General features: G+C 39.9%; 2 protein-coding genes across 2 annotated transcripts; one reads left to right on the top strand and one right to left on the bottom strand.

Moving 5' to 3' along the window:
* The first annotated feature begins 28,075 nt into the window (after nt 1–28,075).
* ENO4 (enolase 4) lies at nt 28,076–61,445 on the top strand. The gene is made up of 13 exons (XM_077821892.1): nt 28,076–28,231; nt 33,081–33,209; nt 36,042–36,232; nt 38,412–38,557; nt 40,710–40,879; nt 41,162–41,293; nt 44,607–44,672; nt 51,760–51,927; nt 54,098–54,223; nt 56,723–56,918; nt 57,998–58,065; nt 58,630–58,747; nt 60,883–61,445. Exons 1-13 carry the CDS (start codon nt 28,076–28,078, stop codon nt 61,092–61,094), a joined length of 1,878 nt encoding a protein of 625 aa, XP_077678018.1. The 3' UTR covers nt 61,095–61,445.
* Nucleotides 61,446–64,541: 3,096 nt separating this feature from the next.
* Nucleotides 64,542–128,470, bottom strand: SHTN1 (shootin 1). The gene is made up of 14 exons (XM_077822227.1): nt 128,376–128,470; nt 126,160–126,328; nt 123,500–123,597; nt 122,445–122,526; nt 115,344–115,438; nt 98,783–98,929; nt 96,770–96,923; nt 91,253–91,355; nt 87,513–87,595; nt 84,858–84,967; nt 79,495–79,548; nt 75,086–75,212; nt 74,044–74,227; nt 64,542–64,764 (listed from the first exon to the last, which is right to left on the bottom strand). Exons 1-14 carry the CDS (start codon nt 128,460–128,462, stop codon nt 64,542–64,544), a joined length of 1,716 nt encoding a protein of 571 aa, XP_077678353.1. The 5' UTR covers nt 128,463–128,470.
* Between the last annotated feature and the right edge of the window lie 15,709 nt (nt 128,471–144,179).

Raw genomic sequence — 144,179 nt, 5'->3', positions numbered from 1 at the left:
TGTAAAGGGGCTGAAGCAGGGTGAAGAACTAACCCTAGTCTATTTTCCTGAGCAATTAATCACTAATCACTTTTGAAAATCGTGGCCTACCTTATTACAAACCTAACCTATGCTTACTATAGGGCCTACTCCTGCTTCCATGGGAACAGGACTCTGCACTTCATGCAAGAAAAGTGTTATAGGGTCAGGCCTTAGGCCCTTATACTGCCATGAAGATCAGGAGTTCCTTCACAAACAGATGCTGTGAAAAGATTAATCACAAATTGTTAAGAAACTCCAGTGCCCCCAGACAGCATTAACATTCCACCAGGGAACTCATTTACAACAAGAATTATAAACTCCCAAGAGTTCAGTACTTTTTGAAGGAATTATGAGAGACTTCTCTAATGCTGCCTTTGGGTAACACCTAACAAATCATTTAAAAATGAAAAGGAACCTTGTCTTTAAATCAGTTTTTTAATTAATGTTTTTAATTACAAAAATTTGTTTGATTAAATTAACAGATTTTTTAATATTAAAGCATTGCTTTGCAAGGGAACAAATATTGTCTTACTAGTCAAAAAACTGCTTTTTTGACTTCTGGGAGAAGTATTTGTTCATCTAAAAACAGCACAAACATTTTAAGTCACTCAGTGTTTCGGTCAAAAATGACTAAATAGAGGTGAATTTCAAGCAACTGATATCTGTAAAATGTATGTTTAAGTTTATTAGAGACAAGCACAAGGACTCGACTACAAATCTAGTTTCATTTGATTTTAGTGGCATTTGCAGTTCATAAATTAAATATGGTTTCAATCGCTTCTTCATTTGTTAACTGTATACTCTCATAGTTAATAGGCTTAATGCTCATGAAGAACTTTTCTTCATAGAGCGGCTTTCAAAACCTCTACCAGTTTTCCCCACTGGAGATGGTGATATGTACCTTCAATATTTCCTACCTGTCAGATTTCTCTAGAGAAGCTCTGCACTCGTCATGCTCGCTATTTTCTTACGACAGCCCTCTCATTTTCAAGGGCATGCAAAATCCTAATCTAGTTTGGAGGAGATAGCAGAAGCACAAATTCCACTCCAGGTTACCCATTGAGATATCATGAGATTTTCAATTAAACTTGCTTCAGTCGGGGTCTTTTCAGGCCCGATCCTGCACCACAGACATACAGCTGATTTTTACCATTGACTACAGTAAGTGCAGGACTGAGCCTTGTGACTCTGGTCAAAGGTAAGGAACTTAGCCTCTCTTTCATCAGGATGACCTCTTTTTTTGGATGAAATGCCAAACAGAAGTCTTGAAAACTTTTGGTCATTTAAAGACCTCTCTGCAATTTTCACACGAGAAGGGGATATTCTATTCCGCTGCCTTGAAAGTATCCCTCCATAGTTTCAGTTTGCTAAAGTATTCACTTTCTGTCATCAACTGTGTAATGCTGCTATGCACTGTTAAACAGTTGCTGTATTTCACTCCAGAAGTGGCTGCATTTCAGCAGATGGTGTAGCAATTCTTGTAGTACACACAACACAATTTGCAAAGTGCTTTGGGTTCCTTCCACATGAAAGGTGTTATAGATTTAAGATTATCATGTTGCTTGATACACAGGTCTTAGTAGAGCCAGTTTTGTTACACTGAATTTGACCAATCCAATCTTTCTGCAATATTCACCAGGTTCTGTAATTCTCTCTTGGCAGGAGACAAAGTGTTAGGTTGCAGAACTCTTACAAATTCCCTCCTGGATCTCTCAAACGCTGAAAATCCCGCCCTGCAGGGAATGCTACTTTTCAACAGTCTCTACACAGTCTCTGAAAGAGTTCAAATTCTTTACACCAATTAAAAGTATTTCTCATCTCGTTTGAATGGCCGACTGAATGGAGATATTTGAGAGGTCTTGGTCTCCAGACATTTTAATTGATCTCTTGGCTGCAGTATACTGTAATTTGTATGGAAATACGCATTTCTCAATTTACGTTGTCCTGCAGTGGTCTAAGCATAGTCATGTCACTTAAGAGGAACACTTTATGAACCATAATTTTCTCCCTTCAAATTATATCTTTTGATTTAGGAGACACATGAAGAACCTTTCCAAATACACACAGAGGTGAGGACCTGTCAATACACATAGCTTTGATAGCATTCTATATTGACTCAAAATATAAACACTTAAGAAAGGCCCCCAAAAGAATAAATAGGTAATGGCCTGAAAATTTTTTTCCTACACTAATGTACTTCCCATACTATCCATGGGCCAAATTTAGCTTTGGAGTAAGCAATGCAACTCGCATTAGGCTGCTAAGTTACACTGGCAGAAATGGTCTTCTAGGGTCTGTTCTGTTGGCAGGGGGACTGGCAGAGCACAGTGCGCTTCCCTTCTTATCCCTATGCTGGGGGATCTCGGGAATTCCCACTGTCCCATTATGTCAGCGTTCCCACCCGATTTTTGTAGCACAAAGCAGCTAGAAAGGAGTTGGAGATCTGGCCCATTTTTTCCTGGTAAGCAATTAATTTAATCAAGAGATGGACTCATCCAAGAGTTCTTTCCCCCTTACCTGCCCATGACTGATGGATACTTTTAATGTTCTTACTCTTTGATTTGCATTGAATGCCGCACAGAATGGGATTTGGTTTCTTCTTTTGTTTTTGTTGGCAATATTTGTGACCCAGTCCTTGCCTGCTGATTGGTTTCTCTTTATGGGTATTAAATAATATTTTAAAATACATATTTGAAGATAGTTACCTAAGATGAAAAGATGAGGCGTTTAATGATAGTTTATTGATAGATAGTTACCTAAGATGAAAAGATGAGGCGTTTACATTGTTGAGGCGTTTAATGCCATCCACCTGAGCAGCACTATAAAATGCTCCAGCTATTCAACGTGGAAAATATCAGAAGTTAAGTTGTCAAAGCCTTAGGGCTGCAGTTACTCCTGCACCCCAGTGTTCTGGATTCTTTCCTATGTTTTCTCCCCTGGTCCCCAGGCGCTCTGTGCTTAGGTGCATTATCCACGCTCCTGGCCATTCCTAACACTCCTTTCGTGTCTGATTTTTCACCTCATTTAGAGTTATGCCAAGCAGAAGCAGTGGAAGCAACATACTATGGGTGAAATTCACCCTTGTGCAGAGAGCCACCATTTACATCCCACTTCAGGACTTAAGTGGGAGTCTAGCGGTACACAGGGTCTCGTGGGGGTTTCCTGCAAAAGAGATAGTGTCACCCTGGATGAATAGAAGCATAATGAATGAGTACATTTTAGGGGTTTCTTTGCAAGCTAAAACAAAAACATAGTAAGAAAAGTACTAAGAAACATTTTTATAGACAGGGCTTTAAGAAAACAATTCAGGTCTTGGGGCTTAACATAGCATTAGAATTTCCTCACTTGAATCCCCATCTGCAGCAACAGATTAGATAATTTTCTCTGTCTAATTAACCCTTCACATATCACAGATAGCAGCATACAGATGGAGGTTTCTTTAAGGCACAACCGTTACATCAAATGGAACTGTGCGCCTTCCAACACAAACCTAGCCCTGCAGTCCTTACATCCAAGAGCACAGTTTTGCCTGAGTAAGGAATGAAGGATCGAGCCTCAAGCACTCCTAGCCCTATGTCAGTAATGCGTGACTGCATTCATGCTGTGTGCTGTCCCTCTGAGCATTCACAAGGCTGAAAAATGTGTGACCCTGCTGCATACTATTTTAATTTCATTCAGTCAAGGATTGCATATGCTGAAGTATAAGGATTTGGGTCTATACATGGTCTAGCCTCTTACCTCCAATCAAGGAAACATTGAATTACATTTTCCTATTCATAATTATAAAAGTGCCCAGTAGACATTCTAAATAGCCAGTAAGCCTGAAAATCTAAAGTAATAATTCAGACTAACCCTTCTTTTAAACAAAATCTAAATATAAGTGTTGGCAACTTTGAAAATCCCAGTGCTGCCCAAAGGCAGCTACTGTTATAGCATAGATATAATATTGAAAACAACAAAACAAAATCTAGAATATTTAGCTCTCCTAGCATGATTTTCATCCATAGATCTCAAAGTGCTTTTCAAAGAAAGATAAGTATAATTATTCACGATTTGCAGATGGGAAAAGCAAAAGACAAAGAAGTGACAGGACTTGCCCAAGGCTTCACAGCACGTCAATGGCAGATTTTGGAACTGAACCCATGTCCACTGGACTACACCAGCTCCCCATTTATATGTCAAAATAAATTCAGTTTCATGTAGATTTCACCATTTGGTCTCCTCCATATCAGAGCAGTGGAATGTGTATCCCTACATAATGGTCCTGTGGCCACATTTCTCTTTTGTCCATGGCCAAATGAATTTAGGCCATCCTAGCCAAAAGTAGGTGTGTCAAGGACATGCTATCCATTGTATGGGCACCAGGCATTGCTACCTGCTGTCCACAAAGTGCCACAATTCCTCACTTTTGTTTACTTCTCCTTGCCCACCATCATCAATTACCTTTCCTACTGGTGTTGCACTGACCTTTAAGAACCTGAATTCAGTCCTGAAACTTATCAGAATTCAAGAACCTGGGATAATGATTCATAAACTTCTAGTAGGAATATTTACACATGAATACAACCTGCTCCTTCTTCTTACTAGCACTAAGCTGACTTATCCTCTATTAAACCTGATTCTAAAACATTTCAGGAGAAAAAACACCAAACACTTTCTCTTGCTACCAGCATTCACATACAACCAAGAACAAGATACCCAGTGGAATCTCTGCCAATACATATACCCCAAAATGAACGGCCTTATTAGAACAACCAAAGTGGGAGCTACCCAGGCACCTTGGCCAGACTTAAAACAGATATACTGGTCAGGTGGTGAGTCCAACCAGAATTGTCCATTACCACCAGCTACCTGAATGTACAGAGTTGATATCTAACAATTACTGTGCACAAGTGAAAAGAGCCGAGGGAACGAAGATTAAAGTCTCAGAGACAAACCCACCTTGGTTGTCCTGAACTCTCCCGTTAGAAACCTCCCTACTCATTTGATTCTCCTTCCTTAGCCTATCTCAACATTTTCTTCACACAGCACTAAGGGCCAGATCCTGCACCATGCCAAAGTACTTCTAAGCGAGCAGGAGCAGGCCCTAAATTTCCAATCTATGTCATGAGCAAGGCGCGCACACACAATTCTACATTGAAACTCTTCGGAGGAAAATTTTCTTAAAATATTTGCCAGCCATATGCCATGAGCTGATTTCTAGCCTAAACTGCACAAGGCCAACTTCATGAGCTCCTTTCCACACACACAGGAACTAAAATAACCCCCAAACCTCATAAGGTAATTCTAATCACAGAAAGACAGTCTGTTCCCGCCCCCACCCCCGCCTCTTACTTTTAGGTAAACTGAAGGCTTCTGGCAAACACCTAACAGAGAGGACTCCAGTAACAGGTAAATTTCATTGTCATATTTGCAGCACAGTACAACAATAATAGGAGGAGTACTCCATTTTCCTTGGTGATAATACAGTCTTCTCAACTATCCATTCAGGAACCGGATTAATACTTTATAGAACTGATCACTGTTTCTATTACTTTTCCTGCCAAATTCTGTTGAAATCAACGAGGGACTTAAATATGGTTATTACAGTTTATATTTCGTCCTTTTTTACATTTGATAATTGACACCATTTTAGATTTAGATAGGTTTATTTACTTCTCCCAAAAAGAGAATTAAATCCTTTTTATTATTGAAAACGTCTTGATTTTTTCCCAGAAGTGGGTCTGTTTATCAACAGTAAAGAGGTAAACTTTTTGACTATTTGTGCATACTTTGCATAAATGCAAAAGCAGCTCTCATGTAATACACCTGGGATATAACTATGCAAGAGAAAATGCACAGAAAAATACAGGTTTTTCCTGTGACCAGATCTTATTATTCAAAAGTTGGGAGGCTGTAAATGCCTCCTAGTGGCAGCTCTGCAGCTGTGTATTTTCCTCCAATTGATGCCTAGCAAACTAGAAATAGGCAAAAAAAATACGAACTCTGTCCCTGCTGAAAAGTAATAAATACAACAGCCACCTCCAAATTCTCAGGTTTGGGACATAGCTTCTCCTCTTTCCCAGATTAAATTAAACCCCAGATGTCTAAAACTTACTTTTTATTCCCACTTTAATAGTATGTTCAGCAAATGCCAGGAATAGCTCTATTTTTTTTTAATATTGTAAAAGGCTGAACATTCAGCTAGTCCAATGTGTTCAGATCTCCTGAGTGTTTCATGGAGATTTGTTAAGGATTTAAAGTAACATAGTGAACAATGAAAAAGCCCGCTTCCCATCCATATTTGTTGAAAGCTATTTTGTGCTGTTCCTATGCAACAAAAAATAAATGTATATGAGGGTGTTCCATGCTTTACAAAGTCTACTCCTTGGTTGTTATAAGATTAAAACAATTTTCTCCCTTGGTAAATGCTTCCCTTGAAAAACACTGGAAGCACATAATTCATCTGTCCATTTATAGCTTCAATTTTCTTCTGGGCACTGAAGAACTCTTGATTGTGATTGTTGTTTTCCCTTTTAAGAAGCCAATGTTGAACAAGTGACAGACAACACAATTTAATATTTCAGTGACCAAACAGATCAATTTTTCATTTATTCTGAAGTTTTTTTTAAAAAAAAAAGATAGTTAAGCAACCGATGTATTACAGTGAGGATTTTGTTTGGCAAATTAGTCTTCTCTATCCAGAAAATTTAACAGGCACTCATTAAACCTGCAGGGAGTTTAAAGGTAGCTTTAGTACTAATATATTTCAAAAAATACATTAAAAGATTTTTTCCCCCTCTGAATCATTTTCTTCTCTGTGCAATCTATCAAAACAGTTTGGAGATACAGTATGTCTTTAGCTAGGAGTAATAGAAAAAGAAAAATGCATTCCCACAAAACACGGTAGATTTCAATGCAAAAGAAAGAAAAGTGGAAAAGGTGAATAATGTACAGTACAGTTTGGGAGAGAGGGAAGATGCATCTGCCTTTGGAAGAAATAAGGTGTTCAAATTGACTAGTTATGGGTTGATGCCCCCCACTAGAATTTCAGAACCAGAAGAGCAGCTCTAGAGTGACAAGAGATCCTGTTTGGATGCCTGGTTTTCTCTCTCCATCCACTTCTGTTCCATTTTTTCTCCCTGTAGCCTCCTGGCTTCTCTCTGTAGGGCCCAAACATGCTGTCTGAAGTGCGACCATATAAAATAGGTTATGGAAAGCAAAATGGGATTATAGCATTGCATTCAAGCTGGCAGCGTATTTGGATCCAGCAGATTCATAGCTCGGCCTCAGTTCTAAGATGGCAGTGCACTGCATGCAGGGCTCAGATTAGGGGGGAAAAAAAAAGTTCAGCCACAAGCCGCACTCCGCCCTCTCCTCATGCAAAATTAGATGTCACTCACAGCAAATTGTCCAAATCTTTTATTTCTGCATGATTTTACTCACAGAAAAATAGCGAATGGTGACACATTAAAATGTTATCAATAGGCTTCAGCATCAACAGCCCATTGAAATGAAAGGGAGATGTTTACAGATCTCAGAACTATTCCTACGAGCACTCTGCAGACTTTGGTAGACATCACCGCATTGATTTATACTCACACAGTTCACATTATCTTTGCAACCATGAGCACCTGGGAGTAATTTAAAAAATTTAAAACTTTGATTTGGGAGTGCAAGCAAGCAGACACTCGGAAGAAGTGCTTGCTCACCCTTTATTTATTCATTCTAGTGTATAACATGAAAGTAACAGAAAAAATAGCCGCAAATTCTGCAGTCTTTATTCCTTATCTAGGCAAATTTTCTGTTGACTCTGGGCTAGAACCTGCTATCTTACTCCTCATGTGGAGTAGTCCTGTTAACCTCAGAGAGGATGTTTGTGTAAATTCACCAAAATATGTTCCTTAAACATTCATTTTGTCTGAGTAAGGTCTACAAGATTTGATCCTATACGTATCATCATTGGACTTACTGTTTATTCTCCTGTTTAAAAGCATTAAAATCTTAAACTATATTCATTACTGTGTTTGTGTGTAATTTCTCCCTAATATAGCAACATTAGTATAGTTACAACAAATGACTTTCAGGTTTGGTTAAGACTAAAAGCAGCAATTTATTGCCTCATATACTACTCGCAACCACGTCATCACTTAATTAACCGTCATGGAATCTAATTAATTAGACAACATAGACTCTAATCATTCTGGAATTTGATCTATTATGTTCAGCTGGAATACCCTCTGTTCACAATGCACCCCCTAAAGCTTAGATAAAGACAATAAGAATTCCTGCTTCTACTCTTATCTTGCCAGATGATCTAAAATAGAGTGAGAATGTTGTAGAATAATTTCATTACAGATTTTCTGTATCAGTGACTTCTGCAATACAGTGGATGTTTTTCAGGCTTTGAAAAAGGTTGTAGCTTGTTTCACTGTTTTTTAAACACCATTTTAACCTATTGGCCAAATACGTCGCTGTCAAAAATCTTATTGCCACCATATGAAACAAGATATTTCAATGTTATAAATTATTACAACTGGAGTATATAAGGAAACACATATCCAATCCAGAGAAACCATTTTTTGTTTGAACTTCTGTATCAGCCGAGATCCTTGGATTACAATTCTTCCCAACCAGCAGATGGAGACATACCTAAATCTTTTGAAGGTGTGCCTTGCAAATAATTTTCTGTCCAGCTCTCAAGGCTTGTCTACACTTACAGTGCTCCAGAGACACAGCTGTACTGTTCAGTGAAGACACTACCTACACTGATTAATTTCTTCTGTCAGCATAGTCAGTACTCCACCTCCCCGAGAGGCGGTAGCTATGTTGAGAGGAGAAGCCCTTCTGTCAACATAGCGTTGTCTACACTGGGAGTTAGGTAAGTATAACTACATCACTCGCAGTGTGCATTTTCCACACCCCTGAGCGACATAGTTATATTGACATAAGCGTGTAGTGTAGACCAGGTCCCAGGATGCAACTGTCTGTGCCTTCAGCAGGTGGATAAGCAACAGACTTTGCAGGCAGACTGAATAGAAGGGGAGGATGAAAGCATGCCTCTAAGGCCTAGAAGAGATTTCTCCTCATTACTGCATGCAGCTGCATCAACTGCTTATAGGCCCTTGGGGTCATGCACACCGTAGAGTCCAGCAAGGGACTCAGGGCCTGGTCCAAGACAATCAGCGGTGTGGGTGAGGGGTGGAATCAGACACTCTTCAGAACAGGAACGGTCTCATTTTGCCTTGTACACTGCTGAGCACACTGTCTGTCCTTAAAAAGACAACAATAATTATAATCCAGCAAGTCAAACTCATTATTAATAATGTTATACTGCTGAAGTGATACCACTTGTGCATCACATGCAGTAGTTCCTACTCTAAAATATTTATTTCATGTGGCAAACTATCAGTTGAGCTCTAAAGCCTTTTTAAAATGATTTTTAATGGTTTGATCTACAAAAGAATTACCCAGCCTATAAAGTCAGACTGTGTATGGTAATAGAATGAAAGTACCAATGGGAGACACGCTGATGAATTGGTTTGCTTGATCATTAAAACCTATCTAGCATAATTGTTTTAGCTGATCTTGTTTAAATCATTCCATGAAGCTGCCAAGAGAGTTCAGGGCCAGGTTGATCTTCTATTCACATCATGAAAAGATCAGGCAGATAAAATCCAATCAGTTACCTGAGGATTCTTGCATTTCCATGTAATTATTCCCTGTTTAAAGCTTCTATCTGGAGGAAAGAAATCTGTTCCCCTTATGACCTCTTCAGAGCCTCATGTCAACATATTTCAGCAACAACAGATTCTGCTGACTCCATAGCAAAATGAAAATAAAATCTAAAACATGGAAAAAAATGGAAATTCAGTAAGGGCATGAACCATTGCTGACTCAAGACAGTGGGAGTATTCCCACTAACTTCAGCGGGAATTGGATCAGGCCCTCAGTGTTCAGTCCTGGCCTATACTGCACAGGAGGTTATCTCCCCACAAAGCAGTTTGGCACCACCTTTCCATAGCATTCCAGACAGTGAGTGGACTGGCTAATGCACACTACATCCCCAAGGGCCATATTGAGCCCCACCAGAGAGCTAGTGCATACGCTGCAGTCTATGGCAAGTGTCAGACTTAGGCTGCCCCAAACTCCATATTGGAGAAACAGCAAAATACTACCCTACCCTCCAGCAAAAACGATCTGTCCTGGCTAGAAAGATTCCTGTGGCAGAGGATGCTCCCAGCTGTGCACAGCTTCCCTTTTCTTCCCTCCATGTAACATGATTTAACCCTACACGTCTGCTTTGTTACGTTCATTTACAAAATACCTTACTTTGAAAATACTAACAGAAAGGGGCTTTTTTTATTTATTTACACAGCAGAAATGGAGGAGAAATTGTTATACTGAAAAGCAAAAGTAAATAATCAAATGACTTTCCAGACCAATGCACACATGAAATAGCTATCAACAGAGGAAAGCAAGCTGCCCACTATGTTGGAACGGTATATATGTAGGGATTTTCAAATTCACCTGGGACATGCAGTTAAATTTAAAGAGAAAACAGTTGAAGTAATGTCAAGGTTCTGTTTTGAACCCACAAATGGAAAGAAAATTCAATTAAAGGCTAGCACTCTGTCCTTAACTCAGTCCATTGTGTTTAGTTTGTCCAAGGTTTTCAGCTTAAAACACGGTGACTAGATTTTTATATGCAGCAACTTTACAAAAAGCTAACTATATTAAACTAGGCTGTAGCTGTATGACCTATTGTAAAGATTCTCTGTGGGACCTGGGGCCAAGACAATATGCTTCCTTGAACTCTCCACACATGAATCATACATGCTCTTTATGCTCTAATATATGCTACAAGATGTAATTGCAAGAAGATAAATAGTCTTTCATTCTGTCCCTGTCTTAAGAAAAAAAAGCATGATGTTGATCTGTATTTTGCTAAGTAAAAATACATAAATTAAAACCAACCTGACTCATCGCCTAGAAAACTGTTTGCATGGCCACCGCTTCTCCTTCACGTTGGTGATGGATCTTGGACAAACCTGTTCAGCAACAAACTGTACTGTGTACTGTAAACACCCAGAAAGCACACAGCATGTTTTTCAGTGCTCATCAGATAAACCACCACATGCACCTTCCATTTCAGTTAAAGGAGTTAGGTATATGTCTGGAAGAGGAACTAACTCCAGCTGATGTTAACTAAGGTCACATGCACAAGCCTAGGTATTGGTACTGCAAGTGAAGAAATCAGACAACATGCGGCTGGTTATGATGATTCAAACAAGTGGCCACCACTGTATTTAATTGAACATTTAATGGAGAAGAATCCATTGCTATTACTTTGCAGCTAACCAGTTCAATGCCATGTTTATCAACTGGCCAGAAAGACCCAAATCTATTGTGGGAAGGCTAAACCTCTATTCAGGATGCTGGAACAATGAATATTACAGTAACATTGAGCAGTCGGCTTCCGTGTCTTTGATTTCAATGTCCTCCAGGACACTGAGCTCTACTTAAGTATTCCCACGTCCACAACAGAAGCAAAAATACTTTTCCAACATAGTCCAGTTGAAAGGAAAAAATCTCCTCTGCAAATTGCACCGTGGCTCTCTCTTGCCTAACCTGCATCTGTTCTGCATGCTGGACTATTATTAATTTCAATGAAATTAACGTTGGATATTCACTAGAGACCCACTGTGTAAATCAGAGATTTCTTTTTAATGTATCTGGATAAAACAACTCCTGAAATATTGAGATATTGCAGTTACCTCTTCACGTTAACAACAATAGCAACATCTCTTTTGCCAACACTGTAGTACAGTCCTGATAAAACGAATATATGAACCCTTGGCTATCCTCATTTATTATTATCTTGCTGCTTAAGGATAGTACTCCTTATTGGAAGGGAGCATTTCATAGGGTACTAGAACTGAATTACTTTCAGGAGCAGAATGTTGGTGCTTCACTCCATAGACTTTGCTGCCATAAGAGACACTGGCCCTGCAAATCCATTTGGGTTATGGGTTTCAATTTTCCACTGTTTTACAGGTACAACTTTGTTACATACAACAGAGTGGTACTTGTTTTTCTGAGAGTTGAATTTGGCAGACTTGCCTTTTGGATGGGAGAGGGAATTCAAGGGACTTTTTTTTTTTAAAAAGAGTAAAGATATGAAACTCAACATTCTATCTAATTCCAATTACATTCTTCCTACCTAACATTAAAAATACCATTGCTGTTGTACATTAGGGCATGCAATTATCAACACAGGATATAGCTTTTTTAATCATTTCCGGTCCAAAATTGTGTGGTATTGCTTCGTGCTGTTAAATAGTTTATCCCAGAGCTGGATGCATTTCAGTAGTGTACACAGCGATTCCTACATGCAGTGAAGTTTGGATTATTCAAACAGTGCGGGGGACATGAAATACATTTTCTTCAGTGGAAGAGTTTCTAATGGAAATCTTTAAGAAAATTGTGAAACTGGATCATATTTTGAATAAGGAAGTTTAGGATCATCTGGGTTTTATTCTAATATTTTATGCATTCAGTATCTTTTGGGATTATTATTTATTAAATAGCACTATTGTGCCTTGTGCTTTCAAGACACAGGGCCAGATTCTCAGCTAATGCAGATAAGTGTAGCTCCACTGAACTCAAAACACCAATGATTTATACTAACTCAGGATGGACCACAAAGTAAGAAATGCCCCAATGAGTTTTCAATCTAATTTATATGGATAACACATGTCAGGACATCAAAGAAAGAAAGAAAGAAAGAAAGTATTCTAGCAGGAGGCAGAGGGATAAGAGTGTTGACAAAAGAATGGGAAGGTTTTATTTTGATTTCTGAAAGTAATATTAGGTTGCAGTTATTTGTGTGGTCTCAAAATGAGAGGTTGTATAAATGCAAGATAATTATTCATGACTGTGATAGCCTTTAAACTGTACAGCATCCAGGGTGCCTTGGCAGAGGTATTTAATAAGTGCAGGTATTATTAATTATATCTAACTGTGGTTTCTAAGGCATATCTATTAAAGATAGATCAGTAAAAGATTTTTTTTCTGGACACATCTGCATTCATTCCTCTCTCCTGTTTTTAGATTTAGACTGTGCAGTGCCTGGTTTCTGGAGCCCATTTTGTTTCTGCACCAATACCCAAGGTTTATTTGGAGGGCTGCTAATGACCTCCCAGAGATAAATGAAATTGCCGATTTAGTCAAGCCCATTCTTGACCTTGACACGAGACGGGCCAGGCAAAGGGAAGAGCTCAAAATAGAGCGAGTAAAAGAAAGGGAGATCAAACAAGAGCTCAGGTCTGGCCAAGACCCCCCCACATTCAGCTAACACCTGGCTGAGTTGGAAAACATGACCGGCACAACCTTCCCGTTGGAGCCGATTGAAGCTGTCAACTCCCAGCTTGTCACCCGCTGTATCAAGAGGCCCCCAGGCTCACACAAGAGCCCTAATTAGGCAGAAATGGCACTTCTGCAACTGACCCGCCAAGACCTTTGGCAAAGCATTTAACATCGTTAGTTAACATTTTTATTTTAAAAAGTGTGAATGTAAATGAACAGCCAGTGCATTTCAATAGGGTTTGTCGGTGGCATCCTCTCCCCTCCACCACACCCACCCACGCTTTTTTGCATGAATAGTTCTCTTGTTTTCTCCAAAGGGGGCTGGGGATGTAGGGAAGAGTTTCTCCAAGGGAACTAGATACATTCAAAGCATAAACAAGCCCTGAAATGATGAGACAATCTCTTACCTTTCCGGGTGAGGATGGGGTGGGGGGGTTTACAAACAGAACTAAACACAACCAGCCTAGCTGTGACACACCAAAAGCAGTGTCCCAAGCTGGCATAAACGTAAAAAAGAGAGAAAAAACAAATAGGTACATGTGTGTTCATATGTCTGCATCTTTATGTATTTGTTCTTTTCAGTTGTGTGTGTGCGCACACTGACTGGGGCCCCAATACTTAATTGGAATGTCTAGGTGCCCTAGCAATACAAATGACGCATATATACAAGTCATATGTATAATGAGTAGGTACATGGGATTCAATTTAAAATTTTATAGCTAGCCTGTAACATTGCATCTTCTTGCCATTTACCCAGAATCATCCTTTCCCCTCGCCTCCTTATTGTTACAATTATTACCTGTGTATGTAAAACAAGTTTGGGAATCTTATTTTTATATTACAAAAGGGCCTAGAGTCCCCAGTCAGAACCCATTGTACTAAGCACAACTTTATTGAGCAAAGTTACCAAAGTGCAGAAGTGTTTGCAGCATCAGGCCTAATCTTCTTAGATTCTTAAGACTATAGGTTCTACTGTAATATACAAAAATAATAAGAGATTCCCAGACTTATTTATAGAAACAGAGAGTATGGAAACATATACTTACTACATGTATACACACACACACCCCTTAGCTCTTTTTATCCATAGATCACTTTATAAAGAAGGTATTTCACACATACATTCAATATTTTTAGGCCCCCCCAAGCCACTCTGGAATTATATACTAAATAATTTACATGTCTATTTCTTTAAAAAAATAAAATAATGCAACTCTGGAAATTCTTCTCTGTAGGTAGACCCAGCCAGCCTTGTTTGGTCTGTGCTTTGTAATCACGGTAAATCAAACAGGTAGCTTATTCTGACTAGTGTTCGAAATGCTCATAATTGATAAGAAGCTGAAGGAGGAAAAATTCCTACCTGCCTTCCCAGATTAGGAGTGTAAAGGGAGACGAAGTGCTGCAAGACCTACTTACTGATAATAATCAGTGGGTAGGACAACTTGCCCATCATAATGGAACAGTTAGTGCTTTTAAGCTAAATACCTCAGCATATTAAGCAAACAGAAGAAAAGCACGTTAAGAGATGTCAGAAACCTGAACTGTACAGTGCTTAGAAAGTCATTAGTGCTAAGGTGCCCATGTTTGACCTCCTTTTCCCTCACATGCCCATTCCCAGTCTAGCTGTTCAGTGTGGCTTCTTCTCTCCAGCTGGGAGCTCACTGAAAAGCTCTTGCTCCCCACCTACCTTTGTCACATTTTCTGCAGGTGCCTCCCACTGTGGCCACAATGAGCTCTGGAAGGGAGGATTCAGAGCTGTCAACAACTACAGGAGGCAACTTCACACAGTATTGTCTTAAAGGACTAGCCTCATTGTGTGCATCCCTGGACATGGCAGCACGGACACCAGCTAATGAGATGAGACCCTTTTTCTCTGTGTGTATCCCTCTGTTTCTCTTGCCTTTGTGTAATGATTTAACTTGATCGCTTTGGTCCCTTTTCGGGGGAGATTGCACCAGTGATCAGATAAAGTAATTGCCTGTAAAACACGGCTCTGAAACAACTATTACGTCTTTGGCTGAAAATGTCATCGCAATTGAAAAGCTCTTAGCACAGTTCAGGAATAAGGTTGCAAAAGAGAAGCAACTGATGCATATAGATGCATCTATGTCTATATGTAATAAGTTTACTGTGCACCCAGCTCCCTTGGTGTGTCATTTTGCTTTCTGAGGGCCACTTTCGACAAATTAGCAGTTTGCATGGGATTAAAAGGAGTTAATCATCACACACACAAATCCAGATATGGAAATATTTTTCTCAGTTACTTTAGTCCTACATGTGATTCGCTCCCACAGACATGAATCCTGGGAGGAGAATATTATACAGCTATAAATACCTAGTGCATTTATATTTTCTCCATGTTTCCTGGTCCACTGCTTAAACAACACCACACTCACAAAAGGGCTAATCTGAATGCATAGCCTTAGAAGGTTGTCTCTGTGTAGGTGGTGAGAGGGGAGGGTCTGGAGTGGGGTAGGAGGACAGGGGATTATTTGGATACTGCAGTTACAAACTGCGATGAGTTTTATGCCCTCCAAACCTGTCACTTGGCGGCAGCAGTGACACATAAAATGTTCAAATCAGAGCAAATCCACATTTTGTGAAGCTTTGCGCAATAGTTTTAATAATGACCACTTCCAAAAGAATGCTATGGCAGAGAGCAGGTTATTTAAATAAAATAGAACTCTTGTTTCTTAACTAATTAGAGTAAAATCATGAAATAGCTCGCTTCCAATATTTTATTCATCTCCCTGTCTCCCAACAGGTGACAGCATGAATTTCTGCTAAGAGTTTTTGCTAAGAGTCATATTTTGCATTGATGTAATACCACACAATTTTAAGGGCACTCCCACTGGAGAAACATAATTTTGTAACACTAGTTTATTAACAAACCTATAATCTATAATAAAAGATGAGCATATTATATATATAGCCCATAGAGATCTTGCAGGAAGAGGAGACTTGAGCAGTAAGTGGGCTTTTTGATATTATCTTTACCATCATTACTTGCAGCTAAATTTAAACAGGAGAAAGCAAGCACTTGTGTTTTAGTTTATTCAAAATATGATTGAACAAAGTTGAATGTCCCCTTCAAAAAGCAACTTTTTCCAACTTTGTATATTCCAATAATTAATTTTCTATTACATACACATAATGATTTATCATATTCATGAGTATTACAGCTGTCCCAAACTCATGCTTGTAAAACTTTAAAAACTTTTATACCACACCAAACTACCATATATTCCCCATTTAATGAATGACTGTTTGAAGCTACTCAGACAATTAGAATGTTAGAATAAATTCTTTGGAAATTTATCAGAAGGCAGAGTGCAGGTGAGGCTGCCAGAAGTACAATGCAATTTACTATATGGTCCCACAATTTGTCATATGGCTAGTGTCATATGTAAGTACTAATTGTAGTGTTTAGTAAGGCACTCAAGAAGTCAGGTGAGTTGATGATGCTCAGACTTCTAGAAACATCCTGGAACTGATCCTGCAGATCATTACATCAGTTTTATTCTAGAGTAACTCTATTGACTTTAGTGGAAAGCCCCATAATCCACAGTGTATACTCAAAGACTTATTGTAGCCATTAGTAGTCACTAAATCATATCTATCCTCACACTGCTCCTATTGTTTTATAAGGATAGTAACACAATTGGTGCCCTGGCGCCTTAATTGGTTAATTTTCTAAGTACATCACAAAACTCATCTTTTTGCATGGCTTTAGCAAAGATGTGGATTTCTTAGTGGTGGGATTGTAGACAATAAAAAGATATAGCAGGAGCCTTGGTTTTTTTCCTCCAATGGGAAGTCTGCTGACAAAACAAATTGTGGGCCTGTGTATTGGAAAAACTGAACTATTGTTTATGATGTTTTGTTAAGTAATTGGAGCTGCCTGGAGATGAGGATAAATTGTAGTAAATCCCCAGATAAATCCTAGGAAATAAATATAGTGCATATACCCTCTATTACATATATAATACATAACAGACTTTAGATATCACAGCTACATCTGGTCCTTCAGTAAGATGAATGATGTTAAGACATTGTACTGGTAGCCTTGCCATTCACTGGATGATTTAATACACCATTGTTTCTTTGCAGTGGCGAGATAAAGAGGATTCGGTAGAAGAGGGGTGGAGAATACAGTTCCCTCATACATAATTCTGTCTGCTGATTCCCAGAACAAACAACTGATTTCAGTCTTGTGTCTGGAAAGAGGACAGACAGAAGAACCGGGAAGACTGGCTCTGGACCCCTTGATATAAGTATAACACATCCTGAGTGGAGGTGGCAACTGCTACTTTTTCCTGTCCTTAAGCAATATGGCCTTTGAGTGAATTCTCATGACTGGCTGAGCGGGTGCAAGAGCAGTTTAAACACCATTTTATGGCAACCCCTGAAATTATTATTTACAGGGAGGAAACTCCAAAGAAAAAGCCCAGCCACCTTCTATGGAACAAAAGCACAACAAATCTGAAAGCAGCTAGGGAATATAACTTGCTCGTCTGGCCTTTACTTTCATCTCATTATAGGCAATACTCTGAGGGGACCCAAATAAGAATTACAAAACAGAGAAACCAATATAATGCGAAGAATTTAATTCAGAGCTATGCTACTTTTTTTAAAAAAAAGTATTTTACTTCAAGAAGGTACAAATTAATTTTGAGTTAAATCTTTAAGAAACTAATTTATAGATCATCTGAAGAAGTGCCAGGTTTGCCTTTATATTTAAAATTAAATAGCAATACTTGGCACTTCTATACAAATGTAAATAGCATAAGAAATTTGTTTACAGTTGCTTTCCAATTGTTGCAATATACCAGTTTTATCTTTTGTAAATTTTTTAAAGGAATGGGTGATAGTACATTAACTGGTGGCATCATCACTTTAACATAATGGTTTGACTCTATCTTGGTAAATACGATTGTGTATATTTATTACTTATCTCAGTCCGGTCATGAAAAGTCAACAGTATACACGTCCTCTCTCCTTGCTGTTTAAAGTAGTGTGGGTAATTCTTATGACAGATGTTTGGATACTTTAAGTACAGGGTAATTGTTTTCTGGCTGAAGCTGTGTGCGCGATTAGTTTGCTCCACATACACACAACAGAACACTGACCAAATGTACTGTATCACTACAGGAAGAGAGTTTTCTGTCAGAACATATTTTGCATCATTCTGAAGTTTTTTCACTCTGGTTTTCTGTTGATATTCATAATAAATGAGAACTAGAAAGTTGAAGTACCGTCTCTAGTTTAAATAGTTACTTTGCTGTGGCAGTGCAGATCACTGTAAGTACTATTATTATATTTCCCATTTCGACAGCTTTTCAAAGCGCTGCATATGGTTGTTCTTAAAACGATACATAAGCACTGACAGCTGAAAATGTAAAGCTTGCATTCTTTTCTCAGACAAAATCCTGACTATACTCTTTGGATCAGATTCTGATCTCTGTTACACTGAAATCAATGGTCACTCTAGATTTATACCACTGTAACTTCCATCATTATCTAGCCCAAGGACAGAAAGATCAGGTCGTTATGAAAATGTGTTCTGAGATTACACATATCAATGTCTTTACCATTCTAGGAATCTAAAGCATTAGATTAATAATCAGTAGAATTTTTTTCTGCAAGTTGCCATATTACATATTTTGTGGTCACTCACCTGGTGCGGTTTTCAGTCACTGTGTAGCACTGAAGAATATGCTGTAAAAATCACATTACTCTGCAGTTACAGGGTTTTACTTTTCCTAAAATCCACAGAAGCAAGTAAAAATTACAACATCTATCCATATATCTGATTCTTGAGTTCTGGTTGTTGTCAGTGTTTTAATCAGGAAATGAGAGACGGCACCTGCCAACTGAGTCATCTTGTTACTCCCTCCCCACCTCAATGAAATTATATATGAAAGAGGCAGAGGGATGACTGTCAGCCACTGCTAGGGACTCAGAAATTAGGAAACTTTAAAGTTAAAGTTGCAAATGCAACCTTAATTCTGTCCCCTTGTGCAATAAAAGTAATCACACAATTCCACATATTCCTCTAATAATATCAAACTATTTTTTCTAAAATCTTATATACACATCTTGTAATACTCACACTGCTAATTTCACTGTTGTGGCATTCCAGTATATCTTTGATTTCAAGCCATCTTCTAAGAGATGATGTGGATATGGAAATCCCACTGACTTCAACAGAAATTGAACATGCTCAGCACCACTCAAGATTTGGCCATCAGATAATTTACACATTAATACGGTCTTTAAATAAATGTTATCAGTACCTAAGAACGATGCATTGAAAATACATTTTTTTTGCAGACAGATCTGCCTTTGAACAGTCATTTGTGTTAGTAGCTCAGTCAATTAAGAAATATAGATATAATTGCATTTATAGAGTACATTATTTAAATTTATGTAGGAATGTAACTATTTTTGTGTCATGTGATTTGCCCTCAAAGTTTCTTATTAAGAAGGCAGAGTTAAAAATCAGGCACACAGCATTAACGTTGGCATTTCCTGACTTTTGACTGCTTACCAATGCAACCTGACCATTCACTTAAAGCCTTTTGTGTGGAATTTCCTAGATTTTTAAAAAGGGGTTAAATGACATTTACATTTACCATTTTTAAAAAGCGGTTAAATGACATTTACTGTGAGGTTTCACTTAATAAGGGTTATCAAGTACAGGACATGATTAAAGGCAACTGTGGAAGCAATGGGTACATAATTCAGGACTTCTTCGCTCCAAGACTTGTACAGCATTTCCCAAGGCTAAGGGAAGCTATTTACATCTGGCTTATAACAGGTCATGAGTAGGATCACATTATAGTACTGTAATATTAATTTAATATCTTGTCTGAAAATTATATTCATGTTATGTGACAATTATTAGTAGTGAAAAGAGGTTAAGTGAACATTGAGATAAATGGGTATTGCAGAAATCTGACAGGTTTCAGAGTAACAGCCGTGTTAGTCTGTATTCGCAAAAAGAAAAGGAGTACTTGTGGCACCTTAGAGACTAACCAATTTATTTGAGCATGAGCTTTCGTGAGCTACAGCTCACTTCATCGGATGCATACCGTGGAAACTGCAGCAGACTGAATTAGTGGAATGGAGAAAATAGTACATTTTAACTTTATGATCTTATGGGCTTATCCCAAAGTGATAGTCAAATCTTTGCTCCAGATAGTGCCATAGTGTTTGTGACATCCACTTTGAACTACAATCTAGTTGTGTGTCAAGTAGGATAGACCATCATTCACAGCATCAGAGCTTAGGAAAGAAGGTTAAAAGTTCAAGACATGCCCCAAGCGATTAAGGTTGTAAAAGTCAGGGATGTACCCTGGGAAACAATGTGATTTCGGAAGAAAACATGATTACTCATTTTGTCTCAAAAAAACCTATATTTATGTAAGAGAAAAATAATAGGAAATAATTCTGTGTAAAAACAACAATATTAAATTATCTTCATTTTGAATTCCATAATCCAGAAGTTTCAGTTCTCTGGAGGAAAAAAAGGGGATAAAAACTGTTTTCCCATCAGTGATTTCCAAAAGCTGAACACTCAGCTAATAATTTTTCTTTATCATTATATTAACTTTAAAACAGACTTGTGGTTAAGTGTAATTTAAAATTAGTTATTTTCAATACATAAAGGATAGTTACTTATAACTATTATATGAGTCACTGGCTCACCTGTAGTGACTGTCTCTCAATGGTCAGTCGCATTGGTCAGCAGTTCAAAAGCTTACAATGGACATAACTGGCATATAAGTCTCCTTCACTAAAGTTATGCTTAGTTCAATGACAAGCCACTGGGGTCAACAGAGTTCACTTAAGTGTAGGGAAGAATATTTCCTCTCCACTGCTTGAATTGCTATATGAAATTGTGTGTCACACCAGAGATCGGTCAGGATAATCATTGTGGTACATTCTGGTCCTAAAATCTACACATGTTGGACCTATCTCCATGTAATTAATTAGAACCATATGCTTGTAGAAGTGAAAAATTTGCTGAATATATCAGAGTCTGGACTCCATTTCAAAAGTGCTCTAAAAAAGGATGGGTTTCAGAGTAACAGCCGTGTTAGTCTGTATTCGCAAAAAGAAAAGGAGTACTTGTGGCACCTTAGAGACTAACCAATTTATTTGAGCATGAGCTTTCGTGAGCTACAGCTCACTTCATCAGATACATACCGTGGAAACTGCAGCAGACTTTATATATACACAGAGAATATGAAACAATACCTCCTCCCACCCCACTGTCCTGCTGGTAATAGCTTATCTAAAGTAATCGTCAGGTTAGGCCATTTCCAGCACAAATCCAGGTTTTCTCACCCTCCACCCCCCCACACAAATTCACTCTCCTGCTGGTGATAGCCCATCCAAAGTGACAACTCTTTACACAATGTGCATGATAATGAAGTTAGGCCATTTCCTGCACAAATCCAGGTTCTCTCACTCCCTCACCCCCCTCCAAAAACCCACCCCCATACACACACAGACTCACTCTCCTGCTGGTAATAGCTCGTCCAAACTGACCACTCTCCAAGTTTAAATCCAAGTTAAACCAGAACATCTGGGGGGGGGGGGAGGAAAAAACAAGAGGAAATAGGCTACCGGTAGCCTATTTCCTCTTGTTTTTTCCTCCCCCCCCCCCCAGATGTTCTGGTTTAACTTGGATTTAAACTTGGAGAGTGGTCAGTTTGGACGAGCTATTACCAGCAGGAGAGTGAGTCTGTGTGTGTATGGGGGTGGGTTTTTGGAGGGGGGTGAGGGAGTGAGAGAACCTGGATTTGTGCAGGAAATGGCCTAACTTCATTATCATGCACATTGTGAAAAGAGTTGTCACTTTGGATGGGCTATCACCAGCAGGAGAGTGAATTTGTGTGGGGGGGTGGAGGGTGAGAAAACCTGGATTTGTGCTGGAAATGGCCTAACCTGACGATTACTTTAGATAAGCTATTACCAGCAGGACAGTGGGGTGGGAGGAGGTATTGTTTCATATTCTCTGTGTATATATAAAGTCTGCTGCAGTTTCCACGGTATGTATCTGATGAAGTGAGCTGTAGCTCACGAAAGCTCATGCTCAAATAAATTGGTTAGTCTCTAAGGTGCCACAAGTACTCCTTTTCTTTTTAAAAAAGGATGAGCTGTCTCTAAGCCATTCTTTTCCCTCCAGTAAAAATCTGATTAGTTCAGGGGAGGCCAGCTCACCCAACGCTTCCATTTACAAACTCAAATATATGTTCCTATGTTTCTACTCAATGGCTCTCTCACATTAGTTGTGGGTTTTTGTGGGGATTTTTGTTCTGTTTTTTAATTTTTGTTAATCTATGCTCTTTGAATAGGTTGCAAGCTTATAAAGCTATCTTGCTCTTATTTTTGAAATAGTAACATCTTATTGCTACTTTGGTATCAAGCATAACTGATTAATAAAGATATACATTTCTGTTTATTTTCTTATCTTATTATGCTTGAAATAAGAAATTTCACAAGGATCTTTAATATATAGGCTTTGTGTACACTCACAAGTGCACTATCTCAACAGACAATAACATTGCCAAGAGTGGCATGGTTTATTGTGTCAATGATCCTTGAACTAAGAAGCAGTTAAGTAGGCCTTGACATGATCCTTCATAAATAGCCCCTTCATAACTTGTGTACAAACGAATCTTGTAATAGGCCTTGAAAGCATAAACTGAAACTACTCCTTACTATATCAATAATCTGTATATTAAGGAAAATTATATACATCTAAATCTACACATTAGAATCTGCAAACAGATTAGAGAAATTTGAGGCCAGTTTTCTGAAAGCTTAGAAGCTACTCATGGTATGGGGACTTAAACAATTTGGTGGAATATTTCATTTTGGATTCCAGGGCTTTGGAGCAGTTCAAAATTAGGGTTTAAAATACTCATTTGATTTCCAGCTACTTTTATTAAAACATCCTTTGGAGAATGAGAATGTTAAATGAAAGGCTACTAACTCTCATATTTTAGTCCTAAAACCATCTTCTGAAAGATCTGAGCTAATGCTGCCTTGGCCAGAGCCTAACATACCCACAGGGAAGTGTCCTTGAGCTTGTGAAAGTAAATAGGACTAAAGCCACAACTTGAAATAGTCATCAAAGTTGTGGATAATTATAGGGGACAATGACCACTCATATGAGTAATATTGAAACTAAAGGAGAAACATGGAACGGATGCGTCTGAACCACTATCCTAAACCCAAATATCCCCCAGACGTGGGAAAGTTTGGATGCAGATTTGAAGCCCAACCTAAATTTCATAGCTGGCCATGTACTGTAAATAAATGACTGAACTAAAACTCCAAGTCAGACTAACTTTAACTTTATGACTCAAGCCCATGCTTCCTAATAGACTACATGAAGCTGAGAGTGATGAGGAACACTGTACAAAAGTACTGAGGGATGCGATAAAGGTTGCCTTTGCTTATCAAACTAAAATATTGCAAGAGCAATACTGTACTTTAATTTGAGAGCACTTGGATTGCAAAACATAAAAAGCAGCCTCAATTTTGCATTTCTAAAAACATGGATTTATCACATACTCAGACTTGACTCCAAAAGACCACCCTATTAGTGGAAAGTGAGCACAGTGTATCCCACTATGAACTCTGACAAGAACATGGATGGCAGGGAGACTATGATCTTAGTGGATTTAAGGAGCATAGCTCATGTCTTAAATCATAGTGTGGCAAAAGCAAATCTGTTATTCAGTGCTTACAGATCTATGTGAAATCTAGGTAGATAGTGCCTCTATACTATGTTGATTGGAACCATATAACTACTTAAATTAGAAAGTGTGTTAATACCCCAAACAAGCAAACAAAGACCAATGATTCTCTGTCCATGATATGTGTATTTCCTGATATATGTCCTATAATAAAGGCAAAAAGGGATACACATTTTATTTGTTTCAGAGTAACAGCCGTGTAAGTCTGCATTCGCAAAAAGAAAAGGAGTCCTTGTGGCACCTTAGAGACTAACCAATGTATTTGAGCATAAGCTTGTAAGGAGAGTGATTACTTTAGATAAGCTATTGCCAGCAGGAGAGTGGGGTGGGGGAAGGTATTTTTTCATGCTTTGTGTGTATAAAAGATCTTCTATACTTTCCACAGTATGCATCCGATGAAGTGAGCTGTAGCTCACGAAAGCTTATGCTCAAATAAATTGGTTAGTCTCTAAGGTGCCACAAGTACTCCTTTTCTTTTTGCGAATACAGACTAACATGGCTGTTACTCTGAAACCTATGATTTCACTATGATACAAATATATAAATACATCCTCTTTATCTGTATTAGGCATTTGGTAAAGATGTAAATGATGCAATCAATTTCTGAAATATAAAGAGAAAAATATTTTTAGTATTCTTCTGAAATTATGATATATATGAGGAAACCTGATGATCCTATTAGACTATTATTTAGACACTGAAGATGGTCTAAGAGAAATAAATTGCACCGCATCCCTTCACTGCTATACATACTCAAAAAGAAGTTATCCAGTCTGTGAACTTTTTAACACAAATCAGATGTCAAGAATTATAACATTCATAAACCAGTCGGAGAACACTTCAATCTCTCTGGTCACGCAATCACAGACATGAAGGTCGCTATCTTAAAACAAAAAAACTTCAAATCCAGACTCCAGCGAGAAACTGCTGAATTGGAATTCATTTGCAAATTGGATACTATTAATTTAGGCTTAAATAGAGACTGGGAGTGGCTAAGTCATTATGCAAGGTAGCCTATTTCCTCTTGTTTTTTCCTCCCCCCACCCCCCCAGATGTTCTGGTTTAACTTGGATTTAAACTTGGAGAGTGGTCAGTTTGGACGAGCTATTACCAGCAGGAGAGTGAGTCTGTGTGTGTATGGGGGTGGGTTTTTGGAGGGGGGTGAGGGAGTGAGAGAACCTGGATTTGTGCAGGAAATGGCCTAACTTCATTATCATACACAAAGTGAGCTATAGCTCACGAAAGCTCATGCTCAAATAAATTGGTTAGTCTCTAAGGTGCCACAAGTACTCCATTTCTTTTTGCGAATACAGACTAACACGGCTGTTACTCTGAAACCTGTCATTGTGTAAAGAGTTGTCACTTTGGATGGGCTATCACCAGCAGGAGAGTGAATTTGTGTGGGGGGGTGGAGGGTGAGAAAACCTGGATTTGTGCTGGAAATGGCCTAACCTGACGATTACTTTAGATAAGCTATTACCAGCAGGACAGTGGGGTGGGAGGAGGTATTGTTTCATATTCTCTGTGTATATATAAAGTCTGCTGCAGTTTCCACGGTATGTATCTGATGAAGTGAGCTGTAGCTCACGAAAGCTCATGCTCAAATAAATTGGTTAGTCTCTAAGGTGCCACAAGGACTCCTTTTCTTTTTGCGAATACAGACTAACACGGCTGTTACTCTGAAACCTGTTTACTAAGGCATATACTTTGTTGTAATGTAAATAGATTTTTACACACTGCAGTACTGATGGCAAATTTACAATGTGTGTTTCTGTAATTTTAATCCTTAAAATATTTTTTAAATTACAGAAATTTGAACTTCTAATTATGGAAGACCAAGAAAGAACTGTGATGTATGGAAATACAATAATGACAATTTTAACAGTTGCCCAAATTCCTCCTCAGTTATAGGTGTGCAATCCAGTTAGCTTCAATAGGCTAAATTCATCCATGATATACCACCACTCAAATCCTACTGAGAAAGGAGGTGCCATTTGTACATAGTCATATATCAGAGCACAAATTTGTACAAGTGACATCTCTATCCTCAACTGATCTTTTCCTCGCAGATATTTAGTCCTGTCTGTTTACTTTAGTAAGAAATACAAGTTTTTTTACTTACTTACAAGTGTTTTACTTCTCTTAGCATGGTAGATTCAACAAAGCTAAGAGAAAGAGTTGAATTCTTTTCAATTAACACAGCTGTTTACTGAGTCCCCATTAATTACACCAGTGCAAGCCTACTGACAATAATAGGGTTGCACAGGCATCACTGATAGCATGAAATGGCTTTATTAATCAGTTAACTACACAATAATAGGCAGGATCATAGAATAAATCCTCCTTTTACAACATACCTGCAACTACTATCAGTGTTAATTGAAAATACAAGGGAAGAAAGAAAATACATGTCATGTTAATTTTTAATCAGTAAACTAAAATGATAAATATTTCTAAGAGAATTTTTACTATTATTTCAAATGGGTTATTCAGTAAGAACCAATAATTGTTAAAACTGCTTTCTATTCCCTAAAGTTAACCAGCTGTGTTTGAATGAAATCTTTGAGATCTTTTTTCCTATCATAGGTAGCCTCAGAAGATGATTGGGGGCTTTAATCACACCAATGCTTTATTTACACCCTTATAAAAAGGCACAAGGCAAGAAATTAACATTTTAGTAATCTGAAACTAAGTTTGAGGAACTGTATTTTCAATTTGTTAGACTGTGAAAGTGGGAAAATCCACATAGATCTCCCCTGGGCACCTTCTTTAAGGAATGCCTGGGGTCGGTTCAGAAGATTCTTCTGAAAAAGTAGACATAGGAAGAGGGATTATGTCTTCAGAGAAGCACTGTGATATTTTAAAGGCAAAGGGAAATAACTGTAGGGATTTTTCTTCATTACCACCCACCCCAGAGAAGTGAACATACAATGAGCAAGGTCTAGTGGTTTTAGAACAGAGGAAGTGTGCAGCTAATAGCATTTTAAGTATCTCCATTTTCAGTTACTTCAACAAAATTACCTGCGAACCAGGCAACAAAGTGAAAGTTTGTTGGTGAGAAATTGTAGACTACAAATGATCATTCAGGCTGTGAAATGTTTCTTTTTTCATGGAATGTAAAGGATTTTTAAAAGCAGAAGTAAAGTTACTGGGGCGCTTGGCAGCTTTGTCCTCACTAGATTATTTCACACACTATAATGTCTCTCTCTTTCAGGATGTTAATCTTGTGCAATTTTGTTGTTCAAAGACTCTTTTACTACACAAGGGAACTCACTTGAAAGTGTCTAGCATTAAAGATCATAACCAACCCCTGGAAGCGTCTAAGAGAAAGTGTGGACCCTCCACCTTGAAAAAGAGGAGTCCTAAACATCTGACTCGCTAACCAAAGCACCGTGGGAGTTCATAGCCAGGGCAATTCCAATCATCTTCATTAAGTCCCAGCTGTTCACACAGCCATGGCACCTGCCATCTCTATGTGCTAGTCAGCTGTAGCCCAAAGGCCACTGATAAGGAAGAGCTAGGGTGACCAGATGTCCCCATTTTATAGGGTCAGTCCCGATTTTTAGGTCTTTTTCTTATAATAAGCTCCTATTATTCCCCCAGCCCCCGTCCCGATCTTTCACACTTGCTCTCTGGTCACCCTCAGAAGAGCAAATACCCTCTTCCCCGTCTGGCTCCTGGGAAAAGCTGAAGGGACGGTAGGCGACTTGCCCAGGGTCACACAGCAGCTCACTGGCGGAGGCGGGGAGAGAACCCAGGAGTCCCGGCTGCCAGGCTGAGGGCGGGGAGAGCGTGGGGGAGGGGTCTGATCCCCCGACTCCTCGCAGAGGGCGCGCGCAAGGCAACCGCCTCCGCGGCAGCGGTCGCGCGAGAAGTCGGCGCTGAGGGAACGCGCTCCGTCTCCTAGCAGCCGCCGCCCCCTTCTCAGCCCCATGGAGCCCGGCGGGGAACGGGAGCTGCGGCGGAACCTCCTCGAACTCAGGCACCAGGCGGCCGAGTATTATCGGAGCAACGAGGTCCCGCAACGGCTGGAGGAGGCGCTCAACGCCACGTTCTACCTGCGTCCCGCCGACCTCTACGGCCATCTGGTACCTACCGGCGGGGGGGCCAGTGTGCAAGCGCCGGACTGGGGGGGGTGGCTAATGCGCAGGCGCTGCACTACCGCTCTCTGCCCCCCTCCCCCCGACAGATCCCATAATCCCCCGCGCAAATGGAAAGTGAGCGGAGTAAGGTTGAGGGTAGGAGCTTTGCTCAGGTGCAGGAGGGAGTGAGAACGAGGCTCGCCCCTCCCCTCCCGCCCCAGCAGGGGCAGTGGGGTGAGGCAGGTGGGCCTGGGGGTGCCCAGCCTCCTGTGGCATCACCCAGTGGGCGCTCCACCTGACTGACCTTCCCCTGAGATGCTGCTCGAGCCTAAGGGTACCAGCTTGCATGACGTTATCACCAGGCTCAGCTCTTTGCTATTTTTCATAAAGACCCAGCTCCTGGATTCTCGGGATTAGGTGACAATTTCAGATTCCATCAAAAGAGTTATTAGCTCTTCTGGTTGTGGAGCAAAGCTTAATCATGAGACCTAACCTGCACCCTCGCAGCCCAGAAATCAGAGGACAAAATGGCCCTTCCTTTTATTTAACTTAAAACAGATTTGAAAACAATGTCACAGTGTGAGGCCTGGGCCATGATTTTTGAATGCTTGGGTTTGTCACTGCTGGAACGACAGTATTAGATGGCCCCTTAACAAAGCTATTCAATCATTTTAAGCTAGCTCGATTGAACTAACAAGAGATTGCAAAGTATTTTCTTCTGAGACTGTAGGCTGATGCTCCTACAGCCACAACTATTGTGCAGACCTCTGCCAAGCATCAGAAGAATGAAGATAAAGGGAGTCTGGTTAGTTTTCACGCTGCTATTGGTATTCAGATCCCTGTGGGCTTAGGTGAAATGGATAAGAATAAGGCGAGCTTTCCCCTTTGCTGTTCAGCCAGCAGCAGAGTCAGACACTGGAACTAGTGTGGCCAATAAAATATCCACTCCTTATAATAGTGGAATGGCCAACACCATACTTTAGAAAGCTGTTTTAAAAAGATTGCCTTCCAATGCTTCCTCCTACACGAATGTCTCTATGATAATGAAGTCTTACATCTCAAGCATTATTCATTGCATTGTTCCATGTTGACCTCAAGTTTCATTACTCTCCATGATAAGGTGTGATCACTAGTTCCAGATTATGTTTTACTGGAAAGAAGGTAAATCAAACAAAATTCTATCATGCTTGTGATAGTTGATTTTTTTTTAATGATACTTGTTAGTTAGATATGCCTCTGCCTCCTCACTGCAGCTTTCCATACTATGTACCACTCTATTCACCAGGATTGCATCCACAGTTACACTGGTGTTTCTAGTTTCCACCTGTTATGGTTCACTTCCTACCTCACAAATCACTCTCTGGATCTGGTGATGGTTCCTCTTCTTTGCTAAGACCAGCTCTCTTTAGAAACCCACAAGATTTAGGGTGGTAGCCGTGTTAGTCTGTATCAGCAAAAACAACGAGGAGTACCTCCCAAAAGAATAAATGGACACAAATAGGACGTCAAGAATTATAAAATTCAAAAAACAGTCAGAGAACACTTCAATCTCTCTGGACACTCAATAACAGACTTAAAAGTAGCAATTCTTCAACAAAAAAACTTCAAAAACAGACTCCAACGAGAAACTGCAGAACTGGAATTAATTTGTAAACTGGACATCATCAAATTAGGCCTGAATGAAGACTGGGAGTGGATGGGTCACTTCAAAAACTAAAAACTAATTTCCCTATGCTAATTTCCCCCTACTGTTACTCACACCTTCCTATCAACTGTTTGAAATGAGCCACCCTGATTACCACTACAAATGTGATTTTTTTCCTCCTGTTGATAATAGCCCACTTCCACTTTAATTGAATTGTCTCGTTAGAGCTGACTGCCCCACTTGGTAAGGCAACTCCCATCTTTTCATGTATTGTGTAGATATATCTGCCTACTCTATTTTCCACTCCATGCATCTGATGAAGTGTGTTTTAGCCCACAAAAGCTTATGCCCAAATAAATTTGTTAGTCTCTAAGGTGCCACAAGTACTCCTCGTTGTTTCCACAAGGTTTAGTTCTTCGTCTTGTCTTTTCCTTCTTGGGCATTTACCACATTAACACAGATGAAACTCAACTGTAAATAACTAATGATTCCTCTGTGGCATCTTGACCAAGTCAGCTTTTGACATCATGCCAAGAGAAGCATTCAGAAACAATCCTTTTTTCAATATCCTCTTTCTTGAAGTCAGATCTCTCAGTTGCCTTCTCTGTAAACTTAGAAATATTATTTCTCTAATTATATTATGGAGGCAAAAGTGATAAGGTGGGTGAGGTAATATTGGACCAACTTCTGTTGATGAGAGAGACAAGAGTTAAGTATCACAGGATATTTAATGCTCCTTTAAGACCAGATCCTGTGAGTCATCCTCGAAATGGCTTTAGCAGTTGTTCCTGATTAGGCTCTCTCCTCTGCCTTCTAGAGACAGACAGGTACAGTCTTTTTTAGATGGCTTATTCAAGGACAGAGTGCCCTACACCTGCAACATCAGCAACTGCCGTGAGGCAGTGAGGGGCTTATTTTGTGTGTCAGTTTTAAGAGTAACTGCACCTGTATTCCTCCTCAATGGTCCACTCTAGGAATGCCCAGTCTTACATCCATCACCTGTCTCTGGGCAGGGACCCATGTTCCACACCCTTCTGACCAGGAGCTTTAAGGATGCACACCCCCCCTGCCAAACATTGTGATATCCTCAGCAAGCCATTGGGTCTAACAGCTAGCACCTATGCATTGTTCTTTCTTTCTTTCTGAGGGCTATGAACAGTGGATTGCCAGCAGTTACAAGTAGGCTTTGCAGAATTAAATGTTTATTTTTTTCTAATTGTGGATTATCGTTTTTTATTTATGATTTTTTGATGATCAGTTTGCATTTTTAGGAATTCTTTTTATTTAACTATTTTTATTTTTTACAGCTGTGTGGGGTAGTGTTCAGATTAGGGCAATGCTGACAGTGGGGATGTAGGAGGTCCTTGTGAAGCTGAGGGGCCAAAGACCCCAGGGTGGAACATTCGGGGTAAGCTTCAGTTGTTCTGGCCCCCTGCATTTGGAGCAGAGACTCCCAGCCAGGACTGGTAAGGAGGAGCATGAGCCCCAGCCACGGGGAGGCTACCCCGCTGCTGAACAGTTCCTGCTTGGGAATGGCTCCCACCCTCTTGGTTAGTGTGTGAGTGAATGGAGCCATGAGAGCAGAGCTGCAGAGGGCTCCCTGCATAGTTGAGGGGCCAGTGGCACTGGATCCCTGCAGGCACAAGGTGGAGGGAAGGTTGGGGTCCTGGTGAGGGAAAGCAGAGCTCAGGCCAGACTAGGGCCATGAGGTGGAGTTGTCACCCAGGGACAGAGCCACCACCATGTCCGGGGACAACTCCTCCACGCCAGGACCATATCCTTCTCTGTACCTTATGTCTGCAGGTATTGGATGTCACCAACCCCACTCACTCACCCACCCACCCACCAGCCAGAAGTGTGGGAGCTGTTCCTGAGCAGGAACTGTTTGGCAGCAGAATGGCCTCCCCTATAGCTGGGGGCTCATCCTCATCTTTGCAGTTCTGGCTGGTGGTCTCTGCTTCTCTAGACCAGGATAACCACAGCCTCCCCTGCACAGCCTGCAGGGATCAGGTGTCACCAGTCATGCAGCCATGCGGGAAGCCATCTGCAGCTCTGTTGTCATGGCCCTGCTCCCTCACTACAGTGACAACAGAGCTGAAGGGCTGGTGACACCCAATCCCTGCAGGCACAAAGTGTCGGGGAGGCTGCGTTCCTGGCAGGGCAGAACAGAGTCTCTTAACACTCCGGTGCCACAAGCGCTATTGAGGGCTCCCTGTACTGCCACGGAGGCATTCAGCAGTGGAGTGGCCTCCCCGCTGGCTAGCACCAGCTTACTCACTCCCATGGCAGCAGGTTTGCAGAGGGCTCCCTGCACTGCTGCAGGGCCAGTGACACCAAATCCCTACAGATACTCTGTCTGGTACCAACTGATATTTTTTCAGTCGATTGCAGTGTGTCAGCTGAAATGGATGTTTACTGACCGTTACTGATTGAAATTGAATCCTGCCAAGCCTAATTACAAGTTATCATGCAGCTTTTTCTCAGAGCACATTTATTCTTAGGGTAAAAGCATCAGAGAGAAAACATAAAAAAACAATGAAAGTTCTGACATGCTTATTAATAAACATACCAGAAATCATCCGTCAGTCTTAGGAGGTCCAGATAGGTCAACATTCTTCCAACTCCTCCCTTAAGGGTTGGTCCCCCCCTAGGATCTATGGTCCTGTCCATTTGTTGAATCAAAAGAGAGGTCACAGGTGAATTCAAGCTCATTCTTTTCTACCAAAAACCCTTTCTTTGTTTCCTAGTCTCTAGAAAACCAAGCCTAAAGCAGTATATGCAAACTATCCTAGGGGGCAGTATGTCTTGGAGTTGCATATAATCCTAGGAGTAGTCAGCTCCTACTGTTTTTAAATTTCTGGAGAAGCTGTGGTATCCCTCCCCCATGGAGTAGGACACAATCATACATAAACTATTCATAAATGTAATACAATAGTCCTCAGATATATGGCATGGGGCTGTAATATCTGTCACAATATGAACCTGAATAGAAATGAATAGTACTATATAGGTTGTAAGCAGTAAGTATAAACCCAGGTCCTAGAGTGGCTCTTAAGCACGCAGCATAGGAATAGGAATACTGAAGTATCCTGATGAATACCAAGGCACAAAAATAGATTTACCCAAGGATGGATTTAATGGTAACATAAAATGAAAGACTTATTTACACAGAAATTGATTTTTTTAATCAAACTCTCTCTCTTCTTCAAGGCTAACTACTTCTCTAAATTTTCAAAACCTCCAGTAATATGCAAATTAATTGGAAGGAAGGTCCTTGATGGAGTTGGTCGACCAACATTAGAAGTGGAAATATTTTGCACAGTTAAAAACCATGAGAAGGTATGAGCTACATCTTATTTTGTTATATATCCTAACAGGACATTACAGAGATGCTCATCTCCACCATTGTTAATGATGGGTTATTTTAATTAATGAGACAAAATGGAGGAGTTAAATGTGGATCAAGTTCCTGAATGAATTACTTTTGTAAGTCAGAAGTAGCAAAACTCTGGTGAAAATTGACTACATTGCCCTACCCCTGACTATTATACAGTATTAGCTGTTTTTAGAATAATAATGCTTTGTTTATATTTTAATTTGTGACCCACATCTGATATTACATTCATGTATGTTGTTGTTTGTCATATAATTGTACCCGGGTCCTTGTCTCACAAAAACTGTCCTCTTATAGTCATAGCAGCCATAAGCAAAAACTCCTCTTGACTCCAAGGGTGGCAGGAGATAGCTTTTAGCATTTGTCAGACTTGGACCCTAATTTAACTCATTCTCCCTACATAACATGAGTTTTGTGTCTTGCTTTTCTTTCTTTAAAATGTCTCAATGGCACCTTTCTCAGTCTTCTTACACTGGTAATTTGCTAGATGAGGCTCCAGTCCTGCAAACACACACTTATGTGCTCAGTAGTCCTACTGAAGTCAATAGAATTACTCGTGCTTAAACATATACATATATGTGTTTGCAGGATCAGGGCTTTAGAACTATCCCTGTTCTTGGAGATAGCTCTGCTTGTATAAGCATTTTTTTTTTTTTACTATACATTTATTTTCATTCGTATGTTCTGAGCTACATATCTTTTTATTCCTATTACACTACTATATTTCAGAAAAAAAGCATGCAGTCTAGTCTTAACACAGTTCATGTCAATAAACAGGTTTTCATGCTGCGAGTTTAGGGCAGTGTACGTTTCACTTCATTCAAAAATATTGTTGTGTGTTCCAGAAATTCAAGACTAGTTCTGTGTTCCCCTCACATTAGCATTATTCCTCATTAGCATCCAAGGTTGTTCCCTAGATGGCTGAATAGAGACACTGGATTTATGGCTTATTATAACAATCTATAACCCACTAACAACCCCCTACCCCCAAGCTACTTTTTCTTCTCCCTTCCCCCCATGAATGGAGGGATGTTAATAGACCCTTCACCTTGAATAGTCCATTGAAACATGTGTTAACTACTTATGCTAAACAACCGATTCCATCTTATATTTGCTGTGACACTCCCAGAACTGAAGAAAAGCTCTGTGAAAGTTTAAAAGCGTCTCTCTTTCACCAAGAGAAGTTGGTCCAATAAAATATATTACCTCACCCACCTTGTCTCTCTGCTTCACTGCAGATGGTAGCTACTTACACTCTCCTTGAAGTAGAGCTATGATTTACTTCATTGAAAATGCTCAGAAAAGTAGACAATTTATGTATTTTTTTTTTTAAATCCAGTATGAAAAGTATTTAAGGTTCATTTTGTCTAACATCCTTAATGCAATCATCCTTAGGAAATCTGTAAAGGATGCACAGTAGTTAGTGACTGATCAAAATAGAGTTCATTTGAAAGGTCACATTGTCATTATATGACACTTTTCACTGCAACAGTAGACAGCTTTTGTACCATGAATAAGGTTAAGATTCTGTCACTGGTATTTTTCGAAAAAGTCAGGGACAGGTTGGCGGCAATAAACAAAAATTCATGGAAGCCCACGACCTGTCCCAGACTTTTACTAAAAGTACCTGGGTGGATAAAGGGGGACAAACAGTGCTGCTGGGGCTTTCCGCTGCTCCAACCCTGCTGCTGCTCCTGCTCCTGCAGCCGGGGCTGACCACTGCTGATCCAGCCCCACAGGGGCTGACCCAGTCCCAGCTGCTGCTCCAGTGGGCCGGGGACTGCTGCTCCAGCATGCCTGGGGCTGGCCGACCGCCAGCTATTCTGGGGGCTGCTGTTCCGGTGGCTCCGGGGCTGACAGCTGCTCTAGCTCTGCCCCAAAAGGAGTCATGGAGATCCCGGAAAGTCACAGACTCCATTACGTCTGTGACAGAATTATATCCTTAACCATGATTCACCAGCATTTATACTTTTTTGATACTGTCATTCACCCTCAGTTTTTAATGTAATTTATAGGCACATCTTCCTAAAATATTGCCAGGTAAATAACACTTATGAAACTTATTTTGACAGATGCTTATTTCAGAAGAGGAAATGGATGCAGAGTTTTGATTTTTTTTTTTTTAAAGTTACCTATGGTCATCTTTTTTTAATTTTGTGTTGTACATTTGGCAATCTATTGTCAGTAATATTTGTAAAGAATTTCTATTGCCAAAAGATCTGGAAAAACACTAACTTACACAGAGATGTTCATACTTCAGCAGACCTGAAGAAGAGCTCTGAGTAAGCTTGAATTCTAGTGGTTAAAACACAAATTAGGACTCCTGGGTTCTATTCCTGGTGCTGTCACTGTTTTAGGTCCAGATTCTGAAATCTGATCCCTATCTCCATGCAGAGCCTCACTGAATTGGGATTGGATTGAGACACCATGTAGGTGTAAATTCTGTTGCCATTGATCAGAACTGCAGGCTCAGAGCCTTATTTTGGGCCAGTCACTAAATCACTCTGAACCTTACTTTACCATCCTTTAAAATGAGTATAAAAATTATGTGACAGGAGAATTAACACATAAGTAATATTCATAAATGGTTTGAGAATCTTAGCTGGAAAGCTGTAAGTGCAGAAGTACGAGAAACCAAGAAAAAGCTTCAATTATGGGATCAATTAAGTTCCTGGGGAGGGGGGCTATGTTTAAGCCTATATCTTTTTAATCTTTTAAAGTGTCGTTTCAAAGTTAGAAATTGAACAGTTTGTAAGCTTTTCACATTAATTTTGCAGAGCATTTGTTCCATTGTGGTCTCTTCTCATTCTGAAATCCTTGAAAATGCTTCACCTGAAGCAATTGATGCTGATGAGAAAGAAAGAAATGACTCTATTAATAGAGCCCTGGAATGGGTAAATGGATCACTGAATGAAATGCTCAGAGACCTGCAACCTGCTGACCAGTGTAAAGTTGATGAGCTGCTTGGGTAGGTCTTGCATATTTTTTTCACTGATTTTTACTGTAGTAAAACAAATTCTTGCAAATAATTGTGTTGCAAATAAAATAATTTGTGCAAAATCTCAATATTTTTTCTAATGTTGTTCCTAATTCTTTCGACACAATATTTCTGGGATATTATTGCCACTAGAAGCCTTGCACTATATTATTTCCATTGCTGTATATTTTTATATAATATGAAGTTCATCCCAGCCTGTACAAAATCCAAATAAACCAGCATTGTGCAGAAATACAAAGATGGGAGTTAGGAATACACCTCTAACACACACCACACACACCCTACTTTTGGACTTATGACCTAGAATATCAGCCACAGTCCCCACATTGGATCTATGTAAGGAACTGATCCAATGCCCATTGAAGTCAATGGGAGTGTTTCCATTGATTTCAGTATGAGTTAGTACTGATCCAGTGGTCTTTCCCTCAGCAGCTCATGGATCTTGGGTTGGAATCTTCCTCAGCCAGCAGCTCAGCCACTGCCTCTAGTGGCCTGCAGGACATAAGTGATGTGAAAGGCCTTCAATGGGACCTCAGCACCGAGATTAATTTCCCACGTAGTGTATTTACAAATCTCTGGTTTTGATGGAGTACTCTTTCAAAATAGGCCACTCTGAGAGGATAGCTAAGGCTCTTACCTTGGGATCATTATCAACCTCCTTTTGTTTCTGTTTTAAGTTTCTGATTTTTGTTTTAAGCTTCCTTGAAAAATACCTATTCTGTAATCAAGTTCATTTGCATTTTTCCATACAAACTTCTTCTGATCTTAGAGAAATTATGAAGCCGTGGAGAATGGTAATACTTTTCCATTTATAATACATTTATCTGGTCTTTGGTAAGAAAAATTATAGGCTAACGTATTTGAAAAAGCACCTGAAGTGCCCCAAAAGGTGTTTTGATTTTCCTAGTATCAAAAACCCCACAGATTTAGTTGAACAGTTTTAAAAAAAAATAAAATTGATGTTTGGCTTGGGAATTGTCTAATAATATTTTACATGTACAATATATAACATTTTTCATCCCAGATCATACTATAAACTGATTTTTTTTCTTCACCAAAAACCTTCTTTATGAATGGAGTCTCACTTTAATAGGAAAGGGCCTAGTTGGTTAAAGATTGACTGCTCTTCACTCTGGGAATGGTGGTATGACCTCTCTTCATCCTCTGCAGTTGTAAGAGTTACTGGCAGCTACCTCTTGGAAGGGATCAGCTTTCTAACAGGAGCAGCTGCTGGAAGACTAGTAGCCAGGACTTCCTTTTTACTTGTTGGAATGGAGTATATCATATACCTGACCGGTATAAACTGTTGCATTCCAAGAAAATTAGCTCTGTGGAACTTGCTTAGTGGAGTAAAGCTTCACTATGGATGAAATTCATCTAATTGATGGGAGTCTGAACAAAACCATTGATTTACCACTTATATGGCCTTATTCCTACAGCACTGGGGTAAATTTCACTCTATATGTTGCTTCCATTGTATACAAACAACTAAAATACAGCCAATTCTAAAGAAGCAGCCATATAACCAGAGCTCAACTCTAGAGAAAGATGACCTTTTGGATAAGCAAATTAGGCCAAATTCTGACAATTTGGGGAAGTGCCATGGGATTTTTAATATCCGTGCAAAGCAAATAAGTCTTCCTTTTGAGGGTCTTCTCTGTATAGAGCTCACGTTATTTACCGTGGAAGGATAAAGAGCTGAGTCAACCTTGCTGAGTTTGAAGGAGTTTTTGCACTTCAAGCTGGTTGTTTAGACCACTAAGCCATCTCCTCTGAGTTTCAATTCAATAGGATTTGAAATAGCTGAAAAATGAGGTTTAATTACTAAACAGCATTGCCGTCCTCATTTGAATATGTATACTTTGCCGTTCTGTTACTTCTGTCCCGAGTTTTCAAAGTACATATCTATTAAGCCTTATAACATCCCTTTGTGACGTCTATTATTAAACCTATTTTAGAGATGGCTAGACCGAGGCACAAAGAAGTTTATTGACTTTCTCAGGTTCACATGAGGCGTCAGCAGCAGAACCATGAATAGATCTTAATTCATTTCCCAGCATGTGCTTTTCCCACTAGCCCATACCTGCTCCTCATCTACCTAATAATATTCTTAAGCAACTAATCATTATGCCTTTTCTTTTCCCATCAGTGAATACTTTGCAAAGAAGGTAGAAGAAGAAAAAGAAAGAAAGGAAATTGAAAGGGAAGAACAAGAAGCAGCAATTTCTGCACCTGCATGCGTTCCAGCTTTATCAGCTGTAACACCATCTGCCAAAAAAAAAGGAGTCAAATTAGGTTTCAGTTGATTTTCTTCTAATATTTCGTGCAAAATAGGTATCAATAAAGATGCTAGCATTCCTTCTGTAGCTCCCCATGGGCACTGAAAGGTAGCAGTGCTTCTCTATCGTGATTTTGTAGCAGGATCCCAGACCTCCTTCCTGGCCACTAGCTGCAGTTCCTCTCTACCAGAGCATCAGTCAGCAATGAGAATAAGTCATCTCCACTGCAAAGCTTGGGGAACGGGGAGAAGAGAACAAAGCATGCTCAGTCAGCCACATGGGATAGTGTAATGGAGCCTCTTTCCAGGTTGTGATTGGCCTAGTTGGGGGGAGAGGGGGTCCACTCTTCATCCTGGGAATGAGAATGGAGGAGGATGTGGATGAAAATTATGGGGGAGGAAGTGGGAACCATAGGAATAAGCAGGAAAATGTGAGTGGAATGAAGATGGGGAGAAGAAACAATGGGGGAAGAGAAGAGAAATTGGGGAACACAGAAAGGGGGAAGAATGGAGGTGAGAAGGCAAACAGAATACAGAGGAAAGGGGAGGGATCTGTGAAAAGAGGGAATCAGACAGTGAGGCAGTGTAGAGAGGAGAAGCAGAAAGAATAAAAATGACTAAGGAAGGGGAAGAGAAAGTGGTATGAGCAAAGGAAAATGGGTGGTGGAGACCAAAGGTAATAAATATATGGGCAAAAGTAAGGAGAAAGAGTATGTACATGCTGGCTTCCTCATTTCCTCAGAGAAATCGTCTCCTTTCTGTTATCTTCTTTCTGTGGAATTGGAGAGTGAGCCATCACCTCTGCTGCTGCTGATGCCTCATCATGTTTATCTTGTTATTGACTTCTTTCTTATTTTGTAAGATCAGTGTAATTTCTTGAGATTGTTTTATAGATGTGCACGTTAATGCAAATATACATCTATTGTCCAACTTAGATTATTAGTTATGCTATCCACAGTTATCATGTCCATTCTCAGATGTCATCTTTTGCTTCACACAGTAGTTTGAGTGGGTTTTGATACCCAACTGTCATTGACTACTTAGTTTCAGTAGTTATCATTGATTTCTTGCTGAATGTAAAAATCGATAAATTCACACTTATTTAAGAAAGTTTTGGCTATTAGAAGTCAATAGGTGTGGCTACTGACTCACAGTGAAGGGGTAGTAGATACTCAACTGCTGTTAGCTGGTTTTAGAATGTACTCTGTCTGCTTGCATGTGGCACAAAAGACCATTTCCTACAAAGAATCTTTGGAGAACAAAACAACTGTTTGCTTTAGCTTTTGATCATTCACTTACTTCATCCCTATTGGTGCTGCACTTTACCCTGTGGGTATAAGTGGTGTAGAATCTATCACATGCTGTAAATGTAGTTCAGGTCCTATTTTGGTGAATCTTCACATACAATACTACAAATGTACTCTGTTGTATTTGTATTTTGTTATTGAAAATTGCTCTGCAATGCTGGTATGAAGGGTCAGATTTTCAAAAGAGCATGTATTTAGGAACCAAAATAAATGATAAGATTTTCAAAGGAGGTACATTGGATGCTGAGCACTTTTGAAAAATCTAGCCCAAATTGTGGGTGTTGAACACTTGAAAATCTGGTCCCTTCAGTTCATGGCTTAAGGGTGCTATATTCTTCTTAGTGTACATGTTACTTAGCAGAAAACAGAAGGTGCACTTTCTCTCAAAGAGCTTATAATGTAAACTAGATAAATGCAGAAAATGATGAGAACTAGAAAGGAAGGGAGGAGTGAGGTTTACAACAAATAAAGAACATGCAAAACATGCTTTGCGTATGGAGTTTGAAAGATCAGATTATTACATCTAAATACAGAGAAGGGCAAAAGATAAGATCTAGAAATCAGTGGTTAAAAGCTAGCTGAAGGAAGTGAATTTTGAGGGATTTAAAATCAGAAAGGAGGTAGAATGCATTGTGCAGTTGGAGATCAAGATAACCCCAAGTGATGAGAGCTGCAAGATACAACAAAAATGGATTGATTATTTGAAATAAACATCAAATTAATCCTTAAAATCATAGTGCATCAATTAATATGCATAACATTTAATGCAATATTTTACTTATTTGTAGGATGCTGATATTTTAGGTACACAACTGAATTTTAAACTGGTAAAACATTTAGTAAATATTCTTAATCACGTCAGGGAAGAAGTGTTCTGTTGCAGAGAAACCAATCCCACCTGCAGAACCCATTGAACCAGTGCTCTGTGGCAGCATAGCCATTGGAGGATTATCACTTGCTGTTGCTAAAACTGGTGCCACCATTAACAACACACCTTTGTATTTACATCTTGCACTGATGAAACATGATCAGGTAATTGACAATATATTTTTTTTCATTTTGTCTCAGCTGTAGTCACTGTTCCAGAGTTGTGTACTTCAGGAATGTTCAGTGAAAAGCTGTATAGTTTGATACCCATTGTCAGATGACTCCTTATATGACATAATGCAAAACTCATTGAGGTCAATGGAGGGAATCTTTCCACTCACTTCATTGGGCTTTGGATCTGGTCTGTAACGAAAATAAACAAGAAAACACTTGGTTAAACAATAAGAGTTAAACAGTCTTATTTTCACATGGCTTTCTCAATTTCAGGATTTGCCTAAGGAATTGACTGTGCCACTACCAATGGTCACTCTGTTGAGCTGTGGAAAATCGTCATCTGGAAAACTGAAGTTAATGAAAGAAGTGATGCTTATACCACCCACAGAGTTAACAGTTAAACAAGTACTGTATGCTACTATTTTCACTTTAATTTTATGACCTCATACCTTTTAAATACAGTCCTGAGAAAGTGTTTTTTTTATTTCTGTTTATGGGTGAGGTCAAAGTTTCCTTAACAAAATGTTATTGCAGAACTGAATAGTTAGGATATGGAATCTTTTGTATTGCAGATCTCCAAATATAAAATATGTGTGTCTAGTGGATCACAGGAATCAATTCAATTAAAAGCGGCAGCAGAGTTTTGTAAGCATATAATAGGCTTGTATAAAATGCATAATATGATTGGTATAATAGGCTTGCCATTCATAGATAATAAATCATATCATTCAGTGTATAGCACACAGTAAAAGGATGACCACAAGAAAAGTACACAATAAGATGTAAAAATCTTTGTGAACAAATCATTTTTAAAATGAAACGATGTAGAAGGGAAAGCAAAGAGGAACAAAAACCCATTAAAGTGGCAGGAAGGGTGGATAAGGGCAGGCTGGGTCAACACCTTATTTGCTTAACTGTATGTGGCATTAAAGAATGTATCTGCACAAGATGCCTACATTAAAGCTGTACTCTGTTTTGTATGCCAGTGACCTGAACAAAGTAGCTGAGCTTTACTCTTGTTGTTTATAATTGTCACCAAAACCTATTGTGCCTTTCAAAGGCATAATGCCTCCTGGGTGCTTGAGTGGGGAGCAACGAGAGATTCTTTGCTACAACATGCAGTAGCAAGAATAGCATGCCCCCTGTGTGGTTATGTTATTTGACTGTGACCTCTGCCTCCACTAGTGCACCTATGTAGGCATGATTAACATAATATGAAGGCATATGATTTATGAAGGGAGGGTTAATCTTTTCCTTATTCAGTTGAAGAGGAAAGATAGTCTTGTGGTTAAGCAGTAGACTATGACTGAAGATTGGAGTTCATTTTCTGACTGCCACAGCCTTCCTTTGTGAGCTTAACCTCTTTGTTCCTCCGTTCCTTGCTTGTAAAATGGAGATCGCAATACTTTCCTACTTCACGGAGTTGGGGAAGATAAATACATAAGTGTTTCTGAGGTGCTTAGATGCTAATATCGTAGGGCTTGTGTGCAAAAAGACACTCAGAAAAATTAATTCCAATTAACTAAAAGTGTGAATTTAAAAAAGAAAAGGAGTACTTGTGGCACCTTAGAGACTAACCAATTTATTTGAGCATAAGCTTTCGTGAGCTACAGCTCACTTCATCGGATGCATACTGTGGAAAGTGTAGAAGATCTTTTTATACACACAAAGCATGAAAAAATACCTCCCCCTTCCCCACTCTCCTGCTGGTAATAGCTTATCTAAAGTGATCACTCTCCTTACAATGTGTATGATAATCAAGTTGGGCCATTTCCAGCACAAATCCAGGTTTTCTCACCTCCCCCCCCCCACACAAACCCACTCTCCTGTTGGTAATAGCTTATCTAAAGTGACCACTCTCCTTACAATGTGTATGATGATCAAGGTGAGCCATTTCCAGCACAAATCCAGGGTTTAACAAGAACGTCTGGGCGGGGGCGGGTAGGAAAAAACAAGGGGAAATAGATTACCTTGCATAATGACTTAGCCACTCCCAGTCTCTATTCAAGCCTAAGTTAATTGTATCCAATTTGCAAATGAATTCCAATTCAGCAGTCTCTCGCTGGAGTCTGGATTTGAAGTTTTTTTGTTGTAATATCGCAACTTTCATGTCTGTAATCGCGTGACCAGAGAGATTGAAGTGTTGTCCAACTGGTTTATGAATGTTATAATTCTTGACATCTGATTTGTGTCCATTTATTGTTTTACGTAGAGACAGTCCAGTTTGACCAATGTAAATGGCAGAGGGGCATTGCTGGCACATGATGGCATATATCACATTGGTAGATGTGCAGGTGAACGAGCCTCTGATAGTGTGGCTGATGTGATTAGGCCCTATGATGGTGTCCCCTGAATAGATATGTGGGCACAGTTGGCAACGGGCTTTGTTGCAAGGATAGGTTCCTGGGTTAGTGGTTCTGTTGTGTGGTATGTGGTTGCCGGTGAGTATTTGCTTCAGGTTGAGGGGCTGTCTGTAGGCAAGGACTGGCCTGTCTCCCAAGATTTGTGAGAGTGTTGGGTCATCCTTCAGGATAGGTTGTAGATCCTTAATAATGCGTTGGAGGGGTTTTAGTTGGGGGCTGAAGGTGACGGCTAGTGGCGTTCTGTTATTTTCTTTGTTAGGTCTGTCCTGTAGTAGGTGACTTCTGGGAACTCTTCTGGCTCTATCAATCTGTTTCTTCACTTCTGCAGGTGGGTATTGTAGTTGTAAGAATGCTTGATAGAGATCTTGTAGGTGTTTGTCTCTGTCTGAGGGGTTGGAGCAAATGCGGTTGTATCACAGAGCTTGGCTGTAGACAATGGATTGCGTGGTGTGGTCAGGGTGAAAGCTGGAGGCATGTAGGTAGGAATAGCGGTCAGTAGGTTTCCGGGATAGGGTGGTGTTTATGTGACCATCGTTTAGGTTAGTTAAACTGCATTAAAACCCTGGATGGACACTTTGATTCAGAAAGAAAGTGGCCTTAATTCACTTTAGCACAATTGACTTTGAAAGTGAATTACTCTAAAACAAATTAAGACCATTTTAATTCTGAATAAGAGTGTCCACCCAGGGGTTCCATGCACACTAATCCACTTTAAGAATTAATTCAGATTAATTTACCAGAGTATCCTTGTATAGACAAGCCCTTACATAGATAGATCTAGGGAGGTGCTGATTAGTAGGCATGGGCAGTTATACAGATGATATTTGGTCCCTGAATATCATCTTCCCAACAGGCTTGTGATCCTATCCACTGGGGACTCCTTCTCCCAGCACATCCCCTTAGTTGAAGTTATATATTATGAGGTGGAGCATAGACAGGTAGCCTTCTTTCCTGGTGCCTACATCACTTTTTGAGTTTTGAGGCAGTCATCTAGCTTTTCCCCTCCTCTTAGATCTTAAGGGGGCAGACCAATGTGTCCGTTGGTTGTTAATTCAGGTAGGGTTCTTCTTAGGGTTCTGCTTACTTCCATTCAGCAAGACAAGGAATCATTGGTCCTAGCTCCACTGCTACTGGCCCTCTAGCACTGGAGAAGCTTGACCATATCAAAAGGCCATGGATAATTTGGGATTTGTGTTTGTGCTAATCAGACCTACAGAATAAAAATGTGCACTGGAATGTGTGCATTAGGAGCTACATTTTTTTTAAATAAAAGAAAATTTTCTCATGTTTTAATTTACATTCTTAATGCAAAATAATAATTCTGTTTTGGATGACTATTGTTATTTAATTTAAAGGGTACTGAAAGGCTTCTGGAGATTCAGAAACAAATGATGAGGTTGCTGGATCCTGTAGCCAAAGGGGTAAGATAAAAACTAATCCTAATTTAATAACTTGTGGAGTTAATACTGTAGATATGCTTCATATGGCCTCTCTAATACTGAACATAAGATTTATTATTTGACATTCATATCTGTCACCTGTGTATATTGAAAAACGGGCCTTGTATCACATTTCTATCAGTTTTGTGGCATTAAGATAACCAGATTTCCTGATAGTATGAGCCCCGATATTAGGGGCTTTGTCTTATATACCCAACTATCCCTTCCCTGCCTCCCCCTGAAAAAAAAGTGTCCTGATTTTTCACACTTGCTATCTGGTCACCCTAGGCACAATATAGTAAATGCATTTATTTCACACACCCACATATTATACACACATTATAGCAGAGCAATAGCTCTACTATAGTTAAGATTAAGGCCAGCTTTCCGTTTAAAGCTTGATTGTTCTAAGTGCCCTAAAATCTGTAGGGTAATTAGATCTCCTTGAAATTTGGTTTTTTGAATGGGGCGGTGAGGTAAGATCAGTGACCCAAATTTGGAACCATTTAACAAAGGTTTTCTGAGATACAGTTCCAAGAAAAGTACAAACAAAAAATAGTGTTTTATGAAATTCACAGATTCTAGCAATTTTGAAGTTTGAAATCCACCCTAGGCAGAAATCTAAGCATGAACTGTAAACGGTTGTGAAAAATCTGCTTCTGTCAAGGGTGTTTTTTGCGGTATGTAATCTAAGTGTAGCAAAGTACTCAGAAGGTGCTGTGACTGTTTTTGAAAAGAAAATAAATTACACACATGAGTACTCACTGGGAGGGAAGGGGTGATGGGTGCAAGAGTAAGTGGTAACAAGGGAAGAGAGGGTTGGGTCTTCAGTGAGGGATGGGAGTATTATGGGAAGGGGAGATAAATGGAAATGGGTGGAGGGAAGGGAAGAGGGCTTGGGGACTCAGCTAAAGAGGAGAGGGCCGGAACTGGAGGGTGGGAAAGGAAAAGACAGGAGGGGTTGGAGAATATGAGGGGTAGCAGAGGAAGTTGGGGTTTTAGGGAACTGTGGACTTGTCAGTCCTTCTGTGTACATGCTGGACTGTGGTGGAGCTCTACACCATTGCTGGCTGTGTATTCTGGGATCTAGAGGACGCTGCTCGTCTTTAGGTGTCTGAGCCCCTCTCCCTGAAATCCAGAAAATGAGTAGTTAACATACACCTCACCTGTGTGTGGAGTGGGTGTGAATGGGCAGGGTTAGCCAGACCGTGTGGTGGAGGGAGCCCGGTTTGGAGGAGGGTTGGATTGGGTGGAGTTGGGGCATGGCTGGGGAAGCCTGACTGAAGCAGGGGCAGCGTCCCAGCTTGGGATGGGTAGTGGGAGTGAGGAGCCAGCTCAGTACAGCTTGGGCTATATAACTAAGGTGGTGTGCCACCTTCCGGTAAGCTGCTGCCTGTGATATATGCATGCAGCAGCACAGGTCAGGAGATAGGAAGGAGCAACTTCTGGCTTCTGAAGTGCTAACTAATGGCTTAATGGGATGGGGAAGGTTGGGGAGGGGGAGCTGGAAATGTTCGTGGAAGGGCTATATGTTGTGAGGAATGGTGGGATAGAGGGTGGAGAAGGAGTGAAACACACCAGTCTCTCACACTCAAAGTTATTGTAACCACCATGCTTTAAAACTGTCAAGGTTTGGGGACGTAGACCATGGATAAGTTTTCTATGACCAGCCTTGGTAGCAACTACACATTGCAAACATTTCAAAGCACAACATTATCCCTATTCCACAATAAAATGTACAGAATGGGGGAGGAGCTATGAAGAATCACATTGCAACTATGTGATCTAGTGGAAGACTACTGAACTGGGACTGTTCCTAGCTCTTCCATTGGCCTGCTGGGAGACTGTGGGCAAGTCACTTCACCTCTCAGTGTCCCATCTGTAAAATGGGGATAATGACGTAAAGTTCTTTGAAGTCTAGTGATGAAAAGCACTATGTAAAACTAGGGGTTTTTAATTATTACCTAGCCACAGAAGCATATCCGGTACAAACCTAGGTGAAAACTACAACTGTCTGAATGAACACAAACATCTACCAACAAACCCCTTTCTCCAGATCATTTACCAATCCTATTCAACTTATTCATAAATGATCTGGAGAAAGGGGTAAACAGTGAGGTGGCAAAGTTTGCAGATGATACTAGACGGCTCAAGATAGTTAAGACCAAAGCAGACTGTGAAGTACTTCAAAAAGATTGCACAAAACCAAGTGATTGGGCAACAAAATTGCAAATGAAATTTCATGTGGATAAATGTAAAGTAATGCACATTGGAAAAAATAACCCCAACTATACATACAATATGATGGGGGCTAATTTAGCTACAACTAATCAGGAGAAAGATCTTGGAGTCATCATGGATAGTTCTCTGAAGACGTCCACGCAGTGTGCAGTGGCAGTCAAAAAAGCAAACGGGATGTTAGGAATCATTAAAAAAGGGATAGAGAATAAGACGGAGAATATCTTGTTGCCCTTATATAAATCCATGATATGCCCACATCTTGAATACTGCGTACAGATGTGGCATTAGAAAAGGTTCCGAAAAGGGCAACTAAAATGATTAGGGGTTTGGAACGCGTCCCATATGAGGAGAGATTAAAGAGGCTAAGACTTTTCAGCTTGAAAAAGAGGAGACTAAGGGGGATATGATAGAGGTATATAAAATCGTGGTGTGGAGAAAGTGAATAAGTAAAAGTTATTTACTTGTTCCCATAATATAAGATCTGGGGGCCACCAAGTGAAATTAATGGGTAGCAGGTTTAAAACAAATAAAAGGAAGTTCTTCTTCACCCAGCGCACAGTCAATCTGTGGAACTCCTTGCCTGAGGAGATTGTGAAGGCTAGGACTATAACAGGGTTTAAAAGAGATCTGGATCAATTCATGGAAGTTAAGTCCATTAATGGCCAGGATGAGTAAGGAATGGTTTCCCTAGCCTCTGTTTGTCAGAGGGAAGAGATGGATGGCAGGAGAGAGATCACTAGATCATTACCTGTTAGGTTAGGTACCTCTGGGGCACCTGGCATTGGCCACCGTCAGTAGACAGGATACTGGGCTGGATGGACCTTTGGTCTGACCCAGTATGGCCGTTCTTATGTTCTTAAACATTTCTCTTTGTTTAAAAAAATTAGAAAATGGCAATAAACTTTGTTAACACAGAGGTAAGGTTGCCTGATGATATCTTGTGCACTTCCAGAACATCGAGTTCATCAAAACTCGAACATCTGAAAGCCAGGAAATAAGAGTTCAGGTAAATGCTCATACAGCCTTAATTGTACTCTCTCTGAGTGGTGCCCATAATACACACACTCCCAAGTGCTACCTGGACTTGCCCTACGCCCAAACACACAGCCTACTCCCCTGACAGAGTATCACAGTTGTCAAATTTTACAACTCCTTCACACTTGCACATAAGATACCACCTAAACCTATATTTTCCCCTACCCAACATTAAACCCACAGAGTTCTTTCCTATCCCGCCTTTCTCCTGTCAATACCCATGGCAAGACACCCCAGTGCCCTACTACTGACACAGCCTACACAATTCTGTATTGAAATGATGCAGATTGGAACCTCAAGGTACCCATAAATCTCTCTCCTTTGACAACATACATGAGAGGACTCAGACCCAGATCTCTTCATATCAGAATCACAGCTCTTCCAAGCTACTGCATTTTATTCTTCCAGCATTTAGTACAGCTACACTACACAGTGAACCCAGATAATTTCCAGTGGTTATTGCCAGCTGTAGGGGGCATTTACCTTAATTCTGTATTTCCTGGTTTTCAGAAGTTTTAGTTTCACTGCACTTGACATTCTGGAAGGGCATGAACCAGGGAACCTTAAGTGCGTTAACAATGTCTTTTGCCATTTGTCTCTCTCTCTCACACACACACATAAACAAACCCCTGTTTGGTGACATTGAACTTTAATCAGAAATGTAGAATAGAACATTTTCACAAATGCGAGACAACCCTCTATTCCATTATCCTTACAAGAAAAACTGCAATAAGAAGAAAACACATTCCAGCATAAGTACAATGTAAAAGAAATGACCCTGCTCCTGCAAAGGCACTTTTAACTTTACACACAAAATAGTTCTACTAAAGTCAGTAGGATTATTGGCAAAGTGTGTAAAGTTAAGTGTGTGCATACATTTTTTGCGGGATTGGGGCCCTAGTTATTCTTCAGGTGCATAGTCAGTCCAGATCCACACTTTTGGGAGAACATATGCAGTTGGCACAGAAAGTGAAAATTTTCTGGAAAAAGCAACAATGCACATTCTTCATTGAAATGAACATTTGGAGAGGAGTTATTGTGTGGTATAAAACAATATCATTACTTTGTACTATACACAGAATACTCCTCTTCTATGTTTTCCAAAATAATGTTTTCTAAACCTAGAGGAGTACACTTAATGTTATGAGATCAAAGTTTGATCAACTCTTTTTCTTTTCGTTTCTCTTCCTGAAATAATTATGTAATTCTTGGATTTTCCCAAACGAAACTGCTTCATTGCTTTTTCTTCAGTGCCAACAGTCCAACCCTCAGCTAACAGATAGTAAAAAAGGCAGTGCACGTAGTGCAGTGAAAAGGGCTCTGGTAAGAAAACAGATTTTAGTTTTAAGCTTCCAGAGGATTATCATGAACAACAGGAAGCCCAAACATTCTACGTTATAAAATGTTCGTTTACAGCAGCCCCTTTAAAAGGTCAAAGTCAAGACTTCTAAATTCCAGATAGGACACATTTTGTATAATCTAATAGGAAGTGTTTTTTTTGGATTCTATTAGCTAACACTTCACCCCGCCCCGCAAAAAAAGCCATGAGGGGATACTGCACATAGTTCATCATATGCATAGGGGAGGGATTTGGGAGGCCAGTGAGGAGGCAAAGAGCATGACCCTCTCACTACATAGATCCTTGAGACAACTGCATGTAAGGATTGTCCCTCTGTGTTGCTTCCTATCCTTGGCACCACAACTGCCTGGGAACCCACTCTACCTTTGATTTACCACACCCCTCTGAAACTAGTAGAAAATAGTATTGTCAAGCTTCTATTTAGGTATTATAAACAATTAAAATCAAAGCTATTAAAATAGATTTTGGGGTGAGGATTGTTATACTGAAGTTTTGGGGCTTTTGCTTAATACAGAAGGTGGGTTTTTTGGTTTCATTCATTTTTAGCCTGAAAAGGTTGATAAAACCTCCCCTGTCGACTCTGGCTGCGCCTCTCGCGGTGGCGGAGTACAGGAGTCAACAGGAGAGCGCTCGGGGGTCTATTTATCGCATCTAGACTAGATGCGATAAATTGACCCCCGCTGGATTGGTCGCTGCCCGCCAAACCGGCGGGTAGTATAGACATACCCTAAAACTGCAGTGTAGATGTTTGGGCTAGGACTGGAGCTTGAGCTCTGGGGCCCTCCTCTCTTGAAGTGTCTGAGAACTCGGGCTCCAGCCCAAGCCTGAACATCTACACCACAATTACACAGCCCTGCAAGCCCAATCCCTGCGAGCTCAAGTCAGATGACACAGACCAGCCATGGGTGTCTAATTGCAACATAGATGTAACCTTAGCGGTATCTGTACTGGGGCTTAGGTCAGCTTAACTACTTCTCTTAGCGACATAGTTAGGCCAACCTAAGTTTTAGGTGTAGACCAGGCCTCAGGAGGAAACAAAAATAAAGAAATTGAAAAGAAACAATTTAGAGAAATCATATGAAAATACAAACTTAAGCCTTATCCTGGGAATATGATAGCATTCAGGTGGACTCATGCACTATCCGTTGCAGGATCATATTCTTATCTTAATGCTATATCTAGATAACTATGAGTGAAATAAATTGCCTTTCACTTCTTCCATCTGGTACAAGACTCTTTCTCTCTCACACAGTAATCTGAACTGTACCCATCTCTCCAAATTTTATATTTGAGAGAAGGTCCCCAACTCAGTCTCTGTAGCTAGTCTTCTGCTCCTTCTTATGGGTCTTACTCCTTCAAGACCTCTTGAGTTTAGGCAGAGACACTGTGTCACCTTCCCAACTAACTCTCTCCTCAACAGAACCCAGTTCTGCTGAGTTACCTTGGCAACCTCATGATGTCATTCAATCTGTTTAGGTGGTAGCAACAGTTTACCAGTGTATTACATAGACATAGTCCCATGAGGTCCCTGAAGGAGAACTCTATGTAAGCTCGAAAGCTTGTCTGTATTACCAACAGAAGTTGGTCTAATAAAAGTTATTACCTCACCCATCTTGTCTCTCTAATATCCTGGGACTAACACAGCTACAACACTCATTTATTACGTAACATTTATAGCAGTAGAGTTTATAAAGCAACACAACTTTTGTAGCTGGTTAAACACCAAAGCAGAGCTGAGATACTTGATTTAGTGCAAATCTGTTTATGGCTAGTATATTCCCACATCAGAAACATTATGCCTGATGTTCAACAAGATAAAGACCATACCATAGCTATATTTCCTGCAACATTTTGTTTCCTCATGAGGGCTTGAAAGAGCTGTACTATGTCTTGAATGTTCCAGTAGTGTCACTTTGTGGTACCGGATGAGGATAACTGAGTGGGAAGTGAGTTTGAAATGTAAATGACAGTTGGAAGGAAAAGGCATGATCTATAACAAGGAAAACTTTTTCATAGCATTCACCACTTCTTAATGGAGATTGGGAGGGGAGGGGATCCACAGGGCAATCACAGATGTGCAGACCAACTTCCATTTGTAATTTCATAACAGACTTTTGGCAATTACAAAATTTGCTTATGTGGAAAGGCAGTATTAAGAGGGCCTTTATAGTATTTTGGCTGTCTTTTAATGAACTATAGCAGCTGGAAGCAGGTGAGCCAGAACCATGGGACCAGCCTTAGTTTTCAGGCTAGCCTTCCTTCCATGGACCAGCTTTTGGGAACCTCTCATTACATAGTGTATTGTCCATAAGGTTTTCAGTATCATTTGTGAGAGGAGAACATTATATTTTTCTGAGCTGATGTTGACTGAAATCCGACTGTCCTATAGCTACATATATGTTAATACAGATATTGTTTCTATTTTATTTCCAGCCATCAGTTTTAAAGAGAATATCCCATTTGGGGTGCTTAATAACAGGGTGTGATAGTCTAGAACAACCTCTGATCTTAATGCAAACAGCTTGCAGGAATCTCGGTCTGGAACTAGGAATAGATGTACATTTAGCAATAAACTGTGCTGCTCATGAATTGATGGACTATGTAAGTTATTTTTAATATCTCTTCTTTAACTGATTTTAAAGTGATTGCTTATTTGTTCTGTGGTAGCACATAGATGTCACAACCGCATTGTGTTGGCAGTGTACAAATATACAACAAACACAAGTCTTCTGCCCTGATACACGAGGCTTTGAACATGTAGCCCCCGGTGGTGTGCACCACCCAAGACAGCAGAAATGTTATGGGTGAGTGGAGGGAAGCAAGCTTCAGGGAGACCACTCAGTTGTCTCAGCCCCTTGTGTACTATGCAGCAGAGCTCTGTAGTGACTCTCTGCATATGAACATGGGGAACAAGGGGCAGCTAGTGTGATGAGATATACCCATACCTACTAACAGAACGGGTCCACAGGAATAAAACCTTGCATGGAGCAAGGCACAATGGGCCATGGCAGCTATTCCTCCTTATGACCTGGCGTAGCAGCTGTGGCTCGCTTCAGAGACACTTCGGACAGTTGCGACGAAGTCATCCATCCCTTTTCATGTGGGGTGTGGTCCATTATTCAGGATTTGGCCTTGAGAACTTAAACACTGAAAAGCTAATTGTGCCAGCCAGCTCACTCTTATTTTTCTTTGTTTGAGACTTTTCTGATCAATCGTAGCAAACTGCTTTAATGGACAAATATTCATTACTAGTTAAATTGAGCAAGCTAAATTCATTTCACTTATGACCTAAGCTGGATGCGAGTCCAAGTTTCCAAAAGAGCCTTCGCTCATACCAATGTGCAGATTAATTATATGCCTAGCTTCTACCCCCTCTTGCCTTTAAATGTTTAAATATCTTCATATTCTGCAAAGTAATGGATTCCTGCTGTAATCCATTCACACTATTCTTCCCCTGCCCCCGTATTTTATTGTATAACACCTGTTATGTTTTAAGGCTATACACACATCAAGGTGTAGGGTACAATCTACTCTGTAAAACAAAAAAATGTGCAGCAGCGAGTCTCAGATGTGGGCCCATGACAGGGCTAAAAATAGCAGTCTAGATGTTCCTGCTGGGGCTGAAGCCTGAGCTCTGAGACCCAGTGAGGGGGGTGAGTCTCAGAACCAGGCTCCAGCCTAGCAGGAATGGCTACACTGCTATTTTTAGTCCTGTAGCACAAGCCCTGTGAACCCAAGTTAGTTGACCCAGTCTCTGAGACTTGTTGCTGCAGGTTTTTTGTTTTCTTGCAGTGTAGATGTACTCAAAGACCTGTTATTGCTTAGTACAACTTCACCTATTGAACAGGAATATCTGGCACTCTTATAATTGGCTGTCAACATTTCTATGACATATTCCTATTTTAGCAGTGTCTATAACTTTGTCAGATTTATTTACCTCAGGCTGAAATTTTGAAAAGTATTTTTTGGGTGTTTTTAAAGTTTAGAAATCAGTCAAGATGCTTTTTATTTAGAAAAGATTATGTACTATTCTGTCTGGCTTAGTATTTAGTTTTTTTATGTTCTGAGTGCTGTCAATGACAGAAACCCTTCATTGTTAATATCAGACATTTTATAACACACTTGTGGTGTGTAACAGAAACTGTGCCAATTGATGCCAATTTGGCACACACAGAAATCCTATTTTAAGATGAACAGAACCTTAAATGATGAAACAACGGGAACTGTCATAACATTAATGGTATGTGAAGGTGATGAAAGCTAAAAGTTCTCCTGCAGTTTGACATTCTGCCATTAATTCTACCTCTACCTAGACAGAATTGCCAACCTCAAGTGTGCAAAAATCATGAGTCAGGTCCCACAAATCACAAGAATGGCATAAAAACAATATATTTTGCTTCTTTTTCTTTGCCCTCTGGTTTCTGAGCCTTTAGAGTGCGCTCATTTCATGTTTTCAAGGTTTTTTCTGCACTCATTAAGGCTAGAAACTTTGTGTGGGGTATGTGTGTGAAAAGCTCACAATAAAATCACGAGAGTTGGCAACACTGCCTTGGACATGCAGAGGTCTAAAAATAGCAGGAGGTAAACTCCATCCACCTCACACAAAGCCTGAGTAAATAGCTAATGGTCTGTGGACTGAAATGAGGGCTGTGTACCCTGCATTCACCTCGGATGGGTTTTGTGGCCACTGGATCTGCATGATTGCATGGAAATTGTTTACCACAAAATTGCTACCGTTTTTATCTTTTACACATTTAACTTATGTTTTTAGACCAAAGGAAAATATGAAATACTGACTGGAACACTCAAGAGTCCTGATGAAATGGTCGATATGTATGTGGACCTAATTAATAAATACCCCTCTATTATTGCATTAGTAGATCCCCTGAGGAAAGAGGTAAGAGATATTTTGAAAGCTTTTAGATTATGCTTTGGGAAATATATTTTCTAAGGGAAATAAGAAGCCATACATAAACACTCGTGGGTGAAATTCACACCTATCCAGAGGGCCAGTACACCATTTATACACCACCTATATCCTACTTAATCCCCATTCTGAGAGCTTAAGTTGTACAAATGTGATGCATAGGCCATATGTTAACTCTCTGCACAGGCCTTGTGTACTCATCAGGAACCGTGGAAGGAATTTCACTGAGCTTGCATGTGTTTACCAAAAATTAAAACCATAAGGAAAAAGTGGCATTTTTCACTCTCTTGGAGACACACAGAATGAAAATTTATGTCAGACTTCATTCACATGTCCACAAATTGGTAATATGGCCCTTACTTTATATACATTTGACATGACACTTGATAGAAATTAATCCTGATTAGTGTGAGCATAATGCAGATATACAATATATAATGTGTTTTAAAGAATTAAATGAAAATGAAGTTCTGGCAGATTCTACTTGCTAAGCCACTGTCATTTTAATTACACATCCTTTCTTGGGTGCTCATATAGTATTTTAGATACATTGCAAAAGTGAAAAACTACTTGTGAAGCAGGAAAAAAGAATTAGACATAGCTGTACATTCCTAAGAATCATTTAGTAATAAGTTGCTATGATACTATCGCACCAAACATTTACACTCATACTGCAATATAAACCTATATTTGACAGTGCTGCTCAACAGCATTAAAAGGAGTGGTAGAACCACATAGAATTAACTGGAGTATATTAACATTAGATTTAACTACCAATAAAATCAAAATTAGAAGAGACAAATGGATTTGGCCAATAAATTATAATTAAGTAGAATATTAAATATGATATTAAGATTTATATGGATGAAAGGGACAGATTTTATACATTTAAATATCAATAGTTTTATCATTGTTTCTAATTATGTTAATATATAGGTTTGCTATATTTCAAAAAGACAAAAACCCAACTATAGCCATGGAAATATATTTTCTACTGTTCTGCAGCCACATAATTTAACGTGGAATCTATCCTTCGGAGCAGAATTGTGCACCAAATCCCTAAGCTTTCATTTAAAAACAGTGTAGCTTTCTAGCCTTCATGCTTATGAAGAAAGCCTTAAAAATGTGAACCAAGGGTAAACCAATGCAATGTTGTCTTCCTGAATCTGCCCATAGCCTGAAACAATAGCTCTGAGAGGAGTGAACTGCCCCATTCATCTCAATGAGTTGACTCTGAAACCTAAAGCTGACCATTTAAATATGAACATTTAAAACAATTTCATTGCTGATCATCCTAGCAGAAATGTATAGCTAGCTTTGCTTCTCTCAAAGTTCTAAACTGATTCACGCCCTTCCCAAGGTGCCAGAAGCCCAGATTGTTCCTTAGCTGCCAAAACTTCCGACTTCCCCTGACCGCTGCTGTGATGAAGTTACATGCTTTCAATATAGAAATCTGCAGAATATCAAAAATTGAATATGGGGCAGCTTAAAATAGTTCACTATTTAACAAAAACGAATGACCAAGCTTATTCACAACACAGCTTTTCCACAAACATTTGAGCATTTTAGAATTATCACTAATCTGGACCCATTTCCTCCGTCCATTCTTATACAGCAAAACACTTTAGTGAGTGCTTAACTTTAGGCATGTGCTTAAGTGCCATTATCTTCAATGTGACTTAAGCATGTGCTTAAATGCTTTGCTGAATTGGAGCCCCACATAGTGCAAATTTCTAATTACAGATACAGATTCTGTGTGATTGGTAGAGCAAGAATTATGAACTGAGGAAATTCACAAACCTCAAATACATCTGAGAATTTTACCATCTATTCAGAGATAATTTGTGAACAGAAAAAAGGCAAACTTTATTTGCTGTTCTCTCTGAGTCTGACTGCAGCTCTTATCTTCCTGTCTTGATACATGTCATCAGGCCGATTATATGGCTACTTCCTGTTTCACTATTTCATATTTAAATGAGATATGGATTTTAAAATAAATAATTTCTAGCTATTTAGCCATATTTTATATTGGATCAAGTGCCTGGAAACTATTTTATATTCCATTAGTTTTCCTTTAACCCAAGTCTGCAGGAGTGTAATCTGGGTAGCAGACACCTACATTCAATTCATTTTGCAGTAATATATTAGCTGATGCTTTTTACCTGTGACTAGCTCTCTTCTTGCCTTTAGCAAAATCCCTACAGCCAAACAAAATGCCAGTGATATATTTGATTTGTGTCCTCTAATAAAAATAATTTCTCTGTGTGAATGATAGCCCTGGGGCGAAATCCTGGTCCCACTGAAGTCAATGGCTGCTTTGCCATCAACGTTACTGAGGTCAAGATTTCACACTTGATGTTCCCTGTGCCCCCCCCACCACCACCTTATTTTCACCCCTCAACGTTTTTTTTATTGTTTTTCTAAATTTGTCCTTTAAACAACTAATTATTTACTTTACTGTTTACCCAGGATGGCCAGCAATGGAGCAATATATGTAATGCTGTTGGTTCCAGATGTTATTTGATTGCAGAAGATGCAGCCAAAAGTATTTCTAAACTTGTGGAGGATCAAAATATAAATGTACCAAAATGCAGTGGCCTTATAATAAAATATACAAATCAAACCAAGATATCTGACCTCACTGAACTTACCCGACTTCTAGATGGTGAGTAGTGGGAAAGTCTGAATTTCAAATGAATACATAAGACAGCTACACCTATGCAATCTATAAATATGTAATATTTTACATTTAAATACAGCAGTTGACAGTTTAGGATGTGCTTGTTAAAAGAAATTAAAACTCATGGCTTGATTGCCAAATATATTTAGGAGTTCATATATTCTGAAAATATTTAAGGAATCCTTATATTATATTTCAGTGCTTCAAATGCACCTGAGTGATACTGTGCCTCTCTTAAACGTGTATGTATTTTCAAGCTATGGCTAAACTTTATATATTCAGACACCAGAACTGAAAAAGAAACATACAAACAAAAGCTGAACTGGAGGAAGCTGAAATGTTACGTGTAACAAACAAAACCAGATTAGACTACATTTGTGGACCAGACAGATAAATTAATGATTCTGTTATTGACCCTTGGTCGTTACTGTATGTAATGCTTATGGGGGGGGGGGGGAAGAGGAGTTACATTTGTCAATATCTTATTTTGTTCTTTATAGGTTCCCAGAGACTTTATGATGGATACGTTTTTATATATCTAACTGTTCCCCTCCTCCCTAAAATAAAACAAAATAAAAAACCACCATGTCAAAAATCAATGAACAGTGAGCTTTAGGATTTAAATCACACCAGGTGGGAGGGCTGCTTTTCATAGTGAAGAGAAATCACTTCTGCTATGCTAGAGAATACATTTAGAATTAGAATACAGTACCTAGAACCCCATTCTACCATCTGGAATACATTGCCAGAATGATCAGCTCAGCCTGTAGTAGTTATAAGAATTCGATCACAGATGCTCGGTCTCACCTTAGCCAGGCTGAAAGGAAATAGTTTTAACAAAGTAAAAAGAGAAATAATAAAAATGCAGACAGGTATTATATTGCAACAGTTAAACTGATGTTATTGTGTACTTTTCTATTAGGAAGGCATTTACTCCATCTTTCCCCTATTTGTATTTAACCTCAGAGCGAGCCAAAGGACTTAATGTATAAAAAGTGAAATCTATATTTTTGTGAAATATATCAAATATTTACTAATGAAGGTTAAAAACTCTTATTATATAGGTCAAAAACATATTGCCATATTAGGAAGTCCAGCTGGAGAATCTTCTGATGATAGCCTTGTAGATCTGGTATGTATTGAAAGCTGTTAAATTGCAGAATTGCTAAACCATTGCTTTTATCATGAACTGGTATTTAGGAGAAAGGCTGTCTGTGTTTGAGAAAGGCATATAACCTATTAAAAGGGGTTTTTTCCTTAGAAAGTCACCTTTTACAGAGAGTTAATCTTTGAACTTTTATTATTTTTAAAAGCAAGAAAATAGCCAAAGCAGGATAAAGAGAACATACTTAAGTGTGTATTATCTATTTGCTTGCATTAGTCTGTAAAAATGTAAATGAATTACTGAAATTATATCTGAGTAGTAATAACCATCTTGTATAGTACATCTTAGCTCTGATAGTCTGTTTGTATTGACATTGCATTTGCAAATAAAGTTTCATTTCTTATGATAGTGATAATTAGTGTGCAACTCCAACTATACATTTAACTAAAGGAAGGTTTTATTCCCACATAGAAAGATGAGAAGTATTGTGAGTAGGGGTTTACTTTAGGACACCAAATTAAATAACTAGGAAGAAAGTGACTTCATTGCTAAACCGTGGAATTTTAAAATATGCACTTTTTTTGTCCTAAGGCTGTTGGCCTGGGTGCCAGGTTTATCAAGTTGGGAGGTCTTTCCCGTGGAGAAAGGGTGACCAAATACAACCGCCTTCTTGCAATAGAGGAAGAACTGGCCAAGAACGGAACACTGCGTATGAGCTTCTTTCTTACTTGTTTTCAGCTTGCAATGAATAAGAGAACAAAGATTGCAGGAGGAATGATTGAAACTGCTCCACGGGAGGGAAAAGGAATGAAAAGACTATAAATAAGCAATGACAAAAAACTAGGATGGCACTTGCCACAACGTATATTGTTGTCCTAATGGATTATCTGTTTACCTGAATGTTAAAATAGTCCCCTTCTTGAGGAGTAGCCTACATCACATTTTGCAGCAGAATTAATTGGTTAGAATCTTCAAGCACATGTTGGCAAAAATAAGATAAAAATTAAATTAAGGTTTCTCACAGAAAATTTTAGTCAAAAGCAGATGTGTCGCCACCATAGCTTCAGTTTACAACCCATTTCACAGTAATATTCTTTACAAAAACTATGCTGAGAAAGTTCAGGTTGCATGAATAAGCACTCAAAAGTCAGGAAATGCTAATGTTAAGGATGCATGTGCAATGTTAGCTGTGCTCCTTATAAAGAACAGGAGTACTTGCAACACCTTAGAGACTAACAAATTTATTAGAGCATAAGCTTTTGTGAGCTACAGCAGATGCATCTGATGAAGTGAGCTGTAGGTCACGAAAGCTTATGCTCTAATAAATTTGTTAGTCTCTAAGGTGTTGCAAGTACTCCTTTTCTTTTTACGGATACAGACTAACACGGCTGCTACTCTGAAACCTGTGCTCCTTATATGTACCAGGATGAATGACATGGCCTGCATCTTCTCTCACTCCAGTTTTATGCTGGTATAACTTCACTAACTTCAGTGGAGTCACTCCTGATTTTTACCTGTGTAAATGAGAGAATAAAAGCCCCAAACCTTTAACCTTTTGATAGCGTATTATTTCTTGCATATCTCAGATTTTTTTCATACAATTTTATATTCACATGTGTAGCATGTAATATATTTTCATTCTTTTATACTTACACTAACTCTAGATTTTTCTTATAGTCTAAGATATGTATAACTCAACAACCATGTATTCTATATGTTCTATTACAAGTGTAATAGCCTTCCTTATGTTCAATTCAGAGGGTGAGGCAGCTAAAGGAACACAGCCCGTTTAATTTTTTTTTTTGGTAAATAAAATGTTTACCTATTATTAACACTTCAGATTATTAAAATATATATAAATATATATAAATATATATATATATATATATACACACACACACACACACACACACACACACTACTTACTTTCCCTACCACCACCATTTTTTGCATTGGTCTTGGTTAGGACTATGAAAAAAAAAACCTATGAAATCAGTTTACTTTACACATATGTTAAAACTGTAACAACTAACAGCAATATAGTAATACAATAGCCCACATATAAGTTCACCATGTCCATATTACTAGGAAAGAGACTTAGCTGAACGTGCATGTGTAGCACAACCTTTCTTAGGTGCATTTCAAGTGACGGGGCACATAACTACAGTGGTATGAACTTAACTGGCTCATCAGTACTTTAGTGTGCAGTACTTTAGTACACTAAAAAGAAAAATACCAAGCACTGACAAATGTTTAAAAATACACCTCAAACTTCAGCAGTTTCTTGCAGATAACACTGCTCTAGCTGTAATAAACCCGAGTAGCAAAGTCCACATCCACCTCTAACTACTCCCGTCTCCACATAGAAGGGATGGGCCTATCACTATGCCCTGAAGATTAACAAAGTCAGGCTGTTATGGACCAAGGTTCTGATCCTGCAACCAACAGTGTACTGGTGAACTGCTACACCTGCATTTAGCCCCATTAGACTCTAAGGGCCAGATTGCGGAAAGTATTTAGACACCTAAAGATGCAGATAGGTGACTAGTGGGTTTTTCAGAAGTGCCAAGGCATCTAGGAGTTAGGTACCCTGCCACTTTTAAAAACCCCATTAAGCACCTATCAGCATCTCTAGGCACCTTAATACCTTTAACAATCTGGCCTAGCTTCTCTGTCAGTTGCAGATCAGTCCCAAGGGAGGTAGTGAGTTTTCATTCATATTAAAACTGTGTACTTATGTAAATTAAGCATAATACATGCATCATTTGGGATTATATTTTTTAAATCTAGTGTAGTGTCTGCAAATTTGTGTAGAACAATCAAGGAACTTTTTTTCCATTGCAGGTTCAGGAGAAAACCATGAATTTGTGGATTTTGCTGAAGAGGCACAAACAGCGGAAGAACTTCTCGATGCGCTCCCTCCCATAGAGCAGGACTCATGGCCTTCACAGCATTCTCAGCCTCTGCTGGCCCAGGACCAAAATCCTGTTTCCTTACGTGGTAGTACACTGCATCTCAACGAGGCTACCAAGATGGACCCATCAATATTTCCTTAATGACAGTTTGGCACTAAGTTGATATCAAAGGTCTAGTCCATCAAGGTGCTGAGCATCCTCAGCTCTCATTAAAGTTAATAGGAGTTGAAGGTGCTCAGCACCACACAGGATTGGATCCTAAATTTTGAGTTTTAGGTTCTGACGATGCTATTAGGTCTGTGAGGAGGTTAATCATGTGCTTGTGTGGAACCCTACTTAAGTTTCCACATGGTTGCAAGGGGTTCCCCCTTGTGCCAATGCAATAAGGCGAGAGCTCTAGTGAATTCTCAGTGAACCAAACTTCAATTGTTTGATTGCCATTAATTCTACCGTTACATCTACCTAACAATAAACTATTTTTAAATGCCTGAAGTTCAGCATTACTTTGTTTTCATTCAAACACATCCTATTTTGATAGTTTTTGTACCTGTGCATGTTTTATTAGTCTCTAATTCTGCTGTATCTGCTACACCTTGTATTTAGCTGTGACATGCTGAGTACTTTCCCAGACTGAGAAGAGCTCTGTGTAAGCTCAGATGCGTGTCTCTCTCACCAACAGAAGTTGGTATAATAAAAGATATTACTTCCCACTCACCCTGTCTCTATAATTCTGCTATAAGACACTGCACTACTAAAATAGGGGTTTATATTTCTTTGTATATATTTTAGCCAGGGTAAATTTGTAACACAAAATAATCCTACACAGTAAGTCATTTCTTATTTTAGATATTCTATAACACTTACCTGAAGATACTTTGTGTGGGATTTTCAAAAACTGCTCCACACTGACCTATCTCTGCTCCCACTGACTTTAGTAGAAACAGAGTTAGGCCAGTAGGGAAAAGTTTTTGAAAATCTTACCCATCATCTGCAAAACAAGATTTTGGAGTACTGGATGTTTTAATAGCATTATTTTCTCTCAACTCTGCATAACTATATTTACTTTTTAAACAATAACAGTCTATTCATTTTAAAATGATCCTTAAGGTTTATATATAAGAACAACAAACTATGGACAAGTAATAAGCAAACATTTTATGAAAACAAAGAAACTTGGCTGTTATGCTATTTCATCACACAACACATCCTCAACACCTCTCATCAGCCTGGTGTACATCAGGAATTTTGTCCTGATTTGAGCAATTGATGGCCAGTTACATCAGTGTAAACCCCAAGTATAGACAAAAAGAGCTGCACTTTGCACAGGTAGAAGAGGTTACCCCATTTTCAAGTAAGGAATAACAATAACAAGATTTCACAGTGTTTGGGAAATTGTCAGTAAGATTTTTTAATAAGCAACAGTGAAAAGATAAATAATTTATATCAGTGTAACAGAAATAGTTTACATAAAAAGAAGTATTTTTTAAAAAAAACCTTCTGTTTTAGGATAGCTTGCGGTTAACATATACAGCAGTAGTAATAATTTGAGGAAAAATACATTTATAAAATTTTACATTTTAAATTCAGTGTAAGCAAACAGATACCTAAGTGTAAAATTAACTACTAAAAAACCCACAGAAATGTAGATCTACAATAAAGTGACAAATTTCCCCAAATTTAGGAAATACATTGAGTTAACTAATTAGATCAACCCCAAGATTTGCTTCGCAAACATGCCAAAAAAAAAAAAAGCACAACCACCACATTCATGACTATCATTTTCTTTCTAAAAGAGAAGCACCAGACAGCTCCATGCAAAGCCAAGCTAACAAACTGAACATATTCATCCTTTTCAATAGTTAAAATACTATCACTGTTTCTTATGGGCATTAAAAAAAAACTCCAATAGTGCATTCAGGTATATTACCACTCAACATCAGTAACACCAATCTTCAGTTTAAATTAAAAAATAAATCCCTGATTACATTTGTTTGTTCAATGTAGTCGACAAGTAGAGTGAAATATTGTGCTGATTTTTAAAAATGTCTATGGAATGGGGATTGGTAGTGAAGAGTAAGTTATATACCTGTAGCTCTATCTTCATGAGAGAGAAGGGCCTTGATAAAATGTGGTACTTGTGTTATCACATGATAACACAACTCATGCCACCACAGTATAATGCTTACAAGGATCATGTTGTAAGTTTGTGCATTAGTAATACTGGACCTGCTCTTGAAGTCAATGGGAGCTCTGAGTGCAGATCAATTGCAAGACTGACAGAGAGGCCCAATCCTGTATACATTTACTCACAGGAGTCCAGTAAAATTTATTATTTATTACAGTAGCCCCAAGAGGCTCCAACCAACTTCAGATCCCCACTGTGCTGGGTGCTATCTGTGCCCTGAAGAGTTTACAATCCAAACAGACAAGATGGACAAAAGTTGTGAGAACAAAACGGGGAACTGAGGCACAGAAAAATTAAGTGATTTGCTCAACAACATATAGGAAGCTGTGTCAGAGCTGGGAACAGAATCCAGATCTCCTAAGTCCCAACCCAGTGCATTAACCACAGGCCCATCCTTCATCTTCAACTCAAAAGGATTTACATTTATTTCAGCGGGAGTTAGCTCATTAAAGCCAGACTACAATGGACTCCTATGCATAAGGATTATTTACATGTCTAATGATGTGCAGGAATGTATTGTCACACTGTGATCCAATAAAGGGGGAGTGGAAATGTCCTCATAGGCACAGCTTTTCAGGATTGGGCCTTGTTCATTATTTTCCTATTCCCACTCTATATTGAGGACCTTATTCCATTGAAATCAATAGGAGTCTTTCCATTGATTTCAATGGAAGTGGGATCAGAACTTAACAGAGTTTCAATTCCCACAGGCTAAGGAAGCATCAGTTTAACATTCTAAATTAGAAACAATTACCAAAACTCCTGGTACCAAACTGGCAAACTGCACTGCCTGTTTTCACTGCTCGTGTCAACTGTTTACTGGAGAGACCATTTCACGTTTGTGCTTTAAAATGATTTAAAATAGCTTGTGTGAAGATGTTAGTGAGGAGATCAGTAGAAGCCCTGTATTAAACAGGAATCAAAACATTTTTAAGGCAGTGTCTCAAACTGATTTTTATTGATATTACCCAGTCTAAATGAGGAAAGGTACTTCTTTGTGATTACCTACTTAGGGCCTGATCCAAAGCCCACTGAAATCAGAGGGAGGCCTTTCCCCTGACTTTAGTGGGCTTTGGATCAGTCCCTTATTGGCTTTTACAAAGTGTCCAGCTAACACACACACAAAAGAAGTGGGATTTTTTTGATAAAATTAAAAAATAATATTGTGAGTAACCTATTATCTAGGAAAATACACATACGAGACCAAAACAAAAAGGGATTTTGAGTTGTATATAGTTATGTAACCTGCTAATGCACATACCAAAACTGCATACAATAGGCCATTTCAGTAAGCTATTACTAAATATACTTCTGAGTGCAGAATATAGCCCTTGCCAATTCACCTAAGCAATTTACACTTACTGAGAAGGACTTCCAAAAATCTCAGCCTTTTGGCATAACAATTAGCAGTTAGAGCTGTCTGAATCTTTTGCTTTATTAACAGTAGTTTCTTTACATAATTGTTTATTTTTTTCTTCTTTCATCTTGTGTTGATTTATGATTTTTTCAAGCATCTGGTCTTTGGTTTGTGCTTCACTGGTGGAAACAGGATCTAAAACTACAATCGATTCCGTTTGATTTTCATGGCTAATAGATTTTCTTGCAAATCCCAAGTAACTAGGTGACCTGGGAAGAAAAGTAGAATAAATAAATACACAGATAAAAGGTTTCTTTATCACATTTTTGGAACAAAAGTGAGCAGAAATGTATTTAAATTATTAGCAGCTTGGATGACCAGGATAGTTGCATTGTACTGACAATGACAGACAAGTATAATAATCAGTTAATATACTAAATACACTATGAATTTAAGAAGTGAACTAGGAAAATGTAAGTTATACAGCAGCAAACAAGGGCTTTCAGACTATGAAGGAGAACGTCATTTTTAAGTGACATTCTCTTTTCTGTGATCTCTCTACATCAGCTCATAGCTGGACCCCAGGTTTTAGGTTCTACATGTCAGTCAGGGAGGTGGCAGTAAATAAAACTCGGGATTTTCACACCATAATCCTGTAGTGAAGTAGGGAGAACGTGGCTTCTTGTCCACAACTGCATTCTGCCCCCTCAAAGAGGATGAACACAGCCTAAATGTCCTAAACTCTGCCACATGCTACAGAGGTAGACTGAGATGGTCAGATATTCAAATTGTGCTCACCACTCTGCATCATTCTCAATGTAGAGCACTTCTGATAATCCAGCCATGAGATTCACTAACATGCAGAGGGTAATGAGCCCAGATTCTACACTTTTTGAGATAGGCTAATTCTCTGATAGTTTGCTGTGGGGAGATCCTCACAGGAAGAAGAATATTGTGGGTGCTTGCCTAGGGAGACCACCACGAAGCCAACTGAAAGGACTTGACTACTAGTTTTCTACTAGTGAAGTTACAAGTGTGCAACCCCCTAGTGTAGATAACTGCACCAGTGTAGAATAGGGCTAGCACTGGTATGACTTTGCCTAAATGAGACTACAAAAGGGGTCTACTTGGGGCAGCTACGCCCCTGTGACTAGGTAAGCATGGGCAGATGAATTACATCAGTGCAAAAATCCCTAATGTAGATAACCCCTAGATTCATCAACAAGTTGGTGGCTCTGCTCTCATGGAAGAGCTAACTACACATGACTGCTGGGTTCAGCTGCACATGCTTGCCTGGAGCCATTTTTTGTCCATCTCCAACACAATCAGCAATGCAGTTCCAAGCTGCCAGTAAGTGAACTTGAGTACTGAAAGGAAAAACTAGAATCTACAGAAGGAAAAGAAGTGAACGTGATGGTTCCATCTGTTATGAGCTGCCCTCTCATGTGACTGTCTGAGACAGAAAGACAACAGGGAGAGAGGACACCTGGTTCAGCAACAAACTCAAGCGATGAGATTTCATGGGCTCCTATCGGACAGATAGGGAGGTAGTAAATTCTGCAACCTGAACCGATGCAAGTAAAGTCACAGAAATGGCAAGTTGTACTGAAGGTTTGTATTCTACACCCCAAGAGTGAAATTTCTCATCTGGTTTACGCAAGAGACGAATGTTTTGCATTTACATTTCAAACACCACATGGTTGTTTGCATTTAGTGAAATTCCACGTTTAAGCAACCTTCACAAGCATCATGTCTAACATAAGAGCTTCAGTACAAGTTAATTAATTCTGAAATTGGCACTAATAGATACAGTTGCAGACTCACTTGAATACAGTCAAAACACACAAAATTAAGAAGGAAAATGCTGCTTATTTTATGCAAATGATGCCTCACTCAAGTATTTTCAGCAAAAATAAGCAAGGTGGGATATTTTGGACATTACAGTGAATGAAACTTTTCAGAGCACTGTAACTACAAGAGGGTTATTTTAGAAAGTGCTACGTCTGAAAAGCTGATTGCCCAACACTATAAAAATGGTCAAAGCCATAAATGCCACATTCATTTTTATTTCACTTCGGAGGTAACTATCTTTCAAATCTCAACAGCTGGACTATTTAATACAATCTGGTGAATCAAAGTATAATTCTGCACTGGGCTCACAGCAGGGAGTCTGCATTAGTGCGTGGCAGCCATCCAACAACTGATGCACAGCCAAACTGAAGTCTGTTTCACTTACAATAAAAATGGATAAAACTGCAATCATATTTACCACCTTCAAGGACAGAAAAATGAAAGATTTAAATCTGTCGATATAAAATAGTTTAATGGAGAAATCCAGTGATTAAGTCTAATGTTATATTTTCTAGTGTAAAAGAAGGACTATTCACAATTCATTTTACTAGTATTTCCTTCGTCAAGTCCTTTACACAGCTACACCAGTTTGTCAGGACTGCTGCTAGGGAGTGTTATTGTTTAAATTATAAATCCCATTTATATATCTCACTCGTAACAGTTCAAATACAGTTGAAATTTGGAATGATATAGTTTCAGCCCAAGAGTAAATATAAAGTCATTTTTAAAAAGCGAAGAAAATTCCACGCTTTGTCAAAAAAAAATAATCAACTTTTATTGCCACAAATAAAGGTTGGGAGAGCAATTAGTGCATAATATGGTTAACTGCCTTTAAAATATATTTTACTACAAATCCAACTGACTCAGATATTTACTTCCAGCTCTACACAAAGCATCTTTCCATTCAGAATTTTATTTTGGATGTCAAACTCAAATTATTAGCTGTGCAAATACGTGTTGAAGACTGAAATATTCTCCGAGTTCATATTTACAACAGAATAGTGCGGAAATCCAGACACTTTACATTTTTCAAAGCGACTAAATGGTTTTAACCTATTATATGAAACCTAAATACATTTTTACATGATAAACGGTAATATAACTGGCAGTCTAATGTGTCAGCTCCCCTGCAGTTTCGAGCAGGAGTGCTTGTAATTTTAACCCAGAAATACCCACATTAACACCGTGACACAAGCCAACAAAAGCAACAAAACAAAGAGTTATGCCTGAAGGTCAATCTGAGAAATAGTGACACTGTTGCTTTTGCAGTAGCTCTGACCTTGGGGGCAGCTGCAGTAAACAGAGCAAACTCAGGACCAGTTCCGTCAGCTCTGATGTGGATTTTCCTTTTCGTCACTGGTTTGCAATGAAACTTCCAGATTATTAAAATCTGGTTTTCTGTTAATTATATCATTTTGTTATAGACATTAAAAGCTAAAGATTCCTAAATTCACGTCTGGACGGAGTCCTGATTGTTTGCAAAAGCACAAGCCCAAAAGGACAACATTAAGAGAGTGAAAAAACACCGTTGAAACATTCATGTTTCGATCCCACAGTTTGATGACATTAACACAATTCTACGCTAACTATGATTTCAGGAGAAAGAACCAGGAGTCCTTGTGGCACCCTAGAAACTAATAAATTTAGTTTCTAAAGTGCCACAAGGACTCCTCCTTCTTTCTGCTGATACAGACTAACACGGCTACCACTCTGAAACCTATGCTTTCAGGATTTCCCTATTAATTTACCTTATCGAAGCAAAATCCCCTGAAAAGATTGTTGTCCTCATCCAAAACTAAATATGGTTTGAAGCTTTATGAAAGTTGGGACTAGATTAACATCATATTATGGGACACTGCAGCTTACGCTACCTAGAAACCAAACCTGCGACTCAGGTTCAGGTTTGAGCATTGTTGTAGCTGTGTCGGGCCTGAGAGACAAGCTGGGTGAGGCAATACGTTTTATCGGAGCAATTTCTGTTAGCGAAAGAGAGAAAATTTCCAGCTACTCAGAGCTTGTCTCTAAGGGTATGTCTATACTACCCGCCGGATTGGCGGGCAGAGATCGATCAAGCAGGGTTCGATTTATTGCATCTAGTCTAGACGCGACAAATCGACCCGAGTGCTCTCCCGTCGACTCCAGTGCTCCACCAGGGTGAGAGACGCAGGCAGAGTCAACGGGGGAGCGTCAGCAGTTGACTCACCGCAGCGAAGACACCGCGGTGAGTAGATCTAAGTACGTCGACTTCAGCTACGTTATTCACATAGCTGAAGTTGTGTCACTCAGATTGATCCTCCCGTCCAGTATAGACCAGGCCTGAGACTTGGTTTGTCATATCTTTGTCTACTAAGGGTATGTCTACACTACCCGCCGGATTGGCGGATAGTGATCGATCTATCAGGGATCGATTTATTGCGTCTAATGTAGACACGATAAATCGATCCCTGATCGCTCTGCCGTCGACTCCTGTAATCCACTGCGGCAAGAGGCAAAAGCGGAGTTGACGGGGAGAAGCAGCAGTCAACCCCAAGCCGTGAGGACGCGAGGTAAGTCGACCTAAGATATGTCGACTTCAGCTATGCTATTCTCTTAGGTGAAATTGCGTACCTTACATCGACTCCCTCCCCAGTGTAGACCAGGCCTAAGAAAAACTTTCCTACAACCTCCCCCAGAAACTAAGGTGAAATTCACTCCTGTACTACAAAACTTAAGGAAATGGGCTGTATGCACAGAACTGAACAGGGGGTCAGTGTTTGTGACATTTATCTCCCTTAATCCACAGGCAGGTCACAAGGCTGCAATGCAACTTTCCACAGGCTACTAGTCCAACCTATGTGCTCTTTACAACTCCCTAAACCATGGATTTGGGCCAAATCACAGATCAGTAACCTGTCTCCGTACCCACCTTCATTGACCCTCTTCTGCACCAGGCTATTTAGGGAAGCACAGGCCAACTGTGGCCCTCTACAGAGGTGTGGTAGACATCAGCCTGAGAGTAAATTAACCCTTAGAGCATTAACACAGCAAGTGCTGCAGAAATACATATGAGAACATTTCAGAATCTGTAGCAGAGAAGTGAATAAAATTCAAAGGACTAAAGGCAAACACCTGTTATATTAGTATATAGAGATAATGAATTTTCACAAAACCTTCTTTACACTCTAGTTCTTTTCAAATGTGAGTTTCGGGAATGAAGAAATTGCCACAGTGGATAAGAACAGTGGTCCAGCTATTTCTTTTTCCTATCTCTGACAGTTGCCAATACCAGGAGAAAGAAATCTTATAATAGACAATCATAGAATACCTTGCCCATGTTGGAAGTTCTTTCCTAAGCCTAGGCAGGTAGTAGTTAGCTACAAGGAATTTCATGCTCAACAGAACTGAATTTTTAGAAATACTCCATAGTCAGTGGGCTGGACTATCAAACCACCTAAAAACCATTGGTTTCAGAGTAACAGCCGTGTTAGTCTGTATTCTCAAAAAGAAAAGGAGTACTTGTGGCACCTTAGAGACTAACCAGTGCATCCGATGAAGTGAGCTGTAGCTCACGAAAGCTTATGCTCAGATAAATTGGTTAGTCTCTAAGGTGCCACAAGTCCTCCTTTTCTTTTTCTAAAAACCATTGTCACTTTTATGCCTGCCATAGCATGTACTTGAATAATCAGTGAAAGTCACTGAAATGGAATGGTTTTGAATATCGTTTCAGTGTCAACTATCTGCACTATAATTTAGGGTATTTTTATACATTTTATACACACACACACGAGAGAGAGAGAATTTATGTCAGCTACTTTTAAAACTATTTGTTAAAAATAAGAAGATTCTCAACTTCCAGAACATCCCATTGTCCTCCTCATTTTGTTCTTCAAGCTTAATTGTCCATGTTCAACCTGCATACGGAAAACCTTTGTAGTTGTGTCTTGCTGAGGCCGAGCTGTTTCCTGCAGTGTCAGTAGACAATTCAGTGGTACTAAGATTACAGCTGAGAGGAGGAGAACAAATCCTTTAATTGTATAAAATCATCAGATTAAGCCTTCCCCTCTGCGTAGTTCATTCTGTTAACTGAGTCATCTACTGCCTGGAAACAAATGTTTACTAAGAGGAGGAGGGGGAAAAAAAAAAGGAAGAGCGAGGCACACCTTTCCTTTCTATGTGTACACACCACAGGAGCCATGGGAACTCCCGTGGCTTCCAACCGAACAAAACATTAACTAGTCTCTCTTGAGGAATTGCCATTAAATTAAGACCCCTGCTGGGATAAATGTTTGAGAGGACAGTTGTATGGGGAGTCGTCTTAAAGTTGAGCTAAGGCCCACAGTTTCTGTTTGTGACCCATTCCTTCCTGTGCCTCTCCTCCCCACCCCCCAGCTCCTGATTCCACACCAGCTTATTAACAGCTTCTAGCCTTCAATTTATTAACCTGTTGTATTGAAATCACTGGACTGATAGTCAAAAACAAAGCATTGTCCTCTGAACTAATTTTTCCAAATTCTGAAATATGATCAGTTAGTCTGTTTACAGGGATGTTTTAGACTTGCATCTACTCACATGAGGCCCCAGTTCTAGAATCCTGGCTCAGACCGTGGAGCGCTTACATATATGTGAGTACTCCAATTACTTTATTTAAGTCACTATCTTGTAAGCACTTATAAACAAGAAACTTTATTCATGTGTTTAGTTCCATTTAAGCCAATGGGTGAAATTCTGGCCGCACTGAAGTCAATGGCAAAACTCCCATTGAGACCAGTGAGGCGTGAGTCTACTAGTGTCAGTAAATTATTCATGTGTTTGGATTGCAAAGTTGGGCCTTCACTGACTACATGATCCCCTTCTTCAGTGGGACTACTCACATGAGTGAAAGCTATTCAACGTGAGTAAATGTTGCAGAATTGGGCGTTTAATATTAGCTAACATTCTTTACATACCACTCAGACGATGGGCTACAGAAGACTGACAATAAAGCAAAAAGCAATACATCATGCAGGACTATTTACTTGATTTTTTCAATAGGGATGCTGTAGATCTTTACATTTAAAGTTAGAGCAAACCAAAGAAAAACAGATTACATGGGAAAAGAGTTCCTGTAATTAGGGAACCTGTACTCTTGCATGGCAGGGTGCACTGTCGGTGGTCTGACAAACCACTGAAAACAATAATAAAGGTCAAACCTTTGTCAGGGTTTAAAGAAATGTAAATGGTAATGAGATGGACAAAGCTTCTTATCTTGGGCGGGAAGAAGGACAGTGACAGTTAATAATTTGCTTGTACCTCTTGCTTAGGTGTCTGGTCAAAGCAGAGTGTTGTTTGTTTCTTACCAGCCTGGTTAACCATGAAGTAAATCTAGGATGCTGCTTAATTACAGTTTCAAGTTGTCAGCTGTGTTCAGCAAAATGATTTTGCCCTGACTTCAGTCCTCCTTCCAAAGCAACATACATTAGTGCCTAGGGCAGGGATCGGCAACCTTTGGCATGAGGCCCGTCAGAAAACTTCGCCGGTGGGCTCGGACGGTTTGTTTACCTGCAGCGTCCGCAGGTTCGGCCAATCACAGCTCCCACTGGCTGTGGTTCGCCGTTCCAGGCCAATGGGGGCTGCAGGAAGCGGCGCGGGCCGAGGGATGTGCTGGCCACTGCTTCCCACAACCCCCATTGGCCTGGAACGGCAAACCGCGGCCAGTGGGAGCTGCGATTGGCCAAACCTGCGGACACCGAAGTAAGCAAACCATCCCGGCCTGCCAGCGGATTCCCCTGATAGGCTGCGTGCCAAAGGTTGCCGACCCCTGGCCTAGGGGCTGCTCCAGTGAATCCTGGCTGCGAACAACCCCAACTGACCAAAAATGCAGTTAGGTATCAATATGATGCAAGGCACCCTGGCCAGGTCCTCTTTTCCCTCCCAGCCCAGCAGCCTTTTCCCAGGGAAATGGCACCAGAGTCCCTACACCATCTGTATTCCACTGGAGGATCCTGCTTGACAATAGCTTTGGGATGGTTCCCCCCAGTTAGGCCAGTTTACACCAATGGAACAGCATACCTCACTAGAGAACCTGGCCCACAGCATTTGTATTGGTGCATTAACAGATAGATTAAAATTAAATGTGTCTTTTAGGTTCCCACAGAATAGGCAAGCTGCAAAATAAATTAAGCTTCACATATGCTTTTATAGCACGTAACAACTGTGACTGTCAACACAAGATCCTTTTCACTGTCAATTCACCACGCATTCTGCAAGACCTTGGGCCTGCAATTATTTCATTTCCTTTCTTGCAAATGTAATTTCCACTTAGTTTGGTGGAATAAAAGGTAGACAAAAAGTGGTAAGAGTCGCAGAATTTTCTGATTAAGGTTATCTGTTCAAAATGGTAAATATCTATAGGCTAACAATGCAGTGTTTCTCAGAAACAAACTCACCTCTGCCGAATTGCCTCTGTATCAGGGTATTGGTTAAAAAAAAACAAAAAAACCACACAGCTACATTGTGGAGGTCAAATTAATTGTTAAACAAATTTAAAATCAGAAAGATAAAGAGTAAGTATAGATCACATTTCTTTTAAGGACTCTTATTGAATATATTTCAGTGGAGGAAGACACCTGATTGGAGAGAGAAATTTGCTTTTAAAATTCAATTGGGATTAAATAAAACTATAAGGCACAGAAAGGATATAAGGCCTTTCATTAAATAAAAACAAAACAAAGAGAGAGAGACAGAGAGAGATGAAAGCACCAACAAGAGAATAAAGCAAATATCAGTTCACAAAAAATATATCTGAATTGAATTTCCAGTTCATTTGTCCTGATTCTCCCCTTTGAACTAAGCAATGGAGACCTACGAGAATAGGTGTTCTTTTTCTACTGATGGAACAGGAAATCAGAGGTTTAATTAACCATGATTATAATATTCTGCTGATCTGATTTGTCTCACCTATTTCCTTTTTCTTTAAGTGACAGACTACCTGACAAACATCCTGGCAAGAGAACTAAAGCAAATCTGCAGACTAATTTCAAAAAGAGGTTTGCATTGTTATAAAACAAACTGATCCTCAACCGGATCTGTCTGAAATGTATATTTCTGAAGCAGGATTAACTCTTTGATCCTTAAATGGAACTTTGAAGCTTCAATCTGTTGTACCAAAAGAATCCTCTGTCTGTTGTGCCAAAATAGTATCTGATTCTACATTTTCTTTCAGCATCTAAATCCTGTGACTTCCGGATAGTTCGACATTTCCATTTCCTGCTGTTAAAACTTATTTTGAGATTGTGAAAATGTGCATTCCTTTTTGACCACAGGGGGCAAAAACCAAAAGTAACAATTTTCAATTGGTCAGGTTTATTTAACACTAATGTTGGATTTACAAACTTGCTGTTTGTTTTTTAAAACCAAGAATACACTGCCCACCTATATCCCCTCTTCTTTATTAAGAATGGGGAAAATACCTCAAGTATTCCTCCAAAAGTCCCACTATCTTTTTGTAGTGAGAGATCCTGAATATCTCTGGGCAGTAGACTCATTGACTCTAGGGTGACAAGAGCCTTGTTATAATGGAGAGTTCAATCTCCAAGCGGGACTGAGTGATAACTTGTATGAACAGTTACATATTGCAATTTTTCCTGATTAACAAAGTGATGTAAATGGCATAAATATACACCAGTGAGATAGGTTTGGCATTAACATCTGACTGGATGTCCATAAATAGCATTACTTACCGAAATGTAACCTTAGAACTTGCGCTTTCCTTCATTTGAAGAGACCCTTCGCCCAACTCAGGTGTTTTGGAGCTGAATTCTGCCTCCAGAGTTTTCTTGTTCAGTGCTGTTTGTGTAGTACCGGATTCTGAACCTAACACTGGCATGGATTTGGATTCTGATGTGGCCAAGACTCCAGCCGGACCTAAAACCCAAACAGAGTTTAGCATTTTTGTTACCCCTGCTTGTCATGGGTATTGAATCACAGATCAGCCCAATGTAATTCCAGTCAATTAGGTAGGTCAAATCAGTTCCTTAAAGAGTAGCTTCTAATTCATGGAAAGTGCTGAAATGCATTCCATTTAGAATCAGCCTCTCTCTCTCTCTCCAGTGTCAAAATGCCATGGCTCAGTGCAGCCAAGCCTAGGATTTCGAAGGGTCCCACAGGAACTACAGAACCCCAGCTGCTGTCTGAATTCACTCAGCTGAGAAGCGTGGACTGGTGAGTATACTGAAGGTGTTAATGTCTCTCTTTTCTGCTATAAAAGGATATTTGAACAAAGCTTTAGAACCATTAAAAGCTGCCACCAGTACTTGTTCTTCAGAGGGAGTGAATTCAAGATGGCGGCTGTAAGCTATCATTCCCCTATTTTACATTAGTTTATGAAACACACCTTTGCAGGAAGCACAGAGCAGCAAAGTCAGTCCAAGGACTTCAGTAATGCTGTCTGAACTCAGGAGCAGAAGGTTTACAAGGGTGGGCGGAGAGCACTGACACACAAAATAAATCTGTTAGTCTTTAAGGTGCCACCCGACTCCTTGTAGTTTTTGTCGATAGAGACTAACACGGCTACCCCCTGATACTTATACTAGAGAAAATTGTGATGGCAGAGTGAAGCTATTAAGGGGAAGTGGATCAGCTGGGAAGCAATTAGAGCTCTCCCAAATAACATTGGGTGAACCTGGAAAGGTCTTAAAGACAGAGTAATTTGGCTTTAAATAGCTTTAATGCAAGTTCTATGAAACTCAACAGTAGGACTATGAAGGGATCGAGCCAACTTACTACTGCTGTCTTGCTCGGCTGTCACTTTCCTGCGCCGTAAAATTCTTTCTAACTCAGTTTCATTGTTCTCCGTGTCTGTTTCAAGAGATTTTAAGCTTCTTGAACTGGTGGATTTGTTGAGTGTTTCCTGTAGTAAGAAATATACACAGAGGGTCATTAGAACACAGGCTCTTCCAAAACAGTAGATAAGGTCAAACAAGTGAAACAGGTATTGGAGATGGTAAGTGTTACCCCTTTAGATTAAGTAAGTAACAGTTCTGCTCAGTCAGCACTACGAACCAGGAACTCCTGATTCTAATACTATCACAGAGTCCCTCCGGGACACTGGGCAGGTCACTTAACCTTTCTACCTCAATTTACCTATCAGCAAAATGGGGAGAACCGTGATTACAGAGCATTTGTGAGGCTTACTGACCCATAATCAGCACAGGAGGAGGCCCCTGGCAGTGGAAAATTCGATCTGGGGGGAAGCCTGCAAGGGATCTGGGCTGGCCAAAAATGAGGCAGTGCTGGCGAGGGAGAGATTATGTCTAGGTAATTTAGCACAACCCCTGAACAGACTCCGTGAAGACCTGACCTCAAGCTAACAATGCCCTTTCCTGGTGAATCCCACTCTGTAGCAAGGAATCAGGCTAGCTCTGTGTGGGTAAATCTGGTAGATTATTTCTAAAGCGCTATGTAAATGCTAAGTATAATTACCGGAACAAACCCAACTATTTACACAAATACTGGAATACTCCCCCCGTTAAAGCTGTGAGGATCTTAACAATATTTTACAAGAGGAATATCTTGTTAGTAACAAACCTTCTCTATTAGCTGAAAGCCAAAGAAACACGTTTAATTGACTCCTATAGTATGCTACCTTTTCTAAATGACGTTTATTTATAGGTGACACACAGTGTCTTACAAATCAGTGTGCTAAACTGCCCTACTAATCAAGGTTACAGCAGGTTCATTTAATTTACCAAAAGAAATACCCACTATGCTCATGCTGATCTCACAAATCCTTCAATGCCCACTAAAAACCTCAAGTATTTTCATAGGCCTGGCTGTGTCTTTTGGTGGCAGAATCAGATCTCTGGTTACAGCTTCCTTTTAGCATACACAGAATACAGACCAACGTCATCGCTGCCTCATATTGAGGCTAACACTTTTGTAGCCTCTGGCTTAGGCCAAAAGGCAGGGTCTGATTTTACAGCCCTCCTAAGAAAAAGTCTTCCTAAGTCGAAACCTCTAAAAATGCTGCCACTGGAATTTTAACTGGCACAAAGCATGCTCAGCACGCTCCTCCAGTCTGGCAGGAGTTACAAAGCCACCTTGTCAAATACCAAATTGACTGTAAAATTGCCCTAAATGTTTATAAATGGAGCTCAAAATTTGGGACGTGTATTTATTGCTCTCTCTCTCTCTCTCTGAGCCTCACCATTGTTTGTGAGCCTTGTAAAGCCCGTTTGCTGGCAGTTGCAAAAAACACATTTAGAGACCCACACAGCAGGTTTTCAGCGGTGTATCCCAGCTCAACTCAGGCTAGGTCCAAAACGCGATGTCAAAAAAATCTCAAGACTAATATTTAAAATAAAATAAAATAAAATACAAAAACAAAACAACCATCCCAACAACCTCCTTACGGACAGAATCTTTCATATGGTACATGGGCCTGATTCTCAGAAGTGGTGGATACACTCAAGGAGAGTTGTGAGTAATCATCTAATACACTAGGTTTACCCATGAGGATGTGAAGCTCATTTGAATGAAAGCAGCAAAATGCATTTATTCACTGTTGAACTGTGTTACTAAGTGGGAATAAGTTGTCAAAAATTATTATTAAAACACAGCAATCCAGCTTATTCCTCGCAATATTACACATGTGACAAGAAATCAGGTTACAAGAACACGTGTATTCTTTCCAGATGTTTATAACTACACCCCTCTCACTGTAATATCTCAATGCCTCCCACAGAGTTAAAAAGAAATTCACCAACGGCAATGGCCTTAATTTTTTCCCTACTTCCTTCTGATGGAGTTTGGGGTACTCTCCCCATTTCCTTCTTCTCTTCTCTTCCAAATTCCTTCTCTCTTTTTCCTCTGATTGTCTTTACCTTCCTTTTGTTCCTCTTCTTGCTTCTCCCTCCTTCGCTAATTCTAGTGGTGTCTGTGAGAAAGCCAGGCCAAAAGAGTGAGTGTACAAAGTCCTTGAGACCTGTGGTCATACAGATATCCTCCTGTATGAATGCAAAGTCTTGGATCTGTTGTCAGACAAGCCCGGTCTCGCATTGTCATGAGATTCACATTGAAGTTGATAACTTTATAGCGTCTCACAATTCCTCCCAAAAGGCATCATGTATCCTTTTAAAGAGACATGGGCAGACAATTAGTCTTGTGGGAGTCCACAAGGGAATACTGTGGAAGTGGAGTTACCTGGCTCTGATCTCTGGGACAACATGACCAATATCATCTGTTTCTAGGCTCTGCATTGTATAACTCATTGCTAACCAGTTGAGCTTATGGACCTTGAGTTGGTTGCTTGCTGGTCTGAGATAGCACACCACTGGTATCTTCAGCTCAGTCCTATACACGGTCTTCTATGGATCAATTGTTCCATTGGCTCTATTTTCTGATATGGTATTGCCTTCCTACAGAGTTCCAACACGCATGAGCAACTGTTACTTATTGTCTTGGCTGCCAGGAAAAGTCTGGACTCCAGAAGTGGTCTATTTCTTCAGAGAGTAATCAGTGAAGAGATACAAGATACAGTGTTGTACATGTACTCTCATGAACGGGGGCATTAGATTTCAAAATCAAACAGCAGCTTATAAGTCACAGAGGCAGCACTATTTCCAGGACTCCATCAAAACAGCTTTTCCCTCAATAAGTTAAAATATTTTACTTTGTAGCTATTCCGAAATTAACTGAGCTGGGGTATTATTAATGAGTAATATTCCTCAGCATTGTACTAATGTTACAGACCTAAAAGTAAACCAAACAACTGAGTTGCTTTCCTTGAACTCTGCAATTTACAGAATGAATATAAATGTGTTTATAACAATTATACGGAGGTCTGCACGGAATGCACAATTAGCACAGTAACAACAAACACGTAAAGTATTTATTTCTTCCGTATCCACCCCCATGTTTGTCATCTGACTGTGCATAATGATTAGTCTCAAGAATAGACTAGAATTTAGTTTATATAACACCTCTCATACTCTAAATATCCTGAAGAGTTACAAAAGGCATTGAGCTAGATACTGATAGCACAGTGATCATCGGTCTCCTCTTGCTCAGATTGAAATCAATGGCAAAGGACACACCGAGTTCAGTCATGAAGACCCGGCCCCTGACAGCAAATGAAATAGTCATTATGTACACTGCAATAGTTGACTCAAAGCCTTGGACAACAGAAGTTAGCTGCTAACAGATGGAACGCTAGCCAGGACATCAGGATGATCCTCCAGTTGCTTCACAAAGGTGCCATTGGATCTTTAACTTACAGTTAAAGAATAATTTCTGCCAAAGATGGACAGAACTACCTCCAGTTTAATATTACCCCAAGATTGCCACCCTTGCTGCAAATTCCCCTTTCTCAGCACATCACACTGCGGGGCTTGAACTCAAAATCTTCTGGACTAGAAGAGAGAGTAACCAGGTAAGCCAAAGATGGTGGCATAAAACATCATTCCTTGTTTTAAAATAACATTGTAATGGCCCTTAACACTGCAGTAGCAACGCGGTCAGCTGTAGTATTTTGGACCATTGCTGTACAATACTACAGTATATATTAATAAAGGTTATGTAAATCCTAGCATTGATTGTTAGTAACTGCAACATTGCCTATTGAGCATGTGTGCAATAATATTAACATATTATGGATAAAACCATGGGCTCACTGAAATCTATTGCAAAACTTCCATTGGCTTCAATGAGGATAGGACTTCACTCTACGCATGTGCTGAAGTGACACCTCAACTTTCAACTCTCAGGACTAGAGAAGCCAAGTAGGAGAAGCTATGCTGATTTGATTCTTATTCAATACAATTTAAGCACCTTATTCAGGAGAAGCAGCTACTGAACATGTACAATGTACAGTGTAATTACATTACAAACCAAAAATAAACTGAGCACAGTTTGTTAAAGCTGAGCAAAATATCAAATATGACTGCTTCACTTAGTGACAATCAAATACATATATGTAACTATAGATGTAAATTTTTATATATTTATATCAATAAATACAGATGGAGAGAGAAGAGTTCTGGGTCTTTAGCTATCTATTCAGATATCAAGAAAGAGGGAGTCAGAGAACTCTCTCTATGGCTCTATTTATATCCATCCATCCATCCATCCATCCTCAAAAAGTCCTCTCATCTCCCATGAAAAGAGAGCAACAGAATGTAAACATGTGTTCTTACCAGTATTCCCTTTAGTTCTTTCACTGCACTATCAGAGGCTTTTGGTGCTTCCGGCTGTAATTAAACAAAACACACACATCAAATCTGATTCTGCAAATACTGACTGTGGAAGATGTGTGTGTTTGTTTTGTACTGTATTTTAGGACAAACACCACATGAATCTGCAATTTGTGGGTAAGGCCTATGTAAATTTATTAACTCACCACCCCTCAATGGACAGCACTGGGATACTTAAAATGCTAGTACTTCTGAAAATATTCCAATGCTTGGAAAGATATTAACTAGGAATGAAGGAGAAAATTAAGTAACTTGAATTCTAGCAAGTGTACTTTAGTAAATTTGAATATTAATGTTTTAGCATAAAACTGTATTAAATACAAATGAATGCAACAGAACCAGGGAGTTCAAATAAAGTTCCCTTTTTACTACTGCTGATCTTGGTTCCCTACTTTTAGTGGCATCCCCACCTCTCCCATACCACTAGAGGCAGGACAGATGTGGAAGGGGACAGGTGAGGGGACATACCTTCAGCAGCCTTCTTTCTCATCTCAGAATCCTCCTCCCAGTGGGGGTGTGGAGAAGGGAACATGGGAATTTAGAGACAGCTACTGTGAATGGCAACCAGGTAGCAATACAAGAAGGTGCAGGGGGAGTCTTCTTGCTCTGTCCTCTGCCCCATACTGTTCATATTAAGACAGACTATTGCTTATGTCACACCAGTGCCACATCATCATAGAACCCCTCCCTCTACAGCTACTTGCAATGTCCCCACCCTTTTCCAGGCTGTCTTATGCTGCCCTGGTGACAACTTTGGGTGCCATTATAGGAGTGGCTGGTGCTCAGCACCCTGCAGGATTGGGCCCAGTGGACTCATTGGGAGATGCGGGTTCCCTGCTCTTCTCAGGATCAGGCCTGCTGGGAAGCAGCAGTAAAATGTCAGCTTTCATTCAGACACAGCAGAACAAAATCAGCAGGTTAGGGTCTATTAACTGAGTAGCATCTACCCCTTGAAATATTTCTGAGGGTTAAGGTTTGGTTTTTTTAATTTTTTTTTTTTTTTTTTTTTTTACACAATAAATATTTATAAGGTTCTCTAGGATACTAATTTCGGCTCTTTTCCTTTCAAGGTGCATAAATCTGACTACCTTAATTATTTTAATCCCCTCAGCAAAATGGGAGCAAAGTGGAACAACAGATCCAACTGCTATCCAATGCAGGGGCCCAGGCATACCTCTACATACAGGTCTGACAGAGGACTCATTATCCTGTAACTCATATCAGTCCTGACACCACCTCTGTTGTCACTGACTCTGGCAGACCAGGTGCCAGCTCATGCCAAGGCCCCTAGGTCTCAGTGAACACTGACAACTGCATAGCTGGAAACCAGTATGGCTCACCTGTGTATTAGCATTGTTAAAACAGATGTTACTTTTATAAAAATGTGTCTAGACTTTATTCAATGCTCATAGAATACTGGATGTATTGATCTCACTTATAACATCTGTATCCCATGGGTATAAAAGTTATATCAAGTGTTCGTATTATACATCTCCGTAACTGGGTAACTAACCAAACAGGAAAGGAGCATTAATTAATGTAAAATGCTGGTCCCGCACACAAGAAGCCCCACTGAAACCAAATGAGCCACTGTGAAATAAAGACTTTGCTGATTGCCCCACACACACCCATGAAGAGGAGAGAGGTGCAAATACTTGTCCCATGAGTTTGAACTCTGGGGGCAGGAAATAAAAATCCCTGGCCAGAAGGAACTATATCACTATGCTGCTTGGAATTTGGAGATTGAAAGGGAGCCCCAAACTGCTAAGCTTGAGTTAGCACGAAAGGACATAGAAAACTTGCATATCGCAGCAGCTTCCATGATGTTCTGGAACCTAAAACTGTAACTCATTATGTTTACCTGCTTCAACCTTATAAATAACTCTCATTTCTTTTTCTTTGTTAATAAATATTTAGTTAGTTTATTATAGGATTGGCTACAAGCATTGTCTTTGGTGTGAGGTCTAAGATGCAATTGACCTAGGATAAGTGACTGGTCCTTTGGGACTGGGAGTAACCGGAATATTGTGATTTTTGGTGTAAGGGACCATATCTCAGAAAGGCAAGTTTGCTCGGGTGGCAAGATAGACCAGAGTACCCAAGGGGACTTTCTGTCACTGCATTGTTAGACTGTTATAGTGCTTGAAGAATTAACATCTGTTACTTGGTTGGTGAAATCTATGTATAGGACTCACTACCAATTTGGGATTTATGCCTTGCTTCTTGACAGTCTGCCCTGAGGTTGACTCCAGACAGCTTGGCAGTCATAATATGTATCCAAAAGATATCTTGTAAGGTATTATATGTAAACTGGTGATGTGCTGGTCAGGAATACATTGCATGTACATAATCCATACAAATCTCAAAGAGAATCATGTATGTGTGCTGGGAATATGTTCTTAAAATGTGTTTGAGAGACAGTGCATAAATCATGCTGGCCCAAGACAAAGGACTGTGGATTTACCTGTCTCACGGGCTTGATTACAGGCAGAAGATGATGAAAGTATATTTACATATAAGTTAAACTAAGCAATCACGCTAACAAGCAGCAGAGGAAATTTATAAGCACTCTGGGGCACGGAGTCTATACTCCCAGCAAGTCTTCCTGGCTCTTGAGGCAAGCAAACATAAAGAGGAACAAAAAGACATTTTAGTTATCCATCACATAGGGGATAAATGGGACAGCACCTTCTGATTCTATGAATGTTGAATCCTCTAATCTGGAAGGCTGGAGATGCTGGTAACCTGATGTGACTAAGAAAACTGCTTAGGCAAAGATTGTAACTTGCTAAGATTCAGATTTAGCCACTAGAAAGTGTGTTTTGTTAGCAAGAGAAAGAAGAGAGATATAGTTACTAAGTATCACTTAAATCTCTGTCCTTTGTAAATAAACTTCGTTTCACTATAAACCATCTGAGCGCTCTTATATTGAAGAGAAGAGTGAGTCCTCAGCTAGCCTAACAGGCTAGTGTGTGCACTGTGTCTTTGGAGGCAAACTTGACTGTGAGCATCCAGGGAGAGGGACTGGACATCTCTGGGGACCTGAGGAACTGGAGTTCACTGATAGTTACCTGCAAGGCAAGGATTAACCTGGCAGAGTATCGAGGGGTTTGTTTATGAGGCAGACAGAGTGGAGTGGCAGGGAACTGACACACAGTCTAAGCTCCAGCAAAGCTCTCCCTTGTTGAGGCAGAGAGGTAACACAGAGGCTCATGGTTCTGGGTGCCCTGAGGAAAGTGTCACAGGGTTCCTCAAACCCCATAAAGGGGCAGCAGGGCCACAGCCAAGCAGAGAGCTTGATCTGCATTGGTGATGGGTGTGGGCTCAGACAGCTTCCTTTGAGGCTCTAACAGCTCCTGTGTCTTCAGACATCACTGTCTTGGTTACACCTAGGTAATGCTTCCATGCTTTTCTTTACAACATGAAGACTAGAAATATAATTTCTTTTAATGAAAGCTGGAATTCTGATGTCACCAGAAAACTCTCTGAGCTAAGGCTGGAGGTAAGAACTTGAAGGATCTGGGCCTTTATCTTAATGAACATTCTGAGATCTGATCATCCTGCAAACACTTATGGCCACAAAGAACTTCTCACATCAGTAGTCCCACTGCGTTCCAAGTTACTCGTTTGCATAAGTGCAGAATTGTCAACCCAATTATTCAAAAATCACGAGTAAGGTCTTAAAAAAAAAAATCATGAGAGATCTTTTTAAAATGTTTGGCTTAAAAATACTGAGGCATCTTGGATGCATTGTATTTGTTATCTAGTTTCTGAGCTTCTCCGTTTCACTTGGGATTATATTTTCAAGGTCACTTCCGCAACCATAAGGATTAGAAATGTACTTTCTAAAAAAACCCAAAACAAAACATCATAGTCTCACATAATCACATGACTCTGGGAGCTGCAGAAAAAACACCAAGAATCACATGAACTGTGACAAAATCACAAGAGCTGGCAAGACTCTCAGCATTTCTAGGATCAAACTTTCACGGTGGTGAAAAAGCTTTACTTTTTGGCACAGGGCTAACTTTTCATTTATTTTCTTAAGATAATTGCTACTTTAATCAAGAGAAGATTTACTTAGCTTAAATATAAACACTTCAAAACCACTATCCCATTATCTTACTTTTGTGTACAGGTTATTTCAAGCTTTTATGCTTTTATGCAGACATTAAACAACACTTTGCTGCCGGCAGGTTCACACATTACTGCTGTGTCTTGCATAAGGGGAAAGAAAAGAAATACTGATGAGATGGAAAGTACATGAGTCTGTGTTATTTAAGGATCAAGTCTTTTGGAACGTTCCCTTTAAATAATCCAATCACATTCCTTTTCAGATTGTTATTTTTGTTCAGTTTCTTAATAGTTATGTTTGCTTAGGATTTCTAAAAGTCTCTATTGTATTGTTAGGCTTGAGAAGGTGCTCTCTTTTACTTTCTCTCTGTATCAAGCAAATGCACCCGAGACCTTTCTTGATACTTCACATACCAAAAGACATTATGAATTTGAGAAAGTTCAAAGAGGATCAACGAAAATCATTTAAGGGCTGGAGGAATAACATGAAGATAAAAATAGTACAATATTTATAGCTGGATTACATGACGACTAAGGCCTCTATCTTCAAAAGTGACTCATGATTTTGGGTACTCAATTCGGGAACCTAGCAACTGAGGCACACAAAAGTAACTAGTCACTTTTGAAAACTCAGGCTTGAGTGTGTACATGTGTACACCTGGGCATAGAGGGAGGCACAGCAAGCGTATAACAACATTTGAAGACTATCGGGGGGGGGAGGGGGAGAATTCATAAACTTGAGGTCTGTTAGAATGGGGAAATAGGCTTTCTAAGGAACTGAGCCGTTGCCTGAGTCATTTAAAACTGCACTAGACAAAACTCTGGAGAATAAACTGTCAGAGCAAATCTTGCACTAGCAGGGAGATGAATGAAATGACAAAGTAGCTATTCCATCTCTAATTTCTGTGATTCAGGAATAGCTCTTTTAGATTTACTTTTTAAAAACACATCTTGTTTGGGAATCACTGCCTTATTTTTGTACCTTCTCTCAACTATTTTCTCCTCCTTCAATCTTTTAGGCTGAATGGTGTATAGTCCAACAATTAAACCCACAACTTTACGTTATTCTAGTCAAACAAGCAGCAAAGGAAAAGGAACACCCCCCCCCCCAATTGTGCTCTGATGAATGTATTATGGTACATTTAATTTGTTTTCAACATACATTACGGTACCAGGCTTCCCCCAGTGTAAGACTAAACACACAAAGAAATCAGTGTATAATTATTCCAAACCTTTGTCTTAGGTCTGCTTGACTGATTAACTGGCCTTAGGTGAACTCCCTTTTTAATTCTATCCATCATTTCTTCAACTGCTTGTCTCTTCAGGTCTCCTACTTCTTCCCCTGTTCATAAGGCATAGATTGTGTCAGGTTAAAGATACTAGATATTAGGAAGAAACATCAAGAAAACACTCATTTTAAAGAGATACATTATAAAAAAAGAGTAACATTCACAGCATGCTGCAAGTTATAAATAGTTAGTAATTTAGTCATAAAAATCAATGATCAATCAACAATTAAGGTACGATGCAGATAGCTGTATAACTGAAAAAATTCCTCATGTCAATGTGAGCAGGTGGAATATATATGCACTATATATAATCCAATCTTCAGTTTGGCTGTATTATTAATGGAAATGAAAACTACATTTAAACATAAGCCTTGTTTTTAACTCAAATCTTGGCTGTTCATGGGGTTTTCCCACAGGACCTCCTCTGTCACAGCCCCTAGCTTCCCCTGCCCCAGAGAGGCACCCCTTACATCACTTTAAGGTATGTCCAGATGGAGATAACATGATCCACATGCTAGCAGAACTCAGAAGAATTTACTTTGTATCTTTTTATAGAGTTGTAGCACCTGGATTTAGGGTGATTCAGGAACCTCACAATCATATGCAGAATCCTACAGACAGTTCCTCAATTGATGTAAATGGTTACAGCCCCATTGTCTTCAACTGAACTATGACAATTTACACAAAGTTGATGATCTGGCCCTCAACCTTTCCATCCTGTTATAGTCAGATCATTATTATTTATTATTTGTATTATCATAGCACCTAGGAGCCCCAGTCATGGACTAGGACCCGTTGTGATAGGTGCTGTACAAACAGAAGAAAAAGAAAGTGCAGTATATAAATGCAGACCTGGAACCAGGGGCCTGATCCTGAGCAGTTGGAGTTGCATGTCTTCAGACCCCAAGAAATTGGCAACCCTGGTTAAATCAGGAGGTCAGATTCTGATCTCACTTAAACCACTGTAAATGGAAACAATCCCATTGGCTTCATTAGAGTTGGTCAAGATGGTCAAGTCAATGATGCCTACAGATGAGGCAGTATCAAGGCCCTGATTCAGCAAGGTACTTAAGCACATGTTTAACTTAAGCAATGGGGCTACTCAGTGTGCTAAAAGTTATGGGCATGCTTAAGAATCTTGTGAATCCATGCCCAAAAGTCTAAAAGAAAAAAAAATAGAACAATGTGGCATTGATACAAAACTGAAAAACCTAAATACCACCAAGCGATCTGGCTTCCAAGAGACCGAACAGCAGACCTGTGAAATGTTCAAGTAAAACTGAAAATCCTATCTGATGAATTTGAGCTTTTCATACTAGCATATTGATGCACTAGAAGACATGACTAAAACCATGTAGTTGCACCATACAAAAAAGGCCAACCTAACTGAGAGAGACAGATGGAGAAATATGGTCAACACTATTAAAATCTGCTGTAGTGCCTAATATACAGGCATTTAAAGTAGACCCTCTCTCCTGGTAACACTGAAGATCCACAGAAGTGCAGTTCCTATACTGTATATCAATTTAATGCCACACTTTAATTTCCCAAACAGTCTGTTTCAAATGTAAAAGCTTAACTGGCTGTGAGAAATAGGAACCACTCATTGTAAGTCCTTAACAAGGGTCAAAATAAGCCTGAAGTTAGATACAGTAACCAGAGCAAGAGAGACCTTTTCTATTCTTTTTTATGACCACTCAACCATTAAGGGAAGAAGCAATTTATGTGTGACTGAAGAAAGATCAGAACTGTTAAAAAGTTTACTAATAAATAATGGAAGAATGGGGTGTATTATTCACAGTATTTCCTGCAATCACAGCTGGTAACAGTTAATGAAAAGGTATAATCAAAACATCTAAAATGCTTGAAGTTAAAAAAACATGATAAATGAAGACAACATAGGTCGAGCATTATTGAACAGTTGCTGGAAAATAAGATTAGCTGTTTATAAGATATACAGCTAAAAGGTCATTTCTCTACTAGTAACTGGACCAAGATCACCAATCTCATTTTTCATGGGCTGGTAAACAGCTAACATCCACAGACTTCCTGTATGACCTTGGCCAAATCACTTAAAGGCTCTACGCCTCAGTTACCGCATCTGTAAAATGAGAACCATACAACTTCCTTACTCTCACTCTGTCTTGTCTATTTAGGCCACACTCCTGCAGACCATTACACACAATGGGAAAACAGTAACAATCCCGCAAATAATTACCTATGCACTTTCTTTATGTGCACAAGGATTAATGGGACTACTCACCTGCATAAAGTTAAGCTTGGGTGTAACTGTTTACAGGACTGGGGTCTTACAATGTATGTTCTTCAGGACAGACACAATCTCTTACTATGCATATGCACAGCACTTTGCACATTTGGTCCTCCATGTGCCGCTATCCTATTACTACGAATGGATGGTAACCATCATTAGTCTTTACGAACCTGTTTTGCATTAAAACTGGTGCCAGAGGCGAATGCTTCCAAAATGGATAGGTTGTTGAAAACTATTATTTTTAATTATTCTTTTTAATTTCACACAAATATTGTTTGAATTTTCTAACAAGTGACCCACATTGCTTGAAATAGGATGAGCCATACCTGATTCTTGCTGAGGAGCGCTCTCTTTTTTGCTCACGCTGCTGCTAGGATGAGACTTCTTACGAATCATGGACATAAGGGACCTTTTCAGGACAATTAAAATGAAGATAGTCACACTGCTTTCTCTTAAGAGCAACATCTATACTTTTAACATTGACCCTGAACGTAAGTCATATATTGTAAAACGAGCCAGAATTGAATGTTTGCTTCACTGATTTATAGTTCTCCTATTTACAAAAGAAGTGTTAATCATTTCCATGCAGAGGCGAAGCACCCCTAAAAATACAAAGATATTATTTACTTTTCTTTTATTGTTGCCAGGCAACATGCAGAACACTTAAGATCGGAGTATTAAAAGGTAACATGGCATTGTGACACGTAACAAATTAAAGCCCTCCCGCACAGCAAAAAAACCGAATTGCACATATTAATGGCAAGCATTATTCTCTAAAGGACATTGCTAGAGGGTGATCATATCACTCCCTCATTTTTCAATGAATATTTGTTAGCCTACATTTACCAGATCAAAAGAAAAAGCAGAGCCTATGCGTTCTATTCAAAAATAAATAAATAAAAAACCCCACCATGATATGCACTGTGAAATAGATATCTTAAGGCTAAGTATGCCACCAGCATTTAGGGGTTATTTTTAAAATAAACTTATGACCAACAGAGGTGTTTAATTCCATTGATTAGAAAAAACATAAAACATTCTTCTGTAGTGTTTGCAAAACAAGCACTTCACAATTATGCTAACACATGAAACCTAAAAGTGAAAAACTAGAAACTGACCAGAAACAGAATGTGAAACTGACCAGTCTATTTTCATTGTCCAGATTGAAAGAGAAATGCAAAAAGGAAACAGCCACCCTATACAATTCAGAGAAAATTATCTCTTTAATACTCTTCCAGTTTTAGTTTAAGTTATTAACAACACAGAAAGACTTTTGCTTTTAAAATTGTATCTTTGAACTTGGCAATGTACCCTTTTACCAAAAACACTGTAGAGTTGTTTACACTGCTACATAATCTTCTATGGCTACATTTTATTGGTATATTCCTCATATACTATGAGAAAACATCCCAAGAATGCTTCAGAAGAACATTTTTTTCCAGTCCAGGAGACAGCCAGACAAAAAAAAAATACAGTTTCATTAAATAATATTGATTCCTTATTAAGGTAAAATAATTTACATCTGGTTCATGTCAAGTTTTGAAATACCCATTTATATTTTAATAATCGTAAGTTGATGATGAATACTCTACTTACACTTACATTGTTGTTGCTGTCTTTCTTTGAACTACCTGTCATGGCAGCTGTAGCATGCGCACATGTATAAAATTAAAAATAAACTTCTGAAAAGAACCCACTTACTGCCCCTATGTGTCATTACGGATTTTTTTTTTTTCTGGCAATCTGGGCTGTTACATAATATGCAAGTTCTTTTGGTTCTACAGACAGTAGATGATACACTTAAGATGAAATAGACTGTCTGCAATCATTCCTGTTTAATTGTTCATAGCCTTCACAAAAAGAATCTACGTCACAATTTAGCTACTTCCAACGTTAAGACACTCTTCAGTGTTTCTCTCATCACCAATTCCAAGGTCTAGGCTTGAAATTTTCCATACCAGATCATTTACCGTATCAGATCATTACACCTTATTGAAAAGAAAAGAACCAAACTAAAGATCCAGAACCCTGTCCTAAAATAATGATGTATTTAACTCCCAACTTTTAAAGCAATCCATAAAATATGTCCTGCAAAGGTAGCTGTGTATGACAGTTACTTTGCACTTTTGAAATTCCTTCATCTGAGTTTCAGATCACATGTAAAAGTTACTCTGCTTTAGCTACTTCAGGCATTTAAATAGTTTGTGTCATCCACCCTGATTAGCTATGGAATTTGTCTTTCAAGAGGTGCAGTTCTGTTCCTGGCATGGGAGGAATTTACTTACTAAACATTCTATTCAAATGTGTATATAACTGTAATGGAAGTGAATAAAGTAGTTGGGATTGTGTAAAAGAATTAAACAAGTGACATGAGCTAATGAAAGGTAAAAGCAGCTAGAGTCGAAATACGGCTGTTCAAAAGTATATTTTACAGAATCAGCTAAACAGTGACAGAACAGGTTGAATTTTCATTGCTAAGCATTGGAATTTTTGTATATTATTCCAATAACTTAACAAGATTTGCAGATGTGCAGTATGACAGAAAATTTCATTCTTAATCTATTAACAGCAAAAAGCAAAGGCCAAGATTTTCAAAAATGCATCTGAAGTATGACTTCACTGGCAGACGGCAAGTGCTCTGCAGTTTTGAAAAATCAAGCCACTTACTCGGGTGTCTAACTGTAGGCATCTAGACTGAGATTTTCACAGGAGTCTAAGTGAGTTGAGCAATCCAGCAAAGCACTGGAGCACATACTTAACTTTAAGCATGTGAATAGTCTTAATGTAGGCCTCTTCAAGCACTTAAAAGATCACGCAGTTCAGTGCTTTGCTGGATTTGGTGCCTCACCTGTCAGTAAATTTCAGTGGGATTTGGGTGCCACTATGAAAAACTTGTCTAATCTGTTGGATGCTGAGAAGCCTGATTATCCTACCTAAAACCTGGGATCCCACAAATTTAGCTATTTCCATCATCCACACTGGATGGAGAGGCAGACAGACCAAACCCTTTTGCTTGCAGAGGATACCCTAACAGCAATGATTCAGATACGCACTTCTCTAGGTCACAAAGGAGTCTAACTACAGCGATCAGATAAACAGGAAGAACAACCTTTCAAATTCAGATCAAAGAGGTAGAATCATAGAATCACAGAATATCAGGGTTGGAAGGGACCTCAGGAGGTCATGTACTCCAACCCCCTGCTCAAAGCAGGACCAATCGCCAACTAAATCATCCCAGCCAGGGCTTTGTCAAGCCAGACCTTAAAAACTTGTAAGGAAGGAGATTCCACCACCTCCCTAGATAACACATTCCAGTGTTTCACCACCCTCGTCGTGAAAAAGTTTTTCCTAATATCCAACCTAAACCTCCCCCACGGCAAATTGAGACCATTACTCCTTGTTCTGTCACCTGCCACCACTGAGAACAGTTTAGATCCATCCTCTTTGGAACCCCCTTTCAGGTAGTTGAGAGCAGCTATCAAATCCCCCCTCATTCTTCTCTTCTGCAGACTAAACATCCCCAGTTCCCTCAGCCTCTCCTCATAAGTCATATGTTCCAGTCCCCTAATCATTTTTGTTGCCCTCTGCTGGGCTCTTTCCAATTTTTCCACATCCTTCTTGTAGTGTGGGGCCCAAAACTGGACACAGTACTCCAGATGAGGCCTCACCAATGTCGAATAGAGGGGAACGATCACCTCCCTCGATCTGCTGGCAATGCCCCTACTTATACATCCCAAAATGCCATTGGCCTTCTTGGCAACAAGGGCACACTGCTGACTCATATCCAGCTTCTCGTCCACTGTCACCCCTAGGTCCTTTTCTGCAGAACTGCCACCGAGCCATTCGGTCCCTAGTCTGTAGTGGTGCATGGGATTCTTCCGTCCTAAGTGCAGGACTCTGCACTTGTCCTTGTTGAACCTCATCAGATTTCTTTTGGCTCAATCCTCTAATTTGTCTAGGGCCCTCTGTATCCTATCCCTACCCTCCAGCGTACCCCTCCTTCCCTCAGAATCACTGTCTAAACAGGCCACTGAACTTGAGTACTTCTTGGAGGATGAACACTTACCGAATTGGATTGGGAGGGGGAGGAGGAAGCGGAGGTGGCGGTGGGGGCGGAGGCGGCGGTGCTGGATTTTCTGACCTGTGTATTCGTTTCTGGAGTTCATCAACTGCATGAGAGCAACAGAAAAGCAGAATGAGTTCTCAGCAAAAGCAGTTCCCCATCTGCTAGTGGGTGATTTGAAACCAGAGCCCTAAACAGAAGTTTTGCCTGTAAAGAAAGCCACTGATTCATTCAAAAGCAAAATGGCAGCACTTCTCAATGGCTGACCTGCTATCACACTTGGTTAGTGGTAGTTTTTACACTCATCTTCACCAAGAACACTGATCTAGCTGCATACAATTTCTACAATCAAGGCAACTTCTGAGAATTGAATGCCCAGCTGCATATTATTAAACTCTTCATACACAGTGATTGGAGCCTTAAGGAGAAACCAGAGTGACTGCTACATTTCCTAGTTGTGAAAGGGACATCACATCAACTGGAAATCTGGTCAATTTAAAAAAAAAAAACATTTCAGTTTCTACTCTTTACTCTGCGTCGCTTTGATAATTTTTTGCAGCTTTACAGTCATATTCTTTAAAAGAAGTTTTTCCTCTTCTGTTGCTGTGTGAGAGATCTACACAATCAATGGGGGAAGCTACCCCAGTACAAAGGGGAGACAGTGAAAGAGACTATATATAAGTGCTGTCAAGTGAACTTAGTGTGGGGGGAGAAAAAAAGAGGAAAAATATATTTTTCTCTAATGTCATTTAGTTACAATAAATCTTAGCAGCTGCTTTTAAGTATAGAGGGAATTTCAGACAGATGGATTGGGTGGGACTCCCAAAGTGGATCCTCAATTCCTATTAATTATAAATTAATTACATTTTAAATTTAAATCCCTTATGTGGCTTTACAAACCCATCTGAGATTCTTATGCTGATGGTGCCCTTTTTAATAATAAAATATGTAAAAGGGAAAAGGAGTACTGTGAATGCACATTCAAATCCACTTTGTGCTTTATGTAAATGAGTGATGTGAGGTTTAAAGAATCTCTGTATAGCCATTCATAAAGAACCCACTATCACACAGAACAGCACCCGCATATCTTTACTGAAAATCCTGTGCAATATTCACCACACCAAAGAATTTTCTCCAACACTAAAGACTATTCAAATGACTTCAACAGGACTATTCACGTATTTCCAGGTAAGCCTGGGCTTGAGCTTCTGATTCAGGAAAGCAGTTAGGCCTGAACAGGGATGGACTTCAGCATGTTTTTAAGGGCTTTTCTGAATCAGAGCCTGAGTTATGGGTTCCCCATAGAATCACAGCAATATAGGACTGGAAGGGACCTCAAGAAGTCATCAAATCCAGACACCTGCTCCATTGCAGGACCAAGTAAATCTAGGCCATGCCTGACAGGTGTTTGTCCAACCTGCTCCTAAAAATCTCCAACTATGGGGATTCCACAACCTCCTTTTGAAGCCTATTCCAGAGCTCAACTATCTTTATATATACCCTTTTCCTAATATCTAACCAAAATTTCCCTTGCTGATGATTAAGTCCATTATTTCTTGTTCTATCTCCAGTGGATATGGAGAACAATTGATCACTGTTCTCTTTATAATAGCCCTTAACATATTTGCAGACTGTTATCAGGCCCCCTCCCACCCAGTCTTCTTTTCTTAAGACTAAAGATGCCCAGTTTTCTTAACCTTTCCTCATAGGTCACGTTTTATAAACTTTTTATCATTTTTGTTGCTCTCCTCAGGACTCTCTCCAATTTGTCCACCTCTTTCCTAAAGTGTGGCATGCAGACCTGGACATGGTACTCCAACTGAGGCTCACCTGTGCTGAGTAGAGCAGGACAAATATCTCCCATGTCTTACATACGACATTCCTGTTAATACACCCCAGAACAACAATACCGTTTTTCACAGCTGTATCATATTGTTGACTAATATCCAATTTGTGATCCACAGTAACACCCAGATCCTTGTCAGCAATACCACCACCTGGCCAGTTATTCCCCATTTTGTATTTGAGCATTTGATTTTTCCTTCTTAAGTGAAGTTCTTTGCAGTTGTATTTATTGAATTTTATCTTGTTGACTTCAGACCAACTCTCCAGTTTATAAAGGTATTTTTTAATTCTTATCTTGTCCTTTAACATGCTTGCTACCCCTTCTAGCTAGGTGTCATCTGAAGATTTTATAAGCGCTCTATCCACCTCATTATTCAAGTCATTAATGAAAATATTGAATAGTACCAGGTCCAGGACTAACCTGTGAGAAACTCCACTAGATACAACCTCCCAGTTTGGTAATGAACCATTGATAACTACAGTAGGGTCTTTCAAAAAGTTGTGCACTCATCTTATAATAATTTTATCTAGACTATACCTTCCTAGTTTGCTAATGAAAATGCCATGACGGACTTCGTTAGAAGCTTTACTACGATCAAGATATATCACATCTACTGTTTCCCCCCTACTCACTAGGCCAGTAACCCTGTCAAAGAAGGAAATTAGGTTGGTTTGGCATCATTTGTTATTGCCAAATCCATGCTGGCTATTCCTTATAGTCCTATTATCCTCCAGATGCTTACAAAATGATGGCTTAATAATTTGTTCCAGTGTCTTTCCAGGTATCAAAGTTCAGCTGACTAGTCATGAATTCCCCAGATCCTCTTTGCTCCCCTTTTTAAAATTAGGTACTATGTTTGCCCTTCTCCTGTCTTGACAGACCTCACTTGTCCTTCATGAGTTCTCAAAGATAATTGCTATCAGTTCCAAGATTGCTTCAGCTAGTTCCTTAAGTACTCTGATGAATTTCATCAGGCCCTGCCAACTTGAGTACTTCTAACTTATCTAAATATCCTTTAACCTGACCTTCCCTATTTTGGCCTGCATTCCTTCCCCCTTGCTGTTAATTTTAATTAATTATACGTTGAGTATCTGATCTGACTTATAGTGAAAATGCCTACCCACAGTATCCAGAATGACCTTATTAGTGTCAGTATAATGACAACAGCCTGGGTTACATTTTCGAAGCATTGCATATGATAGGCACACACAAGCCCCCATTCAAAATAATGGTATTTCCACATGTATCTCACATGATTTGGACATCTGGCTGCCTTCTAGCCACATTGCACATGAAACAAACTGTGACCGAATCAGAATCTGGTGGAAGCTGGGATCAATTTTCAATTTCCCCACTCTCAGAGACACACTGTAACGATGGGAAACTTACACAAGTGTTCAATTCTCAGCATCTTAGAACTTTCATTTAATTCTTTAGGGAAGAGCAAAAACAATGAAGTTAAAAATGTATGGAAAAACTGAACTATCTAAATGTGTGTAGCTTGGCTAACCAATGACTCAGCGGGGAGATAATGGAATATAATGATATGACAGATGTAAAACCAAAGGATGGAAAGGAATTCTTTAGTTTTTGGGTTTTTAAACTTAATCACATACCAAATTTAGAATGGCTATCAGAAAATACCATGGCAACCATGTTATCTGGGACTTTTAAAAATAGACTGAACAAGCGAGCCCTAAGAAAATATATTCTAGGGAATTTTATCTGCTTATATATGCTTATCATGGTAAGCAAGCACCTAACAATCCTGCATTGATTGTGTGAGATGGACTGCATGATCTAATACGTCTTTCCACCTAAATTCTATGAATCTGATTAATTTGACACACACAAAATTGTAAAATATTTTTTCCAGAAGCTCACACCACCACATCGGTATGCTTTTTCTCTCTGACATTTTCCATCTACACATTCCAGCTGTGTTTGGATAGTTAAACAGTAGTTCACCAGCTGCTAACTATATTTTGAATTTATTATGAAATGGCAATTTTAAATAAAGAGTTAAATTACAGTTTTTAGCATTTAATAGACATGATGCTGTAAGCTGGTCAGGCACCATTCTAGCATATAAGACTTTGATAACTAAATTACAGTACTTGCTCCACACTGTATGTACTGTAAAGTGATTTTTGTCAGTGTTCTTGAGGCTTTGGTTTAGCCTATAAACGGGACAAATAGCAGTCAGAAAGCCAGACAATTTTTTCAGTCAGATAGTAAGGGGATAAATGTTTAGCATGATGCACAGGGAATTAGACACACAATTCCCAAGGATTTCAGCCATTGAAACCCACATGAGTCATGTAGTTAATTCCCTCTGCCAAGTTCTGAATAAAGTATTTACCCTTTAAATGTCAGTATCAGAACGGTAATATGAGGAAAAAACCCTCACTTCAGCAGGAGTTGTTTTCTCACAATTCAGTCTGAAGGGCTAAATCATTCCCATAAATTCACCGATAACTGCTAGATCAAGACTACTAAATGCTTGTGTGGTTTCCTAAGTTGCTTGATAACTTCCACATATGGAAACATGAGAGCTTTCCCCTTCATCATCTGTACAATAGGGGTGCTACATGATAAGCCATGGTGCATTATGTGTGTATCTCTGTGAAAGAATTAACAGGATTGTCATGTTCTATTTATTTATGTCTTTTGAGTCAATGAAAGATATAAGTTTCAGCTGAACTTAAAAGGATTATCCTTTCACATGTAAACAGTGCATTGAATCGTCACGTACCGTAGACTCAGAGTTACCTCAAGATTTCATTTTATATACCTGTGGAAGGTGAACAACCACCGACCATGCTGCTTAGTGGTCAGACAGGAGGGTGGCAGGCCATCTCCCTCTTGAAAACACAGTCCCGTCCTTCAGTGCTTCCCCCATCTCTCCCAGAATTTCCAGTCCTTCCCTTTTAACATAGGGACTTGAGGTCTAGGCCCTTGAACAGTCAAGGTCTTTTCTAGCTGGGTTCTCAACCGAGGTGAATGCTCTTATAATTGTAATATCCTCTTGAAGGGGAACCCTGGTCCACCTCCTCTACTGCTCCGGTCCACGGCCCTATGGTGGGCAGCTACACTCTACCTTGCAGTGCTATACAACTGCCCCCCAGGCCATTTCCTACCCAAGCCTCCTTTAGCTTCCTAGAGTAAACCAAAGAATTTTCTTCAATAAAGTCTCTGACCTGCACACTCAGTCACCTGACTCTCCTTTATAGGTTTGCACAGGTCTGCACTGTCAGATCTGAGACAATGAGTTCCTGGGCAACACTTCTCCCTCAGAGCAGATGTCTGCTCCCTTCCACGACTCGCCTGCCTCTGAGCTGCTCTGCTTCCCTTTTTAAAGCCCCTGCCTCCAGTTTGTGCAGGTCCTGCAAGTGTTGCTGGACAGGGCTACCTGAGACCAGAGCTGTTCCTGAACCCCTTGTTCTCCAGTGAGGTTTGTATGCCCCATCACAATGTCACAAAAATTTTACAAATTTTTCTACTGAATAGATTCTAGACATGTTGAGTTGAGTCTGAACTTCATACTGTGAAATAATTATGCACAGATGTTCATGGTTTCATCTCAAAAGTATCTTGTATAATTCTATTAGGTCTGCACCAGTAACACTTGAGAAAATTTCACTTCTAAACTTAATTTAATTAAGTGATTTTACCTGAATGCTTTAGGTTTTTAACTTTTTCTTCAGAGTTCTGCCACTTTAGTTCTAACTCCTTTTTATCTTCTTCCAGAAGTCCCAGCTGCTGCTGTAGACAACTGATCTCCTTATGTAGTGCTTCATTTTCTAACTTCTCTTCTAATTCTTTAACCTGCAGATGGCAAACACTGGACATTGTTACAATAAAAAATAAATGCTCATTCTGTCTTTTGCCTCGTTGAATAGCTGGGCCATCTACCAGACACTGTAGGCCTTGAGAATATGAGATTAGCAGGAACGCTGTAAACTGCAGTAATATACATGAGAAGACTTTTTAAGCAAACATTTTTGAAAGAGAGTCACAAAGATCTCACTATTAATTTTCTAATCTAACCCCAATTTTGTTTTTACAAACATCTCCAGACCTCAAATGTCTAACTAAGACATTTTTTTTCTTTAGAGATTTAATCGTCTTATTTGAACAGAGTTTCTTCATTTGAAGCAAATATTAATGAGCTTTTTTTTTTTTTTTTTTAGTTAACTGGGTCTGTTTAAAGGTTCTAATTTAAACTCACTCCTTCCGCAGTTCATGCAGTTGTCAATGGATGAACTACAGAATGACATCAGATTGAGTGGCAGCATTCAAGTATGTTGAAGCAACCACTTCCATAGCTATTAAATGTATACAATTTGGTCTAGGTTACAAAAATCAGAGCTTTTCTAAAAGCCAGCTATTACACCTCAAGTATTTTTTTTAAATAAATATATTAAGTGAATGTACCTTTACTGTACATGTGAAGAAGGTGCAGCTACTGAGCATTACCTTATGGCAGTGGTCCCCAAACTGTGGGGTGGGGGACATGGAAGAACGTTCAGGGGGGCGCGGCAGGGCCCAGGCCAGACCCCTTGTACCACTCAGCCCTTCTCTGCCCCCACGCTCAGTTCCCACCGCAGCTCCTGGCCCTGGCCCCCGGCTGCAGCCCCTGGCTCCCAACCGCAGGCCCCGGCTCCCAGCACTGACCGCAGGTTTGCTTGCAGCCCCACTCCCAGCCGAGGCCCCAGCTGCAGCACCAGCCCCACTCCTGACTGTGGCCCCAACTCCAGTGTGGCCTCCGGGGGGCATGGACAAAAAAGTTTGGGGACCACTGCCCTATGGCATACACACACTAAAAACTAAAGTGATTTATGGGTGCAGATCCTCAGCTAGTGGAAATGGTCATAGATCCACAGCTACCATACTACATAGTCTCTTACTTCAGAGATGCCATCTTTCTCATGCCTTTCATAACTATGGGGTTTTCCACAGCACCATATACACAGCATTTTGTATAATTTTTATCTTTTTCTATAGTTCCCCGATACTGTGGAATTTATACTTCCTTCTACTGCTCTCATTTTCCTGTATCTCTGGAACCAGGAACCACCTTCTCATTGCAGGATGCCTGGATCCTGACTTCTCTTCATTTAAATCCTTCCTGAAAAATCCCTGCTTTCCCCAAGGCACATAAATATTAATGCATGTCAATGTGACATCATCATCACCCCTATTAATTTAAAAAGCAACACTCAAACTTATCATCCATTGAGCCTCCTAGTGCTTTGGTAATCCATACTAGCACATGCCTTTATCAGGTTTAGTGGCTGGTTCACAGAAGAGTTAAGCGCCTACTACCAACTACCAGCTAGCGGGATAATTCCTTTACCTCCAGTGTTAAAGGAGCATGCTTTCAAGACTTTATTCAGGAAAGAACATGCTTAACTCCATCCCTATTCAGGACATAATTTTAAAGTACATGCTTAGCTTTAAGCATGTGCTTACCTGCAGTCTTGAAGAGAGATCCTTTCCTGAATCAGGGTGTAAGTGCTGAAGATTGTGTGTTCAGACCCTATCAATGACCCAAAGAGACAGGGGATAGGGCAGGGACCAGATCTTTGCATTTAACTGTGCTGAGCACATTTAATAAATGGCAATTAATATGAGCTTTGAGAAGCTATCTAAAATCCTACAGTAGGTGAAAAATCTTACACTACCTTTTGCTGGTGTTGATGTCTCTCTTCTTCCAGTGTTTGGGTCAACTTGGCATTTTCATCTAAAGCTGTCAATAGCTGCTGATCAGGAGCAGAATTTTGCAGAAGCAGATGACTTTGTCTTTTCAACTTGTTTTGTTCAATATACATCTGCCGAAAACAACACCCCCGCCAAAAAAAACTGAATGGTTAAGTAAAGTCTCCCATTTTAACAGGAACCAGATAAATAATAATAATAATAAACATAGTGAATCATCTAGCACTGGTTAAGAAACTTGGGGCGGGGGGTAGTTTACAATAGCTAAGTACATAAAGTGCCTCCTTGTTAAGAGAATTATGTCATTTATTATTAAAATTGTGCATGTTTGCAACATACTGAAATTAAAGTTCACAGATTTAAATTAGTATTCTCTTAAGAGATTAAAGCTCACTTGGTATACAAGCACTTAGACAGTCAGTTCTTCACTAGATGAGAAATTCAGTCACTGGGATAGGAGCCAAAAGAGCATGGGGTCTGTAACAGTGACCATAGAGAGGCTCATGCCCAATCTAAGTGTCAGGTGGTGATTTTATTCCTGAAACACTTGCCTAGCTCCCAACACAAGGTGAGTGGGTGGGGTGTGTGCGTGCACGCCTACTCCACAAAGAAGGTGGTGCGTTATGGTGTGATTTTAGGCTAGTAAAAATGGGGCTGAGAGAAAGTCTCAACAACTTGCCTTTAAAGCCATTGTCTCCCTTTTAATTTTGAACTAGTCACTTTTCACTTTCCCAAATGTTGATACTTTTAGTTCAGGATGTGGGGGTAAATCATCAGGTCGGTGTCACTACTCCAAGCCTTTTAAATAGGCCACTGGGCCCTTGCAAGGGATTGCACAGGCCTTTGCACAGATCAAATATAGAGGGTACTTCCCTTTGTCTGCTGGAGAGCTCCAGGGAGAATTCTGCTTTCTTGCAATAAAATTCCCCAAGGAGCTACCCCTGCAGCTCTATGCTGCCAATAACATGGGCTGTGCCTGAAATCAGTGGGGGGGTTGGGTGAGCAAGGAATCCAGGATGGGCCCCAAGAGAACCCCATCTTTGTAGCAGAAATGACACGTGTAACTAGGAGAGGAGATTTCTGATGACAATGCTGGGTGTACCAGCACAGCCAGTGTTTATTCTGTGGGAGACACTTTCGATCATTTATGAAAAAAACACCGAGTACAGTGATTGTCCCCGAATTGTTGAAAAACTGATCCACTGTTCAGCAGAATGATTTATGACCAAATTATTATAAATGCAAAGCTCTATGAAATCTTGACAGTTTCCCTCACTGCTTATTTCCTGGCCAAAGTTACCACCACAACAGTCTGACAAACTATTTCTTCCAGTCCACTATTATTGGACTTACTGGTATATTATTAATAAAACGAAATGCAATCAGATGTCTCTGTATTTATTTATTTGGCTAAGTTTTGTAGCAAGTTTCTATCCAGCATTCTGTTGGGCTACATAATGTATTATTATGGAGGTTGATAATAAAAAGGGAAGCTACTGACCTCACTGAACTTAAAGGCCTTGTCTACACTCCCACTTACTTCAGTGTAACTTATGTCGCTCAGCGGTGTGAATAAGCTACTCCCTTGAGCGACGTAAGTTACACCAACCTAAGCACCAGTGTGTACAGTGCTATGTCGGCAGGAGAATTACCACTGTAGCGCTTCTAGTGTAGACCAGCCCTAACTTTTGATACAGTCTAGATGACTCACAAATGCAATCTGACTGCAAAAACAGAGAGAGAATCAATGTGACCTTAATATTAAAAAAGCCAACAAAGAACACCTCTTTGGGTAGAGCTATGCAGTGGGAAAGGCACTAAAGAATGGAAAGCACTCAGTGAAGAGAAAACTATGACTACAGGCTCCAGTCCTGCACTTATATAAAAACAGGGACTGTTGTGGGGGTGTGGGACACAACACAGCAGAAGTTAGCTTCCTGTGACAACTGCAGTGACGCTTCTCTGAAGCAAAGTAATGGTTTATCTTCCTCATGGTCACTTTGAGTAGTGGGCCAGGATTAGGTTTAAGTCAGCCTTGCCCCACCCTTGGTCACCTTCACTTTCAATACAAATCCTGGTCCCCTTCACCTTCCTTTAGAAAAGAAGAAAGAAGAGAGCACAGTGCAGCAAATGGATCAGAGATTTCCTCTGGAGAACTCGCTATATGGAACTAATTGTCCTGGAAAGTACTTATATACTACAGTGATGGGTGCTATACAAAACACTAAGATGGGCAGATGGCTGTATTTCTGACTAGGGTATGCACAGCATTCCCTTCTGCACACTGAAACATGATCAGGGGCCATACTGTCCTACAAATATATGTTAAAAGACCCAATACACAATACTAAAACTGTGCCATAAACTGACCAAAAGCAAAGAAGAAATTCAGATTTAAAGCTGACTGCCCATCTGAAATTTTGAATGTCTGGCAGGATTTGTTGGTAGCCCATTATATTACATATACTTGGGTTTTCTAGATCAGGAGATTAAATACATAAAACATCTTTGAAGAGTAATAATTTAACAGCTTACAGGTATTTCTAGAGCATTCCTCACCAGAGTATAAAATCTATTGTCTGCCTGGGAGAGCAAGACAATTGAGTCAGGTAAAGACAATACAGCATTTAATGTTTACAGATTCTCATTACTTGACAGTGGAAGGGATCTTTGACCCTGATATGGCAATGAGCTCCATCCTGGCACCTATGTAGCACCCCACTGACTTCAATGAGGGTCTGCATGGACCCAGTGATCTGGCCACACAGATCCCAACTGACTCCATTGAGGTAGCATTCTGAGTCACATATGGAAAATAAAAGACATATTAGAAAAATTGCTTCTATTTTACACCCTCATTTTTACACCCAGGATCTGTTGGTAGCCTGAATGCTTTCTTTTGTGCCTATAATTGATGCTGTCTGCAGTTTATTGCAGGCACTAAATTAGAATCAGAGCGAAAACTTATTTAAATATCTCAAAAAAAGGCACACTGAAAATCCAGCACGCAGTTATTGAGCTTGAGCAGAAGCCATTTTAAAAAGGTTTAATTTCTGTGCCATGTTATTTTGGTTTGCACAATATAAGAACTATTAGGCTATCTGGTGGGCTAATATTTAGCAAGGTTTCATTTTTCAGTTGTACTAGAATGAAGCAACATTGCAAATATGTACATTTAAAAATTGCTTCTGGATTGAAATATTTTATGGCCACTTTCAGCCTGTATCACCATTTTATAATTCATCCATAAACCTATGGAAACAAAGGTTATTAATGGAGAGGATGTCAGTGTCTTAAACTGGGATAACACATTTCCAATAAGAATGACAGGCTTGGTTTATTGGAAGGAGAGAGCATTCTTTACTCAGAACCTACACTAACTCAATGCTTCACCAACAGGAACTTACCATAGTATAAGTGGAGTCTTGGAATCAAACTGATCCCTGAATTTGCACTGCCCTGCACCCTCAATTGTGGTTTAGGATCTGATCCAGCTCTACTGTAGTCTATGGGAATCTTTCCATTGACTTCAAAAGGTGCCGGATTGGGTCCTCAAATGGGGTGTGTAATGCTACAAAACCACAATGGTCGCATTTTACACTCACTTTGCACTGGTGTCTGTGATTTACAGGAGAGGCAAGGTAAAGAAGAATCAGGACTGGGAACTTCAAAGTTACACCACAGATCAATTTGGCATATGGAGTCTTGAAACCAATAATGCCACTGATAAACAACAAAGTCACTCAGTCACACAGAATAGTTGCCCCCAGTGAAATTTAAGTCCTCTCTGAAAAGAAGGACAGAACACGAGAAAACAGCATAACAGTTTCTCTATAATTCTGATGTGGAAAAATGTTTAGTAGCCCAAATTAAGGTGCATGCAATATGTTATTAATAGAGCTGGTCACAGGGTTTTCAGTCAACACACTTTCCTGCTGAAAAACGGGATTTTGTCAAAAAACTCAAGTGTATTCATGTGAAAAAAATTGAAATTTTTTTCAAAATTTTCTTGACAAGTTTCAAAGCTAAATGAAAATTTTTACTTCAGAATTGAAAAATTTGTTTTCAAAATTCCAGATTTCGATCCTTTCACTCCCTTTTTTGCCAACAAATCTAAAGGAATGAATGATGGCTATAATTTGGGGAGGGTTCCGGTTCCCTTTGTGCACTCTAACTTTTCCAAACTACCTCAGCTTTTGAAAGCCTACTGAGTGGCAAAAAGAAACATTAAACACTGCAACTTAGCCCATCAGTAGATTTTGAAAAAAAACGGAGAAAATTGTAATAATTTTATTTCAAGGTTTTCCTGTGAAAATCAAACACTTTCTATCAAAAAACTGAGCGAAAACTTTTTGTTCAAAAATTTCACAGAAAACTGCCTGGGTTTTTCGACTACCTCTCCTTTATTACTTTCTTAAGCATCACAGATAATGTACATGGTGCTTACAATATGGAGAAACGGAGATTTCTAAGCCAGAAAATGCTTCGTATGTATGAGCTTGATTCTGTAATCATGCATGGGAATAATTTATTCACATGAATAGTCCCACTGACTTAAAATATTATACCTATGCTTAAGTATTTGCAAGATCAGGCGCTAAATTAAGGGAACAAAACAGGATAGGACAGAAAATATTAAGTGAAGCAAAATGAGAGGGTAAAATATGATTATACGCTCACTTGGGAGGTCAGTTTGTCTGCACTAAATAAAAGACAATTTTTATTATATATAAAAGTTAAATGTCCAGGACCATCTAATTAAAACACATTTCAGCAGCACAGAAACTTGCACATAGCACCAAAATATCAAACAAAGTGTTTGCCGACAGGGCAAAAGAATGTTCTCCAATTAACATTTTCCTGTTTTAGCATCATATAGAATGGATTATACTACTCTATATATTTCTAAGGCACCCAGCCTTGTTGTATTTGGATGCCACTGAATCCATTTAGAAACAGATCAGATGCTTCTTGGAAGAGGAGCAAATCTCTTAACCCTCTTCCCAACAGATTAAATGGCTGATTTCAGAGGAATCAGATCTAGGCGGTACACTTTCTAGTGCACACAGCTTTGGCCATTTCACAAGTCTGTTCCCAGATGAAAGCTTGATGAGAGAGATTAGTCTTGTATCATGCTCTAAAGGTGGCAAGATTCAAGCTCAGGGTCTAAGACCTAAACATATCCCTCCTCTATTTCAATTATTTTCAGTTCAACCAGCTAGGCAGTGAATTAATTATTGTTACTAGGCTTGGAAGGATTACCTTATCAATAAATGTCAATTTTGTCATTTTCACATAAAAATATTTCCTCAGAAGATGATCAAAATTTATAGATAGACAAAGAAAAATGCTGCTGGAAAGATTAGTAGAGTTTGACGTAAGGATATTTATTTTGTATATTTGACAGGAGATGTTGACAATTTGTGTTTTAACAGTTACAAAGCTTTAACCTTTTGAATCTCAACATCTACTGTCATTAAATAATTCTTGTCTGACTCCTCCCATTATTCCCTGCAACTGTGAAAATTTAAATACATACAAGTAAAAAAAAAATAATGCTTAAAAATAAACAGATATTATCCATCAAAAGTTAAAAGTTGAATTCTGCCAAGCTTAATTATTACATACCAGCTTTTCTTAAGCCGTCCTTGGCAATACATAGACGCAGGTTTGCATAACAGAAAAGTCTTTCCAGGAGCACAGGTCTTGTGGTATCCACTTGCAGACATGCCACATGGTCATTATAAATGACTCAAACGCTATTAATGGCTCCAAACAAGAGTTCTGGTGCAGCTCATCACTAATGCAACACACTCAGATCTCTGACTCAATTGCATGCAATTGCATGAGGGGCACAGGTCATCATCGTTTGTAGCAATTATGACAGTCCTTCTTAACAGTCACAAAAAGAATAACAGCATCTGTGCTTTTTATATAGGAAGGTTCAATCCTGGATTAAATAAAGTGCCAACCAAGCACTTTCACAGGGCCCCATAATGAGAAGGGGCATCCCGAAGGTAAAGTTAAACACAGACACTGTACTGTACAGTTGATGTACACATACGGACACATTGTACTGCATATACACACTTTTAAAATGCATCTGTAACAGTCAGGCATTGAGAGGAAAATTAAAGCAAGCTGCAGGCAGGGCATGGTACAGGGTTCTTTCAAAACCTATATTAAAAAGGGGACTATAAAAATGTGAATTTACCCCTGGATATAGCCTAGGTTGGCCTCTCAAAATATACCACCTGAATCCAAACCATTCTGCCGCTCACCATAAACATTTACAGAAGCCTCTCTCTTTCACCAAGTGATGTGTTTCAGGCAGTGACTGTACCATACACAAAGTAAGAGCAGCCCTAACAAACCTGCACAGCAACCCTACACTTGCTTTTCATTTCTCTCACATACAGGCAGCATAAAACAACAGCCTTGCACTCTAATTTGGAGGAACATACTACCCCATTTCTCAGCAAGGTTTCAAAAGTAATTTCAGGTGCAGGTATTGTATAGGAGCCAACGAGAGATGCTAACAAAGTGTCTACAAGAACTTTACAAGTATCATTGTAAGGCAAGATACACGCTTAATAAATCTTTTATATTTAATATTTTATTAAGCATATGTGATTGCAGCATTACGATCCTTAGCTCTGCTCCCCTTCCCTGCCCACCCCACCCCTCGTCCAGCACTGTCATATCTTCCTTTTCATTTGTGTTTATGGTACCTAACAGTTTGCTTTCCTTTGTGGAATATTGTTTTTCAGGTCTAGCCTCTACATTATTGCTGTGGCCTTCAAGATCCCCTCTCTGCGCCTTTGTTTTCTTGTATAGCATTTCACAAAAAACTGATGAATCTTAAAATGTCTCTTAAAACATGACACTAGCATTTTGATTACGCTTGCCAAGATCCCTAGGTTAACAGCCCTTGCTTATTCAGGTGGATACAGATTTTCTATTCCCTCATCTGTCCTGTCCCCCCCTCTCCCCCCACACCATTTATTTAGTCCTTTTATTCAGATTCCTGTAGCTTTTACAAAGGATGACTCACTTTAAACCCTTTTTCTTTTTCCCCCCTTCCTCACCACAGCTGACAATATTTACTCAGTTTCTTCAGAACCTCTAAAGAGAATGAATTCTAATGTTTGAAGTTACATCATTTTTGATTAATTAAATACATATTATGGTGGTGCTAGCAGAACGACTATAATTAAAGCTGCACTGGATTTTTTTTTTTAAATCAAAAGCTTTGATTTTCAAGTGTTCTCTCATTCCTATGTGTGTGCGCGCTCGCTCTCTCTCTCACCTGCACCAAGCACACACACGCCCCTCCCAACTGCCTGCACTTCAGAGGCAGATCCTCATCCCTTACAGCAAAGTCAGGGGGCACAAAAAGCATCACACATAAATGCACCCTATTCCAGCTGCCGGCACGGTTTCCTGACTCCCACTATCTCAGTAGTAATGGTATCCTAAGAGTGTCACCTGGGAGATGCATAACCACACAGGGAAGGGCTTGATTTGAATGGGTGGGCCCTGTCCTCCACCTACTAGACATGCAGAGCTCCCACTGAAATTAAGAGGAGCTGCAGGTGTTCAATCTCTTTAAATAAATAAATAAATAAATAAATAAAATAAATAAGGCCCCTCTAGGTAAAGGGCCCCTATTTTCAAAATAAAAAGCCAGGACAATATTTCTTGGCTCACAAAATAGTCATATAAAAGACAGAAGTGCACTATGATAAAGCATGTTTGCTGGCACTGCTATTACTCAACAGGGACACATGCATATTACTTAGAGTGGTGGCTTCTTTCCAGGAACAGTGTTCAGAATTAGTTTATCATGAAGCTCTCAATAAGTGTGGTTAACATTAACTTTGAGCGAAAGAATGGCTTTGACAGGGTCTCCGCTCACTCCAAATATCGTTCATCACAACGAACGCTCACTCCACTGGCGTGTGTGTTCCTGGCATACTCAAAGCAAATTCTACTCCATTTAGCAAAATTTTTAACACCTATTCTACAGTTATAAAGAAAAAATCCACCTTACTGACAAAATGAGACATCAGAGCACTTCAAGACATCCCAAAAGATATTCCAGGCATAGGCGCTGACTCTGTGGGTGCTCTGGGGCTCAAGCATCCACCGAAAAAAATAGGGGGTGCTCAACACCCACAGGGCTGGATTAATCTTTTGTGGGCCCCATCACCCAAACTGTGGCCCCGCCCCCTGCTGTACCCCAAAGCCCCACCAGCCACTTCACCCCGCCCTCCGCCCCCCCGCTGCTCCACCCCATCCCCACTCTGCCTCTTCACCCCAAGGCTCTGCCAGCGCTCTGCCCCAAGGCCCTGCCCCTGCTTGGCCTCTTCCTCTGAAGCCCCACCCCCATTCGGCCTCTTCCCGAAATGCCAGAGATAACATCATGCAATCATTATAAAATCATAACCAACCAATGTGTTAAAAATCATATTTTGTTAAACACATTTCTTCTATGACCCCAATCCTGCAGTCAGCTGTGTGAGTGTATTCTTGTGCCTACATGAAGCCCCACTGAGCTTCACATGAGTGCCAGGATCTGCTTGCATAGATGTGACTGCAAGGTCGTGGTCTGTGCATTTAACACCACCTCATATTATTAAAGGGATACCAACTAGAAATCGATGTCAAAATTATTAAAAGTAGTTTCAATACTCCTGTCCCTGAGTCCCTCTAAAAATGCTGATTTTACAATCATATTTTCCAATATTTTAACATGTTTTTCTCTCTCCCGCTGCTCATAAAAGACCCAAACTAACAATAGGGGAAATTGAATATACAGGGGAAACAGTAAAATGGACTTCATACTAATTGCCGCTATCTTGGCTTGTACACCAGGGATTGAACCAGGGACCTCCAGTGCGGAAAAGATTTAGTAGAGCACTTGAGCTAAAGAGTCAGGCTCTCCACATGAGAGCTGTGACCAACCCACAGAGGATATGGGTCGGTCACAAAGGAGGAGATGCAACACACTGACCAGTGGGTTATGCTGTCAAATGCATAACATAAACCAAACTGAAAAAACAAATAATCTTAGGTGTTATTTGCAACAATAGATTAAAAATTAATAAAGGAGTGATTTTAAGATTAAAATCCCCCCTTTTAATATATACTTTACTTTTTGCCACTTTTCTTTGTTTAGTCTTTCTTCAGTGTCAGAATTCAGTGAAGTCAAAAAAGTAATCACTTACACTCTTATGGCAGTTTCTACAGTCAATTTCACTTTTATGTTCTCTTACACTGGCACAATACTGCAGTGTTTGGGTAACAAACTTTGAATTTATACTAAAACACAGCTTACATATTTTTTTTCAAATTTTGAAAATATTTCAGTTCTGTAGGTACTTTTGTTTTGCTTTTATTTTCATTCAGTTTAAAATTCTGGGCCCATAATACCAAACAGTGTCCCTGTACATTTTGACAAATATCCTAGCTCTGTAGATACAAATTGCTTATCTCTGACAGAGGCAACAATCTCTGCATCATCCAGTATTCAGAAGTAAATAACTGTGCTGCACTTCAGAAGGGAAAGCTAAAGGAGTGGTAAGAAGTGCAAAAGACTTAGCAAAATGTAGGGTCTGAAAGGTGATCCTTCATAACCCCGTATGTTGATTTTCAGGATATAAAAATTATATGGACATAATCGCAGGCAAACATGGGGGGAAATGGTAATAAAACAGCAGCAACTGTATACTCCCAGGAGACTTAAAGGAGGAGAAAAATTGCGGCCACTTACCCATAGTAAGTGTGATGAGTAAGTTAAACTATCCGAAGGTCAAAAGTATTTAGAGCAAGACAACAATCTAGAGGTAAATATTTTTATTATATAGAGAGAGATGATAATTCACTTCAGTTTCCACATCTGTAACTGCTTTTGTTTTAAATACACTGAGGTGGAGTTTCAGGTATGGTTTTTGATCTATAAAAGACCATTAGGCCCAGATTCAAAACTCTTTAAAAAAATAAAATAAAATAACCCAACGGAAAGGTTCCCATTGACTTCAACTAGCCATAAATAGTCAGAGAAGCTCCTACCGGAGACTACCCATCTCCCCTTGCCATACTTCCACAGTTGTGACCAGTGGAAGCATTCAAGCTCCAGGTCCCTTGATATTAAAAGAAGAAGGTCTGCCAGCAAGATGTTCAAGAGCTTCAGGACTTCGGAAAACTCTCCCCTTCTTGGTCCAAACAGACCCCAAGGCAGGGGTGGGCAAACTTTTTGGCCTGAGAGCCGCATCGGGTTTTGGAAATTGTATGGAAAGCTGGTTAGGGGAGGCTGTGCCCACCCCCCTGCTCCCTGCCCCCTTACCGTGCTGCCTGGAGCACTGGTGGCTGGCGGCGTGACAGCTGCGCTACCCGGCTGGAGCCAGCCACGCACCACGCAGCACAGAGCACCGGGTCAGGCCAGGCTCTGCAGCTGCGCTGCCTCAGGAGCTCACAGCCCCATCACCGCAATGAGTTGAGGCTGCAGGGGAGGGAGAACAACGGGGGAGGGGCCGGGGGCTAGCCTCCCAGGCCCGGAGCTCAGGGGCCGGGCAGGAGGGTCCCACGGGCCGGATGTGGCCCGTGGGCCATAGTTTGCCCATCTCTGCCCTAAGGGCATACTTCAAAGACCATCTCTTTCCCTAGGCGTTTGTGGTTGGAAGGGTGTGTGCTGAGGGCCATATAAGAAAGAATGATTTTTGTTCTGTTCAGTGGATGATTTTTGTTTCCCTTTTGACTGGTCATTCGGGGGAGGCTGCTAGATTTACTCTAGTTGGTACTGTACAAGAGCATTTTTAACATATGGCAGATGCCTTCAGGCACTCTCTTATGTATCACGTAAATCCAAATCTGCTTTGGTTACTAACTCATTAATCAAACAATTAAGGTTTTAGTAACTGAACTGTACCTGACTGAAACACGCCTGTACGCAGTGGTTCAAGACTATGGGCTTGTCTACACAGAGACACTGGTCCTGACTGTCAATGGGATTCGGGCTCCTAGCTACCTAAATCCTTTTTGAAAATGAGATTTAGGCTTTGAAGCCAGGTAGGCATTGCAACAGTAAGTGTAGTAATGCCTAAATACTAGGGCTGTTGATTAAATGCAGTTAACTCATGCAATTAACTAAAAAAAATTAATTGCAATTGCCGTTTTAATCGCATTGTTAAACAATAGAATACCCTTTGAAACAGTATTTTTCAACTCACCTCATAAAAGTACCGTAATGCAATCTCTTTATCGTGAAAATGCAACTACAAATGTAGATTATTTTTTGTTACATAACTGCACTCAAAAACAAAACAATGCAAAACTTTAGAGCCTACAAGTCCACTCAGTCCTACTTCTTGTTCAGCCAATTGCTAAGACAAACAAGTTGGTTTACATTTACAGGCGATAATGCTGCCCGCTTCTTATTTACAATGTCACCGGAAAGTGAGAACAGGCATTTGCATGGGACTTTTGCAGCCGGCATTGCAAGGTATTACATGCCAGACATGCTAAACATTCATCTGCCCCTTCGTGCTTCAGCCACCATTCAAGAGGACATGCTTCCATGCTGATGATGCTAGTTAAAAAAAATAATGCATTAATTAAATTTGTGACTGAACTCCTTAGGGGAAAATTGTATGTCTCCGGCTCTATTTTATCTGCATTCTGCCATATATTTCATGTTATAGCAGTCTCAGATGATGACTTAGCACACGTTCATTTTAAGAACACTTTCGCTGTAGATTTGACAAAATGCAAAGAAGGTACCAATGTGAGATTTCTAAAGATAGCTACAGCAGTTGACCCAAGGTTTAAGAATCTGAAGTGCCTTCCAAAATTTGAGAGGGACGAGGTGTGGAGCATGCTTTCAGAAGTCTTAAAAGAGCAACACTCCATTGCGGAAACTACAGAACCCAGACCACCGAAAAAGAAAATCAACCTTCTGCTGGTGACATCTGACTCAGATGATGAAAATGAACATGCGTCAGTCCGCACTGCTTTGGATTGTTATAGAGCAGAACCCATCATCAGCATGGACGCATGTCACCTGGAATGGTGGTTGAAGCACGAAGGGACATATGAATCTTTAGAGCCCCTGGCATGTAAATATCTTGCGACACCAGCTACAACAGTGCCATGAGAACACCTGTTTTCACTTTCAGGTGACATTGTGAACAAGAAACGGGCAGCATTATCTCCTGCAAATGTAAACAAACTTGTTTGTCTGAGCGATTGGCTGAACAAGAAATAGGACTGAGTGGATTTGTGAGCGCTACAGTTTTACATTGTTTTGTTTTTGAATGCAGGTTTTTTTTGTACATAGTTCTACATTTGTAAGTTCAATTTTCATGATAAAGAGGTTGCACTACAATACTTGTATTAGGTGAATTGAAAAATACAATTTCTTTAGTTTTTTACAGTGCAAATATTTGTAATCAAAAATAAAGTGAGCACTGTACACTTTGTATTCTGTGTTATAATTGAAATCAATATATTTGAAAATGCAGAGAACATCCAAAAATATTTAAATAAATGGTATTTTATTATTAACAGTGTGATTAATAACAATTAATTTTTTTAATCGCTTGACAGCCCTACTAAATACCTTTAAAAATCTGGGCCAAGGTGCGCGGTAAGCCAGGGTGTTTTCTATTTCAAAAGAACAGTAATGCCAAAGTACACCATGGAACTTTCACTGCACAGAGCAGGGTCCACATGGCTAGTTAGCATGTGGCAAGGTAGCGCACTGAAGATTCACACCCCAACTTGCTGCACACAAAGTCTCCATGTAGACAACCCCTTACTGTTACTCTCAGACATACTATATCTTTACTAGTTTAAGTAGCTGAAACATTGTTCCACAGTTTCTGGGATTATTGGGAGCAGGTTTTTTTTCTTTTTTTTTTTTTAAATACAGTAACAGCATAAGACATGTTTCCTGAAGAACGATGTGTTGCAGATCTAGTTCAGCATGTTGTCGTTCTTGTTGACATATTCATTAGGATTGTCCTTGGCAACAGGCTGCAGTTCTCTGAAAAAAGTGTATAGCCAATGACACTTGATAACCTGCCAGCTGTCTAATGAAGGCTTTTCTTTTTAGAGTGGTTCACTGTCATCCTTGTCTCGCTTTTCTATTTTCAGTGTGGATATGATGCACAGGAATGCAAAAGGGGCAGTGTGCTTGTTGAGCTGACCGTGACGTGTATCAGAAGATGGTAGATGCCTGTATTTGACTATTTTAATTATAAATATATAGGAAAAAAAATCAGACCAACCACCTGCAAACAAATAAACACGGGAATCTTCTCTGGCAAATGCTGGCCTCCTTCGCCCTACTCTTACTCTATTTCTGTTGCCTGCACTAGTCTTTTTTTGATACAGTTTTCAAAGGAACAATAGGTAATTCATGTCTATGTAGACGGTCCAATCCTGCAAAGCCTTAAAAACATGAGTACTCCTTATTTGCTGAAGCAGTCCGATTGAAGTCAATGGGACAGATCCTAAACTGAAGTAAATTGTTACAGCTTTGAAATTATTGGAAGCTAAATGCCTAGATGCTTTTGAAAATCCCACCAGATATGCATCTTGTCTTAAGCTACCTAACTACCCTTTAATATCTGGCCCTAAATGAATGAGTGATAATCTAGCGGAACAGAATACCCTCGTCTCTGAAACTCTTATCTTTCTCCTTGAATATCTGTACTAACGAATAGCTGGTCCAATTATTCAAATGCAAAGCTGAACAGGAACTAGAAACAGTTTTTGCTGTGCGTACAGCAGCAATGCACTAGTTGTGGAGCTGGAAAGCCTTATAAGCGTCATGCTGTCAGCAGAGACCCTCTCTTGGCTTATGGGCTGTTGGGAGGGGAGACTGAACCTGGTACCTTTGGTTCTAAAAGCCTCTAAGAAACCCAGCTCTGCTAGCCAAGGCTATAGCAGGCTCATCAACCTCTGAATGTGGCCCAGTCACCAGCAGGAGGAGGACAAAGCATAGCACTATGTGGTTGTGGGCTACACTCACAGTGTTTTCCTCCCCTAAAGAGCCCCCAGTTCTTTAAGGATTCAGAGTGGTAGACATGTTAGTCTGTGTCAGCAAAAAGAACAAGGAGTCCTTGTGGCACCTTAGAAACTAACAAATTTATTTGGGCATAAGCTTTCGTGTACACAAACGAAAAAAGAAAAGGAGTACTTGTGGCACCTTAGAGACTAACGAATTTATTTGAGCATGAGCTTTCGTGAGCTACAGCTCACTGCATCTGATGAAGTGAGCTGTAGCTCACGAAAGCTCATGCTCAAATAAATTCGTTAGTCTCTAAGGTGCCACAAGTACTCCTTTTCTTTCTGCGAATACAGACTAACACGGCTGTTACTCTGAAACAAACGAAAAACTATTTCCCTATGCTAATTTTTCCCCTACTGTTACTCACACCTTCTTGTCAACTGTTTGAAATGGGTCCTCCTGATTATCACTACAAAAGTGTTTTCTCTCCTGCTGATAATAGCCCACCTTAATTGATTAGTCTCGTTAGAGTTGGTACGGCAACACCCATTTTTTCATGTTCTCTGTGTGCGTGTGCGTGTCTTCCTACTGTATTTTCCACTGCATGCATCCGATGAAGTAGGTTTTAGCCCACGAAAGCTTATGCCCAAATAAATTTGTTAGTCTCTAAGGTGCCACAAGAACTCCTCATTCTTTCAGTTCTTTAAGTTCATTCATAGCCTACCTCGGGCTCTCAGATCAACAAAGCTTGGGGGTTTTTGGAGGTTTTTTTTTTTAAAAAAAAAACTTTCTACAACTCGCTTCACAGATGAAGCATTATGAATACCCAGGTCAAGACAAAGATGTAGTTGGCAAACACTGCATCCAGTAAACATATCCACTCCCTTCCATAATCTCCTAGTCAAAAAATGCCCTTAACCACACAATATGATCACTAGCATAGTGGGTGTAGTTAGATGCACAGGAGTTATCAAGCAGAGATCTCATGAAAGACTTGGTTAAAAAAATAAAAAGCCTGCCAGTTGGCCAAAAGAAATTTCATGCCCAGGAAATCACGTTCTATTCGCCTGCCTGCACCCAGGTGTTCAAATTGAACGGACATTTCAAATGAGACCTAACATGCTTCTACCGTTCACAACACTGCAGTTTTTCCAACTCTTATTTTACTACGAGTCTTGCAATATTTGGTGTTCTCCTTAAAACCCTGGGTTCCAGAGTCACATGATTATTTGAGAATCTCAGCTTCCATTAAAGAAAAGCTTTCTAGCCCACATAGTTATGGAGAAAATGCTTGATAATATAACCCACGTGTACCCTAAAGCTCAAAAACCAGGAAGCAAAGAAGAAGAGCATTATTTTTTTATATCGCATGAGTTTTAAGCCAATCTAATGATTTTTCAGTGCTTGGGATTGGCAAGATTGCGCTAGAGTTTATTAGAATTCCCATGGCGAACAATATGGCCACCTAAAACAGTAGTTTTCAACCTTTTTTCCTTTGCAGACCCCTACAAAATGTAAAATGGAGGTGCGGACCCCTTTGGAAATATTAGACAGTCTGCAGACCCCCACGGGTTGGCCGACCACAGGTTGAAACTCACTGACCAAGAAGGTATTGGGACAGTTATCACAGACATTCCATAATGTTCTCTCAAAGCTCATTTTCTTCTTTCAGAGTAACAGCCGTGTTAGTCTGTATTCGCAAAAAGAAAAGGAGTACTTGTGGCACCTTAGAGACTAACCAATTTATTTGAGCATAAGCTTTCGTGAGCTACAGCTTATGCTCAGATAAATTGGTTAGTCTCTAAGGTGCCCCAAGTATTCCTTTTCTATTTCCTTCTTTGTATTTTCACAACACTGAAATCTGCTCATGCCTCTCCCCCGCGCAGAGGATTGTTTGAAATCTTCACCAACACTGGGTCTCTTCTGAAGACATATTCCAAACTGCAGACATATTTGCACATATCCGAATATCAAACTGTCTCATATTTCTTTGGCTGGGTTCATATATTTTGCCAGTAAACGTATTCCACTCCAAACCAGAGTGAAAAAAGAAAGTCGTCCTTGCAACATTAAGCCCATATTCTGGGAATATAAATTCTCATGTTATGACTGTCTGAGCCCTCTCAAATTTAATAGCAAAACTTAAAAAATGAAATAGAGGGAAATGTTACATTTATATTAATAAATTAAATTGGTAAAATGTATTATAGTTTGCACTTCTATGGCACTTACCACGCAATGATCCTAAAATGTCTAATGAACATTGTAGAATTACTCCTCAAACATACCTGTGAAGTAGGTATCGTTAGATCCATTTTACAGATGGGGAAATGGACGCACAAAGGTTAAGTGACTTGCTCAAGGCCACAGAAAATGGTCCGTAAGAGGTCTGGGTTCCAAACAGTCTGCTTTAGCCATAAAACCATCAAAACCTGTTCTCACCTCTTTGTTTTTTACAAGACCCATATTTTATGGAATTCTTTCATCTGCAGGATTTCTGTTGATCTACCCACCTCTTGTGCAAAAGACTCCGCTTTCTTCCGTAGATTCTTTTCCAACTCAAAGTTTTCCTGGAGTTCTTCATATTCTTCCACAGCCAGTACAGACACTATTTAAAAAACAAAAACAAAAACAGACAAGGATGAATAAAAACAGGCTAGCAAAGAAATTAACAAAGGTACAGTTTGTTTGATCAGGCCATGGGATAAGATTGCTCAATATATTTTGATCCCTTACAAAGAACATAAAAATGTTTAGTTTTATAGGTCCATATTTCCAACCACCTGTACTATTCTGATTTTGTTTTGCCCTCCTTTTCTCCCCTAAACTTCCTCTTTATATGTGTAACCACTGGACTATTCAATACTGCATTATTTCCCTCTGGTCCTAAACTGTTGTGTAGTGTTGTTACGGACTGCTACCGAATTGAATTCCACTCAGAGATGGTTACCGGTCAATGGTGGGTGATATGACACACACAATTTACTTATAATTTATGTACGTCTCTGTGTACATATGTACACACAGAATCATAGAGTATCAGGGCTGGAAGGGACCTCAGGAGGTCATCTAGTCCAACCCCCTGCCTGAAGCAGGGCCAATCCCCAATTTTTGCCCCGATCCCTAAATGGCCCCCTCAAGGCCTGAACTCACAACCCTGGGTTTAGCAGGCCAATGCTCAAACCACTGAGCTATCCCTCCCCCCTGTGCACATGCTCCCCATGTGTACATGCACATCCCAAGCTTTGTAATGTATGGAAAGTACTTTGGGATATTTCTGGTTATATAAACATAAAAAAGGACATTATTTCTGTTATTTGTCTCATGTCCTGTAACACTTGCAGTACATGGTGCGAAGTTGACTATACCCCGTATCGAATTCTCTAAATTAACTTTTCCTCCCATAAAAATTTCAACAATACTTATTCATGTATTAAGACCTACGAAGTATGCTATTACCCCAACACCTTTATCCATCCATCTAGGCTTTTAATAATGGGACCCACTCTGACGGGTTGGATCACAGAAACCCTCTTGGGGCTGCCACTCATGTGCCAAGGCTACTTCTGCCCCTGCTTTCCCTGCCAGCTTGGGACTCCAGCACCCTGTCTTGCTGAGCCAGACACGCCAGTCTGCTCCAGCACAGACCCAGGGTCTGAACCACGTGCCCCAAAGCTGCAGACTAACTGAAAGCAACTTAGGAAGTGTTCCTGTCTTTGACTCTCAGATGCCCAACTCCCAATGGGGTCCAAACCCCAAATAAATCCATTTTACCCTGTATAAAGCTTATACAGGGTAAACTCAAATTGTTCGCCCTCTATAACACTGATAGAGAAGTATGCACAGCTGTTTGCGCCCCCCAGGTATTAATACATATTCTGGGTTAAGTAAAAAGTGATTTTATTAAATACAGAAAGTAGGATTTAAGTGGTTTAAGCAGTAACAGACAGAACAAAGTGAATTACCAAGTAAAATAAAATAGAACACGCAAGCCTATGTCTAAGAAAACTGAATGCAGATAAAATCTCACCCTCAGAGATATTTCCATAAGTTTCTTTCACAGACTGGATGCCTTCCTAGTCTGGGCACAATTCTTTCCCCTGGTACAGCCCTTGCTCCAGTTCAGGTGGTAGCTAGGGGATTTCTCATGATGGCTGCCCCCTTTGCTCTGTTCCACCCACTTGTATCTCTTCTGCATAAGGTGGGAATCCTTTGTCCCTCCGGGGTTCCCAGCCCTCCTTCTCAATGGAAAAAGCACCAGGTTAAAGATGGATTCCAGTTCAAGTGACATGATCACATGTCACTGTAAGACTTCATTACCCACTTGGCCAGCACACATGTATACAAGAAGACTTACAAGTAAAACAGAGTCATCTACAGTCAATTGTCCTGGTTGATGGGAGCCATCAAGATTCCAAACCACCATTAATGGCCCACACTTTGCATAATTACAATAGGCCCTCAGAGTTATATTTCATATTTCTAGTTTCTGATACAAGCGTTACACATTTATACAAATAGGATGACCACACTCAGTAGGTTATAAGCTTTGTAATGATACCTTACAAGAGATCTTTTGTATGAAGCATATTTCAGTTACATTATATTCACACTCAACCACATACTTTCATAAATTCACACCCACCACTGTGGCTAGTTAAAACCAAATCCATGAAAGGTCACTGGCTTAAATTTCATTCTTATTTTCCATGAGGCTGTTAAGCTCAGAAAAAAATCAGCCACGTTTTGCTTCTTTCCACCCTCCTACCTCTTCCTCTTTTTCTCTGGTAATGACGTTGCAATATTTCGAGAGACAGATTGTTATTTCATTGTTGTTGCATACCACTGAGCAAGGGATAAGACGAGGCTGCGCCATTCCTCCATCCACATATTATAGGAAGGAATAAGCAAGTGCACTATATCTACTTACTCTGTCATACCTGGACTCAAGTTACCCTGTAACGAGCACAGGGATGTAAATGGGGACCTATTCCCCTGTGTCAGGATGCTCCACAATCTAGCCCTATAAGCGTAATACTCAATCCATAAAAAATTGTTGCATATTTTGTAAAGCAGAATGCATTTCCAGGAAACTGACATTTGGCTACCAGAGATTAATGGGCTCTGTATCAACGGGTCTCCTTACATGAGAGACCAATGAGATCGCAACAAGAAGGTAATATCAGTACAATTGAGTGTAATGTATTAAAACAATGGTCATACAAGTGAGACTGATATCACTGCCTAAAAAACTAGCCATAGCGAGGCATTGTGCAAACTCCCTCATATTGTTCTGCCCATACACCTCAATCCTGACCTGTGAGTAATATCAATAAACCCTTAAAAAAAGTCTCTTAATGACTACTTGCACACATTGCTCTCTCAATGCACTTCAGCTCTAACTGACTAAGGACTAGTTTTCAGAGTAATGACATACAATTTCAAACACCACCCTCGGTAAATCCCCTGCCTCTTTGGAGACCAGCTTAACTATGTCTAAAGCAAAGCACTGTCAGTGGTACTTTGTGACATGGATTATAGGCTGCTAAAATCCAACTGATTATCAAACTACATTTCAAAAAGAAAATTCTTGAACAAAACAATTAGAAAAACTTACGATAATTCACCAATCCTGGCCAAAATAATTCATTCATTCTACATGTACAGAACTCTGCAACAGAGTTGCACGGTATACAAGAGTTAACAGGAATAGGGTGTATGACAACTAGCAAATCGGTAATCTCCAGTGCTCTGCTAGCTCACACAAAGTATAGAGGGATCAGCCTATGTTCAAGTAATTTTGGCTGTCTATGTATCCTATCTTCGAGGTAGTAGGGCATTTCTACTACATGCATCATAGAATCATAGACTTTAAGTTCAGAAGGGACCATTATGATAGTCTAGTCTGACGTCCTGCACAACGCAGGCCTCAGAATCTCACCCACCCACTCCTGTAACAAACCCCTAACCTATGTCTGAGCTACTGAAGTCCTCAAATCGTGGTTTAAAGACTTCAAAGTGCAGAGACTCCTCCAGCAAGTGACCCGTGCCCCACGCTGCAGAGGAAGGCAAATAACCCCCAGGGCCTCTGCAAATCTGCCCTGCAGGAAAATTCCTTCCTGACCCCAAATATGGCGATCAGCTAAACCCTGAGCATGTGCGCTAGACTCACCAGCCAGACACCCAGGAAAGAATTCTCTGTAGAAACTCAGATCCCACCCCATCTAACATCCCATCACAGGCCATAGAGCTTATCTACTGCTAATAGCCGAAGATTAATTAATTGCCAAAATTAAGCTATCCCATCATATCATTCCTTCCATAAACCTATCAAGCTTAGTCTTGAAGCCAGATATATCTTTTGCTCCCACTGCTCCCCTTGGAAGGCTGTTCCAGAACTTCAGTCCTCTGATGGTTAGAAACCTTCATCTAATTTCAAGTCTAAACTTCCTGATGGTCAGTTTATATCCATTTGTTCTTGTGTCCATATTGGTACTGAGCTTAAATAATTCTTCTCCCTCCATGGTATTTATCCCTCTGATATATTTATAGAGAGCAATTATATCTCCTCTCAGCCTTCTTTTGGTTAAGCTAAACAAGCCAAGCTCTTTGAGTCTCTTTTCATAAGACAGGTTCTCCGTTCCTCAGATCATCCTAGTAGCCCTTCTCTGTACCTGTTCCAGTTTGAATTCATCTTTCTTGAACATGGGAGATCAGAACTGCACACAATATTCCAGATGAGGTCTCACCAGTGCCTTGTATAACGGTACCAACACCTCCTTATCTCTACTGGAAATACCTCACCTGATGCATCCCAAGACTGCGTTAGCTTTTTTCACGGCAATATCACATTGGTAACTCATAGTCATCCTGTGATCAACAAGTACTCCGAGGTCCTTCTCCTCCTCTGTTACTTCCAAGTGATGCGTCCCCAGTTTATAACAAAAATTCTTATTAATCCCTGACTGCATGACCTTGCACTTTTCACTATTAAATTTCATCCTACTACTATTACTCCAGTTTACAAGGTCATCCAGCTCTTCCTGTATGATATCGTGGTCCTTCTCTGTATTGGCAATACCTCCCAGCTTTGTGTCATTCACAAACTTTATTAGCATATTCCCGCTTTTTGTGCCAAGATCAGTTATAAAAAGATTAAATAAGACTGGTCCCAAAACCGATCCTGAGGAATTCCACTAGTAACCTCCTTCCAGCCTGACAGTTCACCTTTCAGTGTGACCCGTTGTAGTCTCCCCTTTAACCAGTTCCTTATCCACCTTTCAATTTTCAAATTGATCCCAATCTTTTCCAATTTAGCTAATAATTCCTCATGTGGAACCGTATCAAATGCCTTACTGAAATCGAGGTAAATTATCTAAATTGTCTAAAAAATCTGTTACTTTCTCAAAGAAGGAGATCAGGTTGGTTCGGCATGATCTACCTTTTGTAAAATCACGTTGTATTTTGTCCCAATTACCATTGACCTCAAAGTCCTTAACTACTTTTGCCTTCAAAATTTTTTCCAAGACCTTGCATACTACAGGTGTCAAACTAACAGGCCTGTAGTTCCCCAGATCACTTCCCCCCTTTCTTAAAAAACAGGGACTATGTTAGCAATTCTCCAGTCATATGGTACAACCCCTGAGTTTACAGATTCATTAAAAATTTTTGCTAATGGGGTTGCAATTTCATGTGCCAGTTCCTTTAATATTCTTGGATGAATCACCACTCAAAAATAACTGAAATATATTGCTACACTAGACACTGGACCTACTATTTGTGGGGGAGGGATAGCTCAGTGGTTTGAGCATTGGCCTGCTAAACCCAGGGTTGAGGGGGCCATTTAGGGATCAAGGGCAAAAATTGGGGATTGGTCCTGCTTTGAGCAGGGGGTTGGACTAGATGACCTCCTGAGGTCCCTTCCAACCCTGATATTCTAGGATTCTATGATTCTGCTCCATTGGATCTGGGCAGATGGATTACCCTTTTGCTCAAGCACATGAAGATATTTCAACAAAACATTGTAGAAGCTGTTAAGAAGAGCCCCTGCTTCCATTCATCACAACGTACCAGCAGACACTCCCTTGGCCTATCATGCTGATGATGCTTTTAGGGTACATCCACATGGCAAGCAGGAAGCTGCAACAGCGAGTTTCAGAGCCCAAGTCTACAGATTCAGACACATGGGGCTCATGCTACGGCATTAAAAATAGCTGTGTAGACATTCAAGCTCGGACTGGAACATCTATATAGCTATTTTTAGCACCGTTGTGTGAGCCCTGCAAGCCCAAGTCCGTAGACCTGGGCTCTAAGACTCGCTGCTATGTTTCTCTGCTTGCCATGCAGACGTACCTCTAGAGTCCTCAAAGTGCTGCCTTCATGTTCTCTGATGCTCAAGAAATGGAACTGCATGTGAAAGTGAGGAAGTACACAGAATCACAGAACCACAGGGTTAGAAGGGAACACAAGGGTCATCTAGTCTAACCCCCCTGCCAAGATGCAGGATTTATTGTGTCTAAACCACCAAGACAAATGGCTATCCAACCTCTTTTTGAAAACCTCTAGTGAAGGAGCTTCCATGACTTCCCTGGCAGTTTGTTCCATCGTCCTATTGTTCTTACAAGATCTATGAAAGCTTCCAGAAAGCCCACTGATGTTTCTGCAAACTCTTTCCCTGTGCTCAACAACAGCCTGTGGGATTCACAAATCAACAACAAATACAAGCATTTCCTGCTAAATAGTCAAGCCAACAGCAGAATCCTGAATTTCACAACACTGCAGAAGGACACAGACTACGCGGATCCTGTGTACATCTTCCTATGACATCATAAATGGTCTGGAATCCTCACTACTTGAGAGACCACATCTGTCTCTCAGTGTGACATTTGCCAGCTGATGGATTCAAATTAATAGTCCCCTCTTGGTGTAAAAGGACAGAGCTGGTCGGAGAACATTCTGCGAGAGGACCATGGCCTTTGGAACTCACTGTGCTCCTTGGTCTGTAATAGCCTGAGCTGGAAGATTTTGGGGGGGGATGCTGCAGGACCTACCTACCTGTTTTCCCATGGGAGTTGGTGGAGAATGATTGTGGGGGAATGAGTTGGAGAAGACTTCAAACAGGAAATGCTGTATGAGTGGGGAAGATCTCTCTTTGAATATTGATGGGTGTAGCCCTTGTGTGTGCTGTTTTGAATGTAAAACTTTGTAATGCATCAGGAATTGTAGATATTTAAAATTAAGTACCTAAGTTAAGAGGAAGGTTGGTCCTTGTGGTTAAGACAACAAACTGGGACTCAGGAGATCTGGGTTTAATTTCCACCTCTGCCACAGACTCCCTGTGAAGTCCTGGGTAAAGTCACTTAAATCTTTCTGTGCCTTGGTTCCCCATCGCTCACACCTTTCACCTGTCTTGACTATGTAAAGAATGAGATTTTTTTAGAGAAGGGACTGTCTCCTACGTGTTTACACAGTGCCTAGCACAACATGGCCCGAACGTCACTTCAGTCTCTATGAAGATAAATTATAACACAATTTAAGAAAAAGCTCTGCAGATTATCTGGAGATAAAGTAGCAAGGGAGGGAGATGGTGAAAAAACAATATTGAGAACACACACCTCGGTTACATTTTTCCAATAGTTTCCTCTGTTCATGAACTTCTGCTGTCAGAACAGCTTTTTCTTCCTTTACTTTATTTACCTAGAAGAGTATAAAGAAGACACAAACAGATGAATAATAAATCAGTGAGAATCTAATTAACAGCATAATATATTATTGCATCTTATTTTACATGCAAAGATTTATTTTTAATAATTGATTTCGAACTGGAAGACTTACTTTCAGCTTCACATTATAATTTTCAAAGGGGTTTAAGGGAGTTCCCCACCTGACTTATTGATATTTCCCTCCTCCAGATAATATCGTTTTCAAACGTTACGAAGTACTGCAGAACCAAATGGTTCTTTTGGAGATTGCATTGCCCACTTTCATGACACACACCAATTACAGCAGCAAATACAACATATTTGTACTTCTACATTGTCTTTATCCTGGCAGATACCAAGGTAACAGGTTAAAGTTATTAGCTTACCCACTATTGACTGAATTTTAACACAAGCAAGCTACTGTTATGCAAATTTTTTGTGCGGGGAGAGGGACAAAGGGAGGGAGTGGATGTCTCTGTTTACTGGCCAAGAGCTGCTGCTTGTCATACTGAATGCAGGTGTAGGGCAGACAGGACAAATGACTATAAGTGGTGATTTGCATCGGTACATAGCTTACCCCAGTATGAAACAAAGGTACATGCCATTGGCTCAAAACAGCCCCTTTGCCTGTCTAGTTACATTGGTGAGTGACTACTGATGGCTAAAAATCAGGGCAAGATCCAACGCAGACAACATCACAGTTTAGACCAGAGAATAACAATCCTTGGTCCACACAGCCCTTCCTGAACATCCACACAAAACCAAATAATTTGGGAGGCAGGGGGGTACATTAAGGTGGTCAATGAAAGGACCAGTCTCTTACGAAGTGGTCCATAGTACAAGGCTAGTGAACCCTCCGATTAGATAGTATTCAATTAACTTCACAACTGACAGTTTTCAACCAACACTACATACAAAAGGTATTGAATGCACACAAATGGTCTCGCCTTCCATGCTACAATACATACTTCTTCAATTACTTCTACAAGTTTGCGCCTCAGGTTTTCCAGTTCAATGGCCAAGGTCTTCTTTTGCTCCTGAACAGATATAATTTGATCTTGCAGCTCTACATTTTCAGGAGAGGAAAAAAAATTTTTTTTCATCTTATACTCAGGGGGAAGGTGAGGAGGGAAGAAATCCAACAATTATGTGGATACAGCCGAGCATGAAACACACTGGGCTGCAAAGACAAAACGTCAGTCATAGCCCAGGTTCCATAAATACATACACAGACATGCTTCTCTTAGGTGTCATATAACAGAACTGCAACGCGGCTACAGTTTCAGATTTGCTCTACCAAGGTAATCTCCCTTGTCCAGTTCTTTTGTCTTTGCTTTTATTACATTCTGCTGAAAACTCTCTTTCTGCAAGGCAATATGCTGTTATGGGTGCAATGCTGCCAGATGCTGAAGACCCTCAGTCCCCTCAGAAGATGATCAGCACCTCACAAGATGAGGCCATGTGGCAACAGAAAAATATTTTTAGAGGCTGCCTGTAAAACAAATTAATACACTTGAATTCCTTTCGGATCATGATCTCTTTCTTGTCACAATAAGATATAAACAAACAACAGGCACTTAATACTTTGGGAGGTTTTCTGTGAAGAAATACTCCTGAATAGCTGCCAATTTATAACCCTTGTAACATTATTTGAAGTGAGTCAGCATATAACCTTTTTACTGATAGCAGAGGTAATTTTGGTAAATTCTCTCCTCAGAATTTGTTTCTTAATTTACTTCATATTTTGCTAATTCAATTACAATGGAATAAAACATTTGATTACAATCACTTCTTATTGGGACCATAAGGGTTTAGTTTAAAATTGTTGCTTAACCCTTTTAAAAAAATTAAAAAAAAATAAAAAAAATAAAGGAGACACAAAGATACAGACTTACTGGTTGTATTAGTTCTCACTGAACCCTCTCATTCCCCACCTGCCTTCCATTTTTCATAGTGCTGCTGCTCTTTGAATACCAAACTATTAGCTTCAACATCTGTTCCTAGTCAACTGCAGACTGGGCGGAGATGGTTGCTGAACATATTGGATATTGCATATTGGGAGCAGTGATTAAAATTATTTAAAATCCCTGGAAATATTGGGCTTTTCAAACTTTTTCTTTTTGTCTGAATAGCAGCCTCCACCCTGCTCTCTCTGAGATGGGCACCCATGGAACTTTCCATGCAAGTGGCTGGGAAGTACATTGACAAGAACTGGGGGTGTTTTCTGTGTGCTGGTTTTTGGAGCAAAGATCTCCCTGCTTAAACAAATGTGATCTCTCTCCAGGCAATGGGACAATACATCCCCTCCTACTACAGTGACTATTATACCACTGCTAAAATACTTCGCACTTCCATTCAAGTATCACAAACATTTAACAATGTTAAGGAAGACTCCCAGCACCCATGTGAGTTAGGCAGGATTATTTATTATCCTTCTACTGTGCAGAAGGAAAGTCTGAGACACAGAGAGGTTGTAAGTTGCCCAAGGCCTCACAGTGAGTCAGTGACAGAGCAGGGAATAGAAACAAGCTATTCTAACTCCTGGACAACAGACCGCGCATTTCCTTCTGTAATGGTGTCATCAACAGTGACAGGAGATACAATGCACCCCTCCCTTCTCCCCGCCCCCACTGTGCACATGCTTATCTGAACCTTTGACCTTTCAGTTATTCTCTCCTCTTCAACTTCCTTAGTACCCTTCTCAGTACCCAGCCAGGCTTCTCCCTGTTTCCGCTCTTCTCAACCTCCAACAGGATCCTTGGCTTTCCTCTCCAAGGGGAAGTACTAGGAACTCTGGAGTTTGATCCCAGCTCTGACAGTGATTCGCTGTGCAGTGTTAGAGAAAGCATTTAACTGTTCTGTGCCTCAGCTTTCTCATTGGTAAAATGGGGAGAATCATACTTCTCTACTACACGGGAATTATCTATGTTCTATAGCTATTAACTATGCTATTGCAATTAGAAAGAGTAGAGGTTCTTTTAAAAAGGGAACATTTTAACCTGTCTCATAATGATGAATTTGGGAAATCCATACATGCCCCTTGTTAGAAGCCTTGCCATCATAATCAACACAAGCTTATGCAGAATCAGGCTGGGAGGGAAGCTCTTATTCCAGTAGGGACTGCTTGCAAAACAAGAAAAGGGAACTCAGAAACTTACTAGTAAAGTAAAGGAGAGTTCTCTAGGATAAACACCCTTTGTCACCCTCAAGTTTTGCTGTTTGTCCCAGTGCAAAAGTCCCTGTTTAACCCATTTTTGGTAGTGCCTCATGCAAAGTTAGATGGACATATAGGTTTTCATGGAAGGAAATACAGAGATACTAAATGAAAACTGGCAAGGAATGCTGCCTTATATGCCTACTGAGGAAACTTTACGCAAACAGCAGCTGAAAAAATGCCACAGGTGACCCTGCCCTCAGTCTTTTGTGTATGTAAAAAGTACCAAGTGACTGACCTATTGCTGTTACTAGACTAATGCAAATGTTTATTTTATTGAGTCAACAACACTGAAATCTCTCATCTGAGTGTAGGACTACTCCATCATTGCATTGTAACTTGTTCTACAGTATGTATGTTTGATATGGTAACTGTTATGCAGCACAATGCGGTCTATTCAACAGCAGAGCTCACCTTTCATTTGCTGTTGACAATGCACTGAGTTGCATGAACCCGAGCTACCTTCAGTTTCTGTGGATGAATCATCGTCATCAATGTTAATTTCTTCTGTAATGATATCTGGCCCCAGTTTCGCCATATACAACATGCTAATTCTTTTCAGGGTCTTATTTTCTTTGTTCAACTGAAAAGTAAAAGATACGCACAGTATGTAGCTAAGTATATTCTTTTTCTTCTCTATTTTAACCAGAAGATTTATCAATCATGCAGCAAGCAAGACAAGTGATATTAGTTTAAAATACAGCACCTAACACTAAAGAAGGGCCCAAGCCATGAAGTTTGGCCCCCTACTACTTTGAAGTGGTTTGGATCTGACATTATGGTTCAGTCAGGCCCATTTCTTACTTCATATAAGAAATGTTTCTCTCTGGTACTCCTGGTTAGTGAATATCCTAGATGGCTCAAATCAATTAACTAGCATGCTTACTTTAATCTTATATATTCTTTGTGATAGCTGCCACAGCTCCTGTCCTCCACCATACATTGGCATTAATAAAAGTGCTAATCCTAAAGAAGTCATAATTAACTTCTAATTATTTTGATGCCAGAGAGTTAATAACATAGGTTCAATATACATAAAAAGACAGTCATAACACAGAATTGAAATCATCGAATGCACTATGGGTCATAACCACAGGCCAATGCCCATCCCCAGTAGTTGGGCTGGATGCTAAGCAGATGCATGGCTAGGAAAGAACAATGAGGGAGCTTAAATGCATCCCTACCATGAAGCAAGTTGGTGCTGCCAGGAAGAACTGGAGGATCCAGACAGCAAAAGATGCTTCGGTCTCCCTCCCAGCCTTTCCTTGGTTGCTCCACATCTGTACTCTGCCTGCATGCACATAGGCCCCCAAAGCTAAGGTCCACATTGCACAAGGGGCGTGCAATGTTTGCATGCCCTTGTGCCAAGCACCCCTCTCTGCCCCCACAGAGATCAGGTCCAGATCTGCCCACAAGGACACGCACTGCACCCTGACCTATACAATCTGAAAAATGCAGCCAGAGACCATACTTCCTCCTTTGATTAGAAGGGATACCCTACAGTTACTGTATTGGGGAAATGATCCTGAATTCTTTACCTAGGCAAAACTCCCTTCCATAAAAATGGGAGATTTGCTTGAGTACAGAGCCTCTTCAAACACATCTCACTTCCAAAGACTGAAATAAAGGAAGCATGAGGAATCTTGCATGTTTTAGTCAGCACATACTAACAAGCACATCAGCCCTACTGGACAGTGCAAGTCTTTTAACCACCCATGTGTGTCACTATGTATGTTACAAATAATGAACAGAGGAGAGGAAAGTTACATACATAAATTACTTTTCTTAGTTATATGCTGATTGACTACCTTATGAATTCTAATATCGTGTCATTATGCAAACAATTAAGTAAATACCTCTGGAAAGTACATTGCTAATGCGTCCTAATTAAAGAGATTTCTTGTTGGTGTGATTTCTGCCACATCCCAAGTAGTACTCTGGGCAGACAAAAAAAACAGCTGGCATTGCTAATGAAATTTGGTTCAAAATTGCTGTAATCCATTTTCTGATGAAGTGGCTCCGATGCATTTTGCACAACCAAAAATACATAACACAGAGATAAAAAACATTCTTTTATAAATAATGTACTTCTGATGAGATGGAATATAGAAAATTACACACTTGGTAAATTCATCAGACTAGATGCAATCAACAGAGCACTGGAGGTCACCTTTTGCCTGCCCTCGGTTAGCTTTCATGAACAATCACCTGAAATGTAATGCTTTGGCAGACTTTTTCATTTGATTCAGATACTGAGATGCCCATTATTCCTTTATGTCACATGTAGGATAGTTTTAAACTTGTTTACCATTTAGCCTAAATGCATATAAAATGTGCTATAAAAAGTAATGCTCCATGAATTACTGGTATCTTGCTTGCGGTTCCAAAAGCATAACTAAATAGACACTTCTAAAAGGAGGGCACCTTACATCAAAACAAATAATACATTTTACAGTGTTTCACATATGAATTATAGTTTTTACTATCTTAAAGTTATTTCATCTCTCAAAGAATGCAAACAGGCATCTGCTGTGCTTACAGAGACACACACACCCAACACCCTTTTTTCAGAATGAGAACATAAAATCAGAATACAGATACAACTGAACAATTGTATTAATTGTTCTCACCTTAGAAGCCAAAGCTTCAGCACTTTCACGGCACGTCTTTTCAATTTCAAGGTGGTTCTGCATACAATTTACTTCCTCGATAACCATGTGAGAAACTAGAAAATGGGGAAATGTGTTTCTTACAAAGATGAAAAAGCTGACTAATTTTTTACTGTAATTGACACATTCATCCCATGATTATGACTACACTGTCTTGCACATCAACAACTTTTGAAAATGGTATTACAAACTTGGAAAAGCACAGCCCATATAAATGCATGTAGAGAGGAAAGGTTATGAAAACAGAGTGAGAGATACACTTTGTAAGCAACAATCAGATTATTAACAACCATGCTAGCAAAATTACAGGAGTTTCGGATAGCTAAAAGCAAGTCATAAATTGATAGTTTTTAAGGCCAGAAGGGACAATTTTGACAATGATCATCATTTATTAATTGTTTTGTAGTAGCACATAGGAGCTCTAGTTGGACCAGAACCCCCATCATGCCAGGTGTTATACAAAGAAAAGAAAGGGGGTGGTGGTGGTGGAAGGGAGAGTCTCTGCCCCAAAGTGTGAGTTTCTTCAGAACACAGGGCACTCACATGGAGTAGTATCTTACTCCGCAAGTGGACTCACTGACTTCATTGAGACCATCCCAGGCATAATATAAGTTTCTGTTGTTGGCTGAACACTATACCCTAAAAGCCACAGAATGGGCATGCAACAGAGCTTAGTTAATACTGCTGTTGAAAGCCTAACTTGGGCATTTCTTGACTTTATTTGTAATTTAAACTGTACAATCAGAACAATGGCATGACAAAGGTTTTTGTACTTTAAATTATTATTTATGGCTTGAGTTCTCTCTGCGCCTGGCACTGTACTAACATAAACTGAAGACTTTACAACTTGTGCTCCCAGTCCTGCTAAAATACACATAGACAGATCCCAACACTCACATGGATCCTTTTGTGGGACTGGGGTCTAAATAAGACACAGTCATGATCAGATAGTAACACACAATGGAAATATCCACATTAGAACTTTTGAGATCATGTCAGAGTGATTGTGAAACAGGTAATTTGATTTCTTAGGTGCTTATATGGTCCCCATTACCACGGTATCTGAGCACCTCCCAATGTTCAAATGTATTTATCCTCAAAACCCCATAAAATAGGGCAGTACAATTATCCCCATCTTACAGGGGGGGAACTAAGGCACAGAGGGACTAAAGGGGGATTTTCAAAGCACAGATGGCAGTTAGGTCCCAAACTCCCATTGACTTTCAGCGAGCGTTAAGCACCAAACACCATTTATGGCTCGGAAAATCTCCCCCTCTAAGTGACTTGCCCAAGGTCACACAGGAAGCCTGTGGCAGAGCAGGGACTTGAATCTGGGTCTCTCGAGTCCTCAGGTTAGCAACTTAACCACTGCACCATCCTTACTCTGAGGGCTAGATTCTGACACCCTCAGTGTCCTGGGGCCCTGATTCTGCAGCCGACTCTGTGGTGGCAGATTGCTTTCCTTGCACTGAGTCAACCGCAGAATCAAGACTTTAATATGGAAATAGGACTATTCACAGACTGTGATACTACACTACGTCAGTAGGGGCGGCAGAATTTAGCTTGAAGAGAGGGAAACTGAAAAATTCATTTGTATTAATTATTGCCAGAGTTAAAACTTAACAGCTTCATACACTAAAGAAATAGATATATTTCTTCCCCCGAAACAAGCTTCAGAATTGTGATTGGAAAAATATTTTCAGACCATGCAGTTCATTAGACAAAGATATAAAAAAATGGGAACAGACACTACCAGTGCCCAGACACCACGCTGATGGGCACAACAGAGATTAAATAGTTTAGGAAGATAGCAAAGTGCTGTCAGCTGAGAAGTTTTGCCGTTATTTTACAAATGTACTTTTGCCCTAATGCTATGTAGTCAATAATACAAGAAAATTTTATGTTTTGAAGTTAAAAATAACTTGGAGATTATAGGGCAAGTCTTTGGCTACAGGTGAAAGGCAGGCCATGCAAGTTGGGCCAAAGTGACATAAAACACTCACCTTGATGTGCCCTGATTCTGGGATCACTATGTGCAGGGTTAGTCCTCCATCATAAATAAATCTTGGTCCACACTACGCACCTTTTAGCAACACAGCTGTGCCGCTACAGCCATGCTGCTATAAGGTGTGCAGCGTAGCCACTGTTTGTCGGCAGGAGAGAGCTTTCTCGCTGACGAAAAGCTTCCACTCCCAACTAGTGGAAGGCAGGAGAGCGCTCCTGCCGACAAAGCGCTGTTCACACTGGCACTTTTTGTTGGTTTGTGGGGAGGTTTTTTTTGTCGCTTGTGGGGGTGTTTTTTTCACACCCCTGAACGACAAAAGTTGTGTCGTTCAGTTTCCAGCGTAGACTAATCCTTAAAGTAGCCCTTAGTCTGCTCTAATTTCTGCTGGCCACCAACAGCCTGAAAAGACCAAAAGAACAGCTGGATATTTGCAAAACGTTGAGGAATCCTGGCCAACAATCTCTATCTATCCTCAGACCACGTCCCCTAAACTGGCAGTAGAGAGAAGAGGAACACTGGAGTCCCTCAATCATCGTGAAACCTCCTACGCTGGGGTGATCTTTCCGTGGCCAGTTACGCTTGCTTTACAGAAAAGCTACACTATTGGTATGGAGCAAAGCTGCTGCCCTTCACAGGAGGCTGTGGAGGAATATATTTTATAGAGTAAAACTTAAGAAATTGACTATTTGTGCTTTTCCTTTCGTTGTTGTTGCATCATAAACTCAGAAATTGAGGAAGGATGGATATATTATATATATCCACCAAGAGGGAAAGAACCCTATCTCAAATCCTGCATGCAAAACTAGTTAAAGTTAGAAAACCAGGACCAGGTCACATAGCACAACTAGAGATTACTCTTGGTTCACTTAAGCTTCATTAACCTCCAATTATGATTAAACTCAGGAAAAAAATTCTTTCCAAATTAAATACAAAAATATATTACTTCCTAAATCTGCCCAAAGTTCTTATTATGTTAATATTAAAATTCATAAAGCAGCACTAAGTGGCCAGAAACATCTCTAACCTTGATGTTTTTTCAGGGGTAATATTAATCTGCAGCAAATGCAGGCCAGCCAAAAACCACTTAACTAATTAGTAGTTGCAGTCACCGAGAAAACATGAATCAACACTGTTATTACAAGTGGCACATTTGAGTGGCATCTAATTATGACTTGATGAGCACGATACTTGCATTATCAACATTACTACTGCATCCCATCAGGGCCTAAAAGCTGCTGATGGCATTGACTGCGAGAAACTCCCACTCAATGGTACAGCAGCACCCAACAATCTCCTTGGCAGGGGCACCCTCACTAAATGACACGTTAAGCGTAATTACTGGTAGACATTGTAAATAAACAGGATTGGAAGTGAAAATTGTACCAAGTGCATAAGACACAATCTGACACATTGGAAGTGGCAGCCTTAATTGAGAGTTTCTTTGACTGCTCAAGATCATTTCAACTGCATTTCTCGGAGGACAGTGATTATAACTGTGGAGACAGACGGCATAATGGTATCAGCACTGCTGACAGAGCAGTGAATTAAATTGTATCTGCTGTTGTGTGAAAGCCTTGATGAGAGGTACAGATCCTTAGTGGTCTTATCATTATAACACAATGGTCATGTTGTCATCAACCTTGCTGGCTCCAATTGAAAAGAAATGATTGTGTGTTGAAGCTTTCCCCCCCCCCACCACCACCTTCTATCTCTTGTGCTGAATAGAACCAATTTTCAGAGAGCTATGAAATCACGCAATAGGGCCTAAAATGCAGCTGCTTGGCATACAAACGGGGCCCCATTAAACTGGAATCACACACAATATGTGTTTATGCCAGGAGAACAAATAGAAGCTGAGTACAGGCCAAGTTTATTCACAGACACAAAGCCGGTGTAGCTCTTCATCAATATAATTGCCTTTTATATTGTCATTTAAATAATGGGCTCTATTATTGCCTTAAAATCCTAATATTCCTGGCATTTTATCACTATGTTTACAAGGTATGTTCTTTAAAAATGTGAAAGGAAGATAAAGGAAACCTATAAAATTTTACAGCAAATATTACTTTGAATTTTAAGCCTTAACTACTTGACATTTTTGCCACACTCTGGTATTCACACTATCATAACAAAAACCCGAACAGGCTGTGTTTTTTTCCCACAGGAATTAGACTTCTTATTTAAGAATATCCTTGCCTTATGGAGCAATTATACAAGATCATTTGAGGATAGTAAAAGTTACCATTTTTTAGGTTAATTTTCTATAATTGTATTTGCGAACAATTACCAAAAAAAAGAAATTTAAATTAACTTAGTCTCACACTGTATATTTTTGTGTGTGCTTTCCATGTCCTGTATTTCTAATGGTCATCATGCATTGACACAAACCAGACATAACAGACCAAAATCCCATTGTAATGGTCCCTTATGAGGAGCTTTTCCACTAGGATACTTACACTCCCATTAGCTGTGCTTTGTTACTTCCAGACACCATACAGTGTCAATAGAACCATTACCATAGAAGTGTAAAACTGATCTTGACATTTTTCACAGGATAAAATATGACTTGCTATAAAAATTACCAAGGGACATCAGTAATTTCTTTTAGCAGCTTGACTCCCTTCCCACCAAAAAAATACAGCTATTCAATCTACATGGGTATAATAGCTATTCAGTTTACATGTGTATAATTTCAGAATAACTCAGCTGAGTTATACTGAGGAGACAGAGCAGAATTTGGCTACTATCTTTTGAGCACTTCCCACCTGAAGATGGCTTAACTGATTTCACCTATTGAGCCAACAACTGCTGCGCCAGCATTTAACCTGATGTAAGCTGAAATGGTGTGTGACAAACCCCTTTAAAACCAGGCTTTGAAGGAGAAAATGCAATTGAATCTGAACCCCGGCATTGTCACCGCTGCACGGCAATGCTGAGTGCTATGGTTGTAGCTCTTACTCTTAAGTGTTAATATTCCCATTCAAATGCCAACTTACTTTTTTGAAACTCTTCAAGTTTTTTGACTGCCTCATCACGCTCTTGTTTAATTTTGTCACACTGTACAGGGGAAGAGAAGACAGGAATTCACGTAAAGCTGTGAACATGGTCATATAAATTAATAATCTGTACAATATTAATGTAAAACCATAGGGAAGAGATAACATATATGAACCTAAAAAGCAATAGTCTTTTTGTTCTCATTCCCCCAAGACCTGTGGAGGATATGTATTTAAAAGTTGTTGTCCAAGATGTTTCAAATCACAGCTGACAAAAAACCTCTGGAGTTCAATCAGTATTGTTACTAGTGTACTGTTCCTGAAACAAGCACAGCTAGTCTGCAATTATTTTAGAAGCGTCACATTGACCGGTCCAGATGTTAGTAAATTCTACCATGCATTTTACAATAAAAGAAATAACATTAATGGCATGTGAGATATACATTATATTTATCAGAGATGCCAACCACTTTTTGCACAGTGTCCTACATTTCTATACAAATATATATAGAATATCTGTATCTTGGGGGTTTATATTGCTGCCCATCATCACAGTATCTGAGTGCCTTCCGTGTAAACTCAACAGCAATAGTGAAGTCCATCGTGCACTGCATAAAGTCTCTGGCACCTCTCCCTTTTTGGGATCAAAACTGCGTTTAGGATTGGTGTTAGGGGGGTGTCTTTGTGGGAATAAGGGTTGTGACAGTTTTAGAGCAAAAGAGGTGTCAGTGTTCTCAGTGTCATTCTTATGATGGAAAGGATTTTTCAAAGGAGAAGAATAAAATGAACACTTAATTGGTAACTTGCCTCTACCGCTTTCACAACTCCATATAATAGATATAATTCCACGAAACAATGAGTACAGCTCACATGACACATACTGTAAGTGATCATCCAAATCATGGAAAATACATGACTTTATGGGGAAGAATGACACCATTACAGAAAAATAGAACGTCATGAGATTTTTCCACATAATGTATCTTACACGCCCAAAGCAAGTAGGCAGTATTCTTGTAGCTGTCCTGGTCCCAGCATATTAGCGACACAAGGGGTGTGGGTAACATTTTTTATTGAAATAACTTCTGTTGATGAGAGAGACAAGCTTTCGAGCTTACATAGAGCTCTTCTTATTCCTGGACCTGAAGAAGAGCTCCGTGTAAGATCAAAAGCTTATTTCTCTCACCAACAGAAGTCGGTCCAATAAAAATGTTACCCACCCACCTTCGGTCTCTAATACCCAGTGTAAGTACATTCTCTCTCACATGTAGCTATAGAGGACCACAGTAACTAGAGATGGAAGGGACCCACCAGATCAGTATCCTTACAGTGTAACTATATTTCCAGATTATACTTTCAACATTTCAGAAGTTCATGACAGGTTAAACAGTTTTTGATTTTTAAAAGAAAAAAATCGTTAAATTTATGTTTCTATTTTCAGTTTGCCCACTAGGGGCCCCACTTCCAGACAACTAGGAGAGGGGCCCACAGCAACAAAGGGCCTGATCCAAAGTCAGTCAGTCAAAGTCAACTCGAATCTTTCCATTGACCCCAATGGGCTTTGGATCAGGCCCTCAGATAGGACCCGCTCTTCAGCAGAAGGGGGTGCCACAGAGGATATCTCCGCCGCAGCTGGAAGCCAGGCCTCAGCAGAAGCCACTTTGGGGGGCATCCTATGGAAAACATGAGGAAGAGGAGCTGCACTGAGCAAGTGACTGCCTATCTCAACATGTGAGGTGAAGGGAGTGTGAGTAGCTTCAAAGTGGGGAGAGGATCAGACACCAGTTGCTGCAGGGTCGGCTGCTGCTGAGGAGGGCAGCGAGGGCAGGAAGAGGATGGAGAAAGAAAGCTGTAGTGATTGGCAGGGAGCTGGATGGAATGGGGAGCTTCTTACTCTAACTGCTGGGGGGAGGGAGACAACCAGCTCCAAAGCAGCTAAAGAGGGAGAAACAGCCAGGCGGAAAAAGGCTGAATGAAGCACTGTCTCAGTACTGTCTGTCTTTTTATGTATGACTGAATCTTTTCCCCAAAAAAGAAAAGAAGGGAGGGCAAAGGAGAGTGACACCTCAGTTTCCATTTACTAAGAATTAAACTAAGGTCTTGTTGCTTCCTCCCCTCCCTCTCAGTTTTTCCAGCAGGAAGCCTCTGTCCTACCTCACTGCTAGGAGAGGGGCCTGTACGAGGGAAGTGGAGAAATGCATAATAAGATATAAAAATTTATGTACTTAAAATTGTTTTTTCACTTGCCACTGTCACTGGAGAGCACCGCTCTCTTGCGAGGGGATTCTGTGTGATCCACGGCCAGCTAATGCTTAATACTGTAGAGCAATGACATGGTGCACTGATCCACCACACCTCACCCAAGGATCTCAAAGTGCTTCACAAGCTTTCAGCCTCACAACACCCAGGGACGTGGATAAGCATTATTATCGGAGTTGTAAATATACAAAGAGATTAAGGGCCTGATCTGAAGCCTAATGAACTCAATGGGAGTCTTTCCAGCGAGTTCAATGGGCACTGGTTTGGATCCTTGGTGATTTGCCCAGGGACACATTGAGTCACTGCCAGTCAAGAATAGGACCCAGAAAACCCAATGCTGTCCCTGGCCCTAACCGCTAAATAAAACACCCTCCAAATCTCCTCATAAAACATTTTGTTAAGATAATGTAACAACAAGGAAAGTTAATGACCCAGTCCTCCAGACCTTTACTCACATGGGTTGTCTTTGCACAAGCAGTCCCCACTGAAGCCTCTTTAGGACTACTCACATGAATAAGGATTAATTACATGACTAAGGCAAACACTTATGTACATGAGTAGTCCAACTGAAGGCAACGTGATTACTCACATGCCCAGTTATTCATATGTGTTTGCAGGATGAGGGCCTACAGGCTTGGCTCCTAACTTTCCAAACAATTTCCATTCTAAGTCATCATTTTCTCACACGATTTCATTTGCTGCTGCTATGCCTCACGGCAAAGACAGGGGGTTTTGACATTGATTTAAGTGAGGGCAGCAGCGAGCACACTGACTTCAACCATGCAATCAGATCTACACAGGTAGACCCTCCACCCCAATCCCACCCCTACTCAAAGTCCATTGAACTTACTATGAAGATTAGTCCATCCCATTTCTTAATATGAGAAAAAAAAATAAAACTGTCTTTTTACTTCTACAAAAGTAGAAATAAAAGTTGCAAACAAACATTGAAATCTCAGAAAACAACATTTTCAGCTCAAGAAACATATTGATAAGTGATAACAATGCACTTACTTATCACAATTTAAACAAACCAATCAACCTTGCATTTAAAAGAAGAAAATGAATAGTTAAGGACATCAAATCTAGAACTGCCAGTTGCTCCCAAAGCTACTATTCTTTCTCCAGTGTTAGCAAAATATGAAACACAATGACGCTGTTGAAAGAGAAACTTTAAAAGTATACTTTGTTTTCATCAATAATCACACTGATCAGCATCAAATGCAAGAACACATGTACATAGCATTACCATTCATTTGAAAAAAGTGTGTTGTTGATTTTAAATACATATAAAACAAACATTCTTGTGAAACAGTAATTGTAAGTACTTTACCAAATCTTCTGCTGTCAGTATTAACTAACAATTCCCATTTAGCAGTAGCCCTTAAAAAAGAGAAATGTTTAGATATCAAAATCAAAAATGGGTATGTAAGAAATCACCAACATCCATGGGTCAGAGTTAAGGCTTCTTTGCTGTGATAAAATATGAGTTTAAGACAGAGGTGTTTAGGATGTCAGTAGTGTAATATTTATAGTGTCCTTACTTGGGTTTTTTATGAAGTACTACAGCTGATTATTATTATGTTATTATTACATAATTGTCATTTAACAACTCAATCTGAATTTCTTAGCAAGAAAACAAATCTGTTGATATTTTAACAACTAGATTCTTTTAGTTCAATTTATTGAATTAGTTTTATATTAATTTCTCTCCAGAACCTGATCTTTCAAGAGTGGTACACGTAAGGATCATACTCAAGAGACTTGGCAACAGGCTAGTACTAAGGTTTAGATTTCTGCCTTCTGGTTATTCAAGTTACTAAGCAATTCTTCAGTGGCAATTAGCAGATCCTCTGCCTGCAAGTCTCAAGCTGTGGAATCTCAAAGGCCTTCTGTTTTTCTGAAATTTCAGTACTCCTAGCTGGTAGCCATGGAATCTGCCAGCCAGCATTCCCTTTTTAAAGAAAAGATAATTTCTGATATAGCTTACTTCTTACAAGAGGAAATATGTGAATACTGAAGATATCCATGCAGTATAGTATTGGACATGTTAGGAGCGGGATGGAAGACTTCAAAATTGACCAGCATCTTGGGTCAGCACAGCACAAAACCTGTCATTGCCTATTCTACACTCTGATCCTACAATGTGATGTGTTTAAGTGGTTGCCTGCGCCCACGTCAAGCTCCACTGACTTAAATGAGACTCCGCATGGATACATGAGCCCACCAGGCAAACCACACTGGAAGTCTGGAGCACTAGGGTGAAATCTGAGCCATGCTGATGTCAATGGGAATTTTGCATCGATTTGAATGAAGCCAGAATTTCACCCCTAGATCCTTGCAACTGGCTCAGTTATCCAGCTGTGAATCTGATCCTGCACTCACTGACATCAATGGCAAAGCTCCCATTAACTGCAATGGTGCAAGATCAGGCCCTAGGAGAGAAAAGTCGACTTATTTTTCACTTAAAACAAGAGAGCAGACTTTCTGAGCCAAGTATTAGATAGAACGGCTTACTACATTTTAATTCATCTAAATAATCACGGGATATTATTTATCCTAGATGTCTGGATGCATCAAAGTTTACATAGTCATCACACAGTGAATTAAGTCACTTCCACTGCTTAGCCAAAAATTCTTTTTTTCTTGACATGGTTATTTTATGAAGGACTTTGAAATGTTACAATTTTAGTGAAAATATCAAATTAAAAATAAAGTATTGTCCAAGAAGAAATCACATGGCATTTGTCACGTCCAACGTAAAGAGAAAGAGACATGCCATCAATATAGGGATCCATCTTCTTTGTTTCTAGACAGACGGTTGCTAATAGGAGATTCATTTTCAAACAGCCAAGTAATTACTTTCCTTTTCCCACTGCAGTACCATGTGCCATTTGGTCTCAGAGAAACTGCATATATACAGAAAACACAATGAAAACATACAGTTTCCCCTTTAAAAAAATTTTTTTTTTACTGAAATTTAAAGTACTCCAAATTAACAATCCCTACTCAGTGAAAGCCACACAAGGAAAGGGAAATTAACAATGCCAAACAGTATCAAAGATACTGTATTACATACACTGTTTCTTGAAAAGTTCTGTCTCAGTCCCTTTTCTGCTGGCAGGGTGACAAAACACTGCCCATGCTGATGCACAAAAGTAGTTCCTGTATGATCATCTATAGCAAGTATTCATAAATATATATTCGTTCCCTGACTTTGAATGCTTCAGAGCTGCATATTAAGTATCTAAGGGGAGAGGGGGAGCTCAGTTGACTGTTAAGTTACCTTGATGTTTTTAGTCCTAGTTTGTTTTTGTTTTTTAAATAAGAAGGTGACCTATAAAGGAAAATAATTGGGGCTGTGCCTTTTTTACTCCATTAAGATGTGTAAACCAGGCTGGAAAGGAATTTTTTTGAGGAAGAAGGGGGGACGGATTATTTGATTTTACCTTAAAATATTAGGAATGTCAGTCTTATTTTGCTGGATAACTCACTGGAGATCTCAATGTTGATTGTGTACTTTCTCACACCTTAATAAGATGGGCGAGGGGGAATTTTTGACTCAGATATCTTTCCTTCTATTACTTGCTTGAGTTTTAAAATGTTAGCCAAAAAGTGTTTTAAAATGCCCGATTTAAAACCACTTCCTCTCTCAATCAGGTTTTCCCTGGTGTCTCTGACATCATGCTCTAGTTCTTCATAGAATCTTCCAGGGGAAAAAAGGATAGAAATTAAGGTCTAGTCTAATATAAAACCAGGCAGGAAAAAACCTTAACACAAAACAAAAAAGTTTTTCAGGCCTTCTTTCTCATTAAAGATGTACAAAGGGCACAGATCTAGTTTTCAGTTTTCTTTTCAGGTTACTTTTGACCCTAGCTGTTTGTTGCGTGATGAACTCTGCTTGAATTTGTAATATATACTAAATTCTTTTCCAAGAAAGAAAAATATCTGGCATGGCATCTTCCATATTCACAGAAGAACGCACATCTTCATTTTGGGAAAATGGCCAATAAACTGCGGTAGAAGCACATACATTACTACCTAGCTTTTATATAGTGCTTTCCACATGTAGGTCTCAAAGCAAAGCAGTTATCTGTCATTATCTCCATTCTACAAATGGGCAGAGATGCAGAGGGGTGAAGCAACTTTCTCAAGGTCACAGTGAGAGAATGGCATAGCAAAGAACAGCAATGAGAACTCCTGACTTCAAGTTCTATGCCCGGTCAACCGGACCAGTGGTTCTCAACCAGAGGTCTGGGGCCCCTTGGGGGGGCAGCGAGCAGGTTCCAGGGGGTCCAGCAATCAGGACTAGCATTAGACTCGCTGTGGCCCAGGGCAGAAAGCCGAAGCCCCACTGCATGGGGTTGAAGCCCGGGGCCCTGAGTCAAGCCACCTGGAGCTGAAGCTGAAGCCTGAGCAATGTAGTTTTGCAGGGGTCCCTGTGGTGTGGGGCCCCAGGCAACTACCCTGCTTGCTACCCCCTAATGCCAGCCCTGGCTTTTATATGCAGAAAACCAGTTGTTGTGGCACAGGTAGGTTGTGGAGTTTTTATAGCATGTTTGGCGGGGGCGGGTCAGAGGCTCAGAAAGAAAAAGGTTGAGAACTCTTGCACTGGACCATGCTTTCTCCCATTCACGCTAAGGGCTTGATGCGGCAAATTCCGGAGCATTTTGACCTGTCTCCTGCAAAAAACACAGGCACATACATAACTTTAAGCAAATAAGCAGTCCAGTTAAAATAAAGTTAAAATGTGTTTAGGTGTTTTGCAGAATCAGGACCACAATGCTCAGCACTAGCACTAGGCAAAAAAAAATCAACAAAAACCAAACATTTTTTATTTGGGGGGAAATTCTGAACAATTATATTTATTTATTTGAAAAAAAAATCATTTTGTTGGGGGGGAAGAGAAGGAGGAAAGCTTTGACAAAAAATGTTGATCAGTCCTGCTGGAAGCTCTCTGAAGACAGATATGACCAGTTCTCCTAGACTGCAGGATGAATCACTATGATACCAGGGTTGGGAGGGTTTGGCGTGGGAGAGGTATGCTGGGAGCAAAAGAAGGAACCGGATGGAAAAATTAGAAAAACTTTAGCCAGGGAAGAGAGATGGATTTTGTCAGGGGGAGGGAGGGCAGGCAAGAGAGGGAGAAGAGAAATGCATTCAGCACAACAGAAGGCAAAAGAGAGTCAAATAGCTACAGACATCGCTGAATTTTAGTGGGAAAAACCAGTTTTGAGTTTCCTTTACTAGTCTATCCATTAACATTTTGCACCATATTTGCAACGTGGTTGCAACATATTTCATAGAATGAGATCTGGAGTGTCCATACAACAACTTTCTTCCAAGATGTAAAAACTATCCCATGTGCATTAACTGCCAAACACTCATAAAGAAGAGGGAGAACTTTCACTGTTTGCCCACACTCCCTCCCTCACCCGCAGCTACTTCCCACACTTTCTTTTATTGCAGATATCCACAATAAAACTACTTCCTCATTTACATGGTGCATTTACTGAATGGCAAAAACACCACCACACTCCACCTCATTTTAACGAATCAGGTCCCCCCCACTCCGCAGTCAGCTGTTCGTCTACAGCGTAGTCCAGGTTCACGATTTCCCACCACTTGGAGAGTCTCAGGCACCTCTGAAAAAGCCTTGGGCACACGCCCCTCCTCCTCAGCCAGCCCAGTCCAAGCTGGGCTGCCTCCTTTTATCTGTCCCTTCCACCTGGAGCATGCGCAGCAGGGGTAAGGGGTCGTGGTCTCCAGGCCCCACAGTGATTAGTCAGGCCCCATTACCCAGTGCGGGATTAGTCTACACAGACCAGGTACTGAGTCTCCCAGTCCGGATCAACTCACTTTGGGTAGTGGGGCTTGCCCTAAAACTCTAAAAATAGCTGCAGCTCGGGCTGGAGCTCAGGTTCTGAAGTCTAGGGAGGATGAGCTTCAGAGCCTGAGCAGCAAACTTGATGCACTCCCAGAGTCACTGGCTGAGATTTCGAAACTGACTCAGGGATTTAGCAACTAACAATTTCCACTGAAAGGCCGCAGAACCCTCAACTGATTCCAGTGGAAGTAGCCTGGCTAAATCCCTGAGTTACTTTGGGGATTTCCAATGATTCTGAGACCTCCATTACTTTACTTCTTACTTTAAGAAGTCCAATCCTGCAGTTCTGACTTGTCCATATGAAGTCCAGGGGAGTTTCACCTTCATCAAGGCTATAGGCTCAGGTTCACCTATAATCCTTAATTCTATTAAAATGAATTAAAAATCTGGATGGGAGACTGATTTCAAATGCTTCTTTTTTTAAAAAAGATTGCATTCCTACATTCACAAGATATTTTTAGATTTAAAAAAATAAATAAATATGCATTTCATAAAATGGTTCTGACAAATGAGATTCAGACCTGGGGGAAGCAAGTCTTCCTGAGATATTTTTGAATGATTCACTTGGTCCACATTCATATCTGAACCACTTTTACACTGGGTGCTGCTGCACCCAAAGTTAAAAACATACATAATTTTCTAATGTAGACTAGGCTTGGCTGTGTGATTGTTGAGATATAAATTTACAATTCAGGTATTGGAGGCATAAGGCCAAGAAGGATCTTGCTACATCCTTGAGGCACGTGTTTGTCTCACAACAATCATACACATTGCTGTATGTTATTCTTCTTCACCTCTTAGCATACAGTTAGCCTTCAGCTGCTACAAGAGACAACAAAATTTCCCTCGATATATTTGGACTCAGCTGAAGTCAGTAGACAAACAAAGACTTCCAATATCTAGTACATTAGGTGTTAAGGAAACATATTGCAGAGTACAAACCTCCTCTTTCTTTTTGTTGTTTGCTGCTCTAAGATCTTCATATTCACCGATAGCTATAAAAAAGAATTAAAAACATATTTTAGTAGTAGACTCATGGCCTGATTCCATAGCTGCTCCATGCACAGAATTCCCATTGACTTTCTTATTCATTCATTTTAAAGCTATCATGGTTATCTAATCTGACCTCCTATGTTACACAGGCCAGGGAACTTTATGTAATAACTCCTGCCTTAAACCCAATAACGTGTGGTTGAACTAGAGCATTTCTTTAGACTTCAGGAACCTATGGAGTGTCTGCAGAAGAAGATGGGTCCTAATAATCAACGAACTTCGTCAATCAACAGTTAGAAAGAATCAGTGACAGGGATTCACGTTTTTAAATCCAAATTAGAACAGATTAGGGATCAGATATTGTTTTAGTGCTGGTGTCTCATGAATCATCCTATCTAAGATACTTCTATGGCTCCCAGTACTGTAATCTCGGAGTACGTCACAACCTTTAATGTGTTTATCTTCACAACACCACTGTGACGAAGGGAAGTTCTATTAGCCACATTTCACAGATGGGGAATGGAGTCACAGAGAGCCTAACTTCCACCGATTTAAATTGGGAGTTGCACACAAATACCTTTAAAAATCTGACCCTTGGTGACTTGTCCAGGGACACCCAGGAAGTCAGTGGAGAAGGGGGGCATGGAACCTGGTCTTCAGTGTCTCAAGACAGAGCCCAAACCACTGGACCATATTTCTATCCCAATCATAAATGTAGTATATTACCTGAGAACTAGGAATTCCAGCTTCCATTTTATTGTAAAAGGACTTTGATTTATACATATATTTATAAACGACATTTGTTTCCTCAACCTGCAGTGCACACAACTTTGCTGAATAGTTGCTTAAGCTCAATGCAATGACCTCTGTCTTCTTTGACCTATTCCCACCCCCACAGGTTTGTCGTCCCTTCATTATGTCACATGTGACATTACATATTTTGGTCTTTAGGACAGGGACCATGTGCAATCTGTCTGTCTTCTGAGGTACTGTGGACATCTTGTGGAAATAAATTAAAGAATACAAAAAGAAATATGGTGCAACTCTCCAGAGGGATGCATCATTAAACACAGCAACCAGAGTATCTGAATATGGTAGCCATTGTTCCTACCTTACCCACTTAAGCACTCACTATCTGTCACTATCTTTTTCTTCTGTCTTCACAAAAAAGTGGCACTGGTTTAACTTAAGCAAGTTGATACTTTTAAACTGATATAGTTAATCTGGGGCAAAAGGCTGTGTGAACATTTATTTTTGTTTAAACCAGACTTATTTCAGTTTGCCTAAGTCAATTAGGAATGGTCTTTAAAACAAAATAAGAGTGTCCACACGGCTTTTTGCACCAGTTTAACTAAACTGGTTTAAAAACCAATTTAAGTTAAACTGATGCAACTCTCTCTTTAAACGAAGCCCAAGATGGTAAACTTGTTGGCAATCTGCAAGAGTGTTTTTCTATCTAAGGTACTTATATATGCCCTCTGCCCCCATTACTGTCTTATCTAAGCACTTTATAAGGATAGATACATTAAAAAGAATTGCAACATTCCAGTGAGGTAGAGAAGTGCTATTATCCCCATTTTACAGATGGGTAACTGAGGCACAGAGACTTGCCCAAGGTCACACAG

Source organism: Eretmochelys imbricata, chromosome 7, assembly GCF_965152235.1.
Source record: "Eretmochelys imbricata isolate rEreImb1 chromosome 7, rEreImb1.hap1, whole genome shotgun sequence".
Lineage (NCBI taxonomy): Eukaryota > Metazoa > Chordata > Testudines > Cheloniidae > Eretmochelys > Eretmochelys imbricata.
The sequence above is the reverse complement of the archived record's forward strand: the minus strand, read 5'-3'. Positions and strand labels throughout refer to the sequence as shown.

Coding starts and splice junctions, on each gene's coding strand:
- ENO4 (XM_077821892.1), top strand. CDS start 28,076: ATGGAGCCCGGCGGGGAACGGGAGCTGCGGCGGAACCTCCTCGAACTC. Junction 33,210..36,041: donor CAGTTAAAAACCATGAGAAG/GTATGAGCTACA, acceptor TTAATTTTGCAG/AGCATTTGTTCCATTGTGGT. Junction 44,673..51,759: donor TGGATCCTGTAGCCAAAGGG/GTAAGATAAAAA, acceptor TTTTATTTCCAG/CCATCAGTTTTAAAGAGAAT.
- SHTN1 (XM_077822227.1), bottom strand. CDS start 128,462: ATGGTTATCGAGGAAGTAAATTGTATGCAGAACCACCTTGAAATTGAA. Junction 91,356..96,769: donor TAAAAACCTAAAGCATTCAG/GTAAAATCACTT, acceptor GCTCTCATGCAG/TTGATGAACTCCAGAAACGA. Junction 75,213..79,494: donor AAGAACTAAAGGGAATACTG/GTAAGAACACAT, acceptor TTCTTACTACAG/GAAACACTCAACAAATCCAC.